The sequence below is a fragment of the Leucopleurus acutus genome (assembly GCF_964270905.1).
Source record: "Leucopleurus acutus genome assembly, chromosome: 3".
Lineage (NCBI taxonomy): Eukaryota > Metazoa > Chordata > Mammalia > Artiodactyla > Delphinidae > Leucopleurus > Leucopleurus acutus.
Window position 1 is genome coordinate 28774501 of NC_139145.1, and position 121896 is coordinate 28896396.

Here is a 121896-nt window from a genome sequence, read left to right on the forward strand (position 1 = left end):
AGTATTGGCAGGACAGTTACCACCCTTAGAGGGAGCCCTGAGAGAGCCGGTATGGGGAAGGTACCTTTGGCAGGGACAACCCAGCAGGAAGGAAGCTTGGGAAGTGAATACCCAGACCTCTCTCTTCTCCTGCCCTCAGTCTCCTGCCAAGGACCCCCACTAACCAAGCCCAGCAGGAAACAAGAGGACAGGAAACCCATCAGTGAAATCCATACCGGCCAGCCTCCAGAACCAGAGCAAGGTAAAACCTGGCACGAAAGTCAGAGGGGCAAGTGGTGGGGCAGATCCAAAGTGAATCAGCACCAAACTCTCCAGTGGCCTGGCCAGGGCTGCTGAAAAGCGTCCTTTCTGGATGACTCCCACCCTCTTTCAAAGACTGACCTTGGACCCAGGGTGGTAAGGGGCACTGGGCTCTTTCAGGCCTGGAGGGGAGCTGTGTGGTTTGTTGGAAAGAGCCGTGCTTACTGCTTACTAGTGTGAGAACACTGGCCAGGGGCCTAAACCTCCTAACCATGCATTATGTGTACACTCATTCAGATGTTTGCTCAGCCAGTACCACCTGAAAATGACTCAGTGCCCAGCCAGGGCTATAGGAGGCACTGGATAAAGAAATGTGGAGCAGCTCCGGCCACCCTTAACTTTAACTTGTGAAATATACCTCAAGCCAGCCAGTGATGGGGTCCCTCCACCAGCTCTGTGACTCCAGAGGCTGCTCTCAGTCACCTCCTCTGTAATACGGATCAACCACCTTCCCCCGACCCCCCGCCGCCGCAGTTGTCCTGAGAATTCAAAGAGAAATTTTCAAAGAAAAGCAGGAGGCACTGCAGCTGGCACAGAGTGAGGGCTCCACATCTGGGAATCAGTGGCCTTGTTAACAGGCATCCACTGCCCCTCACGCATTCACCACCCTCTTACCCTGTTTTGCTGCTACTCTTGTCATTATATCATACTTGCATTTGTTGGGGGGGTGGAGAGGGGGCGGCTTTTCTTGCTCCTCCCTGAATCCCCATGGCTTGGGGCTGTTACGACTGCCAACGTTTATAGTGCCACCGACGTCACATGCACTTAATCTTGAGGACAGCCCCGGTTGGTAGGCTGTAGCACTAGGGCCATTTTACAGATGAAGAAACCCAGAGAGCCCAGAGAGGTTAAGCCACTTGCCCAAGGTCACAGAGTCGATTAGCAGCAGAGCCAGAGTTTGAAACCTGGAGTCTGGCCCTCACATCCGGCTCCAGACCGCGGGTATCAGAAGGAGTGAGTGCGCGAATGAATCCACCGGTCAATCAGTGATCGCACGGCGGATGCGCGCCCGTCCCCTCCCCCAGCCGCGGGGGCTCGCCGCCGGGACAAAGGCCCTGCCGAGGCCGGACGTGGGCCAGCCGGGTCCGCGCTCTGGGGGCGGGCGTGGGGGCCGGGCCCTTTAAGGGGGGGCGGGCCGACGACGCGGAGGGCGGGCCGAGGGGCGGGTCGGGGGCGGGCCGGGGGCGGGCGGCGGCGGGGCCGGAGGGCGCGCGGAGCGAAGGGCGGCGGCGGCGGCTCGTGCTCGGACCGGGCTCTGGATCCCGCTCGGCCCCCGGATCCCGCTCGGCCGGCTGTTCCCGGCCCGCTGTGGCGCGCCCCAACACCCCGCGTTCCCCGCACCCGCACTCGGCCCCGCGGAGGAGAGGCCATGCCGCCGCGGCGCAGCATCGTGGAGGTGAAGGTGCTGGACGTGCAGAAGCGGCGGGTGCCCAACAAGCATTATGTGAGTGCCGCGCGACCCCCACGCCCCCTTGAGCCCGTGCCCCATCGGGGGCGACCTAGAGCCCCCACGGCTCTGAAAACTTCTGCCTCCTGCTCTTTCTCCCCCACCTCCCCTCCTCTCCCCTCTCGGCACTGCTGCTGCGCGGCCCGGGTCTCTCCCGGCTCCTCCCTCTCTCCCCCTCCCCCTCCGCTCTTTTGCCCTGTCCCGCTCCTCCACCGTGTCCTCCCGCCTCGTCCCCCCCTCGTCTCTTTGCCGCCCGTCTCCCCCTCTCCGTCTGCTCCTTGTCCCCCCAACTCCCGTCCTGCCCATCCGTGGAAAAGTCTGGCCGGTGTAGGGAACAGAGAGACAGAGAGAGGCGCCTGTTCTCAGGCCGCCCGTCCTGTCCCTCCTTGTCTGGAGGCGCTCAGACCCGCAGTGCCCAGCCACAGGTAGCCCCAGCAGGGATCGCCAAGTTGGCTCCGTCCTTTTGGAGGAGCCAGCCGGAGCGATAGAGATCTCTGAGAATGGATCCTTTGAGTGCCTGCACCATTAAAAAGTTTTTTTAAAAAAGAAAAAGATCCCTGCCCCTTCTCTCCAATAACTTCTGTTTAAAAATGTATGAAAGTTTTCTCTTCGTTATCTCCCTGGCAAAATGGGAATCTTGTTTAGAGCTGGCGGGGACTTGAAAAAATGGGCCAGTAGCCTCATTTTGCAGACGGGACCCTCAGATGGGCTGAGGCGCAGGGAGGCTTCAGGTTCTGGAAGAAGGAGGAGCTGCATGCGGTTTTCCCTGCCTCTGGAAGGTGTACCTGGGGTAGATGGTGACCCGCCAGATGGGAAGTGGGTTCCACACCAGCCTAGGAGCTGAATCTGTGGGTTCAAGGGGCCCTTGGACTACCTCAGAGGTTCTGGGTAGAGGGGTAATGGGGCTGTGGGGTGTTGGGCCCAGGTGAGGCCTTGGGGAGGCCTCTCTGCAGGAGGGAAGGGGGCTATGGTGTCTCTGGTGGTGAGAAGGGAGCAGTGGCAGCGCCTAGCTGCAGAGAAGTTAACCAGGAAGGAAAAAAGAGCAAGAGGGAGGGAAAAAAAATCCTAACAAAGAAGTATAGAACAATAAAGAGCAAGGGGCGTTGGCTGGCTAAATTCAGCTCCTTGACCTCCCTGCAAGTCGTCTTGGGATCTCTTTTCTTAAGAGGCTCGTTCTTATAAAGCAGATCTACATGCCTTACACGAATAGTCTATACAATTCTGAAAGGAGATAGCGGGGAAGCCACTCTGCACTCCCTACGAGAAAGGGTGTGCTGTGTGAGCCTGTATTGTTATTGGCTGGGCAGCCAGTTATTCAAGCCTTAGCCAGGCGGTGGGAAGCTATTTCCTGGACCTGTGGCATCTTTAAATAGAGTGAAGTTTCCCTTGATTCCAGAGCTGGGCTAAATTGTCTCCCCCGCACCCCCTTTCTTTTTAACTGTTTCAAATGCTACCAAATCGTGGTTCCTTGTTTGAGCCTGTTGAGTGTATAACTGAGTTGCCTCTTTGCTATGAAGACAGTTTTTACCAACATGGCAGACAGGAGGAAGTCTGAAATTCCCCATGCTGCCTCCCACCAGATCTGTGAGCTGGGAGCACCAGAATACATACAGCCTCCAAGAAATGGGCATCATCATCCACTCTCTCCTGTCCTCTCTCATCACACGACTATCAGGCACAGGCTCTTAAGCCCATTTGACAGATGAGGAAACTAAGGCTCAGAAAGATGAGGTCCTATGCCTGAGGTCACAGTCAGGGCCAGAACAGGAACGCAAATCCAAGTATGTTCGACCCCAAAAAGTGTTATTCCACCAGGTCACACCACTTTGCAGATTTCATACCCCGTAGTTTCCCTACGCAAAGTCCTCTTAAAAACTGGGAATTTTGCCATCATTTGTGATCACTCTGAGGCTTTTCATTCTGTTTAGATCCCTCCCTGCCAGTTTTCTGGAGGTGCGGCAGCTTTGAGGGGCATCTCTGTAAGCCTTCAACCACTTTTTAGGGGCTCCTTCAGACAGGTCTCTAAATATTAACATGGATTTGGGTTTAAATCTTGGCATCCAGCTTGCTGTGTAGCCTCTCTGACCCTCAGTTTCCTCATCTGTTAAAATGGGGGTAATGGTGCCCACTTCCTAGGAGAAGGGATCTTGTGACTGACAGGGTTGACATTCCATAACCGTTAGATGCCTGCCTCCCTGCCCTGTGGTATCCATGTTACTCTGACTGGGAACATGCCAAAGTCACATGAGGAGGGATTTCACCAAGAATTTATTTTTCTGCATGTGGGTTTAGGCACTCCTGTGATGCAAGGGAGCCCCCTCCCTTCTAGCCAGCCTTCTGGGTTCATCGGATGAATAGGGGCAATGGGTTGAACTGAAGCCTGAGTCATCCACAGGAACAGAGAAAGTTAAGTGCTGTGATGGCAGGAAACCCATCAGCAACTGCCAGTGACCCCTGCTCCTGTTGCCAAACCATACCTGCCCCTGCCACTCTAGAAAGAATGGGCATGGAGGTAGCTATTGGCATGGGTCTGGACTTTTTTCCCATTTGGTATATCTTCCTCTCTGAAGTTGGCCCAGCCACTCTGGAGAGATGGCATGAGCAGAGGAGTTGGACAGCCCTGGGCTCAGCCACTTCCTGCTGTGTGACCTTGAGCTGGTCAATTTACCTCTCTAAACTGCTTCTATAATCTGCAAATTGTAAATAGTGCTGCGTCCCTCTAGGGCAGAATTTCTCAGCCTCAACAGTGTTGATCTTCTGGGCCAGATCGTTCTTCGTTGTGAGGGGCTGTCCTGTGCATGGTAGAATGTTCAGCAGCATCTCTGGTTTCTACCCCCTAGGTGCCAGTAAGCATCCCCCTCCCTAATTGTGACAACCAAAAATGTCTCCACACATGTCCCCCAGGAGGGCGAAATCACACACACCCTGACTTCTAACCACCCTGCCCCAACCACTGCATGAGAACATACAAGTTAGTTACTGAGGCTTCCCACCACCTGCTCCCTATTTACAGCTACTTCAGCCTCCACCTGTCTCATCACTCAGTTGCCTGGGAGCGAACAGGTCACAGGTGCTGTAGATCTCGTTGGAGAGCTTCACCAGGAGCTCAGGGCTGCCCATCAAGGCTGGGCCACTTGTTCCACCTTAAATGGCATCTTCTCCATGATCAGGGCGGCATCTTCATCACGCCTGGCCCCAGCCTCCTTCACCTGTGGGCAGAGACATCATCAGTGGGCCCAAGGGCAGAGCCATAGGCCACATCTGGAGAATGCAGGGGCAGAAGCTCCCAGGGCCTCCGAGATCCCCATGGGTGGGTAGGGATCATTGTTGACAGTAATATCAACAGTATTATCATCTGGAGAAAGCTTCCCTGGAGCCACTGCACTCTGTCTGTTGGCGTTTCTCTGCCTGCTTCTTCCTGCCGTGGAGCCTAGGGCTTTCTAAATGAATGGAAAGGGGGCTTTCAAGTGTGACACCCTGGGACACCCTCCCCAGCTAGGTTATCTTCCAGCTTGAGAGGAGGAGGAAGTGCTCCCTGTAGGTTTTGCAGGGTTTTTTTGGATCGCCCCATTTCCAGCACTGGAGAAGGAGGTACAGAAGCCTTGGGGTTCGAAAAAAGTCTCCCTTAGCAGGGGCCAGGAAATACTGGCTTGCTCTGTCTTAAGATCTTTAGATGTTAAGAAGAGCAAGATGCTAGAAGTAGTTATAGAAGCAGTAATCTTAGCAGCTGAAATTTAATCCATTGTTGTGGGCTAGGCACTGGATTAAGCTCTCTATGTGTATTTAGTCATCACAACAGCCCTTTAAAATAGGTACTTTTCCGATACACTAATACACGATTTCAAGTATACAGATACATAGGATAAGTTAAATATCTGTCAGTCTACCATCCAGCTGTCAGATCTTTACGTTTTGCCCTATTCATTTCAAATCATTTTTATTTTGTAAGAAATGAAATATTGCACATGCAAAGCCCCCTGTGCACCCACTCCAACAGTCACCCCCCCCCCCGAAATAAAAACAATATCCTACATTTGGTGCTTGTCATTCCCATGCACATTTTAAAAATAGACCAACAGATATGACTTTTTTATTCAGTAGCTTTACTGAGGTATGATTTACATACCATAAATTCACCCATTGTAAGTGTACAGTTGGCTGATTTCTTTAGATAAATGTGTGGAGCTGTGCAGCCATCATCACAATCCAGTTTTATAACATTTCCATCACCCCCAAAAAGATCCCTTGTGCCCTGTGGCAATCAGGCCCCTTCCCAGCTAGGCCTCATGTACCTTTTAATGTTTGTACCTTTTCAGCCGTCCCCAAGATCTTGTATGGAAAGTTTTAAAGCTACAAAACATTCCATTTTTGAGATCTATGTTGGTACATGTAGCTTCAGTTCATTTTAACTGCTGATTCATATTCCATTTATGAATATACCCCTGTCTATTCGAGCTCCTGTAGGAGATTTTTAGGATACTTTCTTGTAGCTGCTTCCTTGCACGTACAGCTGAGGCGGGATTGCTGGCTCTTGGGGTTTGTGCATTTTCACCTGTGCATTTAACGTCCCTGGGAGCAGTGTCTGTGGGTCTCTTTGCTCTGGCTCCTCGCTAACACTCCGAATTGTCAGACTTTTTAGTGGGTACGGAATAGTATCTCATGGCAGTGCTTGTTTGCATTTCCCTGCTTGCTAGTAAAGTTACGTATCTTTTCACACCTTTGTCAGCCTTTTGAGTTTCCTCTTCTGTGAATTAATTGCCCGTTTTATCTTTTGCCCCTTTTTTTGGTATACTGAGTTATTGGTTTTCTATTCATTTATAGGATTTATTTATACACTCAGGATCCGGGTACTTCAGATAGTTACGCTAGTGTTCTCGTTTTCCCCTTGAGACTGGAGGCTCAGAGAAGTACAGGCACATGCCTGAGGTCACACAGCAAAGAGTGGCAGCGTGGGGATTGGCGTACGTGTATGCGGCAGCCCTGGGATCCCACCCCTGAGCCAGGTGACCTTGGGTGGATCATTTAAGCCTCCAGGCCCCAGTTTCTCCATCCTGGCCCTTCCCTCATCTCACTGTTCATTCACTCAGCCTGGACTGATGAAGCACAAGCTGCCACCAACCCTTAGTCATTTTCACCCCAGGGAAGCTCTGGGTTGATGATGCCCCTGGAGTGATGGGTTGGCAGGCCCTGTGCTGCTGGCCTTGAAACCTCCCTCTCCACCTGCCAGACTCTAAGAGCAACGGGTCTCTCCTCTGAGCAGCTGACTTTCGCAGGATGGGTCACGCCCTTATTAGGCATTATTATCAACATTCTTGTTTTAGTCTGTGGCAGACCTCTGGCTGGCAGGCTCAGTGGTCTGGAACAAACTGAATGTGCTGCCCAAATTAGCTGCATTCTGTTTTCCAGCCTGCCCCATCCCCTGCTGCCCCCAGCATCCCAGCCATCCTGGCACCCTGTTTTGCAGAAACATGACATGGCAGGCCAACAAACTTAAGTGGAAAGAACTTGGGTATCAGAGACAAACATTCAAGTTCTGCATGGTCTTGGGTGACTGACTCAACCCCCAGCCTTAGTTTCTGTATCTGGAAAATGAGGACAGTGTCACCCTTCTAAGATGATTGTGTGCTTGTTTAGATAATGTATGCATTCAACCTATTCTCCATCCCTCCTGCTGAGGGATAAATGCCAGCTCCTGGCACATTCCTTACGGACGCACCATTACTGCATGAAGAAAGGACCTGGATTTGAGTTCTCTTCATGAGCTCCTGGGCTGGGTGACCTTGCAGACAAGCTCCCCAAGGGTCTGTAAAGTGGGGCCAGTAATAGCGCTTACCTACAGGTATAGGGCACCTCTCACACACTGCTGATGCCTTCTGTATAAAGGGCACTCAATCAGTGGTGGTCATGAAAACTAGCATTAACGATAGTAATAGCCATGCTCCACATCTCTGCCTCTCTCCTGCCTCCTGCCCTAGGGGCCTGCTCTTTGTTTTCCATGCTTTTTCATTCATGAGGCATTTCTGGGGTGCCGGGCCCCCAGGCAGGACACCCTGCTGCCCTGGGACAGGCCCGTGAGCAACGCAGAGCCCGCCTACCTCCTCTACAGGTGGTTCTTGTCCTGCACCCTGTCTGCGTCACACGGAGGTAGTACCCTCAGTAGGTGTTAAGTCCCCTCGGGTCGGTTTTTTTTTAATGGCTCTTGCTTTCTTCGGACTGAAAAATGATGGACCTTGTCACCTGCGCTGTGCCATCCTGTTCCCTCTGGTCCATGGTTGCAAGAAGCCAGGCCTTTCACCTCACCTGCTGGGTCCTCCTCAGCCTGGGCTCTTACACTCTAGGCTCTTGCAGTTGTCTCAAGATCAAAGCGGGTGGGGCTGTCCTATCTTAAGAGTTACTTAAATGTCCCTTTAGTTCAGACTTGGAATCTGGGCCATTCCTTGCTTCTGGTAAGCAGGGAAAGTACACCAAACAGCATGCGTTCAGATCCCTGCCCTGCCACCTACCAACAGTGTGACCCCAGACAAATTACTTACCCTTTCTGTACCTCACCTGTAAAATGGGAATAATGATAGTTCCAATCTCATAGGGCTGACGTGAGGATTAAATGGGCCTGGCATAGAGTAAGGGCTCAATAACTATGAGCTATATTAGGAGTGTACAAACATAGTATCATTTATGATAGTAGAAGTTGGGGGCCACTTAAACACCCATCTGTAGAGAACAAGATAAATGAAGCGTACTCTATCCACGAGCTAGAATACCATCGAGCTGGCAAAAATTCCATCTTCTGTCATGGGAATATGAAATAGGAAAAGCTGTTGGCAAAACAACGTGCTCAGGCTGACTCGCACCTGGTTACAAGCGAAGGCGCCTGTGAAAGCACAGAAACATAGCTGATAAAATATATGTCACTTTTTTTTTTTTGCTCATCTGTGCATTGCATTTCTCTATTTTCCAAATGTCCTGTGGGGAACACGTATTCCTGTTTTTAGTAAAACTAAAAACACAGTGAATGCTCATTTTAAAAGAGAAGCAGTGCCACACCGTGACGGCTCCAGCCAGGTTCCCACATCCCCACCACTTCATCCTGTCCTGAAGCAGCCGAATCCTCCAGCTCCTCCAAGAGCCTGTCCTCCCCAGACAGATGCTGGCCTCCGAGACTCTCCCCCAACTCCTGCCATGGAACCAGGGCTCTGGATGTGGCTTTCCAGTCCTCCAGCCCAAGAAGTAGCAAGAGATGAGTTTAAAATACCACAAGGGGAGGAAGGCCTGAGCAGACGCTTTTCTGGCTGAAATGCTCCTTCCTCAGTGGCCTGGCCCTCCCTCCTGTAGTGCTTATATCTGAATAGGTTGGAAAGACTTGCAGGCCGGAGTTCAGCAGTCTGCACCCTGAGGTCAATCAGGTTAGAGTTGTTGCCCCACTCCCCTGGGCAGATCATCCAACCGCTTGTCACCCACCCGGAGGTGCACGGGCGTCAGCAAGCGGCAGAGTTACCACATTGCCAAAAAAGGCCTAGGGGACCACTCCATGCATGGTACTACTTCTCATCTAGGACACTCATATCCTGTTGCAAATCATGCGTGCTTTTTTCCTTGGAGAAAGAGCTCTGATAGGGTGAACGGTCTTGGTTGGTGTGACTCAGTTTTCTCCTTCCCCTGGGAGGCCAAGGCCAGCTGCAGGTCACTGCAGCTGCAGGAAAGGGAGCCGCTAGATGAGCATCCTGTCGGCCTGGTGGGCGCAAGTGATGACGCATGAACACCCTTGGCCCAAGGAGAGAAGATGAGGCTTCTTCAGTAGGCCGCGTGGCCGGAGGGTTGTGAGCATGGCTTCTGCGCCCAGCAGCTGGGCTCTGGTCTGAAGTTTGAATTTCAGAGAAACATGTAATATTTGGGACCTACTGTCATCCACTCGCTGTTGGCCCTGAGCCTTCTCCTCTGGGAAGTGGGCAGCTTTGGTGGGGAAATTAAATGACCTTTTGTGCGGAATGCCTGAGAGGATGCCGCTGGGGCAGCCGTCCTTGCAGCTTCCTGGCCCGGGGTACTGCCCAGAAACTGGGGCCCTGTGGTCCCTTTCACAGAGCCCTTGCCAGTGGGGTCATCCAGATCCTGGGTGGCAGAGCTGGCATCCCTGCCCCCTGCCAGGACATGGGGACAAGCTGACGTGATAGACTTGGGAGGCCTGGTGTCTCCTGCCTGGGGGCCAGTGGGCAGGGGCTGGTGTGGCTCACTCCTCAGGGACTCTGCCAGGAGCCCGCAAGCCCGAGCCTTGCCGCAAGCCATCCTTCTTCTGCCCCATTATCCAAAACTACAGGGCATTCTCTCCTCATACGTGCTGGCCCAGGTGCAGGCCTGCAGGCGGGCGATGAGCCCAAGCCCTGGGCCTTCTTTAAACGGTGAAGGGAGAAGGGACCAGAGGTGCATCTGTCGTGCATGTGTGTGTGTTGCGCGCGTGCGCATGCCCATGCGCAGAGCTCTCCCGCCTGCTTTTGCAGGCGTCTCCCCAGCCATCCCAAAACTTAGGGCTGTTAGATTTACCAAATGAAAATACAGGATGCCCAGTGAAGTCTGAATTTCAGATAAACATGTAATATTTGGGACCTACTTATACTAAAAAATGATTCATTGTTTATTTGAAATTCACATTTCCTGGGGCATCCTGTGCTTTATCTGGTAATGCTGCCGAGACTACCACTTTCAATAAAACAACAACCAAGAAACCTTCGTACTTTGTAGTACTGATAATGTTTCTTGAGAATCCACTGAACAAAGGTAAGTCCCTTTAGGGGCCAGGCACCTTTGAGCACAGGGATGATACACAGATATGCAAAGCGGGGATTCAGACCTCAAGGAGGTCAGTGTCCTGAGAGACAGGTAGATGGCCTTTCAGGGCTAGCCTGGAACTTGGGAATGAGCAGGGGCCTGTGTCTTAGGGTTTGGGGGAAGTTGGACTTGGAGAAGGCAACGCAGTGCAGGTGACCCAGGGCTGGTCACAAAGCATGGGAGGGATGCTGTCAAGTAGAGAAGGGTAAAGGAATTTTAGGCAGACAGAACAGGAGGGAAAGGAAGCTGAAACCCTGGCATGTGGCGTGTTTGAAAAAAGCAGGAGAGATTTGAGTAATAGAGATGGAGCTTGACAGGTGGCTGGGGGCCCCAAGGATCTGGGGGCTTCTGACTGGGCCAAGCCTGGTGGAGGACCTAAAATCCCACAAGCCACGTGGTGTGGCATAAATAAATAAATACATACATACATACATAAGAAAGCATAGACTCTACCCTCAAGAAGGCCACGCCTTCCCCCCACACACACGCACACACACGTGGCTGGGTGGCCAGGACTCAGGATCAGAGGTATCCAAGATGGAAGTGGTTGGGAGGAGCTGGGACTCAGGGGCACTCCCCCGGCCTGATGGGCTGGGGGAGCACCTTTCACAGGAGAATGGAGGGGGCAGACACAGACAGACCTGGGAGAGAGAGAGCACCTGTCCACAGGAGGACTGTGCAGACAGTGAAGATAAAGTTAGAGAGGGAGGGAGGGATGGGAAATATTAAAGAGGTCTATGATAGCCAGTAGGAATTCTGAAATTTGGGAGGGATTAAATAACTCCAAATTCATTTTGTTCTCAAGACTTAACAATCATTTATTGTTGTTATTATTATTGAATAGCTATCGTTTATTTGAGTGCTTACTGTACGCTCCAGGCTTTTCATGCTTTGTGTCGCTGGATCTGAGCAGCAGTTCTGTGAGGTAAGGAGTATTAGGATTCTTGGGCTGCAAGTGACAGAAATGAACCTAATGAACTTAAGCCATAGGAAATGTATTGGAAAGATGGCTCTGGCAGAACTTGGCTCAGCCCCCAGTCACAGAAAGGACAAGGAGTTGAAACTGCTTGTGGGCATCAGAGCATCACCAGAAGCAGGCACCTGCTCCATCCCTCAGTCCCTTTGGCCACTCAAGAGTCCAGTTCTAGGAGGAGAGAATCTGATTGGCCCAGCCAAATCACCTGACCATCCTTTGGTCAGGCAAGGGCAGGATACTGTGATCCACAGTCCCACTGAAATTGCCAATAGTTGTAGGAGATTCAGAGCACTGTTGCTGGAAGAAGGGGGCATGGAGCCTGGACAGGTGGAAACAACAGATGTCTGCTACATAGGTACTGTTATTAGCCCATTTCACAAATGTGGAAACTGAGACTTTGAAAGATAAAGTACTTTGCCCAGGATGACACTCGGCTCTGCTGCCTGTCATTGAATATAAGGAAGGGTATAGTCAACTCACCCCCTAGATTTGAAGGGAAACGTTGCCTTAAAGCACATAACAAGAGTATTTTCTACTCTGCTTAATTAAGCAGAATTGCATGGACCCCCTGCCTACTGCACTGGCAAAGAAAGCCAGAAACCCACTCAGTGGCGTCAGCATTTCCTCCTCCCCAGCCAAGGTGTGAATCAGCAGCCTGTGGCTTCGGGCCACCATTGGCTGCCAGTCAGTTGCACAGATGTGTGTTTGTTGTCTGCCCTGGGCTAGGCCTGGCCCCAAGCCGAAGAGAGGCTGAGATGACCAGGCAGCCTTTGTCCTTATAGAGGTCACCATCTGTTTGGAACACGTCACCACGGCATAAGGGCTGTGGTGGGGCCTGCAGTAGGGCTCTGGGGACAGGGCAGGGGTCTGAGGCCTGGACTGCCCATTCCCCATTCCTTGCTGGTCCAGAGAGGTGGCGCTCTGAGCTGGGGTCAAGAGGAGGTGAGTGCTCTGGAACAGGGAAAGCCAACCGGCAGAGTTTTTAATATGGGTGGAATTCGGAGGGTCCTTGAACTTGGAAGGGGGAAGAGTACATCTTTATTCTCACTAACCTCCAATAGCAGTTTAGCATTGCCTTCCATTATGAATGAAGGCAGCGACCCTCAGTGATATTAGTAATACCTGTGACTTTGTCACCAGTAGAAATTCACAGATATTTTCACGTCACTTTACAGTTGTTGCATTTATCCTCATCACTGCTTCAGAACTGTGATGTTATTCGACCCACTGCTGGATTTTGTTATTTATTGCATTAATAAAAGTGTACATATGTTCATAATTTTATTTTTTGAAACATTTTTATTACAACTCAGTATTTCATTTGGAATGCTATGTGCTTTAATTTAGTCATTTTTAAATCATTTTGAGAAGCGGACCATAGATTTCATCAGATTGCCAGAGGGCTCCGTGGCACACAAAAAAAGGTGAAAAACTTCTGGGTAGAAGTTTAAGAGTTTGGACTTGGAAGTTAAGCATGGATTTGACCTGCTTCTGCCGGTGACCAGCAGAGTGTGTGACCTTAGTAAGTGACTTAACTTCTCTGTGCCTCAGTTTCTTCATCTGTAAATTGAGGGTAAGAATAGTACCTACTGTGGGTTATTTTATATAAAGGGTTTAAAGCAGTGCCTGACACATAAAAGTACTGAATGAATAGTTACCTGTTAGTGTTATATTATCTTTACCATCATCATCTTTACCATTCCCTGACTAGTGATGCGCTTTTTTTTTTTTTTTTTTTTGCGGTACGCGGGCCTCTCCCTGCTGTGGCCTCTCCCGTTGCGGAGCACAGGCTCCGGACGCGCAGGCTCAGCGGCCATGGCTCACGGGCCCAGCCGCTCCACGGCACGCGGGATCCTCCCGGACCGGAGCACGAACCCGCGTCCCCTGCATCGGCAGGCGGACTCTCAACCACTGCGCCACCAGGGAAGCCCTTGATGCGCTTTTTTAATAAGCAACCTCGAATGATGTGACACAGGTCATCTGGAATGACCACACCTTGAGAAACATACTCTAAATGGACTAGTCCAGGATGCACCCCCCTAAGACTTAAAAGCAGTCTTCCCCAAAGATTTGTATATTTGGATATTTAGCAGTGTGGTCATTAAAATAATACTGAAAATGTTTATCATTGGAGGCATGATTAAATAAATGGACCACTAAGGATCCTTTAAAATTTTTGCTGAGAGAATTTTTAATGAAATGGGGAAATGCTCACCATATAACACAGGTGAAAAAGATCATGTATATACCATGTGATCTTAATTTCATAAACTACTTCAACATATAGAAAAAGGGTCTGGGAAGAAGTATAACCAAAGCTTCGTCTCTGGTGGTAGAAATGTGGATGCTTGTTAAGACCTCAGCCTCTGCCATCAGACTTTATTACCAACTCTGTGGAACAGGTTACTTCACATGCTGGGTCTTACTTTCCACCACTGCTGGGTGGAAACAGTAATACAGTGTAGCTTTATAGGAAACACATCAAGACCATTGGTGGTTGTGAGCCGTTCCATTGTTTTACATTGCATTATATGTTTATGTATTATCCCAGGTTTCTCTAGAGAGGAGAGGGCAGTGTAGGACAGCAGAGTCAGGAAAGCTTCCTGGAGAGAGGGAGAAAGAGGGGACCCTGCTTCCCTTTTCCCCTTTTTCCTGTCTCATAGACTTGTGTATGAAGCGCAGGAAGCTGGCAGAGAAGTCCACATAGGGGTTCACATCAAGGCTGGGAGGAATAGTCTCTGCCAGATGAGGAGCCCAGCAGGGCATGGGTACAGGGGTGGCCAGGGAACCCACAGAACCTGACCATCAGGACCACATACGATTTCATGTGGGAGAAGGGGCTAGCTACTTGGCTGTACAAAGTTTGGAACCCACTTCTGCAGCCCCCCTACTTTATCTGGTGGAGGAATCCCTACTCCCCTTCTGATACCAATAGATGGCTGTCCCCAGGGTTTGAGAGCTCAGTCCCTCTACGTTCTCATCTAGTTCTTTTCTCCTCTTTCTTCATGTCCCCAGGCCCAGTGGGACAGGAGGATGAAGCTGCATTTATATGGAGGGGGCAGTTGTTGAGGGAGTATCCTAGAAATCCTAATTGACCCCTTTCTGCCTGTCACCCAACCAGGGCACTCAGCTTTGATGCTGAGGTTCCTAGTGGACCAAGCCCATCGTGGTGCTCATCCATTGGCTATGACTCTGTTGACTCGTCTCCTCCTCTCCCACCAGACCCCGAATCCCTCATAGTCTAAGGACAGGTGCCAAGTGTGTTCCTTGAATGAAACCATAACTTCTTGGGCTCTCTCAATCCCTGGGTCCCATGATTCTAGGATGATGACCCTTGATGATATCCTTCAGCTGACTCAGAATTGGATTCCTTGTGATGACCCCCCGCTGACACCAGACTGAGCACTGTATCATAGTAGTTAAGGCACAGGCTTTGGAGGCAGCCAAACCTGGGTGTAAATCCTGGCTTCGTCACTTTCTACCAGTGCTATTTAGGGTACGTCACTTAAGCTCTCAGAACCTCAGTATCTTCATCTGTAAATGGAGGAGTCATCCCAGTTCCCGACACATAGTAAACACTCAAGAGAAAAGTAACTAATTCTCAGTCTAGTCCAGTGGACACAGATATAATATTATAACCCCTTGGGATGCTACTAGGTTGAGCCATATGAAATTGTCCATTTTTGACTTAACAAGTGGCAACTTCACTTAGTTCAACCTAATGATCTGGGTTTGATTTGGGCCTGAGGAACTTACTTTTGCATGGAAGGGGGTAAAGGGCCACCACTGTACCAGGTGTCTTACAGACATTATCCCATTTACACTTTACAACAGCCCTGAGAGACAGGTAATACTATTCCAGTCATCCCCTGGTATCCACGGGGGATTCGTTCCAAGGCCTCTTATGGATACCAAAATCCACAGATGCTCAAGTCCCTAGTGTATAATGGTGTCGTATTTGCATATAACCTTTGCGCATCCTCTCCAATACTTTAAATCATCTCTAGGTTACTCATAATACCTAATACAATGTAAATGCTATGTAGATAGCTGTAAGTACAATGTAAATGCTATGTAAGTAGTTGCTGGGTCACAGCAAATTCAAGTTTTGCTTTTTAGAACTTCCTGGAATTTTTTTTTTTTTAATCTGAGCTTGGTTGAATCCTTGGGTGCCAAGGGCTGACTGTATTAGCATCCCCATTTACCAAATGGGGAAACTGAGGCTCCTAAGTAGCTTGCTCAAGGAAGTGGTGTAGCCAGGATTGGAACCCAGGTCAATCCAACTGAAAGTCTGTGCTATTTGCATTGCTGCTGTCTTGAGACTGGGCTGCCTGTTCCACATGGTGTGGCTAGAGAGTTCGCAGCATTCTCTTGGGCCTCCTCACCCAGGAGCTGGCAGCTGTAGCCTGAAACTCCCCGAGACGCTGCCTGTGGGACCCCACATTTCTTGTTCTGGTTTAGACAGTCAGCTTCTGCAGTTTTCTTCTGCTGTGTCCTTGGCTTCGGTTGGGGGACTGGAAGGGGCATTCTGGAGTCAAACAAACCTGGGTTCAAATTCTGGCATCCTCCATAAACAGCTGTGTGGCTTTGGACCAGCCCTCTGACCCCTTTGAACATCAGTTTACTATGGTGTGAAATGGGATGGATAGTAAGCTTCACGCCATAGGGTTCCTGAGAGCAGAGTGCTGGGGATTTCACAAGTGCTCATTAGTGTTGGTCCTCAGCTGGAGAACTCCTATGCATCCCTCAAGATCCAGAGCAGTTGTTTTTTCATCTGGAAAGCCTCTCTAGGTGCCACCAACAGAATTAGCCCTCATCCCCTCTGTGCTCCAACAGCAGCTGTAAAGCGTTCCTTAGGGGGCCTGTGGCCTATGAGAAGACTCTACTACTGTCTTTTCTGTTGAGTACCTACTGTATGCCAGGCACTGTGCTGGGCCCTTTAGGTGTGAACCAAGACCCATCTGACCACATATGTTAGGCTTTTTTCACCATGTCCCACAGCCCTGGTTTATTTTATTTTATTTTTTTGGCCACGCCACGTGGCATGTGGTATCTTAGTTCCCCGACCAGGGATCAAACCGTTCCCCCTGCAGTGGGAGCACAGAGTCTTAACCACTGGACCACCAGGGAAGTCCCCCATGGCCCTGGTTTAGATCTTAGCTCTGCCACATGCCGGCTGTGTGACCTCGTCTGAGCCAGTGTCACCATATCCCGTGACGTAACATAAATGAAGGACTTAGCATCGTGCCCAATCGGCCCAGTGAACGTGGCTCATTTTGATTCTTTTTCATTACTCAGACAGCTTTACTCCTACTGCCTGTGTGCCTTGCACATAGTGGGTGCTCTCGTTGGCCGCCCAGTTCTCCCCCTAGGCAACCCTTCTAACACAGGAGAGGCCCTCTCTCGGCTCCATTTCCTGCATTGCCCCGGGCTCCTCTGAGGCCTGGCAGCCTCGGAGATCTCCACGAGGCCTCAGTGCCTGCCTTGGAGGCTTTCCTAGAAAGCTAGCCTTCAGGTTGGTTTCGGCCGAGCCTGGCTCCAGCTGCCAGCACCTCTGCTTGCCATTGGAAAGCTCCCCGTGCCGCTTCGGGCCAGATGTGTGCAAGGCTGTGAGTTGGCAGCCAGAGGCCCGGGCTGGTGCTGCACACCCAGTCCAGCAAGTGTTTCCACCAGCTCCGTGTCTCCATCTAGAAGAACGGAGGTGCTGCACCCGGCCGGCCCTGCAAGTGGGTCATGCTGCTTGCCATCTGGATGAGGCTCCGGCAGTCATGGAAGGATGGGCTCCAGGGAGAGGCTGTTGATTGGATTTCACAGAGTGACATTCGTGACTTTTCCCTTTCGCTTAGTTCACCTCAAAAGATTTGAGTTGGCCGGCCTGAGCCACCAGTGCCTCACCTCTGTAACGGGGTTATCAGTGATTGCACTCAAAGCTTCCTGTAAGTCAGGCCATGTGCCAAGCTCCTGTCCTGCCTTAGCCTGTTGAATCCTTAGCCAACCCTATAAAGTAGGTACGACTATTCTCTCCATTCTACAGATGAGAAAATAGAGGCTCGGAGCCATGAAATGACTTGTAAAGTCCCACAGCAGCTTTAAGCTGTAGAGCCGAGAATCATACCTGGGTACCCTAAAGCCAGTGTCTGTCTTTTTTTTTTTTTTTTAATGACACTAAGGAGTGATTTTTATTTTTAATTTTTGACTTACATGTGTGCAGGAAAATTCCCTTTTTTGGTATAGCATTCCATGAGCTTTTATACATGCGTAGGTTCTCGTAACCACCGCCCGAAACAGGATGCAGCATAATTCCATCACCTCCTAAGAATTCCCTCGGGCTGCCCTGACTCTCAAATGGTATGGGATGCTGCCTCCACCTGCAGTTGGAATTGCTCCTGCGCTGTTCTCTTTTTCTCCATCTCCTGTCCAGAGAGGTCTTGGGGTGAGACGTGGACTTCTCTCCCAGGGCTGGGCCCTGTGCCTGCATTCTTCTCTGTAACAAAGCTGGTTCTGTTTCCAGCACCCTTGGCAGTTGAGCTGTTCACTCAGCCATTCCAAGAGCATTGTTACCCCAGACTCAGAGAGCCTTGAGTGAGGTCACCTTGATTTATGACCGTGTGGCCCTGTCTTGGCTTTTTGTCTGTCTGTCCGCCTGTTGGTCTCCCACCAGGCAGTTCCTGAGAGCCCAGTGTCACCAGGCACTGGAAAGATTGTGGTGAATGAGACAGACCTGGCCCCTGTCCCTTGAGGGCTCCCAGGGGAGTGGGGTGACAGTCACGTGAACAGAACAGCACACCCAGAGGAATGTGTGCTGAGTGACGGCAGCCCTAGTGGCTGTGGGAACCCAGAGAAAGGAGGCCAGACCCAGACTGGGGGTCTCCAGTAAGGCTTCCAAGAGGAGGCAGCCTCTAAGCTGACACCTAGGAAGTGAAGAGTTGCTACAAAGGTGAAGGGAGAGAAGATCCTCCCTCCAGAGGCAGTGGCAGGTGCAAGGACCAGAGGCAAGGGAGCACCTGGCCAGGTGCCCCGACATGCCTTTGTTGTCTTCCTCCACTAGGCTGAAAGCTCCAGGTGGACAGGGACTTCTGTCTTCCTCATTCACGGCCATATCCCCAGCCCTCGGAAGGGAGCCTGGTACACAGTAGGTGCCCTTGTCTGTATTTGCTGAATGAATGAATGAACGAACTGAGATGTTTGAAGCAGAGGAGAGACACGATTCAATTTGTGCTTTAGAGAGACCGACCCTGTCTCCCACCTCCTGGCCTGGCACCCCTCTGCCCCCAGGTACAGTCTGAGACCTCAGCTCCACCACCCACCTGAGTGGGCTGGGGACAAAAAGCATCTTCTCTGCCACTCACACCACAAGCACTTGTCTTTGGGCCCTATTCCAAGCAATCGCTTAATTGAAAAGAGAAAAATTGGCAGCCGGCCACCCCCAGAGTGTCACTTGCTCTGGCGCCTGAGCTTGGTGATTCCTGATGCTGACTTGGGACAGGAAAGCTCTGGCCTGGGACCAGGAGAGCCAAGGCCTGGCCTTGGGGGTCTGGAAGGAGGAGAAGGGACTTCAGAGGCTGAAGGAGCTGGGCTTGGAACTGAAGTCGCTTACTTCCCAACTGCGTGACCTCAGGCATGGTGGCATCCTGGGTTTCCACCTCCCCAACCTGAGGGCGGACCCCCCCCCGTCCCGCCAGGTGTTTCATGATGATTGACAGGATGTTGGTAAAGCACCTTGCACAGGGCCAGCGCATAGCAGCAGGTTCCCCAGCGTGGTTGCTGATCTTATCTCGGCCCTCCCGCCACTCATCCTGGTCCTGCCTCACTCTGACATGACACTCAGGCGGCATTTCTCAGGATTAAACTTAATGTACCTTCTTTAAAAAGATAAATATGCGTTCCTCAGCACTTCCGGTGGCGATGCTGCTCTGGGTGTTAGGAAATCAAATACACTGTGGGTGTTGCAATTCCAAAAAGAGGTTGGGAGTGCTGACCTACATAGGCCAGATGCTGGGCAGACAGCTGGAGAGAGCTGACAGATCGGAACCAAAGGGAACGTGTGGTCTCCACGGGGACAGCAGAATCATGTTTCCCATTAGTTAAGCCGGTGGAGCCCATCCAACTGCCTCTGCCCTCTCCTCACTCTCCCCCCTCTCCTTGCTCTCTCCCACTCTCCTCCACCCTTCTCTCTTTCTCTCCCTCCCTCCCTCCCTCCTACCCCCACCCACCCCCGCCCCAGACTGTGTCCTCCACCTTAAGCCTGGGCAGCAGATAGCCAACGAGGTGGATCTGGAGCCCAGCCATTCATTACCAAGCTGCTCCCAGAAACCCAGCCAGTGTGGGAGCTTTATTGGGGTGGCCGGGGAGGTCACACTTACCTTTTAAAGCTGGTTTCTTAAACCAGGGTTTATAGACTCTTGGACTCCCTCGGACATATTCCCAGGAGCCCTCTCTGCAAGGAGTGGGTTCATCTAGATCTGGAAACTAACGCTGCTGCTTGATTTCAGGGCTGCACGTGTTTTTGTATTTAATGAAGGTTGCTCTGGCTGCAGTGCAGGACAGCTTTAGTTATCCTGGGCTGAGGACTTGCTGCAGAAACTGTGTGATCCGTGGGCAGAAGCCATAGCCCCTCAGTATGCTGCGTGAGAGACAAGAGTTTTTCCTCCCTCTGGCTAAAAAGGGCTCTGCTGTTTCTCAGGTCTGAGAAACAGCATTCTGGAGTGGAACTCCGACATCCTCAGCACCTCCCAAGAGGAGCCCTAGGTCTGGTTCCAGCTCTCCTCCTTGCACGCTGTGTGGCCTTGGCAAGTCCCTTCCCCTCTCTGACCTCGTAACCCCAGCTATAAAATGAGGGACGGTCTAGAGCAGGATTTTTGTATATTTTAAAGTCTTGGAACCCCCTGCTGTCGGCCTGAAGCAGGCAAAGGAGGACTGTGGGCAATGGAGGATCCCAGGCCCTGTCTAAAGTCTCCACTGATGGTTGCCTTGTGGCAGCGCGGACCCACAAGGTCTGGCGATTGGGCCTGCAGGCTGCCAGGTTACACCCTCTTCCATATATAGAAGAGCTAAAAGTGGGAGTGCCTCGTGGAAACCAGGATGGAGAACCCAGAGCCCGACCCACCTCACCAGGAGCCTGGGGCTTCTTGCAGGACAATTTGACCGCTGGCCTAATCACCTAAGAACTCTCCAGATTTAAATTCCTCTGGGGGAGTCGTTGTGCAGGAGGCCCAGAGGGGCATGAGGAGCTTGCAAGGAAATTTGGATACTGCCGTGGAAGTGGAAAGAGTCCATAGCTAAGAGTGGAACCCTTAGTAAGTCGCTACACCCCTCGGTTCCTTTGTTTGTTTGTTTGTTTTTAAACAGGACGAGACAAGGTGTAGTAAGTGTCAGGAGTCAGGAAGGGCTTCACGGGGAGATGCTTTTTTTTTTTTTTTTTTTAAGATGTTGGGGGTAGGAGTTTATTTATTTATTTTTGCTGTGTTGGGTCTTCGTTTCTGTGCGAGGGCTTTCTCTAGTTGCAGCAAGCAGGGGCCACTCTTCATCGCGGTGCGCGGGCCTCTCACTATCGTGGCCTCTCTTGTTGCGGAGCACAGGCTCCGGACGCGCAGGCTCAGTAGTTGTGGCTCACGGGCCTAGTTGCTCCGCGGCATGTGGGATCCTCCCAGACCAGGGCTCGAACCCGTGTGCCCTGCATTAGCAGGCAGATTCTCAACCACTGCGCCACCAGGGAAGCCTCCCTCGGTCCCTTTGTTAAATGGAGGGGTTGCTCTAGAATCAGGGATGTGTGCCGTACACATCCTCCCAGTCCCAGGTGCCCAGGGCAGACATTGCTAATAGAGCACGGATCTCTGTCTTGCTGATGTTCCTTTCTCACAGCCCTTGCAGGTAAACAGCCCCAACTCTCTGTCCCACTGGTGCCCTCTCTTTAGATGTTTTCTTTGGTCTCCCAGGTCATTCCAGGTTCCCCACCAGCACTGTAGAGCCAGGAGAGGGCTTCCAACTTGAGAAATGTGGGCTTGTTGGCCTGTAAACAACAGAGCCCCAGACAGAGTGAGAATGGCAAGGAGTTCACTAAAACAGCACTGCCCTCATTGTTGATCATCCTCCCGGCACCATCACAACGTTTGGCATAGCCGCAAACCCCCTGTACTACATATTCTTAATTCAGTATTCTTCAAAGTGACTCAATTTTTTACTTCAATTATTTTTAAAGGGAAACTTTAGCTGTCCACCATAAATGGAAAACCAGCAGCCCTCGCTAGAAATAGAAGGAAACTAAATAGAAAGGAAGAAGAAAATCAGTGTGTTAAAGTTCTTCCTGGCAAGCGTTGCCTGCCGTGAGGTCTTCTGTCCCTTCTTCAGGAAATGAGACCAGCAAGTGTTGGAAGGGGTGTTGAAAAGCCGCTATTGCCAACTTTCTGAGCCAGTCAGGGCCGGAAGGGAATGGCAGAGACTAACTTTCTCACTATGGGATTCCCTGCAGTTTAGTGCCGAGCCCTGAATCACCTAAAACCGGCCGGTGTGCTCGAGCTCCTGCATACGTTGAGACAGTGATCTAAGGACCGTCACTTTGAAAAACGCTTGGACCAGACCCTCCCCCAGATTTAAACCTCTGGCCACTGCAACCCAGATCAAAATGTAATCACTTTGTCATGTGACTAGTGCAGAAGCCACACCCCTTCTAATTAATATCAGCGGGGAATTACAACCAGATTCTTTGCCAGCCCTAGAAACCCCACCATAGAGATTTGCAAAGCAAAGTGAGATTGGAGGACATTCCCCCGTGCCTCGGGGATCTTATTCACTGGGCAAAAACACCTTCTCATGTTCTCTAGTTCACGTGATGAAAGCATATGAGATCACAGTGCTCCGGAGGTGGGGCAACAGCTGTTTCATATCATCCTGCCCTGGGGATGGCATATCGATGGAGTTCTGGGGCCTTTCCAAGAGTTGCAGCCATGGGCAGAGGTGCGGGCCAGTGGGTCTGCAGGGATAAGGCATGTCAGTTAAGCAGAGCTGCCTGGAGCTCGCCTGTTTCTGTTACGTAGCCGTGCCCAGGCCTGGCTCCAGCTGTTGTTCAAGGGCCTCTAAGCTTTGTTCTGTTTTAAATCTTTATTCATGGGTGACCTGACCTTAGAAATGGAACATAAATTTCTGTGTGTCTAGTGGGATCCCTCCAGGCACTGGGAGCCCACACTCCATTGGGCTGGGTTGGACCTGCCAAAGGAGGTGACTGTGGAGGAGTTAGGAAGCATTTGTGGAACATTCTCCCTCAAGTCCCAGCCACAAGCGGAGATTCTAACCAACACAGATTCCATTTCTGGAGCTGCAAAAAAATATCTCATTCGATCTTTGCCTGTGAGGTAGGAAGGATGAGTGTCCTTATCCCCATTTTTCAGAGAACACAAAGGCTCAAAGGGGCAAAAGACTTTCCCGAACTTAGAGTGAGGTCAGGACTAAGACACCCTCTGCCAACTCCCAGCTTCCTCCCATCCCACACTCCCACCTCTGTCATCGGCTGTACCTGCACCCAGGAGGTGCTCCGTGATCTGGAAGGATGTTCCAGAGGAACGGCCCTAGGACTGAGCCGAGATAGTGAGGGAAGATGGGGTTCAACCTTGGTGTTCCAGACGAGAGAGTGTGTCACAGACACCCTTCTTCCTGTTCTCCTAGGAAAGTGACATTTTCGTTCTGATTATAAAAGAAAATACACAGTAGAACATCTGGAGAATACAAGAAAGCTTCAAGAAGAGAATTTTTAAAGTCTTAACATATTCCTACCAACCCAGAGCAAACCAAATATATACATGTTTATATATATATGTATATATATATGTATGTATAGATCAGTGGTTTATAGACATACACACACACTTTATATACAATATAGTCCATCCACATTACTTGCCGGTTCCGTATTTGGGAATTTGCCTACTTGCTAAAATTTATTTCTAATCCAGCATCAGTACTTGTAGTGTTTTCCCGGTCGCTTGCAGATGTGGGCATGTGCGTGGCAGCAAAAACTGTGTGGCCTGAGGTGCATTTTCCCAGCTGGGGTTGAAGGAGGCAACCTCTGCCTTCTTGTTCCAGCTCTTATACTCTGAACAAGTGTCTTTTTCATGGTCTCTTTATTGCCACATTGTATACATCTCGTGCTTTTTTTGGTCATTTCGCTGTTTAACATGGCCTCAAACCTAGTGCTAAAGGGCTGTCCAGTGTTCCTAAGTGTGACGTGTCTTTTGGAGGTGTTAGGTAAGCTTCGTTCAGGCATGAGTTACAGTGCCACTGGCCATGAGTTCAAGCTTAATGAATCAACAATATACATTAAATAAGGTGTCATTAAACAGAAACGTACAGCAAGGCTGTGTATTGATCTTTGGATGAAAATGTTGTGATCAGAGGCTCACAGGACCCCAGCCCTCATTTCCCCTGGTTCTGTGTTCACTAAGTCGGCCTTCACCGTAATACACAAATGAAATATACACAAGCACACGCATACACTTACATACTGTATACATAAGTTTTCTGAGATTAGATTGTTGTTTTAGACTGTTCTTTCACCTAAGATAATGCCTGAACTTTCCCCTGTATCACAGAATTCGTTTAGCGGCACACAAACCTTCTTCATGCTAAGAGGGAAATGAACTAGAAGGCCAGTCCCCTGCGTCATAGCGGCCCTGGGTGGGCAGGTGGGCCCTAGAGGCAGGAGCTAGAGTGCGGACGGGAGCCAAGCAGGGCTCTCCCTGCCTCTCCTTTCTCTGCCTCTCCTTCGTTCGTCCCTCTCTGCAGACCAAATGTCAGTCACAAACTGGAGGTGGCTCAGGCTGCAGGCGCATCCTCTCGAATGGAGCTGATATATTCAGGTCTGATTTCAGGTGCCTGAGAAACTGACCATGCCTGGATCAGTCAGCTGTGGCTGTGAGATGAAACAAGTGGTGCTTCTCATGGAGGTGGGGGTCCACAGATGAACTTTTGGCATCTGCCAGGGGGCTTTTTTCTTTTCTGTCTTCCAAAAGCAGTCTAAGTTGAAGAAAAGTGGCCTCTGGAGGCCCTGGGACAGGGTGGTCCTCAGAGGACAGGGGTCACTGTGGCCCAGGCTACATGACACCTAATTCCATCTATGAACAGGTGGGATTTTTCACCCTCTTTATGGCAGCTTCTGGCAAGTCAGAATGACCTGGGACTCCCTGGGATGATCCTCACCCCCAGGTAGAGGAGGGAAGGCCAGGGCTGCTAGAGCCCCGGCACCAAGCAGGCTCACATGTGTGGTGGCCCAACATTTGCTCCCCTGCACTCAGGCTGAGGCCCAAGGGTTGGGGTGGGAGGTGGCAGGGTCTTCCCCCCAGACACCAACGGGGAGGGATCAGGGCCCTGACTCACCCAGCAGCTGGGAGACCTGTGCCCCAGACTCAGGTGAGCTGGACCTGTGTTCCCAGGCCCTGGAGGGACAGTCCCTCTGCACCCCCCTGGAGAAGACAGTGGAAGAAGCAGCGCCGGGGGGAGATGGGGACAGATGGGGACTGGAGGGTGGGCTGCAGGAGGGGCTCACCTGTAGAGACAACGAGCAGGGGCGAGGTCCCCTCAGCTTTATGTCCCTGTGTTTAGCTCAAAGTGAGGAGGAGGATGATAGCTTCTCTTCATGGAACATTTACCGTGTGCCAGGCCCCAAGCCCAGCACTCTCCATGCATTTTCTCATTTAATCATCACACTGTAACGATCCCCGTTTTTTACGGAGCAGGAAGCTGTGTCGCAGAGAGGTAAAGCTGCTTTCCCAATACCATGCCGCTAGTTGAGATGGAGGCAGAGGGTGAATCCAGGCCCTCTTAAGCCCTGAACTCAAAAGCCTCCCAGCAGGCTCTGAGGAAGAGGTAGAAAAATGAGCAGCCATCTCGTTGGTCCAACTGTGGCCCAGCTACTGGGTGGGGGCGTGATTCCCTGGTGCAGCAAGGCCGTCAGGGTTAGAGGTAACCTGGGTCAGAGTCCTTGCTCTGCACTGTGCAGCCTGTGACCTCAGGCAAGTCACTGCACTTCTGCGCCTCTATCCCTCTCTAGGACAATGTGGGAGGTATTAGCCTGGCCTGCAAGCTCGCGAGGATTTGGGGGAGACCAAGACCCAGTCATCTACCCACCTCGACCCCAAGCACCCTGGCGTGGCTGACTTAGAGGAAGTTTAGAAACCCAGGACTTCTGGCCCTGGTGACGCAGAGGCCCTGTGAGAAACCCGGACCTGGGGAGTCTAGAGTTTGCAAATCACGCAGGCCCTGATGCTGAGGTTGTGTAAGAAGGGATTTTGCTGGTGGCTAATTCCGGTTTAAGGCCTCCTCCGTGGCCCTCGGACACCAGTGTGGTCTCTGTGTTTGCTCATTCCCAGAGGGAGGGGTTGTGGTGAAGCAGGACAGGAGCCAGAGAGGGCTTGACTTCTTGGCATCTTCGTGTCTTCTTCATTTTTTTTCCACAAAGTACAGACTTTCCATTGTGCTCAGAGCTGGGCATACAGCATTCGGTGTATGTACAAGACAAGCATGGTTCCTGCTGTCAGCAGTTGCTGTAAAGTGTAGTCGACTTTGTGATGGGACAGTAGGTGCCAAGGGGCATGCACCAGCGAGACCCAACCTGATATTGGTGGGGTGGGAGAAGTCAGGGAGGGCTTCCTGGAGGAGGTGGCACTTGAGCTGTGCCCTAGGAGTAGACTTGTAGACCATCCCACATTCTGGATTTATCTGATTGTTTCCCTACGTGTCATTTAGCTTGCTCCTCTCCCTCCTGTACTTCCTATGAAGTGAAACTTAGGTCAAGAGACTTGAGATTCAGGTTAAGTATTTTGGTGACGATACTTGACAGAAGGTTTTGTATACTTCCTATTGCATCACCTCAGAGTCTAATTATCCCTCTTATTGGTCACGCTAGGTTTGATCACCTATTACAGTTGTGGTCGCCAGATCTCTCCATTGAAAAGGGACATTTTTCCCTTTGCTACGAGACTAATCCCTGGGGTGATATCTTCACCCCGTATGACTCTCCTTTTCTCCAACAACCTTTCACCCCATGGTTCAGCCTCCATCGAGGATCTTTCCAGAGTGGCTGTGCCGTCTTTTTTCCCCCCAGCAATGTCTGAGAGTTCAGGTGGTCCCACATTTTTGTCAGCACTTGTTTTTGTCAGTATTTTTTTCTATCTTAGCCATTCTAATGGATGCATGGTGATCCTTCATCATGGTTTTAATTTGCCTTTCTCTAATGGCTAATGATGTTGAATATCTTCTCATGGACTTACTTGCCATCCATATATCCTCTTTTTTTTTTTTTTTTTTTTTTGCGGTACGCGGGCCTCTCACTGCCGTGGCCTCTCCCATTGCGGAGCACAGGCTCCGGACGTGCAGGCCTAGCGGCCATGGCTCACGGGCCCAACCGCTCCGCGGCATGTGGGATCCTCCTGGACCAGGGCACGAACCCGCGTCCCCCGCCTCGGCAGGCGGACTCCCAAGCACTGCGCCACCAGGGAAACCCTCTCTCTCTTTTTTTTTTTAATAAATTTATTTATTTTATTTTTGACTGCGTTGGGTCTTCATTGCTGCACGCGGCGTTTCTCTAGTTGTGGCGAGTGGGGGCTACTCTTCGTTGCAGTGTGCGGGCTCTAGGTTCGCAGGCTTCAGTAGTTGTGGCTCGCAGGCTCTAGAGCGCAGGCTCAGTAGTTGTGGCACACAGGCTTAGTTGCTGCGTGGCATGTGGGATCCTCCCGGACCAGGGCTTGAACCCGTGTCCCCTGCATTGGCAGGCGGATTCTTAACCACTGCGCCACCGGGGAGGTCCCCATATATCCTCTTTGATGAAGTGTCTATTCCAATCTTTTGTCTATCGTGTAATTGGGTTGGTTGTTTCCTTACTGTTGAGTTGTGTTTTTTTTTTTTAATATATTCTGGATATAAGTTCTTCTTCAGGTATGCAGCACGTGTTTTGAGGGCTACACCAGGGAGAAAGTTATAAGTGTCACTTCCAGGCAGCATGACATGCACTTTGTAAATCTCTGAAGGAAATCTGCTTATTTATTTATTTACTTATTTATTTAAATTGTGATAAAATATACATAACATAAATGTTACCATTTCAACCATTTTTAAGTGCACAGTTCAGTAGCGTTAAGTACATTCACACTGTTGTGCAGCCGTCACCACCATCCATCTCCACGACTCTTCATCTTCCCAAATCCATTAAACACTAACTCCCCATTCCGCTTTCCCCAGCCTCTGGCAACCACCATTCTACTTTCTGTCTCTATGAATTTGAAAACTCTAACTACCTAGTGTAAGTGGAATCACACAGTATGTGTCTTTTTGTGACTGGTCTTTTTCATTTAGCATAATGTCCTCAAGGTTCATCCATGTTATAGCATATGTCAGAATTTCCTTTTTTAAGGCTGAATATAATATTACACATTTTGCTTATCCATTCATCTCTCAGTGGACGCTTGGGTTGTTTCTACCTTTTGGCTATTGTGACTAATGCTGCTACGAAAAAGTCTGCTTTTAATTGCTTAACACCAGGCCACTGAGTATTAACTGGGTTTGGGATATAATCCAAAAGCCAAGGTCGGATGTGTTAGGAATGCTTTGGTTGCAAGTAACAAAAACTAACTCATACTGACTTTAAATAAGAAAAAAGGTTTGGGCTTGTGTGTGTGGAATGTCTGGGATGCCAGGTCCAGGGGTTCAAGCAGTGTCACAGGACATGCCACTTTTCTCTCCCTCTGAGCTCTGCTTGCTTCTGTGCTTTCTACATCTTAAATCACGGTGTAGAGTTCTCCCAGCTCGCCACTGCAGTGGGGAAAAGGGTCACTTTCCTGATCATGCCATCAGAAGTCCCAGAATTGAGTCTCATCAGCCTGGCTTGGGTGACGTGCCCATCCCTGAACCATTGTTGGGATCAGGGACTGGTAGATTCTGGTTGGCCGGGCTTGGGACACATGATACTCCCTATCACAAAGACTAGGGGCGGGAGAAAGGTGACCCTGCAAGGGAAATCAGGGGCTATTACCAAAAGGAGAGAGGAGGTACTAGATAAGGAGGAATACCGGATACCTGCCATGAGGGAAAAGCGAACTGCACAGCTCACGTGTGCCGGGCATTGGCAAAGCCCTATATGTACCTTAGTTATTGCAGTGAGTCCTCAGGGGAGATTGCTGTCCTCATTTTAGAGAGAAGGACACTGTGGCCAGAGAGATTGGTACCTTGTGAGTTTCACCAAACAGCAGGGCTGGCATTAGAACCCAGTGCATGGGCTCTTTCACCAGCCCCCAAACCGTGGGCAAGGCCAAAGCCCTACATTGGGACAATTCTCATCAAAAAGTTAGATCTGTGCCTAAAAATGCAGACATTGTGCTCAGAGGTTGATTCCAATAAACCAGTTAGATCTGCTACAGAGTTCTTGTACCATAGGGACAGAACTTTAAAAATTGTAAACAGGGCTTCCCTGGTGGCGCAGTGGTTGAGAGTCCGCCTGCCGATGCAGGGGACGCGGGTTCGTGCCCCGGTCCGGGAAGACCCCACATGCCGCGGAGCGGCTGGGCCCGTGAGCCATGGCCGCTGAGCCTGTGCGTCCGGAGCCTGTGCTCCGCAACGGGAGAGGCCACAACAGTAAGAGGCCCGCGTACCGCAAAAAAAACAATTGTAAACAAGAGCTTCCTTGGTGGCACAGTGGTTAAGAATCCGCCTGCCAATGCAGGGGACATGGGATCGAGCCCTGGTCCAGGAAGATCCCACATGCCACAGAGCAACTAAGCCCATGCACCACAACTACTGAGCCTGTGCTCTAGAGCCCGCGAGCCACAGCTACTGAGCACGTGTGCCACAACTACTGAAACATGCCTAGAGCCCGTGCTCCACAGCAAGAGAAGCCACTGCAACAAGAAGCCCACACACCGCAACAAAGAGTAATCCCCGCTTGCTGCAACTAGAGAAAGCCCACGTACAGCAACAAAGACCCAACTCAGCCATAAATAAATAAATAAATGAATAAATAAATATTGGGAGATTGGGATTGACATGTATATACTAATATGTATAAAATGGATAACTAATAAGAAGCTGCTGTATAAAAAAATAAATAAAATTCTAAAATGCTGGATAAATAAAATTTTATAAAAATTAAAAGAAAACTAGAAAATATTACTGACAGAAATGAAAAAACACCTAAATAGAGTGACACACCTAAAAAAAATAAATATAACTAAATAAATAAATAAATTTAAAAAAAATTTTAAACAAGAGATCAAGAATGAATTATGTAAGCAGAATTTTTTTTTTCTGTTTATGGGTGTATGTTTTGGGTTGGTTTTAAAATCTTTGATGATATTTTATTTTATTTTTTTCTTGTTTTTAATCCACATTGGCATTGTCCTTCACGGATAGTCATACAGACTTTGTTTATACATCCCCCAGGGTGGGGACCTTTGGTAGGGTATTTTCTGGGACTCCATTTACTCATCTGGAAGGTGGGGCCATTGGGTTGGCTGAGTTCCATGGTCCCTTTCAGATATGGAAAAGCCCCCTTGCTAGTTTCCCTGCCCTTTTTCAAAACCATTTTCTGCACAGCAGCCAGAGGCATATAGATGGATATTTTTTTAAAACATACATTAAATTATGTCAAACGCCTCCTCCCCAGCCCCCTGCACCCCTCAAAACTTCAATAGAATAAAAATCCCTCACCGTGGCCTATAAGCCCTATAAGACCGTTGTGATACAGCTGCTGCCCCTCCTGGCCACATCCCCTCCTTCCCTGACAGCTCTGTCCTGCCGTAATGGTCTTCTGGTTCCTCAAACTTTCCAAGCATTTTCCAGCCTGCGTGTCTTCATTTGTACTTTGCATTCTGTCTGGAATACACTTTCCTCAGCTCTTCCCCAAGCCAGTTCCTCAGCCTTCAGGTCTCAGTTCAAAGGCTGCTCCCTCAGAGGGACCTTCCCTTCCAAGAACACCCACCGCCACCATCCCCATCCTGCGCTACCACAGCAGGCTTTGGGGTCCTTCCTAGCACTTACTGTAACTTAAATTATATACATATTTCCTCATCTGATGGTTTATTGCCCATCTTCCCACGGTCCAAGGGCAGTGTCCGAGGCTGTCCTGCTGCTCATTGTAACCCAGCACCTGGCAGAGGGCCTGGTACACAAGAGGTGTTTAATAAATGTTGTAGAGTGAATGAATGAATGGGAGCCACTCTAAATCGACACGCTGGAGGCTTGCTTAAGCAGCATTGATGTTTTCTTTCTCTCTCTCTCTCTCTCTCTTTCTTTCTCTTCGTTGCTGCTCATGGGCTTTTCTCTAGTTGCGGCTAGTGGAGGCTGCTCTTCGTTGCGGTGTGCGGGCTTCTCGTTGCGGTGGCTTCTCTTGTTGTGGAGCACGGGCTCTAGGCGCGTGGGCTTCAGTAGTTGTCGCACGCGGGCTCAGTAGTTGCGGTGCACGGGCTTAGTTGCTCCACGGCATGTGGGATCTTCTTGGACGAGGGCTCAAACCCATGTCCCCTGCATTGGCAGGCGGATTTTTAACCACTGCGCCACCAGGGATTCCCCTGTTTTCTTTTTAATAAGACTAATGACTATTCAGGTGGCTTTGGAGACAGCTCTTTTTGTCGTAAAATCACTTTTCCAGGGTGACTCTGCCTCCCCAAGGATGCCCTGCCCTGTCTTTTGGCTCTGTGAGGTACCCAGGACTCGTGGACACAAACAAGGCAGGGGGAGGTGGGATACCTGAATCCCTGGTGTTGAAATAGTCTGTCTTTCTGAACTGGGGCCGGGTAGACACTGGGGACTCAGAGTGAAGGGTACTAAGATTTCTTGAACTTTTCCTCTCTGCAAGGAGCTCAGAGCTTTACCTCTGATAATCATCACAATTCTATGTAAGATGGGCTCGATGACCCCGTTTTACAGATGGAAACTGAGGCCCTGGGGGTTAGGAAATTGCGTGAGTCTAGAGTTCAAATGCCTTCCTTCCTGCCTTGCTTCACTGAAATGAAATAGATGTTGGATTTAGGGTGGTTGTTCCTGGTGAACCCCTTAGCTGGGCATTCAAGGGCACCTCCCATCTTGTCTTGATTTGTCTTTACATTTTTCATCTCTTCTCACCTGGAAAATCTTCTCCCATAAGTCCCTGGTGTTCACAATGGGCTCTGGCTCTGGCCCCCCATAGCTCCTCCTTTTCCTGTCTTGAATGAAGGTATCCTAGCAAGAACTCATTTGGGAAGAGACTTTGTCTAAAACCGCTTTGGAAACCACTGCTAGGCGTGGTCCCCCATACTCCCTGAGCTCGTCTTTGCTCCACCATCATCCCTTACCACCGACGGGCTCTTCTTTCCTCTCCTGCTATCTAGATCTACATGTCCTTCAAGGTACACCATGATGACTTCAAGCTTCAGAGATCTCTCCCGCCCCCCTTCCTGCATCCGTCAGGACTAAATTACATGTGTCAGAAACCCAGCTTAAACTGGCTTCAGAAATAATCCCAGAGTGTGGGTGTTGCCCAGGATTTACTGGCTCAGGAAACTGAACAGACAAGGAGTAGATAGAGCTACAGGCAAAGCTGGACCTAAGGGTCAGACTGTGTCATCAGGATTCCACTGATACTGGCCTCATTCTCAGGCAGGCTCCTCCCAAGCGATAATGAGATGGCCCCCTGGCGTCTCCATGTTGCATCCTAACAGCCTAGCAACCTCAAAGAAAGCTTATCTTTCTCAGGGGTCAGAGCAGAAGTCCCAGGGCTGATTCTTACTGGCTGTGATTGGCCCGGCGTGGGTCATGTGCTCACTCCTCAACCAATCACTGTGGACAGTGGTACCCACCTTGGTGTCTAAGGGACTGTGTTGAGGTAGGGAAGGAGGCTCCCAGGAGGAAAGTCAAGGCACTCTGGTTGAAGGAAAGGTTAATCAGTACTGGGCAAAAAATAACAGATGTCCCCTGCCTACATGTTACTTATCTTCACTTATGCACGTGCTGTCTCCGCAGCTTACCCTCCACTCACAGAGGCAGGGGCCCTGCCTGTGTACCCCCGTGGCCTCTTTAACAACATCTAGCCCCTCGTGTTTATACAGCATTTCTCTGTTTCCAGATAGCTTTCACATATGTATGTTTTAAGTGTCAGAATTACCCTGTAACCACAGATAATTTGTGCAAGCCAGGAATGGATGTGCTGATCCCTTATCCCTTGAGTATCCAGGTGGTGTCCAGGGCCAGATGCTGTGACCTCCTGCTGCCACCTTGGTTTGCCCGAATTTGTTTTCAATGCATTATTTTCTGTGTGTGCTGTGACAGAGATTGAAAACGTGGCCCTGTGGTTTATAAAGTGGCTGTCTCCATCCTCCGTCTTAATCGAGTCCTCACACTCTCCCGGGAGGCAGCGGAAACAGATGCTGTTAACCCAGTTTACAGATGGAGAAACTGACATGCAGAGGGAAAAGATGAGTCAGCCCAGGCCCTAACTGGAGGAAATGGCGTGATGGCGTAGCTTATGAGAAATACAAGAGAGCTAAGAGCCGCAGGTTGCTGTGCCTTCTGACAAGTCCAAGTTTTAAGAATGATACTGACAAAGGAGCCAGCCCTGGGGCTCTCTGAATTGAGTGGGGGGTAAGAAATCGTGAGAGTAACGGCGTCTCCTGAGATGGGCAGGGTGCTTATGCTTTCCTATACCTGATTTCATGTAATCCTTTGCACAACTCTCAGAGGTGGGGGCATTTAGACCTATTTTATTGAAGAGGAAGCTGGGGCTCAGAGAGCGCAAGTAACCCGTCCAAGTCATACCGCTGGTCAGGGGCAGAGCTGAGATTCAAACCCAGGTCTTTCTGACTCTGAACCGCTTTGGTCTTGAGTCCTGGAGATGGAAAGACCCCCGTGGTGTTCACGCCTGTCTCCATCCCTCTCTGCAGGTCTACATCATCCGTGTCACGTGGTCCAGCGGCTCCACGGAGGCCATTTACCGGCGCTACAGCAAATTCTTTGATCTCCAGGTAAGGATTTGGGGTCTCCGGTGAGCTGCAAGGTGGGGAAGAGTTTATTTGGACTTACTTTCCACTTGGACTTCACAGCCACAGTGTTCTTGTTTAAAATGATGTCTATGCACTCACCTCAGCAGCACATATACTAAAATTGGAATGAGGTAGAGAAGATTAGCCTGGCCCCTGTGCAGGGGTGACACGCAAATTTGAGGAGCGGTCTATATTTTTCAAAAAAGGGTCCATCACTCTGGGGACATAAGTAATGGGCTGTATTGCCTTATGCTTTGATACTCAGTATTTTCCAAATAAAGGCTCCTGTTGAGTGCTCCAGACGGAGGCTGACCTGGAGACCGTTTCTGTTGGCCTTGAAGTGCAGATCTTGAACTGGTGTAGTCGTGTTGAGTGCGTTCAGACCTCGTGGACCTGTTCTGCTCTCAAGACGGACCCACGCCTGTTACCTCACCTTGGCCTCCTCTTCCCATCAGCCTCCTGGCTCGGCTCCTAAAATGCCTGCCGTGCTCTCAGGGCACCGTGCTCGCCTTCTCCTCTCCTCCGAGGCCTTTGCATTAGCTCTTCCTCACCTGGAACACCTCCTGCACCCTCCAGCCCCCTCGTGGTCTCATCCTCTGGGAAGCCTGGTCTGACTTCATTCCCTGGCCAGCGAAGGCCACCTCCTCTGCACCCCACAGCTCTGCATCCCTCTCTCCTGACTCTGTATTGAAGTCGTCTGCCTGTCCCCCTCTAAACTAGGACTCTCATGGGCAGGAACCACATCTTCATTATCCTCTCTTTCCTTCATGTTTTATTCAAGGACACTGTATGTATCCAGTGAGTGTTTGGTGAATGAATGAATGAACAAACGAAGGAATGAACTATAACCCCCATGAGCACCACCAGTCTCACAGGAAGCCTATGTGGACAGCTCTGTGTCAGCCCCTCCCCAGGAGGGTAAAAGATCTCTAACCCATGGGTCAGCAGCCTTATCCTGACGTCACCAAAGGCCAGCAGCTCAAAGCAAGTGTGTCATGAAAAGTCACAGTGCCTGATATGATGTAACGAAGTTCTTTAGAAAACACAGACCTCAGGAGGAGATGGGAACTTGCCCGGCTTCCTGAATCCATGAGTGTTCCCTGCCACTTGGTGAGGGGCTCACATAGCTCACAGGCCAACGTAAGGCCTCATCGAGATGACTGTCTTCTTTCCCTCTGTGTACCAGTTAGGATGCTTTGGTTGCAAGGGACAGAAACCCAACTCAAACTGGCCTAAGTAGATGGGGGGATTTGGGGGCTGGTGTGACAGAATGTCCTGGGAGAAGGAAACTGCCAGGCTTCAGGTGAAGCTTGATACAGGGCTCTCCTCTGTGTCCTCTCACCCAGCTTCTTCCTCTTGTTCTGAATTCCCAGTTTCCTGATGTTGCTTTATCCTCAGATCCCACATGGTTGCACAATGCTCTGGGCTCACACTTAGCAGGAAAGAGTGAAAGGTCACTTTGCAGAAGTCCCAGCAAACACAGTGTTGTGTTTCATAGGCTCATCTCGAAGCCAGTCGGTATGGTTGAGGAATGTGATGGCCAGTGGGCTTATCCGGTCCCTGCTCTGCCTCTCAGTCAGGGAGGTGGGGACTGAGACCTGGAGAGAACAGCTGTGATCCGATGTAGAGAAGGCATTGTGGGGACATCAGGAGACAGCCCGGGTCCTCCACACACCAGCCTGTCTTTCTGCCTTCCATGTTCTCTCTGGAGGTGATATTAACCACCGTCATCCTTGGTTGAACAGACCTAATCTGTTCCTAAAAATGTCAAATAGAGAATTTTCAGAGCCTGTGCGCCAATATTTTAAAAGGGGGAGGGGAGATAATAATGTGCCCCTAACCTGTTTCCCCAGTATCACCAAACAATCTACATTATAAATTGCCAAGAGTCATTGCATACTGGACAGAAGTTGACACCAGTTACCTAATTACTTAATATGTAATGAACTCATAAGTGATGTTTTGTGTTCACTATGCAACAAACCAAACAGTATCATATACAAATGATACTTTTCTTCTGGTCCGCAGCAAACATGTACCAAATGTCAGTACCCAAAGAGGCTCTATGTTAAAGATGTTATGATACCATCTAAAAGGGACTTGGCAGGAGCAGACACGGGCATGGGCGGGGGAAGGGCTGACCCTGGAGGAAAGGCAGGAAAGACGATAGCAGTAATGCCCCGCACCTCCGAAAGTGGTCCTGCGTGAGAAAGACAGAGATCCGTACCCCCTTGCTCAGACGCAAGAGTGATTGATGTGATCCATTTCGGCAGGTCTTTAGAGCGTGGGTGTCGGGTAGATATTTTGCAAGTCGCTAGACTGATTTTTCATGCACCGAGGGTCCGTGTTACAGGGGCAGCAGTGCTACCTATATTTTTGCTTTCAGAGGCCTCTTGCCTGCCTGGTGCTTCCAAGAAGGAACAGAGGGGGCAGAGATGAGTGACATGGGTGATTGCTAGCCTAGGGGCCATTGGCACCCACAGAGCAGACACCCACTCAGCTAGCTTAGGCAGAGAGAAGTGGGGGTGGACTGATGAGAGGAGGCCAGTGTGCCCCCACGGAAACCAGAGCCGGGAGTACAGCCGGCCTCACAGGGGCCCGGAACCAGCTACAGAATGACCCACTGGAAGCCTGGCAGCTCCCGGGCCGTGTGTCCCGTGGCCACAAGCTCTCCCATCGAAACTGCTCCCTTTCCCACCAGCCCCTCTGGACCAGCTTCTTCCGCCAAACAGCACCTTCAGTCCCCAAGTTGAAGTGCCCTTCCCTGGGTCAAGGCACTGGAGTTGGTGGGTTCGGCTCCAGTCTCTGGGAGAGAGCATCTGAGTGTCAGCCTCCTGGGTCAGAGTCCACCCCCCCGAGCCTGCTAGCTGTGGCCAGAGGGGTGGGGCGGGTGGGACAGCATCATCTAGAGGAGGAGATTCAATGAGAAGAGGGTGGGGAAGAGGCCCTGGTGGCGCGGACAGAAATGCTCACTGCTGCCCTTTGGCAGCCTATGGGCCAGGCAGTGTGTGGGGAACTTGCCTGTGTTACCGAGTTCCCTATTCCAGCCTCGCCCAGGGCTTCAGACCTTGACTTCTGGGGTTAGGCAAACCTGGGTTCATTCACATCTCAGCTTTGCCTTTTCAGATCTCAGCTCAGTGTCACCGCTGTATGTTTCTGAGCCTCAGTTTCCCCATCCACACACTGTATTAAGAATGAAAGCACTTTGCTCACATCTGCCGTGACAGTTCAGTCAGTTGTGCTTTGCTCGGTAAGCGTTATCTGTCATCTGCTGTCGCTCTGCTCACATGGGATTTGCCCAAGGTGACATTGTTTGGGAACGTTTTCGAGCCAGGGTTGGATCCCAAGGCAACCTGGTCTGAAGCCTGCATTCCCTCCACTCTCCTGTTCTAACTCAACTTTCTTATTTCTACCAGAACTTAAAAGTGAGGTTTCCTTCCCTCCAACCCCAGCATAATTAGTAAGAATTGGAGGTTTGCTGCAACATAAATAGCTGCCTTAGAGTCTCCTCCCGTAACAAAGTCTTCTAAAGACGGGGCTTAAGCCAGCTTTAAAGAGTCCCAGATGGGCAACTGGAGTGGGAGAGTCCTGGAATTCCAGAGGGTCCTGCTGTCCTGGAAATGGCCTGCCCGGCCCCCCAGCCCCGCACCTGAGAGAGGGAAGCTGGAAGAAGGGGCTGATCCCAAGGACCCGGCAAGGATGCCGGCCCGCATGGGGCTGCGACACCCTGAAGTTGGATGGTTTCATGATTCCGCCCTCCCCTCCCTCCCTGTCTGGCGAGTAGCCTTGGCTTTTGCAGCAGTAACTTGGCCGAGAGCATGGGGAGGGTCAAGCTTTCGTGGAGGAACAGCTCGGCCAGTGTGGCGTAATGGAAACAGCAGGCGACTCAGTCAGGAGACTTGGGACCCAGCCACCTGTTCTGTGTGGCCACGGGCACACCCCTTAACCCCTCTGTGCCTGATGGTGATTTCTTCATCGGTAGCGTGGGGCTGATGCTAGGGAAACAGCTGGCATTCCTGAGGTACCGCCTGCTCAGCATCAGGATGTAGTGACTCATTTAATCCTCATGTCAAGCTTATCAAATGATACAGATGAAGAAACCCAGGCTCAGAAAGGTTAAGTCATTTGCCCGAGGTCACACAGCCGATGAGCATTAGAACTCGGCTTTGAAGCTGGGCAGGCAATACCAGGGTCCACAGTCTTAGTCACTCTGCTCTTACCGGTGGCTACTTCACGAGGCTCCTTTGGAGTTAAAAGTGATGATGTGTGTCCGGAAGAGGCAAATCCATAGAGACAGAAAGCAGATTAGTGGTTGCCGGGAGCTGGGGGGAGGGAGAAAGGAGGAGAGACTGTTAATGGGAACTGGGTGTCTTTTTAGGGTGATGAAAATGTTCTGGAATTAGATAGTGGTCATGGTTGCACAACCTTGGGAATATTCTAAAACCCACTGCATTGAACACTTTAAAAGGGTGCATTTTATGGTATGTGACGTATATCTCAATTTCTTTTTGTAAGAAAGTGATGATGTGTGTGAGAGCAGTTTCTGGGCTGTCGAGCCCTGAGCTAGTGTCAGCTGTTGGGATTATTGATAGGCGTGGGTTGCTGCTAGGAATTGGCATGAAGATTAGAGCAGGCGGTGATGCCAGTTTAATAGAGTGGTTAAGACCCTGGGCTTTTATCCAAATGCTGCCACTTCCTGGCCATGAGACCTTGTTTTAGTCAGAAGTGTTTTAGTTGCAGATGACAGAAACCCAGTCCATATGGATTATTCAAAAATTACATTGATTAGCTAAATGGAACTGAGAAGACTAAGGGTACTTGGCTTCAGGTATGGCTGGATCTAGGTGCCACAGGGTGAACCAGGACCTGCCTTTCTCCACTTCTTGGTCTCCTCTGTGTCCAGGCAGGGTGTTGTCTGGTATGGTGGCAGCCACAGCTCCCAGCTGTATCCAGCGGTCAGCTCAGTGACTTCAGGGAAAAAGAGAACACCCCAACGGTTTCAGCACAAGTCTCATTGTTTCATCTTGGGTAATGGCCAGGCCAGTCAGGGCCAGCCCAGGAACTGGAGTAGAATCAGCATCACATCCATGCTGACTAATAGAGGAGTAGAAGATTCCCCAGAGGAGATCAGAGACCTGCTGCCAAAGAAGGGAAAATAACCTGTAGATGACAAAAAAGTAAATGTTCCCTCTGGTGGGGACAGGACACTCAGGCAGAGGAAACAGTCTGCAGAGAGGCCGCTGGGGTAGAAGGAAGGAGCATGACTCAGGCTCCTTCATGGGAAAAGAAACTCACAGTCAACCAGCAAGAAAGTCCCCTTTCTGACAGATCACCTTCTGATATGATTTCCCAACTCCCTTGTCTTAGGAAAGCTGGACTCTGATAGTCATGCCTACCACTACTGGTTAACTTCTGGCAACGTGTCTCACTCACGTGAGGGCGCTCTGGCAACATGTCTCACTCACGTGAGGGTGCAGGCGGTAGAGCCCTGGGCTTGGAGTGGGAAGACCTGGTGTCAGGTCCCAGCCCTCTGTCTGACTGGCTGTGTGGCCTTGGGCAGGGCCCTCAGCCTCTCTGAACCTCTCTTTCTGCCCTCATCTGGGCACACTCTGGAGAGTCTATCAGAGTGTAACAGAGGGAGCTGGCCTCCGAACAGGGCACTGGGTGGGGACAGGAATGCCTGGAGAGCTGAGGGCAGCACCTAGCAGAAATGTGGTTGGTTGAGTGACGTCATAACAATATCGACGACTGTTTACTACAAGGCACTAGATGTCCATATATACGCCATCTCATGTAGTCCTCACTTAGAGGCCTGAAGTCAGTGTTGTGTCCACGTCACAGATGGGGGAAGGGAAGCTCAGAGAGGCAGAGTCACGTGCCTAAAGAGGAGCATGGCTGGACTCAGGCCCAGGTGTGGTTGAGTCTGAAGCCTGTGCTCCTGCCTCCCGAAGGTCCAGGATTGCCTTCGAATCTGTCTGCTCTTAGAGTTCTGTCCTCTGAAGGCCCGTTCGGTACCTCCCTGTGAGATGCAGGCATAGTCTATCCTGCAGAGGACTGCTCTGAGCAGAGCACGAGCCCTGCACAGACACGCCTCGGATGTGTGATGGGTACACTTTACCCTGTGCCATGTGACCTTTGCCCTCTGAGTTTTCCCACTAGTTCATTGCATCCCCCAGGCCGAGGGTCATAGTCATCCCTGGAGCCAGGTCTTCCCTCACAGAGGGCACAGTGAAATGTTTGCAAGTGTTCAAAGAGTGTCCTCTGTGCCAGCCAGGGAACTCAGGCAGGGCTTGCTTCCTGGAGGAGGTGACATCTGAGCAGGGTCTTGATAATGAGTAAGGAGTTGCCCCACTGACAGGATGGGGGAGGGCATCCCACACAGAGGAAACCATGTGTGCAAAGGTGCAGAAGTGTGAGAGAGCAGGACTGTGAGCTGGGCATCTTGCAGAATTCCGACAGCGGGGGTGGCGCCAGGGGGATGCACAGAGCCAGCTGGCTCACCCTGCCCGGCAGGGAGTTCTCGAGAGAAGCACCAATGACATGTGTCCTGGAAGCAGGAACACTCCATGCTTAGGGGACTGCTTCCAGGCACGGGGGCTTTCCGGGGGATCCGTTTCCCAAATGCAGCACATCACAGAGCTGAAGGCAAGCCGGAGGCGGCATCTTGACCTGTGCCTTTGTTTTTCCCCAGAGAAGGGAACCGGAGACAGGAGAGGCTGTCCCAGGTCACACAGCAAACATTGTTTGTTTCCAGTTTCTGTTGAGATAGAACTGGCCTGTCCCCCTTCTGAGAGTTTTGTAGCCCCAGATGCACTTAATGAGCTTTGGGGACTGTCTGCCCAGAAGCCCCCAGGCGCCACCGCAGAAGCCAAGGGGAAGGGAGTGTTTTTCTCCCGTCTTTTCTGGGAGCAGGTGTAGGAGGGGCAGGGCTGAGGTTCTCGCTCCCTAGGCGGGCCTTGCCCAGCTGGGAAGACATCCCAGCGAGCTCCTAGTCAACACCTGGCCTAGGATTCCACCAACCATCTATACCCAGATACTGCCTTTGCTGAACCCTGAGACACACTCTTTCCCCAGACATTGTCTTCTGAAATTGGAGTGTGCCTCCCACATGTTTTATATGCTTAATGGAATATTTGTTCCCTTCCATCTGAAAAGCCGTTGCCATATTGATGGTATAGAGCTGAGAAAATACGGTAGCTGCCTTTTCTTCACACAGCACAGTCATCCCTTGGTATCCCTGGGGGAATTGGTTCCAGCATCACTCCCTTCATGCCCCTCGCCCAACAGATACCAAAATCGGACGATGCTCACGTCCCTCATGTTAAATGGCCTGGCATTTGCTTATATCATCCTCCTGTATACTTTAAATCATCTCTAGATTACTTATAATACCTAATACGATGTAAATGCTATGTAAATACAAGGTAAATGCTATGTAAATTGTTGCCAGCCATGGCAGAATCAAGTTTTGCTTTTTTGGAACTTTCTGGAAGTTCCCCCCCCCGAATATTTCGATCTGCCATTGGTTGAATCTGCAGATATGGAACCCAAGGATATGGAGGGACCAACTGCAATCCTTAATTAGGAAAACAGAAAGAGGCAAGGTGTGTTGGTCAATTGCGTCTAAGGCCCAATGCAGGTTCTGTTGCCGCCACCTGGAACATAATTTCTCCTCTCCTAGACAATGGCTGACCAAACCAGTTAACCACTTTTTCATTCATTTGTTCATCCATTGATTCATTCATTCTTTGCATAAATATATCCCAAGAGCCTACCATGTACCAGTGAGGGGGGCGGGGCAGGACACAGGGCAGCCTAGTAAGGGGGTCGGGCTGAGAACATGCTGCCCTGACTGGGAGGGACAGCAAGGAGGAAAGAAGTGGACGGACAAGGAGGGGCGGCAGGCTCCAAGGGGCATGTCCTGGGGCATGCCGACATTTAGACAAAGCAGCTCATCGAGGGGACAGAGTCCCCAAAGACAGCCAACCACGTGCTGTAGAGCAGGCCCAGCTATGTTGTCGCGTCCTGCTCTGAGAACCATGCGACTCCCCGCCAGCCTGCAGCTGCCCACGATGGTCACCCCGGCCCTTCTGCACTGCCTGCTCTCGCTCTTCTGGGACGCGAGGCCTTTGTCATAGTGAGGGAGTAAATCCCTCCCAAGTCCAGTCTGCTGCTAACACAAACCACGTGTGGACCTCCACGCCAGCCTCCACGGTATTTTCCTTGGACAGCCTGTCTCCTCTCCCTCCACCACAAGCTGTGTCTTAAAAACTGCTGATGGAGTGTTCTCTCGTTCCCCTTGTGATGTGGCAGCTTGACGTGGCTCCCCCTCCCTTCCTACCCCCCAAGACTCACTCACTTTCCTCCTCAATTTTCAGTCCCCTGCACCCTCAGCCCAACTTCCTTTTATTATCTGGGGGGAGGGGTGTGGACTTTCCAGTTTCCAAGGATACCGTCTGCAGTTGGACTTTGCCCGGCATGCCTCTGGTCCTGCCGCTGCAGACATCCCGGGTCTGGGGGGTCCCTACAGAGGGTCTGGAATGCCACCCATGTCTGTTTTAAAGCCTGTGAGTGCCAAGTGTGACAGTTCCCTGGATAGAAGCAGCCTGTGGCCTGTGAACCCAGACACACTAAGACCAAAAACAAAACAGCTCGCAGGCCTCTGATCACCTGTCCTCGCGAAGAGCGGTCATACAGATTGCAGTTACCGTTGACGGGAGGATAAGATGAAATAAAGCTAGATACGGCTAAAAGAGGAGAATGAGTCCAGCCCTGTGCCACGAGTCACGTGAGGCTATTTCAATGTAAATTTCAGTTAATTAAGATTAAATAAAATTAAAACGTCAGCTTCTCAGTCGCGGGAGCCACATTTCAAGTGCTCAGTAGCTAGCCATCCAAGGGCTGGTGGCTGCCGTAAGGGACAGCAGAGATATAGAACATCTCCATCATCGTAGAAAGGTCTATTGGAAAGCCCAGCTCTGGCCACTGAGGAGACCTGGGTAGTCGGAGGAATTTTACCAACCTTAAAACACAGCCTCATTGTGGAATATTATTCAGCCTTAAAAAGGAAGGAAATTCCAGCACATATTATGAAACGGATGAACCTTGAAGACGTTATTCTAAGTGAAAGAAGCCATACACGAAGGACAAATACTTATATGCAGTGCCAAGCATAGTCAGATTTATAGAGATAGAAGGTAGGATGGTGGTTGCCAAGGGCTGGAGGAGAGGAATGGGGAGTTAGTGTTTAATGGCTATAGAGTTTCAGTGTGGGATGATGTAGAGGTTCTGGAGATGGAGGGTGGTGATGGTTGCACAACAGTGTACTTAATGCCGCTAAATTATACACTTAAAATGGTTGAAATGATCGATTTTATGTTATGTATACTCAACACAAAAACACACACACATTCTCAGTAAATAATGAACATTTTCCCCAAATAATTCTCAGAATAACATTCACTGTGGGCAGAGTGCAAGGAGGGGGCATTTCTTGTTGAGCCCCCAGTGCATCCCCACTTCACAGTTCACATACAACATTCATTTACACAACCCCCCTGCCCGGCAGACTGTGTCTGTCATTCTGCAGGTGGTGAATCAGACTCATCAGGCGAGGTCTCTCGCCAAGGACACACAGCCGGCATGAGGAATCATTAGGATTAAACCCCAGGGCTGTCTGGTCCCCAGGGATAATGTCTGTGGTTAGAGTTTGCAACATTAAACCCAGGTCCGCTGCCTCAAATTAATAACACTTGGGGAGACACTTCAGCTCTTTGAGCTCCACTTATTTGGGTAGAAGCAACTGAGGACACAGGGTGAGAGAGTAACTCTCTAAGACAGAGCTGTGAAGACCACAGGGAAATGCAGTGCTGGGCAGGGCTTCTTTAGCTAGTGTGTGCACATTCAGATAGGGAGGGGCTCAGCAGGAACCTGGGAGAGCGCATATAAGTGGGGTACAGTGGACAGATTACCTTTAAAAAAAAATAGTTCCCCTGAACGGTGTTCCAACACTGTCTTCACAAATAAAATTGAGAAGGAAAAAAAAAGATAGTGTTAGGTCAAACCTATAAATCTCTAAAAAGATGCTGCAGCTAAGATTGATTAATCACCCTGCCTTTAAAAAAGAAGCACGCTGTTTGCCTGTGCATGGAATATGAAACTTACCTGGTCTCAGGCTGATTTTTCATGTTCATGTGACAGCTGCCTAAGAGAGTGATCTTAGGGGAAAAGAATGGGATTTAGATTGAGATACTTGAACTGGCTGGACCACCACTTAGCTGTGTGACCTCAAACAGTTCATTGTGTCCTGCTCCCCAGTTTCTCCATCTGTGACATGGGGGTTGTCCATTGCTTTCACAGGATTATTATGAAGGACAGATAAAATCATATGTCTGAAAAGGATTAACTGTAAACAGTCAAACCAGTTAGCAGTGGTTACTAATTATTATTTAATATTAGTAATGTGAATATTATTAATCGGAGGTACTCAGCAAACATCTGAAGCTGCCCCCACTCCCAAATTTCACTCAGATGCATTCATTGGTCTAGCCAGTTTTTATTGAGTGCCTACTATGTGCCAGCATTGAAAAGCTCCTGGATTCAAAAAGGGAAGCCTCCCTTTGCAGCAAGGCCCACTGTGGCCTCACCAGCTGCTGAATGATGTTGAACCAAGCATTTCCCCATCACCACACAGCACAGAATAGGGGCCAGTTGGAAATCACAAATAAAACCGCAGCCTCATGGGCAGCCCTTTAGGGTTGCCAGCCAAGCTGAGTCTGACCCTCCTACGCAGGGGTGTCACATAAAACAGTGCTAAGGAGGCAGGGAGCTCCAGCCTGGATAAATGGCCCTGTTTCCTGAGCGCTGGGGAGCAATCCTTTTTAATTGCCTTAGTAGCATCTCAGAGGCGGGTGAGGCAATGGCAGAGAAGCTGTGGGCTTCTGTCTCTGGCCCTGCCCCTTGCTGGCTGCAGGCCCATGGCAGATTTCTTCACTCCTCTGGACTTCAGTTCCCTGGATAATAATGTCCACCTTGAATGGGGTATTCTGCAGATTTCGTGAGAGGATATGTCTAAAGAATCTAACCTGTGCTTGGCATGTAAACTTGTTTCTCTTCTCTCCCACTCAGGTCTCTCCTCCCTCCCCCTACACTATAGCTGTGCTTACTTCTCCAGGCTATTCGAAGCTGCTTTTATGCTATCAGAGGGATACATCTTTTTTTTTTTAATTGAAGTATAGCTGATTTACAATGTTATGTTAGTTTTAGGTGTATAACATAGTGATTCAGTATTTTTGTAGATTGTACTCCACTATAGGTTATTACAAGGTAATGGCTATAATTCCCTGTGCTGTACAATATATCCTCATTACTTATCTATTTTATACATAGTAGTTACTATCTGTTAATCCTATACCCCTAACTTGTCCCTCCTGCCTTCCCTTTCGCCTTTGGTAGCTACAAGTTTGTTTTCTATGTCTGTGAGTCTGTTTCTGTTTTGCATAGACATTCATTTGTATTATTTTTTAGATTCCACATATAAGTGATACCGTATAGTATTTGTCTTTCTATGACTTATTTCACTAAGCATAATATTCTCTAGGTGCATCCGTGTTGCTGCAGATGGCAGAATTTCATTCTTTATGGCTAATATTCCATTGTATGTATGTATGTGTGTGTGTGTGTATACACACACACACACACACACACACACACACACCCCACATCTTTGTTTTTTTTTCCTCTCGTGAATTTGTTTTTGTTTTTATTGCTTCTCAATCCAGTTGTCTATTGATGGGCATTTGGATTGCTTCCATGTCTTCGCTATTGTAAATAGTGCTGCTATGAATGTTGGGGTGCATGTATCTTCTTCAGTATATACCCAGGAGTGGGATTGCTGGATCATATGGTAGTTCTATTTTTAGATTCTTGAGGAACCTCCATACTGTTCTCCACAGTGGCTGCATCAATTTACATTCCCACCAACAGTGCACAAGGGTTCCCTTTTCTCTACATCCAGAGGGACACATCTTGAGTGCCAGAGTGACTTTCTCCTTGAGGTAAAATGATGGGCGGGCCTCTCACATCCAGCCATCACTTCAGGAGGCTCAGGACTCCCTTTTCTTCTGCTTGAATCCTGGGCCCATATACTAATCAGGGTGGGTTACGATATGCTGCTATGACAACTAGCCTCACTGTACACAGGGTTTATTTCTCACTAGGGCTACATGTCCATCAGAGGTTGTTGGGGGCTCTGGACCCTTGCTGGCAGAGAAGCCACACTCTGGAGCATGGCCATCACGTGGCAGATGGAAATGAAGAGTGGTGAATCAGGCACCAGTCCTAAGTCTTCCACCCCAAAGTGAGCCACGTCTCTCCTGCTCACAGTTAATTGGCCACGTCCCACTTCAAGGGGGTGGGGACGTACAAATCTACCAAGCGCTCAGGAGAAGAACCAGAAATCTGGTGACAGCATTTATGACCACACAGCCCAGCTTTAATCTGTAAAGCCATGTTGGCAGTTGGTATCATTATGGCCAACTAAGGATGAGGCCCGAGGTATGTCACTTACCCCGACCGCAAGTAGCAGATCCTGGTGACTTTGTATATCCAGTCAGATACTTCACATTTATTCCTTAAAATGTCAGAGAGGCATTTAACGTTATCAGAAAACATGAAAGGTTTTCGTTTTGGGTGCCCCATCCCTGTGCTTCCTCTAGCCTCACAGCAAGCCTGCACCTACCTCTCTAGATGCTTCCTACACCACCCTGCAATGACCATTCTACTTTTCAGTCTCTCTCTAGACACTGAATCTTTTCATCGCTGCACCCCATGTGCCTGACACAGAGCCAGGCATGGAGCTGAGCCAGCCTGGGGAAGTCTTAGTGGGGCAGGGGCGTGTCATGATCTCGCAGGTAATGATTAATTGAGTCTCCATAGTTTGTTCCTGAACACAGCCTGGCAGTTCTTAGGAAACAGGATGACCTGCCGTCTGTGGAATTCTGGGGGCTCTGGGGGTGTTGTTCACGCTTCAGGTCCTGTGGCTGGAGCGCCCGGGGGAACTGAGAATGGTCTCTCCCAACTCTGAGCCTTCACTAGTCTGGCAGCTGTGGACCTAGAGGATTGTTTGCATGGATATCCTAGGTCCAGTTGACACTGCCTTCCCCATTAGTTTGGAAAGCTGAACGAAGTGAACTTTTATATATCGCATCACACAGTTCACATAATTCCTTTAAAACGTCAGAGATGCATTTATCAGGTTTTTTTGTTATTCTCCCCATTTAGATGCAGATGTTGGACAAATTTCCCATGGAAGGAGGACAGAAGGACCCCAAACAGCGGATCATTCCCTTTCTTCCAGGTAAGTGAGACACATGCTCTCAGATGGGGCCTCTGGGCTCCCAACACAGCTCTCAGATCTCTCCCCTCCTCCTCCTTGAGGCATTGTCCCAGTGACCAGACCTTAGTCATTTGTTGAGATCAGTGCCTAAGGATATGGGCTTTGGAGTTAGATGCGATGCTATTTACCAGCTGCTTGACCTTAGGCAAGACACTTCACTTCTGGGATCCTCGGTTTCTCCCATCTCTAAAATGAGAATAATTCAAGGTCATACACTTTGTGTAGTGAGTGGCATCTATTATAATGGCTACTGTGTTTGTTTTCTTTCTTTCTTTTGTTTTAATTGGGGTATAGTTGTTTTACAATGTTGTGTTAGTTTCTACCATACAACAAAGTGGAGTTCCCTGTGCTATACAGCAGGTTATTAGTTATCTAGTTTATACATATTAGTGTATATTTGTCAATCCCAATCTCCCAATTCATCCCAGCCACCCCCCACCCCCTGTATTTGTTTTCTGTCGTGCATAACAAATTACCACCCAGTTAGCAGCTTAAAAGGATACCCATTTACTATCTCACAGCTCTGTTGGTCGGAAGTCCAGGCAGGCTCAGCTGGGTTCTCTGTTTAGGGTCTTAAAAGACCAAAGTCAAGATCTTGGCTGGACTGGGCACTTACCTGGAGGTTCTGGGGAAGAGTCTACTTCCAACCTCATTCAGGCTGTGGACAGAATTCAGCTCATTGCAGCTCTAGAACCCAGATACCTGTTTCCTTCCTGGCTGTCTGTTGGGAGCCCCCTCAGCTTCCAGAGGCTACCTGTATTCCTCATCCATCTTCAATCTGGCAACAGGGCACTGAATCTCTCTCCCGTGCTTGGAATCTCTGACGTCCCCTCCTGCCACCAGCTGGAGAAAGCTGTCTGCTTTTAAAGGCTCATGTGATTACCTCGTACCCACTTGGCTAATCCAGGATAATCTCCCTCTCTTGAAATGAACTGAGGCATATCATATAACATGGAGTGAGATTCCATTGTATTCACAGGCTCTGAGATTAAGGTGGGACATCCTTGGGGGGCCATTTAAGAAATTCTGCCTGCCTGCATACCTGCCTGAGTGGGCCAAGCACCTTCTGAGTGTCAGGCACTGTGGAGGAGTTAATGCAACCATGGCTGGTCCCTGCTCTCAAGACATTCAGTGTCCCCTTCCCCCCAAAAAAAATTCTTACCAAAGGAATAACGTCAAGGCTTCAACTCAAAAAACTGGGTTACCCAAACCAATGTTATAGCTTCAACTAATAATAGCTACCATTTATTAGCTCTCTATTGTGGGCCAGTCACTGGGCTGAGTGCTTTACATTCATTAGCTTGTTTAATCCTTAGAACAATCCTGAAGGGCAGCCATTACTATGCCCATTTCACAGATGAGGAAATTGAGGCTCCAAGAAACTATAATCACTTGCATAAATGGCAGAGCTGGGATTCAGTCACAGGTATGGCAGGCTCAGAATTCATGCCCAGAGTCAGACAGCCCAGGTTCAAATCCCAGTGCCCCTAATCATCTACTCTGTTCCCTTGGGTAAATTACTTAAGCACATGGAGTTTCATTGCTACATTTGCACATTGGAGATCATAGTTGTTCTTAAATGATAGAGTTGTTAGGAGGATTAGGTAAGTGCCTGCTATGTAACTAGCAGCAACTAAGCACTTACTAGTATCTTTATGTACAGGTAATCAGCAAATTGGCAATCACCCTAAATTACAAATATTTAGAGCTGGCCAGCCCTTTAAATCTTTTTCGTAATGCAGACAAGGGGGCAGGCACTGAGATGGATCACCCAGGGGCCCATTCTCCCCTCCCCCACTGCAGGATTCTGCAATCAGCACATCGTGTCATCGAGTGAGTTTAGAGACAGGGTAGATGTATTTGCCAGGCCCCCATTTACTGGGAGATCATTGGCCTAAAAAAACCTCATGTTTTTAGTTCTTCCACGGGGAGAGAACACTGGAATTTGTTTCCTTATTGGAGGAAAGCCGGTATGCCAGCTGCAGTAGCCACATCTCAGCACCCGAAGCATGTGCTTTGGAGTTCAACAGGCCCAGTCCTGTGACCTCCAGCATACGACATCTCCCCGCCACCTTTGAGCCTCAGTTTCTCATGTGTAACATGGGACAGTGACCCCCTGCTTCACAAGCTTCTCTCCCTGGCACATGGAAGGTTCTCAGTAAAGGCAGAAACAGGGTCCTGGGACATTCCTTTGGAATTTGGGGGCCTTTCATGTCTTGGAGTCCTACTTAAATGACCAATCTGGAGATTTAAGTTGAAATGGGCTCTAAATGTATATTTTTCTTCAAGGAAAAAAAGGAAAGCAGTGAGTTATAACTCTTTGCTGGTGAAAGGCAAAACCAGCTGTGGAAAAACTTCCCAGGACAGGGAAGAACTTGAGCCGACCCTCCCCCCAGCCCCTGAAAGCTTTCGTGGTTACGTAATCCTTTTCCACCCACGAATTCATGAAAATGCTGTTCTCAGGGACTTGGCTCCGTTGTCCCTGCTCAGGACACCCACTTGTAGCTTGGAGAGGCCCCGTTGGGCCCTAGGACCCCTGGAGCATCCCTTCCCAGCCCACCTCTTAGCTTTTCCTTGAGGCCGAGACCAAGGGCAGGGACGGGTGGGAGAAACGTCCCCTCTCCTAGGGGTCAGTTTTCTGCCAAGACTGCCACGTCAGCAGAACAAAAGCGAGTTTCATGTTAGCACAAAGGCCGGGAGGGGGGCGGGTGCGGGGAGAGCAGCCCTGTGCAATTTTCCATCCCAGCAAGAGCTGGGGAAGCCAACTTGGCAGAGGATGCGGCTTGAAAAATAAGAATTACAGTTTGGCCTTCCTCCACTGTGGAAAACAAAAGCCTGCTCGTTCCCACCAAAGGCTGTTCTCTCCTCTGATCACCCTTCCCATTCCAGGAAGGCTGGCCTGAGGGGAGGGCTGGGTGCGGGCTCACTAGCCCTCCTTCTCTCCGTGACTCACACGGAAGCTTCACAGCAAGCAGCAGATCCGCATTTCACCTGGAGGCACCAGCCAGGGGGACGCTGGCCGCTCTGTTCTGCCCCACAGCCCAGGGCCTGAGCGGTAACTCCACTCCGCTGTGCTGTGGATAAATGATGAATTAGCCTGTCAGAGGCAGGTCTTAAGAAACCAAGTTAGGGGTTGAGGACAGGAGAGGTGCTCTTCCTTGTAGAATATAAGGCAGTATCATGTAACCTATTTTTTAAACAAAGTAATTACCCTTTTTTAAGCACCTAGGGAGGGCCAAGCCCTGTACTGGCGTATCACGGAGATGACTACTAAGAGATAGGGGCTGCTCTCCCATTTTACAGATGAGGAGACTGAGGCTCTGCCAGGTAAATGCATTTCCCAAGGCAGCACAGGAAGGAATAGACCCCCTGGGATTGGCTTGGGGCCTCACTGACCCTGTGGAGCCTGTGGCCTCCCCGGCACGTGCTACTCCTGCCGAGGGGACTTCCTGTCCCCACTGCTGGCAGGGCACCTGACATGTGCCCAGAGACTCACTGAGGCCACACAGGAAGAGGAGTGACATTATTGTGCCACACCCCCAGGAGATGTTGAAGGCGCCTGAGTTCTTTTTTTTGTTTGTTTTTTTAACATCTTTATTGGAGTATAATTGCTTTACAATGGTGTGTTAGTTTCTGCTTTATAACAAAGTGAATCAGTTATACATATACATATGCTACCATATCTCTTCCCTCTTGCGTCTCCCTCCCTCCCACCCTCCCTATCCCACCCCTCTAGGTGGTCACAAACCACCGAGCTGATCTCCCTGTGCTATGCGGCTGCTTCCCACTAGCTATCTATTTTACGTTTGGTAGTGTACATATGTCCATGCCACTCTCTCACTTTGTCCCAGCTTACCCTTCCCCCTCCCCATCTCCTCAAGTCCATTCTCTAGTAGGTCTGTGTCTTTATTCCCATGCCTGAGTTCTTGGTCCTCTCCCAGCCCCTGCAGGCCGGGCCTCGGGCAAATTCTCTTGCGCCGTGGTGGCTCTGAGGTTGCCCTGTGCCAGGGCGGTGCTAGCACCATGCCCTTTGTAAATTTTTCGCGTCAGGTCACAGCCTTCTCAGTAAGAGACCTGTAGACCCCTCTCTCCACCCTTCCTCTGATTTTATAGAAGGGGAAATTATACCAAAGTGGGACCAAAATGTTTTTGGTAGGCACCAAAATGTTGTTGGTAGGCACCCCTTCTCCCATTCTGAGAAATAGATTAGAGGGCAGGAAGCGTTTGCTATGTAGGATTTCTCTTCACAGGCACACACTTCTTATTTTTCCTGAAGGTTCAGGATTCTCCTAGGAATTCTCATCTTCAAGTGGTCCCACCCATGAGGGTGGTGATTATTACTCCCACCCAGGGAAGGACTGCCCCACCCAGAATGTCAGCAGGGGCCCTCCCTGTTGGAAAGCACTAGTGCCAGGAAGGCAGGCCCCCAGTGCCTGTGCACAAAGGGCTCACACAGAGCCTGCACCTAGGGAGTGAATGAGGGAATATCATCGGCTCTAGGGAGACCAGGTTGTAAACTCCTTCCCGCTTTGCTGCATAATTTGCTTTTTTCGTTTTAAATGACATGAACATTTTCTGATTCCCAAAGCAATCAATATTTATAGTAGGCACTTTGCAGAAAGTATAAAGAAGAACACAGAAAGGCTTTGTCTTCTACCCTCAGAGACAAGCACTATGAACCCTGTGAAGCATTTTCTTCTAGATTTTTTCTCTTCTAACAAGTGTGGTGTATCAGAAATTTGACTCACTCATCAGAATTAAACCCGTCACCATTATAAAGAAAGGAGATCCTTGTTATTAAGGAATATAAGGAATATGTATTTCATCTCGTTGTGGGTTCTTTTTTAATTAAATGGAAATGAACAAAAAAAGGATTTCTATTAGGTTGACCATATCTACTTCATTTCCTGATTGTGCCTTTTTGCCCAAGAGCACGTTGTCAGATTATTTTAAATGTGATCTTAACCATATGGTCTTTTTGGGTACAAATCTCCCTGACCACCTTGCATTGCAAATCTTTAAAAGTCAATAGGCTGTTTCCCATCATCCCTTTCGATTCTGTCCTATGATGAAAACTCTTTATGGGCCTTTCCTACCGTCTTGTCCCTGTTCACCCAAGGCTGACCCATGGAGACAGCAGTCTCACCAGCACCATCTCAGATGAGTGGTTAACCTCTCCTCACCCTGCCAGCCTCGTAACCCAAATTCTTCTCCAGGACCTACCTCCTTGGACCAGAATTAGGTGAAGTTCTTAGTAGGTCTCCATGCTCTGCAGTCTGGAGAGCTGTGGTCTCCCTGTGCGTTCCTTTTTGACCCCTAGAGACCTCCTGGTCGCCCCGCATGAGCATGGCAGGGGGGCTTGTCTCCATCCCCCACCTCTTTGTCGCTCCTTGATGTCTTATTTCTGATTTTCCAGCCCCTGCCTCTGTGACAGATCCAGAATGGTGTGGCCATGCTGTCTGGATCCTCAGTGCACGAGCTTGGCCACCATCTCCCCATGAGAGGACCTCCTTTAAGACTCTCGGGAACCCGCTGATTTGCTTGAAACAAACCTCACCCATAATGTTTCAGCATCTTGGATATTTCCTGAGACCCTCAGTGGCATCATTTATATACTTGTCTTTGCCTATGACCCATGTCCTCTGCCCATACGTCACACTGGAGGTTCTGGTACCACACCCCAGGGCTCAGATGTCACCCAGCAAGCAGTGAATGGGCTGTTAGTATTCGGTGTGGTAGGAGGGCTTGGAGCCCTCTGTTACAAACACTTATTGGCGAAGGAATTGAAGGGATTTGTCGTCCTGGCAGGTGGAATCCACCTTCATGCATTGATCCGACGTGAGTGCCATGTGGCAGGGGCAAAAAGTTGACTAAAGCCGAGTCAGTCCCTATTTGGGCGGAGCCCCACGACTAGTAGGAAGGAAGAAGACATGTAAATCGACAATGTGATGTGTACAATCAGAGACAGGAACTCTTTTTGTTTTTTTTTAAATTTTATTGAAGTATAGTTGATTTACAATGTTGTGTTAATTTCTGCTGTACAGCAAAGTGATTCAGTTATACATATATATATATTCTTTTTCATATTCTTTTCCGTTATGGTTTATCACAGGATATCGAATGTAGTTCCCTGTGCTATATAATAGGACCCTATTGTTTATCCATCCTATATATACTAGTTTGCCTCTGCTAATCCTAAACTCCCAATATTTACCGCCCCCCCAACCCTTGGCAACCGCAAGTCTGTTCTGAAAGAGATAGGAACTCTTAACCCATTTGAAGTGTGTAAGAGTTTCCCAGCAGTGGTAGTGGATGGGGAAGGTATTCCAGGCAGAGGGAAAGGCACAGAAGTAGGAGAGAGCGTGGAGTATTGGGAAAACATCAGACTAGAGCAGAAGGTATACAAAGAAATAGGAGGGAGGGGGACTGAGCTGTTGGGTGAGGGCATATCTGAGTGTTCGCTGAACTGCTCACCGCATCTGATAATCTTATAGTTGGACAGGGGACCTCCGATCATCAGGTCTTCCTTCCTTGGTTTGATTTCAGCCTCCCTTATCTCACCAAAACTTATCCACTGAGCCCCACTCCCTCAAGCCCTTGCACTAGAGCTGTGAACAGGGAGGGCTTTGGAGGACCAAGCATGGGGTCATCCAGGCCCTGTGGATGTCCGGCAGCCAGGAATTTAGGTACCACTCAGGCCTACCAGAGGCAGCCACATCCTCATTCTCCCAGGTTGCTGAGAGCTTGTCAATGCTCCCTTACAACGCTGTATGCGCTTTCCTCTCCTGCAGGCAAAATTCTCTTCCGACGGAGCCACATTCGGGACGTGGCCGTCAAACGCTTGATACCAATCGATGAATACTGTAAGGTAAGTCTGAGAAATGCCAACACTTCCCTGTGTCTCGTGTCTTCCCCGTGGGTAGTTTTGGGGTTTTTTTGTTTGTTTGTTTTTTCTTTTCCTTTTCTGACTACAGGATGCCCATTGTGAAAGGTCTGTACGGGTGAAAAAAATATAAAGAAATTAGAAAAACCAATCACCCATGATCCTTCAACTCAGAGGCAACAATTACGAAGGTTTTTACATATTTCCTTTCTCTCCTTTCTCTCTGCATGCATTTCTTTATGGTATTGAGATCATCCCATATGTGTTAGTTTTGTTGCTCTTTCTCTTTTCTCTCATATTAAAAGAATATCCCCATGCTATTAAAAAAAATCTTCTTGAACCTGCTTTTAATGGTTGCATAGTATTCCATTGTGCATGAATGTTCTAGAAGTTATTCAGCCAACCCCTGTTGGACAGTGCAGCTGGCTTCCAATCCCTTAAATGTTCTCAACCACAAGGGGCCTCCCTGCCTTTTGGTTATGTTTTGTTTGATTTGAGGCTGAGGTCAAGAAAGAAGCATATTTTTCTTTTGTTTAGCTTCCCTACTCTTTAGTATTTATTCCTCTAACTTAAAATCACTAGCAGTTTGATTGGAGAAGGGTAGGAATAGAAAAAATGCCTTAAAAATGGAGCAGTGAATGCTTTCTCCCCCTAAGATCAGGAGCAAAAGCAAAGTATATTTGCTCTCTCCACCTCTGATCTACATTTTACTGGAGATTCTAGCTGGTGTAAGCAGGCAAGAAAAAGGAATAAAAGGCATATGGATTAGAAGGGACTGTCTTGATTCACAGATGACATGACTCTACTGTAGAAAACCATGAGGAGTGGTTTTCTAGACCTGCTAGAACCTGCTAGAACTTATAAATGAGCTTAGTGAGATTACAGGATTCAAGACAAATATTAAAAAATCAATTGTATTTCTACCTACTAGTAGGGAACAACCCAAAAATGAAATTAAGAAAATAATTCCACTCACAGTAGCATCAAAAAGAATAAAATAATTAGGAATAAATTTAATAAAAGAAGTACAAAGTTTATACACTGAAACTACAAAACATGGTTGAGGGACGTTAAAGAAACTCTAAATGAATGGAGAGACATTCCATACTCATGGATTAGGAGACTCAATAGTGTTAAATTGGCAATTCTCCCCCAGTTGACACAGAGTCAATGCAATCTCTGCCAAAATCTTAGTAGGCTTTTTTGTAGAAATGAACAAGCTGATCCTAAAGTGTATGGGCTCAGAATAGCCAAAACAATTTTGAAAAAGAACAAAATTAGAGAACAAAATTGTACTACCCATTTTCCAAACTTCTTATGAAGCTACAGTAATCAAGACTGTAGTACTGGTGTAGCACTTCCCTGGTGGTGCAGTAGTTAAGAATCCACCTGCCAGGGGCTTCCCTGGTGGCGCAGTGGTTGAGAATCTGCCTGCTAATGCAGGGGACATGGGTTCGAGCCCTGGTCTGGGAGGATCACACATGCCGCGGAGCAACTAGGCCCGTGAGCCACAACTACTGAGCCTGCGCGTCTGGAGCCTGTGCTTCGCAACAAGAGAGGCCGCGATAGTGAGAGGCCCGCGCACCGCGATGAAGAGTGGCCCCCGCTTGCCACAACTAGAGAAAGCCCTCGCACAGAAACGAGGACCCAACACAGCAAAAATAAATAAATTCATTAATAAACACCTACCCCCAACATCTTCTTTAAAAAAAAAAAAGAATCCACCTGCCAATGCAGGGGACGTGGGTTAGATTCCTGGTCGGGAAGATCCCACATGCCGCAGAGCAACTAAACGCATGTGCCTCAACTACTGAGCCTGCGAGCCACAACTGCTGAGCCCATGTGCCACAACTACTGAAGCCTGCGCACCTAGAGCCCATGCTCCACGCAAGAGAAGCCACCGCAATGAGAAGCCTGTGCACCGCAACAAAGAGCATCCCCCCTCACTGCAACTAGAGAAAGCCCGTGCACAGCAATGAAGACCCGACACAGACAAAAATAAATAAGTAAATTATTTATTTATTTATTGGGGGGAGAAAGAAAAGACTGTGGTACTGGTGTAAGGATAGGCGGATGGACCACTGGAAGAGAACTGAGAGTCTAGAAGTAAACTCTTCAGATTTATACTCAACTGATTTTCAACAAAGGTGCCAATTAATTCAATGGGAAAGGGCAGTCTTTTTAACAAATGATGGGATCATGGGATATCCATATGCAAAAAAATAAAGAATAAATTTTTAAAATTGGACTGTGACCTCACACCATGCATAAAAAATCAGCTCAACTCAAAATGGATCATAGACCTAAATATAAAAGCTAAAACTATAAAACTTCTAGAAAAAAACATAAAAGAATCTTCATGACCTTGGTTTAGGCAAAGAGTCTTAGATATAATACCAAAAGGGAAAAATTGATATGTTCGACTTCAATAAGCTTACACATTTCTGTGCTTCAAAAGATGTCATGAAGAAAATGAAGACATGCCACAGATTAGGAGAAAATATTTGTAAGTCATATATCTGAGAAAGGACTTGTGTTGAGACTATATAAACAACTCTTACAACTCAAAAATAGAAAGACAACCCCAGTTTAAAAATAGACAAAAGAGGGCTTCCCTGGTGGCGCAGCGGTTGAGCGTCCGCCTGCCGATGCAGGGGACACGGGTTCATGCCCCAGTCCGGGAAGATCCCACATGCCTCGGAGCGGCTGGGCCCGTGAGCCGTGGCCGCTGAGCCTGTGCGTCCGGAGCCTGTGCTCCGCAACGGGAGAGGCCACAGCAGTGAGAGACCGCAGTGAGAGACCTGCAAAAAATAATAATAATTAAAAAAATAAAAATAAACAAAAGATTGAATAGAAACTTCACCCATGAAGACATACAATGCTTAATAAGCACACACAAAGTTGTTCAACATCATTAATCATCAGGGCAATGAAAGATATTGTTGAGATGCCTACACAGCCTCCAGAATGACTGTAATCAACAAGACACACAAGGGGTGGGGATGTGAGAGAAGGCGGAGCTCTTCATTCTGCTGGAGACATACGATGGAAACCACTTTGGGAAAACAGTATGGCAGTTTCTTCAAAAGCGAAATGTATCATACGATTACTCTCAGGTACATACTCACAAGAAGTGAAAACCGTCCACGCAAAGAATTGGATGCAATTGTTCATGGCAGCATTAATTCGTAATAGCCCCAAATTGGAAGCAATCCCTATGTCTATCATCTGGAGAATAGATAAAGAAAATGTGGAACAGGCATACGATAGAATATTGTTCGACAGTGAAATACTGATTAAGGCTGCAAGATGAATGAATCTCAGAAACATGATGCCAGATGCAAAAGACTATATTTTGTATGATTCCATTTACGTGAAATGTGCAGAAAAGGCAAATCTAGAGAAAGCAGGTCAGTGGTTTCCTGGGCCTTGGGGCAGTGGAAATGGAGATGGACTGCAAATGAGGTTGGGGACATTTTTGAGGTGATGGAAAAGTTCTAAAACTAGAATGTGGTGATGGTTGCCCAACTCTATAATTTGAATTTGAATCATTGAATTGTGTACTTCTAATGGGTGGATTTTATGGTGCATAAATTATACTTCAGTAAGTCTGTAGAAAAAGTTTGAAGGGGGAAAGTGTGGGGATAGACGCCCCTCTCTTGGCAGGAAATGTCATGGAAGGGCAGAAAATCACTCCTGATTGAGCATCTTCTCTTTACCAGACATGACCACATTTCATCCCTCTGATACCATGGAGGACGTGTTCTTTTTCCCTTTGTGTTGATGAGGAAATGGAGGCCCAACAAAGTTACTCACAATAACAGTATTCGAGACTTTGAGAGACGAACCCAGCCCTTTTAGGACTTGGCACTCACATACCACTTATGGCCTCTCTAAGAAAGTACAAATTCAAGAGGCCAAAATAGTTAAGCATGTGTTTCCTAGAAGCAGTTAGACTCAGACTCTTCTCTCTCCTAAGGATACCCTTAAAAAAGGGATGGTGGGCTTCCCTGGTGGCGCAGTGGTTGAGAGTCCACCTGCCGATGCAGGGGACACGGGTTCGTGCCCCGGTCCGGGAAGATCCCACATGCCATGGAGCGGCTGGGCCCGTGAGCCATGGCCGCTGAGCCTGAGCGTCCGGAGCCTGTGCTCCGCAACGGGAGAGGCCACAACAGTGAGAGGCCCGCGTACCACAAAAAAAGGGATGGCGATGAGGGGCGGGGCTCGTCACTCAGGCACAAAGACACCACTGCTGCCTCCCAGATCTCAGAGGAAAGTTCAGATCTTTGCTCTTTGTCCTTTTCCAAACCTCTAGAGCCTAAAATTCCTTTGTCCGGGCCCTGCTGGCAAGAACTTTGAACCCTTGCGGTCACCTTAGCCAGCTGGCAAGTTCCACCTGGTACCTTCCCAGAAACCTCAGCCCAAGTGTGCTCTCCTGCTTCTTCCCCAGCCCACCCAACTTCTCTCCAGTCACACCTTCCTCTCACCCAGGGCTTCCCGAACCCCTGGACATTTGATTTGGAAAAGGAAATATAAAATCTTGGAGGGATAAGGGACAGCAGCAGCTGCCTGTATCTGGCTATGCTTGGAATGGTCCAGAGATCATGAATTGACCTGGATTAACCACAGGGAAGAAACTGCTTATGTTACCTTATGTTACATGAGCCGCATGGAAGTTACCACCCCTGCTATTAATGCATCATAAGAAGCAGAGCAGTTATTTGGGGGTTTTAGTTGGCCAGATTCCCTGGGCTTAGCTTCAAGGGTACTGCCCTCCTGGAAGGAGATGAAACCATCCCTTTTGTTACAAGGCCTGTGAAGTCTTTTAGAGACTGCATAGACCTTTATGTAACATTCGGTCTCTGTTATTGACGTTGTTGTGAGCTGACTTAAGCCGATTTGATCTATCACTGTCAGCCTTATCTTGGTAGAAATTGGTAGTTTCCAATAGGTAAAGATAGAGGAAGGCTGTAGATGTCCCCAAACCTAGCTACCAGCTAGGAAGAAACTTTCTGCTCTACCAGACCTATCATAAAGTTACAGTATTTAACATAGTATGGTGTTGGCACAACGATAGACAACTATTGGAACAAAATAGAGAACACAGAAACAGACCTATGTGTATTTAGACACTTTGATACTAACAAAAGCAGTTTTGTAGATCATTGAGGAAAGGTAGGATTCCTCAGTAAATGGGTATCCGTATTGGAAAAAACAAGAAAGGTAACTAACCCCTGCCTTGCACACACATGGAATCATTTCCAAGTACATTGAAGACCTAAATGTAAGAGGTAATTATAAAAGGTTTTAGAAGATAAAAATAGGAAAATATCTTCATAATCTCTAGGTATAGAGGGACTTCTAAAGACACAAAAAGTACCAAGCATAAAAAGATTCATTTATTTGACTACAGTAAATTTAAGGACTTCTGTTCATCAAAAGACACAATGAAAACGAGACTCGGGCTTCCCTGGTGGCGCAGTGGTTGAGAGTCCGCCTGCCGATGCAGGGGACGCGGGTTCGTGCCCCGGTCCGGGAGGATCCCACATGCGGCTGGGCCCGTGAGCCACGGCCACTGAGCCTGCGCGTCCAGAGCCTGTGCTCCGCAACGGGAGAGGCCACAACAGTGAGAGGCCCGTGTACCGCAAAAAAAAAAAAAAAAGAAAAAAAGAAAACGAGACTCAGCCAAATCCTGCCACACATACAAGCATTTGTTATCAAGCAGCTCCCTAAACAGACTCTCAAGTTGTTCTGTAAACTCAGTGAAATACCAGCTGTCTTGTCTGACACCGCTTTGCATGAAAGTTTCCTTAAGACAGATGCAATGGTATCCTAGTGGCAGGATCAGCTAATCCTAACCATGGTCTGACAGTAAAATCTTCAAGAAGAGGTCGAACACAGAGGGTTCAGAATCCTAGAACCAGGGTACCATGAAGAAGGATGTATAATGCTGGGCTCGCCGTGTTCTGTTCATGCAAGGGCCACCCCTCATTTCACCAGTGAAGAAAATTATTTCTGACACCTGTTATGCTAGTAAATAGAGGCTATAGTGTTGGTCAGAGGTGAAGATAGCTGAAGCCCCAAAGTAGCCTTTTCTCAAATGAGAACTTGTGATTAGAGTCTCCTACTTGCTGAAGTGTTCATTCCCGATGAGGGTACTTCAGATATTAACTCACCATTATTAGAGTGTAGGTTAAATCTAACACACACACATACACACACACACACACACCTATGAACGTGTGAGTGTGTATGCCCGTGCTGTAGTATTTTATTTTTTTATTTTAATTTTTTATTTTATTGAAGTATAGTTGATTTACAATGTTGTGTTAATTTCTGCTGTACAGCAAAGTGACTCAGTTATATATATATATTTTTTCATATTCTTTTCCATTATGGTTTATCATAGGATATTGCATATAGTTCCCTGTGCTATACAGTAGGACCTTGTTGTTTATCCATCCTATATATAATAGCTTGCATCTGCTAATCCCAAATTCCCAATACTTCCCTCCCCCACCCCCTCTACTGTGCTGTAGTAATGGGTTGACCAAAAAGTTCATTTGAGTTTTTCCATAACATCTTACGAAAACCCCAAACAAACATTTTGGCCAACGCTAATGTTTTAAAGTAAACTCTGCAGGCAGTAAACAGTAGTGTTTACCAGACTCCAGTCCCTTGAGACCTCCCCTGAAGATTTTTACCATATTCTACTACCTATATTATTATTAATATTTTTCTTTATATTAATTCACTTTTTTAACCTCTTTAAAAATATATATTTTAGAGAAAATTTTATATCACAACCATAATGTGAAACTGGTATCACATACCCTAAAAGTAAAAATAAAAACAGTGGTGCAACAGCAACAAAAACTGTCTTTAAATCTAGCCCGCTTCTGTTGCTTACTACCAGAGGAAGCTCTGCAGAGCCTGGTCACGCTCACGGGAAGCAAGTTGGGGAAGTTCTTTCTTCTAGGAATTTTATCGTTTCAGGTCTTATGTTTAAGGCTTTAATCCATTTTGAGTTGATTTTTGTGTATGGTATAAGATAAGGGCCCAATTTCATTCTTTTGCATATGGATATCCAGTTTTCCCAGCACCATTTGTTGAAGAAGCTGTCCTCCCCCCGCCGTGTATTCTTGGCACCTTTGTTGAGGATCAGTTAACCATATGCATGGATTTATTTCAGGGCTCTTGGCAATGATCTCATGGATATGACACGAAAATCATAGGCAACAAAAACAAAAATAAAGAAGTGGGAATACATCAAACTAAAAAGCTTCTGCACAGCAAAATAAATAATCTATAGAGTGAAAAGGCAAACTACAGAATGGGAGCAAATATTTGCAAATCACATATCTGATAAGGGGTTAATCCCCAAAATATCAATATGTAAGGAACTTATGCATCTCAATAGCAAAAAGAGCTAATGCCCCAATTTTTAAATGGGCCAAAGGCTTGAATAGACCTTTCTCCAGAGAAGATACACAAATGACCAACAGGTATATGAAAAGTTGCTCAGTGTCGCGAATCAATAGGGAAATGCAAACCAAAACCACAATATGATATCACCTCACTTCTGTCAGGATGGCTAGTATCAAAAACAATAACATGAAGTAAGTCAGAAAGAGAAAAATAAATACTGTATGCTAACACATATATATGGAATCTAAAAAAAAGTGGTTCTGATGGACGTAGGGGCAGGATAGGAATAAAGACTCAGACGTAGAGAATGGACTCGAGGACACGGGGAAGGGGAAGGGGAAGCTGGGATGAAGTGAGAGAGTGGCATGGGCATATATACACTACCAAACGTAAAATAGATAGCTAGTGGGAAGCAGCCACATAGCACAGGGAGATCAGCTCGGTGCTTTGTGACCACCTAGAGGGGTGGCATAGGGAAGGTGGGAGGGAGGGGGTATGGGGATATATGTATACATATAACTGATTCACTTTGTTATACAGCAGAAACTAATACAATGTTGTAAAGCAATTATACTCCAATAAAGATGTAAAAAAAAAAACCAAAACAAGACAACAAGTGTTGGTGAGGATATAGAGAAACTGGAAGTCTTGCACACTGTGGGAATACAAAATGCAGCCACTATGAAAAACAGTATGCAGGTTCCTCAAAAAATTAAAAATAGACCTACCATATAGTCAAGCAATCCTATTTCTGGATATTTGTCCAAAGGAATTGCAATCAGGATTTGGAAGAGATAATAGCAGTCCCACGTTCACTGCAGCACTATTTACAATAGCCAAGATGTAGAATCAACCTAAATGTGGCCTGTACATACAATAGCATACTATTCAGCCTTTAAAAAGAAGAAATTCGGCAATACGCAACAACATGGATAAACCTTAAGGACATTATGCTAAGTGAAATAGGCCAGTCACAGAAAGATCAAATACTGTATGATTCCACTGACATGAGTTATCTAAAATCGTCAAATTCATAGAATCAGAGAGTGAAATGGTGGTTGCCAGGGGCTGGGGGGAAGGGAAAATGAGGAGTTACTAATCAACAGGCATGAAGTTTCAGTCAAGCAAGAAGGAATCAGCTCTAGAGGTCTGCTGTACAATGGCCAACAGTACTGTGCTATGCACTTAAAATCCTGTTGAAGACACAAACTCTCTCTCTCTAGCCGAGGCGTTGTGATTGAACTGAATCACCTTACTGACTCTAAAGTCGTCCCTGGAAGCAGCACACTATTTTTTAAATATATATATATATATATATATTTGTATTTATATATTTATTTATTTATTTATTTTTGGCTGTGCTGAGTCTTCGTTGTTGCGTGTGGGCTTTCTCTAGTTGCGGTGAGCGGGGGCTACTTTGTTGCAGTGCGCGGGCTCCTCACTGCGGTGGCTTCTCTTGTTGCAGAGCACAGGCTCTAGGCGCGCGGGCTCAGCAGTTGTGGCTCACGGGCTCTAGAGCGCAGGCTCAGTAGTTGTGGCACACGGACTTAGTTGCTCCGTGGCATTTGGGATCTTGCCAGACCAGGGCTCGAACCTGTGTCCCCTGCATTGGCAGGCGGATTCTTAACCACTGTGCCACCAGGGAAGTCCCACAGCACACTATTGTACTTGGTACAGTTCAGAGAGCCAGGGGGTTAACTGAATGTTTATCAAGCAGCTAGTATATGATGGAAACCTTACAGCCACTTGCTCACTTGTTCTGTAGCACAACCCTCCAGGATGGGTGTTAGTTATTTCCATTTTACAGATGAGCAGACTGAGGCTCAGAGGTGATAGGACATGGCTAGAGCCAGAACCAGGAGCTGGATCTGTCTGACCTTTCACTATTACACAGGCAAGCAGGACTTGCCCTCCTCACCTCTCCTCTTGCCTCTGCATCGAGCAGCCACATCTGTCCAAAGAGCCAGGATTCCATGCGGAACAGAACCAGAGTTTTCTTGGAACTGCGGTTCTTTGTCATACTGACCAAACACGAGACAATTCTGGGGTATTTCAGAAGCAGAACTACTGCTGTGCCCCAGGTCATGTTTTTGCTGTTCGCCTGTCGTTCCAAAATGAAAGGGGCAAATATCAAAACATTCGGTGCTGCCTTTTATGAGTAGCTTGGCTTTGTATTATGCTTTGGGGGTTTGGTTTGCTTTTACCTCCTAGGATTTGCTCAAAACCTAAAGAGAACTTGGCACTGTCGGGAGGTTTCCATGGGCCTCGTTGTCCCTTCCACACTGGTCCATTCGGGGTCTCTGCGCATTTCAGCAGAGAGGCCCCCTGTAGGCAGAAACCATGGCCACCTCAGGGCTTACCCAGGGCCACGTGGCCACGGCCAAGCCTCTTCCTCACATCATTTATCCAGCAGATACTTTCAACCAGGCATCAGGGTCCTCCCAGCACTGTCAAGGCATGTGGGAAGGTGCAGGAGGAAATCCTCTGGATTTGGGGTAGAGGAGCTGGAGTCGCTGGGGGGCTCAAGTCCTAGTCACTTCCCCAGAACCTCTGTTTCACCATCTCTAAAGTGGGCCAGCCCTTTCAGGGTGACATGACATGATGCAGACGAACACATTTGGGGAGCCGTAAAGTGCTGAGCCAACATAAGGGAATGTCGTGTTTGCAGTCTGGGGGGAGCCGCAAGATTTCTGCCCACGAAGCAGCCAGGACACACCACGGTCCAGCATATAATCAGCCGCTTCATTATGTGGTTCCAACTGCAAGAGCTGCAGGATTTCAAAGGAAAGAGCGACCCACAGGGAGCCCCAAGACAGCAGGAAAATGAATACTCGCTGCTCCAAACCAGAAAGAGAAGGGGGTCAGAAATGGGAAGTGGGATGTATCCACTCTCTCCCTCTTGGGCTCCCTGCCTCTGGCCTGGAAAAGGCTGGTCCCTGGGGATTTGCTACAGAGAAGGAGATACTTCAAGGCTAATAAAAAAAAAATCAATGAGCCACAAATACCAGGCCCTTAGGTCAGCATCCTTCATCCTATCTTTATACAGCATAGAAAGTAGACAGTGACCAGGGAAGGCACCCTACTAAAACATGTCCACTTACCTTACAGATTTCCCCACCTTAGTTTTGGGCCAGGTCATACATCAGGAGAGGGGAAGTGGCTTAAAGTCAGAGCCTGACTCAAAGGTCATGTCAGGTCAGCAACCCAAGTGACTACCAAGGGGTGAATGAATAAACAAAATGTGTTGTATACATGGGATGGAATGCTATTCAGCCTTGAAAAGGAAAGACATTCTGACACATGATACAATGTGGATGAACTTGAGGACATAATGCTAAGTGAATCAACCAGTCACTTAGAGGGTAAATACTGTATGATTGCACTTATATGAGGTACCTGGAGTAGGCAAATTCATACACACAGAAAGTGGAATGGTGGTTGCCAGGGGCTGGGGAGGGGGAGTGCAAAGTTGTTGTTTGATGGGTATAGGGTTTCAGTCTTACAAGGTGAAAAGAGTTCTTGGATGGATGGGTAGTGGTGATGGTTCCACAACAGTGTGAACATACTTAATGCCACTGAATTGTACACTTAAAAATGGTGAAGACCTGTGGCTTCCCTGGTGGCGCAGTGGTTAAGAATCCGCCTGCCAATGCAGGGAACATGGGTTCGAGCCCTGGTCCGGGAAGATCCCACATGCCGCAGAGCAACAAAGCCCGTGCGCCACAACTACTGAGCCTACACTCTAGAGCCCGTGAACCACAACTACTGAAGCCCATGTACCTAGAGCCCATGCTTCACAACAAGAGAAGCCACCACAGCGAGAAGCCTGTGCACCGCAACAAAGAGTAGCCCCCACTCACCGCAACTAGAGAAAGCCCGTGCGCAGCAATGAAGACCCAACGCAGCCAGAAATAAATAAATAAATACTTTCTTGAAAAGGTGAAGACAGTGATGATCTATGTGTATTTTACCACAATAAAATTTGTGGTAAGATTTAATTTAAAAATTAAAACTTTTTAGAACTTGGAAAAATAGGTCATCCAGGTCAAAATACCTCTGAAAGCGTTGTAGAAGGTACCACATTGGAGACCCCCATCTATCTTTCCATTAGTCCCTCATAACCCAATGCTAGGGTTGGAAAATCACTTTGTGAGGGGATAGCTTTTAGAGACTTCTTCTACAGAAGATACAAGACATGTCTCTTCCACTCCAGACTCAACACTCAGCATGGCAAGAAGGCATATGAGAGGCACCAGGGAACTGAGCCCTATCCGCAGAGAGCAGGGTCCCGCCTCACTCCACAGCACGCCTGTGTTGTTTAAATTCATGCCTCTGCACTAGCCCTCTCCCTGCACAGAAGTTTATAATAGAGTGTGTGCACGAAACAACCCTACTACGCTCAGATTTGCATCCTCAGAACCTGTGCCAGAGGGGGGCTTACGTAAACATTTGTTAAACTAAGCTCTTTATTCACTTTGAGCCATGTCTTGGTTTCAAATCCTTTCATAATGGGATGTACCCTATAATTCTGTCCTGTGTCCACAGAAATCGGTGTAGTGCTGGGCATAAAGAAAATGTCTATTGAATCACTGAATGAATACCTGTTCGTAGAGAAACCAGCATAATAAATGCCTGGGCCCCCTTCGTGCCCCTCACCACCTCCTCCAGCCCATTGGCCAAGGACAGATGAGGTTCCTGTAACTGATGAGCCGAGGGGGCAGATTAACATGGACTTGGCGTTGGGATGTCCCGGGTGTTTCAACCTTTTGTTAATCTGGGAACTTCCAACTTCTACCCAAATCATAAAATAGTCCCTTCACTTTCACACTTCAGATCCATGAGTTGGGACATGCAGACATGTTGGAAATAACCGGTTCACCGGTAAGCAGCTAGTTGAATAGAACATGAGATATCTATCTAATAGACACCAGTATCCAGTAGAGATGGTGGTGTAGAAGAATAATGACATGGCATGAAGTTCACAATTGTTATTTTTATTGAAGTGTAGTTGATTTACAATGTTATATTAGTTTCTGGTGTACAGCAAAGTGATTCAGTTATACATCTATATATTCTTTTTCATATTCTTTTCCATTATGGTTTATTACAAGATATTGAATATAGTTCCCTGTGCTGTACAGTAGGACCTTGTTCACAATTTATTGCTTTGTCTAAATATGTACATATTATTTGTCCAAATATGCCTGTAATATATATGTGTGTATAGATACTGTGTGTGTGTGTGTGTGTGTGTGTGTGTGTGTGTGTGTGTGTGTGTGGTCCCCAAACCAGCAGTGGCAACATCACCAGGGAACTTGCTAGAAATGCACATTCTCAGGCCCCACGCCAGACCTACTGAATCTGAAACTCTGGGAGTAGGGCCCAGCCCCCCAGGTGATCCTGATGCCTGCCCAAGTCTGAGGACTCCTGACTTAATGGCATTCCTGATACCCCTTCCCTTCCTTTGGGCTCACCTGTGTGTCTCTTCTCCAGGCCCTGATCCAGCTGCCCCCCTACATTTCTCAGTGTGATGAGGTGCTGCAGTTCTTTGAAACAAGACCTGAGGACCTGAATCCCCCCAAAGAGTAAGTTGGTTTGTGGATCTCCTTAGAGCATACCCTCACAGCCCTCCTTCCTGCTGGGCCGGCCAGCCCCAGGAGGAATGGGAGGAAAGCTAAGTAAAAATTAACCTAGATTACATCAGTGAAGCCCCTGCCGGGCCTCACTTCATGTAGCCTTCGTAGTGACTGCAGGTAGCCATAGCTGAGTTTTACAGGTGAAGGAAGCTGGCTGAGCGCACTACTGAATTCCCTAATGCCCTGCTTTTACCCACCATACCTGAACAGGGGAGACGGTGAGCCCTCGAGGCAGAGACTGTGTGCCCTGTCCTCAGAGGTAGATGTGCCCAGGACCATCAGGGATGTGAGTGAGTGACTGACTGAGACCTGCTCAAGGTCCCATCGCTAGTGCATGACGGGGCCAGGGTTTGATCTCACTTCTCCCCGCAGCGGACAGGCTGCGCTCCCAGATGCCAGGCAGTGCATCTCCCCAGCCCCGCAGTGCACATCGCACAGAATCTCAATACCAGCCGCCTGCTGGCCTTTACACGCCAAGAGCTGATGGCACCAACAGCTGTGCCAGCGTGAAACACTGACTGATGCATGATGCTTTTTTAAAAGCCCTTTTCGGGGAAAGGCATCATATACGTCTGCAGAAAGAAAGGATCTGTCTAATGGAGAAATCGCAGTGGAGGAGGAGGACACAGACCACAGGTGCTGGGCTGTCCTGAGTCACAGGAGCAAGAGCTGGCAGGGTTAGGGGTCCACTGGGGCCCCGTCAGGAAGGGCCGAGAAGTACCAGCCAGGCGCTGTGGCGGGAGAAGTGGGAACTGGTCCTCTTAGTTCTGAGCGTAACTCACTGCCCAGGACAGCAGTAATGACCCAGGCTTACATCGGTTCAGCGTTCACGTGCTACACACTTTATGTAGATTGAGCTAGAAAAACTCATGTTGCTTTCTAGAAGGGAATCTGGTGAACTCACAAAGCTTACTTTTTAAATAGACCTGTAAGGAAAGCAGCAAAGAGCTTTAACACATGAAATCAGGCCATTTATATATATACACGCGGCTACATGCAGAATCAAGTTCGGAGATCACAGAGGGTGAGCTGATTGCTCAGGACTAATGGTTTAACTACCACACAGATGAAACTTTCTACAGTCAACATATTGCAATAAATACCATTTCCTGTGACAAGCACGGAGTAAGTGAATGCAGCTTCTCAGAGCCAGCACACAGAAGCATGGGAATGACATTCCGTAAGGGACCACAGTAAATCTTTTGAATCAAAACATTGCAAGGGAACGTCTTGCCAACACATGAATTTTTTTTGAAAAGATACAGAATAAGTGTAAATCTGCTAATGGGCCTGCAGCCCATCCTGGCTAATATTTCTGTTCTTGGTGTCTTTAGCATTTGTGCCTGGTAAACAGTCCCCAGCTTTTATGGACATAACAAGACATGGTGATATATTCTCAAGGGACCTTTGTCTACAGTGCTCCCAGGCAGTCAGGGTTAAACTGCTAACTCAGGCTGGTAGCCCCTGGCTTTGATTTTAATTTCTAGGTGAAGTGAATCAAAGAATATGGAGCTTAACACATTCAGTTTCTACTTCATTCTATCACAAGACTGCCAGGTAGGAGCTGTCGTTCCCATTTTACAGATGAGGAAGTCGAGGTTCAGAATAAGGAAAGAGACTTGCCCAGGGTCACACGGGTTGGAAGAGGCGAGGTGGATCTTCCCCAGGTCTGCCTGAGTCTTCACGTAAGCTCTGTGTGTGTGTGCCTCCCACAGAAGGGGCAGCTGGGCTTAAGAGACAGAGTCTGGGTGAGTCTGGGTTTGCATTTGGATACATCCAGGTTCACATCTCGCCTCTGCCACTCATGGGCTGTGTAGCCTTGGGCCTCGATTTCACCCCTTGTGAAATGGGAATGCAGTGAGACTGACGATTACAGTGATGATGGAATGGCTGCCACACGTAAAAATTCCAGGAACCTGCCAAGGGCTCAGAAAGCGGTGGCCCATGGTCTTTTTCCCTCTCTGGATACCCAACTGTAGGTGTTTTTACTCCCAGAGTTGTTCAAGACGTCCAGTTGATGGACTTTCACAAGGAAGGTTGCTTGGCCACTTTTAAGCCGAGTGGTTCTGGGCAGCCTGTTCCCCACCCCTGCGCCTGTCTCCTGTCTCGTGGTGACATCTAGATTTTCTCCCACCTCGTCTCAGCCTCCCAGAGATCTTAACTTTGGGGAGGATCGTGGACCATTTGGAGAATCCCATAAAAGCTTTCTTCCTTCTCCCGAGAAAAATGCTCCCTGTTTCAGGACGTCCTCAATTGCGCCAAACCCCATTCAGGGACTTGAGGTTAAGAATCGCCGCCCAGGCGCCCCTTCTGAATGTTAATGCTCAGATGTCTTTGGCCTCCTGCCTGGCGAGGGTGGTGAGTGGGTCCCCAGCTCCGAGCAGGCATCAGCCCAACTTTTCGACAGAGATGGGAGAGAGCCAGGCCAGGGGCAGCCCGCTGTGCTTGAGAAGAGTCCAGGCACCTTCGTGCAGGAAGGAAGGACACTGGGGAACATAGGGTGGGAGCCAGCCCTCTAGAGGAGCCGGCATGTCAGGGAGGCTGTTTGGGGGCTTTGTCATGCTCTCTGGTGGCCACAGCCCCACGTTCCCCACTTGTTGGCTGGCTTGGGCTTGTAGAAGGAACATAGGACTGGGAATTCTAGACCCGGCGCTGTTCCCGGTCCGGAGCACCAGCGTTGTTTATCCATTCAGGAAATAGGTATCGAGGACCTGCTGAATGCCAAGCCCACGGGCTGGGCACGGGGGGACAAAGAGATGACATGGCAGATGCAGTCTGTGCCCACAGGGAGCTTCCGGTCTGCTGGCCAGACAGCCAGCTGTTCCATCCGGGCAGAGCAATCCCTTCCCCTCCCCTTCTGCCTCGCTTACTTCATCTGTGAAATGAGACCACGTCACCTGCCCCACCCACATTATGGGGTTATTGGGAGACTGAAATGAAATAATGGTGGGAAAATTAGGACATGCTCAGCAGCTAGTTTTCTGGAGTTTGGGGGCTGAAATCGTGGTGAGCCCCCCTGGGTAGTATGCTTGATAATTCAAAAGATAGACCTGTTCCCCAGTTTCCTGGAGTTAGAGTTTTGTTCTTATACTTTTAAGGTAAGTCCATTTCCTCACTTCTTCAATGGGAATAGTAATACAGTCATCCCTCATTACCAGCAGGGGGGTTGGTTCCAGGACCCCCCATGGATACCAAAATCCACGGGTGCTCAAGTCCCTTATATAAAATGGCATAGTGTTTGCATATAACCTACGCACATCCTCCCATATACTTAAAATCATCTCTACGTTACTTATAATACCTGATACAATATAAATGCTCTATAGTTGCCAGGCACACAGCAAATTTAAGTTGTGTTTTTTGGAACTTTCTGGAATTCTTTTCCTGAACATTTTCAATCCGAGGTTGGTTGAATCCATGGATGTGGGACCCACAATCACTGTGAGGCTTGAATCTATGTGTGTGAAGTGCTGAGCACAGTGCCTGGCACAGAGTAGGTACACAGTTTTCACATCTCCTTGGCTGCCAGGGCCAAGATGCTTGGGTTCTGCGATCTTTTATGAGATGGTAAGAGAGAAGCTAATTGGTCCATTTGATTGTTGTACATCACTGGAAGAAGTGGGTACCATGTGGAGATGCTTGTTCTCATATGGGAGGACCAGAATCTTTCATCTCAGGCCTTCCAGATGGCTCTCCCTTCCCCCACATCTCTGGGCGAAAACCAGCAAAGACAGGGTCAACCATTCAAGTGTGTTAACTCCCCAAACATTTCCCACAACTGCCACCCACACTGAAAGTCCAGAAAAACAAGCCTAGTTCCTACCTTTGGGGCCTTAGGGGCCAGTGGACATATTTTGAGCTTTTTTTTTTTTCTAATATGTGGGCCTCTCACTGTTGTGGCCTCTCCCGTTGCGGAGCACAGGCTCCAGACGCACAGGCTCAGCGGCCATGGCTCACGGGCCCAGCCGCTCTGCGGCATGTGGGATCTTCCCGGACCAGGGCACGAACCCGTGTCCCCTGCATCGGCAGGCGGACTCTCAACCACTGCGCCACCAGGGAAGCCCTGAGCTATTTTTATTATTGATTTGTACAGGCTGTTTATATAGTAAGGAATTAGCCTTCTCCATATTTGTGGTAAATATTCGTCCCTTTTATTGTGCATTTATATCTTGTTCCTGGATTTTATGATGTACATAAGTTTTATATTTTTGTGAAGTCAAATCCAGTAACCAATTTTTTAGTTGTGATTTCTTTCATTTGCTTTCAGTCTAAGAAGGACAGTCACCATTCAGACACAAGATAGTTCCCTTAATTTTTTTCTAGTTGATTTATGCTTTGTGTTTTCTTTTAATATTTACTCATTAAATCGATTAGAATTCATTTCAACATTTGGCATGTGGTGAGAATCTAAAGTTTTTTCCTCTGGTTAGAACCTTTTGACCAGCTAGAAGAAATCTTATTGCTCCATTTATTTAAAAACAAAAAAGACCACAATCTGTAGTGTTTAATGATCACTTCCCTTTCTTCCTTCAGGAATAATACAAGAGAAAAACAGCACCTGCCCTCAGAGGGGCTTCTATACTGGTGGGAAAGGCCATGTGAGCATGTGGATACGTGTGGCCTGTGCGCACACAAACACATGCACAAATAGAACATCCACTAAAAATACAAAACACAGCCTAGACTGTACACCCCAAGAAAGCACAAAGTAACAGCTGAGATAAGCTAACCAGCATCCTGCTGAAATAGATGTATTTAGTTCCAAGAGGCTTCCTGGAAGGAAAGGGAAGTTTTCAATCTCTTTGTGTGTTCCCCTCTGTGTGACCTTGGACAAGTGACTTGACTTCTCTGAGCTTCTATTTCCTCATCAGTAAAGTGGGCATGGCTAACCTTGCTCTCATCTTGGTTAGGCAATATCCTGCTCATAAAGGGTAGTGATAGTGTCAGGCACATGGCAGGTGCTTACCTAGTGATGCCTTCCTGACCTTAAGCCGGACTTTGAAGGAAAAGGGAGGGAGGGAAGGAGGGAAGGAAGGAAGCAGGGAGGGAGGGAGGAGGGAAGGAAGGAGAGAGGGAGGAAGAGAGGGAGGGAGGGAGGGAGGGAGGGAAGGAGGGAGGGAGGGAGGGAGGGAAGGAGGGTGCTGAGAATCCCAAGGGTGGCTTTGGGGCCACAGCAGGCAGCTTCAGCTGGGTCTCGGTTGTTTAGGCAGTAATGAATGGTGAGGGCAGGTGCTCAGTGAGGTTGGTCCCTTGGTCAGGATTCTGATGCTCAGACCTGAGTTAGGGCTTGTGATGGAGACTGGGAGTCTTTCCTAGCAGTTTCTAAGGAAAGAAAGGAATGGTGCTCTTAGAGGAGCACCATTTTCGCTACCATTCCTGGGTAAACTTGAGATCGCCCTAAGCATGTCGCACAGAAAATAACGTGCCTGCTTGAGCTCACACAAGCTGCTGCTTGAAACTGAGAGCCCCCTGCTGCCCCTCTGCCCCGTGCTCCAGCTAGGACAGCGAGACAGCTAGCAGGGGTACGCGGTAGTGTGGGAGCTGGGATTTCAGGTACCCCAGACCATGGCTCAGGCCGCAGCCTGGATGGCAACGAGGGAAGAGGGCTTTACGTGGAAGTAGACTTAAGAGACCTTTGCTGGTGTGTCCTGGAGCCAGCAGCTAAGAGGCAACTTGCCCCACAGGACAGTCCAGGGTGTGGTCAGGAGAGCGGGCTCCAGCCAGGCTTCCCGGGTTCCAGTCCTGGGAGAGATGCCTCACCTCTCTGGCCCTCAGTGTCTCCACGTATGAAAGGGAGTGACCCTTAAGGGTTGATGTGAGGGTTCTGCAGGCCAGTCCAGGTAGCATTCTGACCGGGACGCTGTCCACAATGAGTGGCAGAAAATGTGAGCTGGGATATTCCACTGTCCCCCTCCCCCTCCCCTGCACAGGAGAGTGACACTGAGTGTCACTGGGTCATGGCTGGCCAGAGGACATCACTACTGGCTGGCCCAGCCCAGCCCCTCCTTCCAGACACACAGGAGGGCAGCCCCAAGCTCCAGGGCTTGGCTTAACTCCCTGCTCCCCCGCTTTCGAGGTTACACTGAAAGCATTATTACACGGTGGTTAAAAACCCAGACTCTAAAATCAGACACTGAACAGACATTGCTTCAAAGAAAATACAAAAATGGCCAAGAAGCATATGAAAAGATGCTCAGTGTAGCATCCTTCGCCATCAGGAAATGCAAGTTCCAACCACAGTGAGATACCACTTCATACCCACTAGCACGGGTAGAATCAAAAAGACAGAGAGCAACAAGTGTTGAGGATGTGCAGGAACCGGAACCTTCCTATGTTGCTGGTGGGAGTCTACAATGGTGCAGCCACTGTGGAAGACAGCCTGGCAATTCCTCAAGAAGTTAAGCCTGGCAGTCCAGTGGTTAGGACTTGACCTTCCAAGGCAGGGGATGCAGGTTCGATCCCCGGTCGGGGAGCTAAGATCCCACGTGCCTCGGGGCCAAGAAGCCAAAACATTAAAGCAGAAGCAATATTGTAACAAATTCAATAAAGACTTTTAAAATGGTCCACATCAAAAAAAAAAATCTTAAAAAAAAAAGTTAAGCCTAGAGTTACCATATTACCTAACGATTCCATTCCTACATCTGTAATCAAGAGAAATAAAAATATATGTCCATACAAAAACTTGTGTACAAAGTTCATAAAAGCATTATTCATAATAGCCAAAAAGTGGAAACAACCCAAATGCCCATTGGTTGATGAACAGATAAAGCGTGGTTTATCCACACAGTGGGATATTATTCAGCTATAAAATGGAATGAACACTGATATGTGCTACAACGTGGACGACCCTTGAAAACATGTCACATGAAAGAAACCAGTCACAAGAAGCCACCTATTATATGGCTCCATTCATATTAAATGTCCAGAATAGACAAATCCTTAGAGATAGCAAGCATATTAATAGTTGTCCAGGGCTGGAAGGAATGGAAATGGAGAGGCACTGCTAAAGGGTAGAGGGTTTCTTTTGAGAGTGATAAAAATTTTCTGGAATTTGCTGATGGCAGTGGTTGCACAACTTTGTGAATATACTAAAAAACAGTTAACTCTACATTTTAAAAGGATGAAATTTATGGTATGTGAATTATATTTCAATTTTTTAAAATGGAGATAGGCCTGGGTTCAGACCCTGGCTGTGCTTCTTGCAAGCTGTGTGACCTCCGGCAAGTTACTTAACTTCTCTGTGCCTCATTTTCCTCATCTGTAAAATGGGCACCAAGAGAGTACTTATTTCCTGTGGTTATTATGAGTATTAAATGAGTGAACTAAAAGTGCCTAGCAGGGTCCTAGCACAGGGTAATAACATTTATTAGGAATTTTGTAGTATTAGCTAATGTTACTGCTGCCACAATATCTATCTCAACCCAACCATCTATCACCTCCCTTTACTTTTTATAACATCGGAAAGCTTTTTACTAACGGGATAATTTACTTAAAAGTATGTTGTAAAACCTGATTTGTAACATTTTGTTCATAATGCAGTTGTGTGTATAAACTCTGACGTGGTTGACAAGTGTATGGGAGCGATTACTCATTCTGTATGGATTCTAGCCCATAATAGTGTCCTCTGTGTCACCGTGAGGGAGATGTGTAGGGTTCACTGCTAGCCAGATGTCTCCCCAGTTTTAGTGTGTTCCACTCACCACCGAGCGCTTCCTGCTCCAATTGTACAGCTCAGGGCACTGCTCGTAAGTGCAGCAAGGCCTCCACCGGTGCCTGATGAGGTGGGCGTCAGGCTCAGTGCAGTGTGAGGTCCTAACTCCTGTTTTCAGACTGCATACCCACCTCTACCCACTGCCTGTCAGCTCCTCCCCAGAGCCCCCTACTCTACAAATAGAGTGGAGATGCTGGTCCCCAGGGCACCAGAGCACTTATCAGGCAAAGGGAGAAAATTAAAAGGAATTCTTTTTTTTTTTATTTTAAAGAGTCTAGGTCCCTGGGACCGGCTTGGATTTTACCCTCATTCACTGGAGATGTTGTGGGATGGAAAATCTCAGTTTTCTAACGGAATAACTCATAGCAATACAGAAAAGATATTGACTCATTACTCTTTCCCACCCCTTTTCTTTCCTGTACAGGGAACATGTTGGGAAAAAGAAATCTGGTAAGAATATTTTCCATTTTCTCCTATTCATTTGATGTTTAGCATACCCCTACTGAGCGATGTCCAGGCCCTGGGCACTACATGGGGGATACAGTGATGTGGATGGATGGATGGATGGATGGATGGATGGATGGATGGATGGATGGATTCTGAAAGACATTCGGGGCTGAGGGGACGGCGTGCAGGCTGGGAGGTGCAAGCATACAGTCGATTTGGGCCTGATCCATTTGCCAGCCTCGGCACCAGACCTGGCTCTGTGCTTCCTTCCATCAGCCACTGATCTGGGCGGTGACAACTGCTCTTGCAGGCAGCTCCCATACTCACTTCACTCTCCCCACAGTCAATTCTCTTCCTTCCTAACACCCTTTCCATTCCCTGGACGGCAGGACCCTTATGTCAAAAAAGAGAAGGTGAGAATTTGAATATGCACAGAGGAAAGATTTGAGTTCTCACAGGCCTGGGGTTGATAAGCTTAGATTCACAATCGCCCAGCTTTGTCCTCCTGCAACCCAAGAACATCCTGCACATCTGCAAAGGCCCTAGCCCATACCACATCTGGAGCCAATGTGGTCTTCAGAGCTTTCTGGAATTCTAAATTCTTTATCTAGAACTCCAGGAAGTTTGAGGAGGTTGATAAGGATGGGTGGAGAGGTGGCCAAGCAGAGATTCCAAAAGTGGAAAAGGATGCCTTCTCTCGTGGGCCTCAGTTTCATCATCTGTAAAATGGGCATAAGGATAGTAATCTACCTTGTAGGAGTATTATAGGATTCATAATAATATGTATAAAGCACTTAGAACAGTGCCTGGCATGTTGTAAGAGACACGTGTTTGTGCTGTTTTTATGCTACTGCTATTAATTCAGAACACCCAGGTGTTCTTGTCCAGCATCAGCAACAATTCCAAATTCAACAACTCTGGTCCCTTTACTGCTCCCTGGGTACAAGGCCTGTGGTCAGCTTTATGGGCCCCAAGGCCATTCCTGCAAGGAAGAGTGGAGAGGAATTGGATTTCTTCGCCTCAAGGTATGGCATCTGGAGTGAACTCCGGTCTTTTCCCAACCAGTCTGTTTACAGCTCTGCTTTCTAGCTTAATAGGTACTGGCCGGAGCCGTGGCATCCTACTAAAACTACAAATAGCCCTTGAGCCCTGGGGATAATGATATGTTTCTTAGAAAAGAGCAGAGAGGAGAAGAGAAGCAGACAGTCTTCGTCTGGTCACAGAGTTTCTGGCTTTGAGTGTGCGGAGACTTTCCCGGAGGGGACGGGTGGGAGGGAGAGAGGAAACAGACAGCTCTGGTTTGTGAAAACAAAAGCATTCAGTCAGGACAGGCTTGATGAGGGGACTGGTCTGGAAAAGAGAGAAGAAGCTCTAATTTGTGGTGACCACTGTTACATCATTCACCTGCAATGATGGGGGATGGATTTATTTATAGTTCGACTGGGTGGAAAGTAGCATCTTTCTTCATTCAGACTAAGAACCCATGCTGGGACTTGCCTTATTTTTTTATCTGACCTTTGAACACTTCCTTTATGTTAGAACAAGGCTCCTTGATTAAACTGAAAAAGGATTTAAGGTTGACAGCCCAAGCCCTGAAATTTCTGTGTGAGAATTCTGAGTTGACGAAGGCTTATCTCGCTCCAGAATTTCCCTGTTGTGGCTGACTGCCTGGCTGGTTCCTGCAGACTTTGGCTAATGTGGTCTCAAATCCTGCTCATTCTGCAGGAAAAAAATCTTCCCACCAAAATTTCACAGATAGTGTGATTATTTAAGGAGCACCTTTTCTTCCTGATTTTTCTACCGTTTACTTATTGGAATATTCTCTTGTTTACTGGCTCTTTCAGCAAGACTGGCAGCATAGTGAATTTCTAGGAAGAAAGGCCTATCTTACCATTACTCATCATTTTAAAAATTCTGTGGTAGATGAGGCACTTTACCTTTGGCGAATATTTTATGTTTGTTTGGGGTTTTTTTGTTTTTTGTTTTTTTTGGCCACGCTGCATGGAATGCGGGATCTTATTTCCCCGACCAGTGATCGAACCTGAGACCCCAGCAGTGGAAGTGCAGAGTTTTAACCACTGGACCACCAGGGAAGTCCCATGAATATTTCATAGCACTTCCTTAATGATAAAATCACACTTACACTGTCAAAGCTCCTCCTTTCTCCTGGACTTTTCCTTCCCTCTTATTCCCTGCTGGACCACAAGAATGACATTTCTCATCTAGGAATACTTTGATTTCACACTTGTAGCTCCTAGAACTTAGTTCTATCTGCGTCAACTTTTAGCTACTGCAATTACTATGCATTATAGAGCCTGGTTGCAGTATCACACTCCACCAGTAGATGTCTCCACCTAACACCTAAATGGTCTATGTAGCCTAGTTTGAGACTCCTAGTAGATCAAATGAATGGTGTTTTGATAAGTTGAGTGCTCTGGATAAAATGAAGGCAACCTGCCCTGGAAGAACTGGCCCTGAAAAAGCAACTCCATGCACTCTTTTCTGAGCCACTTAATGGCAGGAAACTAGTCTAAAAGCTACTGTTGGACTTCCCTGGTGGCTCAGTGGTTAAGACTCCGCCCTCCCAATGCAGGTGGCCTGGGTTCCATCCCTGGTCAGGGAACTAGATCCCACATGCATGCCGCAACTAAGAGTTTGCATGCCACAACTACGGAGCCAGCAAGCTGCAACTAAGGAGCCCGCGAGCCACAACTAAGGAGGCCACCTGCCACAACTAAGACCTGGGTCAACAAAATAAATAAATATTTTTTTAAAAAAACCCAGTGCTAACGCATTCTTATAAAAAGTAAACAAATAGAAATAAAAGCTACTGTCATAGAAGAACAGGAAGGATATGTAAGGCTCAGACCTGGCCCCTGAGCAAGTCTTGGAAGAAGTACCAGCCCTGAGCCCTGTGCCAGCACACTATGTGCTCGTGCCAGCCTAGAGTCCTCAACCCTGTTCCCTGCCCTCCTCATTTCCTGGCTTCATGTCTTGTTCGCAGTGAGTCCCCCAGTTCCTTTCCCTGCTCATAGTTAACCCAAGTCAGTTGGCAGCTTGGTTAGGAGAGCTGGTGCAGAAATGAATAGATCAGCCCATTGATCAGAATCCTGGGAATTGTATGTGGTACAACTGGGCCACCATCAGTTGTTAAAACCGGGTAGCAACAATTGAACTTTTTGGACAGAGTAACCTGGCTTAAGTGGACCTTGACTTATCCAAAGTCTCTGTCCCTTCTTACAGGCAACAAGTAGTCTTTGGTTGCTTGTAAGATAGACAGGTGCCTGCCAGTAACTCAGCACTGTGTGTTCTCAGGAGGAGGCCTGAGCAGTGTAGGGCAGGAAGGGTTTCTAGGTGTCTCCATTCATCCTTTGTTCATTCACGCCACAAATGTTCATTGAGTCTCTGTCCTGAGTGAACAAGACACAGTTATTCATTCAATGCTTATTAGGTACCTACTGTGTGCATGACAGTGTTCTAGGTCCCCAGGAAATGCAAAAGGCGTTTCCACCACGGGAACACCATGTGGGAAGTAACCTCACAGTCTGGTAGAAAAGACAGATACGTAAACAAAATTAAATGTTGTAAGTGCTGTGAGAGAAGGCATTTGAATGTCTCCGTGAGGTTGGAAGTCATTTAAAGCTGTTTTAAAATATTCATTCTTTCATTCAAATATTTATTGAGCCTTTGTAGATGCCATTCAAGTTCTAGTCCAGGGGTTGGCAAATGTTTTTTCTCTAAAGATCCAGATAGTAGATATTTTAGGCTTTGCAAGCCCCATGCAGACTCTGTCACTAATAATAATTTTTTGTTTCCTCTTCCTTTCATTCTCCTTCTTATTCTTTACAAATCTTTAAAAGTATAAAAACACATTCTTAGCTCCCCTTGCACAAAAATGGACCATTTTTGTGACTTCTGAGCAAGCTCTCTGGCTGCAGTATGAAGGACGGACTGGAGGGGCAGGATGGAGACCCATCACGAGGTGTCCCACCTGCACACCCCTGGCCACAAGAAGCCTTTCTCAGACCCTGGTGAAAAGGGTGTGGCGTAGTGAGGATGTGGGTGAAGCGAGGTGATGGAGTGCTAGCAAGAAGGTCCTCCCGCATCAGACCCATGGCTCTGCGGGAGGGAATCCTGACGGCTGCCACAAGGGGCAGCAGAGATTCCCCACACGTGAACACAGACACGTCCTGGCCCCTCCAGCCCACTAGTGGCCCGCCTGCCTGGGAGACCTGGGCTGTCTCTGGCCACTAACCCAGGCATCAGGCTCAGCTTCCAGCCTGACTGTGAAGTGGGTGCTTCTCTCCACTCTCCAGTTCTTTGTCTCCAGGTGAGGCACAGGGAAGCATGGCTACCTGGATGCAGCCCGCGTGAGGTTAAAACAGAAGGGCAGATGCATTCCTGGGGTTCTGAGCCCTGAGGCAGATTATATTCTGGGATAAAAACTGTGGACCCCAGTCTCTACATATTGCATTCACTGGGGAATGTGTCCCAAGCTCACAATGACCAGGACAAGTAACCAGGAGCGCGTCTGCCTTCGCTCATTCACACAAGAGCACCTCTTAGAAGCACAGTGCCGGGGGGTTGAGGAGACAGTCAGGAGGTCACTGTCTAGAGGGACAGCAGAAAGGGGGCAGTGACCAGCCTGCTCTGGGGCCACTAAAAGATGGAACCGCTGAAGTAGCCGGGCTGTCTTGGGCGGTCTGTCATGCTTGAGGCTGGAAGGAGATCAGCTCTGCGGCCTGACCTGGGTGGGAGGTGACAGAGGAGGAGAAGGCTGGCAGTAGTGAAGATAACGCTGAGAGCTGCAAAGACATAAGACTTGGGGGGCGGTCATGGGGACCTGTGGGGTAGGAGAGCAAGATCTCAGACTAGCCTTCCTTCCTATCATCTTTTCTTTCCTCACCTACTGCCACCAGGTGGACCTGGTTCAGATCTGGCCTTGTCACCAGGTAGCGGTGAGATCTAAGGCAAGTCACCTGATATGTCTGAGCCTCTGTTTTCTTGTCTATAACATGGGGGTGGTAACACCCACCTTCCAGGGCAGTTGTGTCGAGGTAGTTGATGTACAGTGTATAGCCTGTGATAGGCATTCATGTGGGGCTACTTCCCTCCCAATCTACTTCTGAACCTTCATCCCACATCTGCCGTCTCTTTTTTCTCCTCTCTTTCTCTCTTCTCATGCTTTCTCCACTCAGGGTGCAAGGGGCAGAGTTGCCCTGGGGCCCTCCCATTTCCCTCCGTTACCCTCAGCCTGGGAGGGTGAATGGCTAGAACATGGTCACAGAGCCAAGAAGCGGTGACCCTTCTTCACCCGGCTGCAACGCCCTGCTCTGATTTTCCGCATCAGAAATGGAGAACGCGTGGTTCTAACAGAGGGCTTTTGTGCCGCTTCTAGATGCCAGAGGCCGGCGTGCTGGTAAATACTTCACGACCAGCTCTCTGATGGGAAGCCCTGCTTTGTGGCATTTGCCATTTTCCATGGTGTAAATACTCCCACCATGGCCAATTTCAATAAGATACTACCCAACAGAGTTGGGAACAGATGCACAAAATTGGCTCATTATGGGTGTATTTGGACACAGAAATGTATAAATGGATATTTCAGTGGTTTATGGAAACAATAGAAGGGAATCCTTTGAATCAGGACTTTCAGAAAACCAGGGCCCAGTGGCCACAAAAGCCAGTCTGCCTTCCCATCACATTCAGCTGCTGCTCTAAAAGTGCTGCCCCCTGTCTCTGGAGTGTCTGAACTCAGATGTCCCTTTACATCATCCACATTCTGTGATATCTTTTCATTTACTTATCAGATATGTCTTAGTATTTAACCAGGGCCACACAGCGCTACATCCTGTGGAAATGGCCTCCCCAGGGGCTCCTCTCCCCAGCTGCCCCTGCCCTGGTCCAAAGCTACCATCATCTCTTGTCTGCAAACACCATGTCCTCCATCTGGTCTCCTGCTTTTTTTCTTGCCAGGCTGTAATCCAGTCTCCATGTGGCAGCCAGAACTGTCTTTTTAAAGATGTAAATCTTGTCATTCCCTTCTTAAAGCCCTTCAGTGGCTTTCTACTTCAGGGTTTCAAAAAAATCCGAACTTCTTGCCTTGGCCCAGCATGTCCTGCCTGCTCTGACCCATGCCTGCCAGGGTGAGCTCATACAGGACCGCCCTCTGCTCACTCCTGGACTTCAGCCAGTTCCTAGAAGGCTCCAGGCCCTTTCCCATCCCACAGTCTGCCTACACCACTCTGTCCCCATTCTCCTCATGCCTCCTTGCCTCCGAGGGCTTTGCTTTATGTCACCTCCCTGGAGGGGTCTTGCTGACCACTCCATTTAATGTAGCATCCTTTTCCCACTCATTCTTGGTCTGGCATCCTGGTTGTTTCCAGCAATGCATCAGTCAAAAACTAGTATTATCCTGTATACCTAGCGATCATATATACTTGTGTACGTGTCTCTCTCCCCATCTAGACTGAGCTACTTGAGGCTAGGAGTCATGCCTGTTTCATTCACTTTAGTATGCCCAGCATCTAAGAGAGTGTTTGGAACATCACTGGTGACTTCGTGAATTAATAGATGAGTGATTTGGGATGGATGGATGGCAATGGATAGCTAGACAGATGGATGTTTGGTTGGATGAATGATGAATGGATGTTTAGTTGGGTGGACAATGATGGGTAAATAATGGCAGATGGATGAATGGATGGATAGATAGGAATGAATGAACTTTCCCACTACGCTGTCAGCTTCTTCAGGCCAAGTACCGCATCAACTCTGAATCCTTAGTGCCTAGCACAGTGCCTGCACAAGGACAGGCACTTGGTAAATTTTGGTGGTTGAGTGAGCAAATGAATGAAAGAATAAATGGATGAGGTGACCCTGAGACAAGTCCTGTCACAGCTTCGTTCTCTATTTGGAATGTCCTCCTGACCCACCCCACCCCCTGGCTCCTGTTCCTTCACACATGGGTTGTGTGTTGGCATTTTGTATCCCCAGGGGGCGACCTGACCTCGGTGGACCCCATGGTCCTGGAGCAGTACGTAGTGGTGGCAGACTACCAGAAGCAGGAGAGCTCGGAGATCAGCCTCAGCGTGGGGCAAGTGGTAGACATCATCGAGAAGAACGAGTCAGGTAGGAGACCTAGACCACCTCCCTTCCACCCTACACTCTCACCAAGCCTCTGGGACAGGAAACGCTTGGGAGTGCAAAAGCTGCAATGGCCAATCCAGGCTGCTCTGTTTCCACGGATCTGGTTGATGGCCTCCTAGAAAGCTGGCCTTGTTGGATCACAGTGCTTGAGTACTCCACCCTGGTGATGCTGGTCACAGCTTACCAGCATCCTGTTGGGTCAGGTGTTATCGACTTGTCCTGAGGTTCACATTTTAGGAACATTCCTTCTGGTTTCAGAGTACTTGGAGACACGGAGTCCAGCATTCCACTGGAGATATGCTCTGTTGATTTGCCTTTGGCTACCATGGGAGTCCTCATGAAGGTTCTGTCAGCTGTTGGCTCTGGTGGGATGGACACACTGCCTCAGCCCACCTGCCCTCAGAGGGACCACTGGTCACATACAGGCAGACCTCAGAGATATTGTGGGTTTGGTTCCAGACCGCTGCGATAAAGCGAGTCACGTGAATTTTTTGGTTTCCCAGTGCAAAAAAAAGTTACATTTATACTATACTGTAGCCTATTCAGTGTGCAGTAGTCTTATGTCAAAAAAACAATATACATACCTTAACTTAAAAATACTTTATTGCTAAAAAATGCTAACCATCATCTGAACCTCCAGCAGGTCGTAATCTTTTTGGAATAGTAACATCAAAGATCACTGACCACAGATCATGTAACAAATATAATAAGAATAAAGAAGTTTGAAATCGGGGGAATTACTGAAATGTGACACAGAGACATGAAGTGAGCAAATGCTATAGGAAAAATGACACCAATAGACCTGCTTGATGCAGGGTTGCCGCAAACCTCCAATCTGTAAAAAACACATTATCCGTGAAGTGCAATAAAGCAAAGCACAGTAAAACGAGGTCTGCCTGGACACTGGCCGGGACAGAATGTGATGTGACTGAGACACTTAGCCTGGGTTTCCACCTGAACTCCGCATTTCACAGCCATCCATGTCACTTCGTTGACGAGGCTGCTTCCAGGATTAAATGAGGCAGTACATAGAGAGGGCCTAAGCCTGTGTTTGGCACACAGGTACTCAAAAATGCGTTTCCTTCCCTTTTGCCTTCTTTAGCCGCAATAGGGCATTGGTACCATTGAAGACAGAGAGCAAGGAGCAGGGGATGAGTGGATCCTCTCCAGGAAAAAGTGGCATTAAACCCCCACTGGCTTTGTTGTAGCTAAAATGTGACATTGACTAGCAATATTAGTGGGCCAATCTCTGTGATACCCCAGTGGCTAGTTAAGGTCCAACAAACAGGGAAAGACTGTTTCCGGCAGCCTCTGCAGCATGTTCCCATTAGTCAGGAGATGAGCAGTAGCCAACCAAAACTTCTTGATTACACAGTACAGCAGTTGTTATCCCTGCTTCACAGCTGAAGACACCAAGACTCCAAGTGACTCAGTCACTCACCCCAGATCTTGTGACAGTTTGCCGAGCTGGAGTTCCTAACCAATTCCAGCTGGCCCCGAGGCCATGTGACGTTCTAATTCCTAGAAATGAGTACAGGCAGTCTGTGGGTATGACTGGGATGCTCTGTGGGGATGGAAGAAGGGAGCACCCACCCACCCCCACCCCGCTTTGCTTTGCCAGCTTGAGCGACGTCAGGAAGAACACGTTGCTGGGAGAAGGGGAGGAGGCAGGATGGGGTGGGGGCCAAGCCTGGTGTGTCCAGAGGACAGCAGGGAAAAGGCATATGTCCAGATCTTCAAGTGGCCAACAAACTCAACATTTGTTTTCAATTACCTTTTACTTACCCAAGTAATATATGGATATGTTCTTCTTGAAACATTAATGATAAAGTTAAAATCTATTTTTTTCCGCTAGCTTCAGGCCTAGTCCCCTTTCCAAACCCAGACTGCCCTTCTATCAGTTTGGGGTGAATGCTTCTTGATAACTGTATACACGCATGTGTATAAATATGTGTACAGGGATAGGACTTCCCTGGTGGTGCAGTGGTTATGAATCCGCCTGCCAATGCAGGGTACACGGGTTCGAGCCCTGGTCCAGGAAGATCCCACATGCCACGGAGCAACTAAGCCCTTGCGCCACAACTACTGAGCCCGCGTGCTGCAACTACTGAAGCCTGCACACCTAGAGCCCGTGCTCTGCAACAAGAGAAGCCACCGCAATGAGAAGCCTGCGCACTGCAACAAAGAGTAGACCCCGCTCGTCGCAACTAGAGAAAGCCCGTGGGCAGCAACGAAGACCTAGCGCGTCCATAAATAAATAAAGAAAGAAATAAATTTATTTTTTTTTTCAAAACTCTATACAGGTATATATGTATGTACACAGTGTACACATTTGTACACATGTGTGTATACATATATGTGCACATGCGTACACATATATAACTATGTACACACATACATACACATCATATTTCATGCGTCTATGTATAATTTTGTAGGTTTTTTAAGCCCAGTGGTGTATCATTCTATATATTTTGACCTGCAACATGCTTTTTCTTAAGTCAACATTTAGCTCTTATTCTTTTAACATCTGCATACTATGTGAAAATATGGCATACTATAAGCCATATCTTCCTTTAGTATGAACAGTATATCTGTGTGCACATTGGTGAGTGTTTCTTTAGGTTAGATACGCAGAAGACTGCTGGACCATAAGATACGCATACTTTAAATGTTAAGATACAGCCAAATGACCTGCTTCCAAACTGTGGCCATACCAGTTTACTCTCCTTCCAGCAATGTATGAGGCATTTGTGCCAGTAGTTAAGAGCTGAGGCTGTGAAGCCAGATGGCCTGGGTCGAATCCTGGCTCTGCCACTTTCTTTGTGACCTTGGTCAAGTCACTGCCCCTCTCTGAGCTTGGCTTCTCCATCTGTAAAATGGGGCAGTAACAGAATGCAGCTCACAGGCTGCTGTGAGGACTCAGCCCGTCAGTAGTAGATGCGAAGCACTGAGACAGTCTGGCGCATCTTTGCTGTCATTGCTGTTGTGACACGTTCCTTAACCCCGCGCGGATACCTACAAATAGGAGTCCTTAGGAAGGCATATATGGCATATTTCTGATTTCTGGTTTTTCACAGGTTTATCAACCCCATTCATTCACACAGACACACGCGCGCACACACACACACTGTTCCCAGCCACCAAAACGTGTATTTTAAAAGGTGCACCCAGTCAAGTAAAGCAGAAGGTGGCTTCTACCTCAGGGAGCTCAAAAGCAAAGGCCTCCCTGTAAGACCGGGAAGCTAGTCCAGAGTCTGCCCCTTCCTTCTCTTCTCCTTTGGGGTCTCCGGGGCCTGGAGGTTTGTGGTCTTGGGGAGCAGATCCTATTTTTCCATTTATGCAGTACAGAGCCAGCTGGGCCCTGTATTAACTTCCTGTGGCTGCTATAACGAATTACCACAAATTCAGTGACTTACACCAACACAAATTTATCATCATATGGTTCTAGAGGTTAGAAGCCCAAAATGGGCCCCAGTGGATGAAAAAAAAGGCAGTGCTGGGGCTGTGTTCCCTTCTGCAGGCCTGGGGAGCGTCTGTTTCTTTGCCTTTTCCATTCCCCAGAGGCCAGCCACACCCCGTGGCTCGTGACCCCTTCCTCCACCTTCAGAACCAGCAGTGTTGCCCCTCTCTGTACCTTCCTTCCTCAGCCGCATCTCCCCCGACCCTCCTTCTGCCTGCCTTGTGGTTAAACTGCGCCCACCCAGATAAGCCAGGATAACCTCCTGTTTGGGAGTTCAGCTGATTAGCAACCTTAACCCCATCTGCGACCTTAATTCAAACCCTTTGCCATGTGCAGTGTTATTCCGCCTACCACAGGCTCCATGAGAGCCCTTTCTCTAAAATGGGAGGGCCTGAGTCTCAGTGAACGGCCTCTCAAACTGTTATATCTGCGGCCAGATTTACCTTGACATGAACAGACGCAAAATCAGAGTCTCAGATAAGTTATGAGGGCAGTGGTTTCAGTGTCAGAGAGCCCTGGGTGCAAGTCACAGCTCGGCCGTAAGCCGTGTGAACTTGCACGAGCCCTGCCTCTTGGAGCCTCAGTTTCCTCGTCTGTGCAGAAGGGATGATAATGTGAAGATGATATAAGATAATGCAAGTAAAACGATGAGTGCCTTGCACACCTTAGCGAAGGGAGCTACATTCTTTACTCTCATCCTTTTGGACAACCTTTCTCCCCTCCCCCATCCCCGACTCCCCTCCACAGCCCCATCCCAGGCTCAAGAGCAGGTTTCCTGTTAGCCTGTCTCTAGCAGTTAGCAGTCCGCTCACATGGGTAGCTGTGTTCTACTAATAAAATGGAGACTTTTGAGCCTGACGCTAAGCGTTGGTTCCTGCAGCGGCTGAATCTGATATTGTATTCTGACGCCCGGCCCTCACACCTGACCCAACTGATATCAGTCTGCACTCTCATTTTCCCAGGTTGGTGGTTCGTCAGCACCGCTGAAGAGCAAGGCTGGGTCCCCGCAACCTGCCTCGAAGGACAGGATGGTGTGCAGGATGAGTTTTCCCTACAGCCTGAAGAAGGTAGGAAGAAGCCGGGGTCTCGGGCTCGCTGGGGAGACCGTGAGGGCCGGCGGCACCCAATCCCTTCCCTTCAGCCTCTGCCTCCCAGCCTCCTAGACTAGAGCCTGTGGACATGAAGCCAGGCCCTGGGGGTTGGGGCAGAGCAAGCCCGCCCTTTCTTAGGGGCCTGGGGGAGCCAACCCAGGTGAGCCTGGCTGGAGCTGGGGCCCTGATACCTCCATGGGACCTCAATGGCCCCCAGCCAGATCGCTGTCAACACCTCACTCTTCCTCCCTTGAAGTATCCTCATGGCCAAGGTGCTGGGGCTGCTCCAAGCTCATTTACAAGACATCTGAAGCCATCCGTAAAGATCTCTGCTTTGTCTGCTTTCTGTGTTGGTTTAACGGCCCTGACTGGGTGTCAGGATCAGAGCTGACCCTCCTAAAGAGTGGTTCCTGCTGTGTCAGAAATCTTAAGGCTCAGCCAACCCCCCTTTCCCCCCAGGAGCATTCCTCAATCTAGAGTATGAGTTCACTTTAGCTAATAAACGGGAGGGTTTTGGAATCAGACCCGAATTTGACTCTTACCACCGAATTTGAATTTGTCCCACTTACTGGCTGAGTGGTCTTGGGCCAGCAACTTAACCTTTCTATGCTTCAGCCACTTCCTCTGAAAATGGAAACGATGGTATCTGCGTCATGGGATTTTTTTTTTTTTTAATTCAATGAGATCCCGCATGCAAAGCACTTGGCAAAGAACCTAAAACAATGAATAACTAGGAACAGTTATTATCATAGAGCTATGCCTTACCTAGGGTTGAATATTTGGGGCTTTTAGTTGACTGTTTAGAAAACACAAAGCCACTTGAGTATGTATTTAACAGAAAAGAGAGTAAGGAGAAGGGATATTTCTATGCTCAAAGGTTAGCCAAAAAAAAAAAAAATGCATATGTGGTTTGCATTTAGTTTTATTGCAGCCAGCACCCGCAGAGTAAAATGCCTTTTGTTTTGCTCTGCGTTTGTGGGGCCCACCAGGCTCTAGGGGCGGCGCTCATGAGGAGAAAGTGCAAAAATCAACTCAGATTAAGGGGTAGTCGTGTGCTGCGTGGAAACTCTAGCTCCCTTAGACAGTTAATGATTCCTACCACGGGGCGTGTCTCTGTAAGGGACTGATTATTGTCCCCATTTTACAGATGAGAAAAGAAGCTCAGAAAGTAGAGACACTTGCCCAGGGTCACACAGCTAGAAGATGGGAGAGAGACCACATTTACCTAAGGGTTTGTACATTTCTTCCCCCTGCCATGAGGGCTTCTCTTAGTGCCTCTATAATCATGCTAGGAATAGCATCGTGTCTGTTGGGTGGCTCTTCACTCAACTTCAAGGTTAGTACTCAGGAATTTGGTCCTTCTGAGACACCTGGGGTGTGGCATAGACGCAGAAATAATTGCTCCTGAGAGGGAGCACGTGCTTGGTGCCGCCTTTGCCTCAAGACACGGGAACTGCTTTCTTCTTACCTCTGCCTTCTGCCCTTCGCCTCCACATGCTGCCCGTCCAGTCTCATGGAGATACTGGTCTCTGCCCCAGCCCGTGGGCCGCCGCCGGACTCTGGGGGACCTGTATGCCATCAGCTGGCGTCAAGGTGCCTACCTCAGAGTTTTCCTCCCCGCTCGGTATTCGGAACTGGGTCCCTGCATCTGCATGCTCTGGGACTGCCCGTGCCTGTTGCATGTGAGAGACGGTGATCTGGTCTGTACCCTGTGTGTTGGCATGTAGGTTTGGGAGGAGGGAGCTTAGGGTGTTTGTCAGCCTGGGACCCTAAAGTTTCCCAGGGTAAAAAATGATGCCTGGGGGCCCCTGTAATGCTGAGCCAGTGACCTGTTCCCTTCATCAGGTGCATTTGAGTGGCCAGGGAAAAGAAACCCACGTCAAACCAGCTTAAGCAAAAGGGAAGTGTATTGACTCATGTCATTGAAAACCCCAGGGTAGGGTCAGCTTCTAGCATGGCTGCATCCGGGAGCTTGAAAATGTCTGCCAACTGAAGAAAAATGCCCAACCTAGAAGTTGTGAGTTAAGTTTTATACAGGCCCCTTACTGAGGACTCTAGCCTGGGAGACAGCCTCTCAGATAGCTCTGAGGAACTGCTCCAAAGAGGTGAGGGAGGAACCAGGATGCATAGGAGTTTTTGGCTGGAAAAACAAAACAAAACATGTAGTCTAACATCAAAAGATTACTGCTAATCACAAAGAACAGATATCTTTTTTTTAATACAAATTTATTTATTTTATTTGTTTTTATTTTTGGCTGCATTGGGCCTTCGTTGCTGCGCACGGGCTTTCTCTAGTTGCAGTGAGTGGGGGCTACTGTTCGTTGCGGTGCGTGGGCTTCTCAGTGCAGTGGCTTCTCTTTGTTGCAGAGCACAGGCTCTAGGCATGCGGGCTTCAGTAGTTGTGGCTCGTGGGCTCTAGAGCACAGGCTCAGTAGTTGTGGTGCACGGGCTTAGTTGCTCCACGGCATGTGGGATCTTCCCAGACCGGGGCTTGAACCCGTGTCCCCTGCATTGGCAGGCGGATTCTTAACCACTGCGCCACCAGGGAAGCCCCAGATATCTTAAGTTAATGATTTTAGTGCTTTTCTATGAATGGAAAGATGCAAGAATCTGGTCTCATTGAAATGATTCCTTAGGTATGCATCTGAACTATCTAAGGCCAGTATCCAGAGCACAGAATGCTTCCTGTTTTTATCCATCCCAAACGCCCCTCAGGGTGCACTGTTGGGGGTGATTGCAGTGGCTCGTGGCTTGATGGCAGGCAGCATTCTTTGTTTACTGGCATGGCAGGCAACGTTCCCTTTCTACCTGTCCTTGGCACCTGAGGCTTATTCTCGCCACCTTCAGCTCCCATTCTCTACCTTGCTGGAACCATTGTCTCATGGTGACAGTAGTTCCAGACACCCTTCAGGGGCACCCACCAAAGAAAATGCTTCTCCTTCAACACGATCAGTTGGTTCCAACTGACCCAGTTGGGTCATATGCCATCCCCGAACTAATCACGGTGGCCAGTCACTTTGGCCAGGCCAGCGTTATGCACCCTCCCCATCCCTCTGGGTGGTGGCGAGGTCACCCTCACCCAAACATGTGGCTGGAGGCTGGCAGTGCCACCAGAGGAAGGGCAGATGGATGGCAAGCAGGCAGTGTTACCCACCACGCAGTCTACAAGTTCTCCCACTTCCCTTTGTTAGGGAACCCTGAGCATCCTACGGAGCCCAGAGAGGGTCTCTGGTTGCTAGCGAATCCCCAGGAGTCCAGGGCCTGTAGTACCAACAGTACTTAGTCCGGGACCCAGGCAGTGCCTCTTCTCACCTGGCCAGACAAAACTTCTGTGCATCCACGGGGTTAAGTTGCCCCCAGCACCCTTCACAGCACCCACACCCCAGCCTGCATCCGTGAGTGAGGAGAACAGCTGACTGCGCTGTATACAGAATGTGTGCAGCTTGAGTCAGCTCAGCCCCCAAAGCGCAGGTCAGGGGGCTAGATCAATAAATAAATAAACGCCCTGTGTGTTTTCCGCCTCCCTCTGCACCAGCTGGGAAGGCCACAGACAGCCTGTGGTGTTTTCCCAGCGAGAGAGAGAGAGAGAGAGAGAGAGAGGCAGCCCGGACACACTAACTATCAACGTCAGCCCACAGCTGGCTCAGTCCCTCCCTGCAGGCTGCAATGTAACCAAAACAGGAAAGCCGCCTCCTAGCCTCACTGGCTCCCCTGGGACACTCATCTGTTATCTGTCTCAGCAGTCACTGCTGACAGTGTTGGGGATGGGAGCTATTCTCTTGCTCTCTGGAGGGCCCTGCCTGAGTGTGACAATGAACGACCCTGCCAGCAGGGCCCTGCAGGGGGTCGGGGGTGAGGTCCTGCTGTGGGAGGGACACAGCCCGAGGCAGCTCTCTTGGCTTTGGGGGTAGCAGGAAACCACTGAGAGTGGGATGGAAGTCACCCCAGTGGTGTTAATGAAAACAGAAGCAGGCAATCATTTCATGATATATATCTCAAATCATTATGTTGTACACCCAGAAGTCGATTATATCTCAATTAAAAAAATAAATTTAAAAAAATAAAATTGAAGCTTCAGGCGTGGTTGGATCCAGGGGCTTGAAAACAATGAAAAATGGAGATCAGCTACCCGCTAGGTAATGAGCACTGCTAGCTGTCTCCTCCCTGGTAGTGATTCCACCCCAAACCATATGCTGCCAGATCTAGCTTGTCCCTGACCCTCCACCACTAAGAACTGCAGAGGAGCCACAGAGGGTTTAACATCCACCCCGGTCCTGCTGCAGCATGAGCAGGGTGCCTCCCACCAGGCCTTCGGGACTTGTTCATTTACTAAACATTGACTATTTTACTAAATAGTTCCTAAATATTCCCAGTACCGTGCCCAGTGCTAGAGATAGAGGAATGAACAAGACAGACTCAAACCCCTGCTTCCTGGAGCTCTTACTCTAGCGGGGGAAACAGACATGGAACATAATATAAGTAAATTATCTGGTATGTTAGAAGGTAATTCCTGGTAAGGGGGGAAAATAAACCCGGGTAAGGGGGATGAGGGTGCCATGGGTCTGGGTATTACCTAAGGCAAGGTCAAGGAAGGTGACCTTGAGGCACAGATTTGAGGAAGGTGAGTGCAAATGTATGATGCTGAGGGATTTCAGAGGAACTGACCTGCCGTTTGTCCTGTGTCCTGTTGCTGCTTGCACAGGGTCATCCAGGGCTAAGTGAGGGTCGCTTATTGGGGGCCAGGGGCGGGGGTGGGGGGGGTGGGAACAGAGATGGTGCACAGAAGTCTTTGGAGGAAATCCCTCCTTACGAGGGCATGTCTCAGATCACAGCCTTGGCCATCAACGTCCCAGGGCTTATATAGTGTCTTTGACTTACCCCAACATCTGTTTGTCCCCACAGAGGAGAAGTACACAGTCATCTACCCATACACAGCTCGTGACCAAGATGAAATGAACCTGGAGAGAGGAGCTGTGGTGGAGGTCATCCAGAAAAACCTGGAAGGCTGGTGGAAGATCAGGTACCCTCTGCAGCTGGGTGGGTTTCAGGTCATATAGGCTCCAGCTGCACAGATCTTTGTAAGCAGTTGCAGAGGAGGTGAGGTTTCAGCCTGAGCTATAAAAGGACGCTTCTCCTCTGTGCTGTTTGGCTTCCTTCCCTACCCATATCCTTCTCTAAAAATGCATAATAAGCAAAACCGTCTCTAAACACACTGAACCACCGATAGCAGTAACCCAATTAAGCAAGACTGGTCTCCACCTCCAGATGTGTCTCATAATGAGTAAGTGGAGGCTGAAGCTGCCCTGCGTGAGTGATTTCCCACTCCAGCCCCGCTCTGAGAGCAACAGGATGCTAAACACCACATGGACAGTAGCCCATCCTAAAGCTGATCATTTGCCGTCATCTCTCAGAGTCCAGTGGAGACCGACTTTCCAAACAGTTTGTCACAGCTCTTCCACCCATGTGATGGAATTGAAAGCTCACAGGTACAGGTGGCCACCTCATCGTGCTCTACTTGGGACTTTCCCAGTTTTAGTAATGAAAGTCCGGGGAACTCCCTCTTTGGTTACCCCGGGCGGGCAGGGTGCAGCCTCAGGAAATTAGGGCAAGAGAAGAAGCCTGAGGTCCCTGCCACCTGGTGTCTGTGCCGTGATGTAAGCCGGACATGAGGCAGGACACTGGGACCACTCACATGGGGCTGAGTGTGTAACCCTTCATTCATTCAGCAAACCTACACCAAAATCTATTTTGGGCCAAGCTGTCTACTGAAAGCTGGTGAGTCAACAGTGAGAAAGAGACAGTGGTTCAGACCCACAGACATAGAAGGCAGACTCAGACACAAGTACAGGGCAGGGAGGCGCGTGGGGCGTAGGAGGGCTGCACAGGGGACTTCGGAGCACAGAAGAGGGCTCCTCAGTCCGGGAGTCAGGAAGACTTCCTCAGAACTGAGGTTTGAAGCCGGAGAAATGACAACAATAACTCACATATCTGGATTATAGGTGTTACCTTGCTGTGTAACAAACTATCCCAAAACTTAGTGACTCTGGAATTCAGGTGGCTCGACTGGGCTCAGGGTCCCTCATGAGGTTGCAGTGGATGTTGCCACGGTCATCAGAAGCTTTGACTGAAGCTAGAAAGTGACTGAACCAGGTTTTGAACCCATACCTTTCTGACCCCAAAGCCCACTCAGCATTGCAGGTGTTGCCTCTCTGCTTATGGCTTTGTGCCCCAAGTGATGAACTATCTCATAGTGATGCCCGGATTGTGTGTAGTCTGACGTTTTCCAATTAGCACAAGATTTAGTCCTTCTCGGGATATTTTAAGATTGACAGACACCAAACTGAAGATTTCTGCCTCCTTTTAAGTTTGCTTCTTGTTATAAAGGACTTTTTTTTTTTTTATTGAAACGCAGTGCTAGTTAGTTCTTAAGGTGATTCTTGACGAGATGTGACCCTGCCATATATCATCTCCAGTCTGTTAGATGTCGTCCCCAAAGGTGTGGGCACCTGTTTTGTGGTTCAGACCAGTGGGATGCTGGCAATTTTAGCAGCCAGCTCTCCAGGGGAAAATGCTCTTGAGTTGCCGTGTTTGCCAATTTCTGTGGTGTAAATACTGCCACCGTGGCAGATTTTAAGCTCCCAGTGTGATGGCACTAAATGCTGAGTTGGGAAGAGATATGAACAGCTGGCTCTCACAAGTGCTGTGAGCTGACTCCAGCACCTCTGGTCCCAATCAACCCCTCTGGTCATGCTATTCAACCGACTTCCACAGTGCAGAGAATTAAATGATTGTTACATTCGTTCAGTCCCCTTTGGAATTCAGTGAGCTGGTCTGTCAGGGTCTCAGTCACTCCGAAGCTCAGTGACCTGTGGTAACCCTGGAACCAACCCCTGACCTGCTTTGTTCTCATCTGAACGCGTGTTTAATCTACTTGTTAAGCAATATGACTGGAGGCCCACCCTGCCTATGCCAGGCTTTGTGCAGGGAGCTGGGGCTTCTGGGAAGAGGCAGCAAAGCAGCACAGACTCTGGTGCCAGCTTTCTAGGTCTGGATCCATTTCTGCCAACCCCCAGGTTGGATGGATGAACTATAGCAATAGCTATCAAGTGCTTGGAACAGGAAGGACATGGAGTAGGTGCTCACTAAGTGTCACTTACCGTTATCATCACGGTCCCAGTAGTGACGACTATACGGGGACAGTGGCTGTAGCAGAGCTTTGTGGCTGCTCACCCTTGCCAGGTCCACTGGCAGTTTGTCCACTTGTCCCCTTTTTTCTTCACTCAACTCACTGGGAGCGAGGGCCGTCACACACACAGATGAATCATCCATGATCCTCGCCCCCAGGAGCTCGAGTTCTAAGTGGGGAGACAGGACCGTCACAGCCAAGTGTCACTGGGTGTTATAAGTGCTGGGATTGTGGGGTGTGCAGGAGACAGTGGGGGGCACCGTGGAGGGAGGCTCGGGAAAGGCTTGAGAGGGGGCATGGTATTAAGCAGAGCTGGGAAAGAGGAGCACAAAAGAGAATGGGCTTGGGCTTCCCTGGTGGCGCAGTGGTTGAGAGTCCGCCTGCCGATGTAGGGGACGTGGGTTCGTGCCCCGGTCTGGGAGGATCCCACGTGCCGCGGAGCGGCTGGGCCCGTGAGCCATGGCCACTGGGCCTGCGCGTCCGGAGGCTGTGCTCCGCAGCGGGAGAGGCCACAGCAGTGAGAGGCCCGCGTACCGCAAAAAAAAAAAAAAAAAGAGAGAGAGAATGGGCTTTCCAGGCAGAGGGTCTCTAAGAGCAGGGGCAGGGGGGTGAGAGATGGTGGAACTTTTGGGAGAGCGCAAGCTGTGTGGGGTGGGCGGGACCTGGGGGTGCCGTGAGAGCCAAGGCTGGGGAGGTAAGGAGAGGCCAGATTGGGGAGGCCCAGCTGAGGGCTTAGGCTTCATCAGGAGGCAGCAAGCGGTGTACCAGCCCCTGGCCCTGGGCAGGTCATGGTCCACCGTTCCTGCCATCTGGGACCCAAAGTGGGATTCACAGTAGGAGTGCAACTTCTTCCCATGGGCCTGGCAGAGCAGCCTGACGGGCATCCTTCCCCCTCCTCCCAGGTACCAGGGCAAAGAGGGCTGGGCCCCAGCCTCCTACCTAAAGAAGAGCAGCGGGGAGCCTGTACCCCCAAAGTTGGGCCCCGCCTCACCCACCCACGCGGGCGTCCTCGAGCTGGACGGCGTCTCCCGGCAGCAGAACTCGGTGGGCCGGGAGAAGGAGCTGCTCAACAACCAGAGGGATGGCCGGTTTGAAGGCCGCCCGGCGCCCGACACTGACGTCAAGCAGAGTAAGTGCCGCCCACCCGAGCTCCCGGCAGCTGGGCACCTACTACGTGCCAGGCTCTGTGCCCAGAGGTCCTCACACGTTGTCCCTCATCCTCACGGCAGACCTGCTGCCCACCATCCTGTAGATAAGAAAACAGGCTCACAAACCCCAGGTCACTCGTTCCAGTTCATTCAGCCAGCAAGTTGCAGAACCTGAGTGGAGAGACGTGGCTTTCCTACTCAAGCCATGTTTTTTCCACCGTCTCATTTCACCAGAGCTCCTGTTTCTCAAGCCCCTACTAGGTGCCAGGAATCTTATAATCAGTCTCACTGACTCCTTGTAACAACCTTTGAAGGACCTACTCCTTTTATTTTACAGGTTAGGAAACAGAGATGAAAGGGTTTGTCCAAGGCTACCCAGCTAGTGAACAGTGGAGTCAGGATTTGAACCCAGGTCCCTCTGACTCAAGTGCCAGTGGTCTGTCTGCAGGGCCTCATTTCTGAGCCAGGGGAAGAAAAAGTGGACCCTGTGTTGGGTTTATTCCGAAGATAGTTCTTTACTCATCTTGCTTTTCAAAGCTATTTTACCATTTAATGTTCCCAGCACACCTGAGAGTAGGTTCATTATTGTTGTCTGCTGCATACCCAGGATGCCAGCCTCAAGCATGTGACCCTGTACAGGGCAGAAGGAGTCTGTCTGTTGGGAAAGGACTAAAAACTAGCCACAAGAATGCAGTCACTTGCCCCTCGCTGGGCTTCTCCAGCTGTTTAAAGTGACTCTTATGGTCAGTGAACTTCTTGAGTCTCTCAGTTGTTCTCAGCCACTCTGAGAAAACACTGACATGCCATGGCAGGATCCTATCATGCGTGGCCAAGAGCATAGGAGGATTCCCATTAACATTAGAGGAGCGAGTGAAAATCTGAAAGCCCGTGTCTCTGTTAGGATATATAGGTTCAGATGCTCAAGCAAAGACTCCCCACTACTATCACACACATACACCCAATAACAATGGCTCAAGTAATTTAGATGTTTATTTCTTTCTCACCGAGCAGTCAGGTATATGTCCAGAGCTGCTGTGGCAACTCTATCCAGTCACGAGTCTTGTTATGCTGTATCTATCTTGTGTTGCCCTCATCCTCCTGGTCCAGGAGGGCTCACCGCCAGTCCGGCCAAGGAAAATGTGGCAGGGAGAAGTGGAAGGCTGGACTCAGAAGCTACAGACTTGTTACTCTTTCACATCCCATCGGCCAGAACTTAGTCACATGGCAGTACCTGGCTGCAAGGGAGTCTGGGAAATGTAGTCTTTAGGTAGGCAGTCAAGTGTCTGGCTAAAACTCTGTTGTGATTTTTTTCTAATAGAAGACAGGAAAAATGGGTATTTAAGAGTTTTGCAGTCTCCTCTACACGCCAACTACCAAACTACACCTCTGTGTAGACCCATGCTAAACCAGCTCTGACAGCATATGGGGTGCCTTCCTCAGTGTTCTGCCCTTAGCCAGGAGCCTTGGACCACTGCAGAGTCGTCCTCTTCTTGATCCTGAGACCCAGAGCAGGGGCAGCCCAACTCCAGAGTAAAAACCCCTGAAGTGGGCTTCCCTGGTGGCGCAGTGGTTGGGAGCCCGCCTGCCGATGCAGGGGACACGGGTTCGTGCCCCAGTCCGGGAAGATCCCACATGCCGCGGAGCGGCTTGGCCCATGCGCCATGGCCGCTGAGCCTGAGCGTCCAGAGCCTGTGCTCCGCAACGGGAGAGGCCACAACAGTGAGAGGCCTGCGTACTGCAAAAAAAAAAAAAAAAAAAAACCCTGAAGTCCTCAGTCCAAGTTTGTTTGGCTCTGTTTATGCATTGTTTAATTTGGTGTGTTCCAGAGCACAAAGCCAGGGGCAGTACCATTAATGCGTGCTTGCCACATGCCAAGAGCCTCACCTGTATTGTTGACTTCCATCTCCACCACTGCTTCCAGGAGGCAGGCATTATCACCCCCTCTCCAGAAGAGGACCATGCAGCTCAAAGCCACATAACTTGTAGCCTCCCACCTCTGCGTTACTCTGAAGCCTGCACTTGTTGCCTTTGCTGGAAAGCTTTCCATTGCTCCAGGACTGGGCACCATCCCCTTGTTCATGAAGAGTCCTGAACCCAGTCTGAGTGTCCCCTTTCTAGTTGGGCTCTCCCACAGGAAGCGTCGCAGTCGCTCGCTGATGCCTGTGCTGAATGTGATGCCTCATCTCCTGCAGGAGAGAATAGATCTCTCGTGGTGTCCACCTCAGGAATTTTATCTGTCGTCTCTTTATAGGATCACCCAAGATGAGACAGAGACCCCCTCCTCGCCGGGATATGACCATAGTAAGTGGACCCTTGCAACTGGGGAGCCAGACCCTGACCTGAGATTAGCCCCCTGACACTCACCTCGCCTTCTCCAAGGATGCACTCTTTCCTGCCCACACAGCAGCCTTGTGAAGCTAATCCCACTGACAGGTGGAAAGACTGAGGTCCGGGGAGATCAAACAGTTTGCCCATGGCTTTGTGACAGTTAGGTCTCAGGATGTACTTTCTGCTTCCGGAGCCGACTCCGCTTTATCTTAGATAAGTCTCCTTGAATAACGTAACTTGAAACCAAAATGGGATAAGGCACACGTTTCGCTTGTGGTGCCGTTCTGATCTCTTACTTTCATACTCCATTTTTAACTCTGTAAGCAGTACTTTGAAAATGGGCTTTCTTCTTTTAATGTCTGCCATTTATCGAGCACCTTTTGGGTGCCAGGCAGTATGCCGGTGTTTCACTACATGAACTCGTTGAATGCGCTCCGTGACCCCACCAGGTAGATCCTGTTATTACCCACATTTTACAGGAGATAAAACTCAGGCCTCCAGGAGGGGAAGGGATTTGCCCAAAGTCACACCAATGGGTCTAACTTGCAAACCTGTGTTCATTTCACAACACTTGTTGCCTCTTAAGTTCAGAGAATATTGTCTTGCCCCAAATTTTCATGATTATAGGCAAATGTCCCATGTTTTTCTCATTGCCCTAAAGCTGAAAGGCCAGTGACCTATCTAGATGACGATGATCTGAGTGGTCCCCTTTGTTTTGTCCTAGAATCCAAATGGGTCCGCCAGCGCCCCCTTGAGGGTGATTGTGTGCCCCAATCCCTTAGCACCTCCCATTCAGCGCCATGGGAATGGACTTACAGTGGTTTTAACACTGTGTTTAATTGTACCAGCCTCGAGGTCTGCCCAAGCCTCCCATCCCACCCCAAGTGGAGGAAGAATATTACACCATTGCTGAATTCCAGACCACCATCCCTGATGGCATCAGCTTCCAGGCGGGCCTGAAGGTCGAGGTGAGTGGACGTGGTCTCACTTTGTCTACCTGTGATTCCTTTTTTTTTTTTTTAATTTATTTTTTTTGAAGTATAGGTGATTTACAGTGTTGTGTTAATTTCCGCTGTACAGCAAAGTGATTCAGTTATACGTATATACGCATTCTTTTTCATATTCTTTTCCATCATGGTTTATCCCAGGATATTGAATATCATTGCCTGTACTATACAGTAGGACGTTGTTGTTTATCCATCCTATATATAATAGTTTGCATCTGCTAATCCCAAACTCCCAGTCTGTCCCTCCCCACCTACCTCCCCCTTGACAACCACAAGTCTATTCTGTCTATCTATGAGTCTGTTTCTGTTTCATAGGTAAGTTCATTTGTGTCATATTTTAGATTCCACATATAAGTGTTATCATATGATGTTTATCTTTCTCTTTCCGACTTACTTCACTTAGGATGATAATCTCTGGGTCCATTCATGTTGCTGCAAATGGCATTATTTCATTCTTTTTTCTGGCTGACTAGTATTCCAGTGTGTGTGTGTGTGTGTGTGTGTGTGTGTGTGTGTGTGTGTGTGTGTGTGCGTGCGTGTGTGTGTGTGTGTGTATACACACCACACTTTTATCCATTCCTCTGTCAGTGGACACTTAGGTTGTTTCCATGTCTTGGCTATTGTAAATAGTGCTGCAGTGGACATTGGGGTGCATGTATCTTTTTGAATTAGAGTTCTGTCCGGATATATGCCATTGTCATATGTCAACTCTATTTTTAGTTTTTTGAGGAACCTCCACACTGTGCTCCACAGTGGCTGCACCAACTCACATTCCTACCAACAGTGTAGGAGGGCTCCCTTTTCTCCACACCCTCTCCAGCATTTATTTGTAGACTTTTTAATGATGACCATTCTGACCCATGTGAGGTGATACCTCATTGTAATTTTGATTTGCATTTCTCTAATAATTAGCGATGTTGAGCATCTTTTCTTGTGCCTGTTGGCCATCTGTATGTCTTCTTTGGAGAAATGTCTGTTTACATCTTCTGCCCATTTTTCAATTGGGTTGTTTGGTTTTTTGTTGTTGAGTTATATGAGCTGTTTGTATATTTTGGAGATTAAGCCCGTGTCGGTCGTATCATTTGCAAATAATTTTTTTCAGTCCATGGGTTGTCTTTTCGTTTTGTTTGTGGTTTCCTTTGCTGTACAAAGGCTTGTACTACTTGTGATTTTTGATTCTAGGCACCATCTCCTATTCCTGTGTTCTTTTTTTTTTTAGTAGCAGCTTTATTGAGATATAATTCACATACCATATGACTCAGTGATTTCAGGTATAAAATTCAGTGGTTTTTAGTTTAATTACAGAGTTGTGCAACCATCACCACCATCAACGTTAGAACATTTCATCACCCAAATAAGAAACCCTGTACACATTAGCAGTCCCTCCCCACGTCCCCTCAATCCCTCTCAGTGCCCCTGCCCCAGCCCTAGGCAACCACTGATCTATTTCCTGTGTCTATAGATTTGCCTCTTTTCATCACCTCCTCCCTCCTTGATTGCCTCTCCTCTCCCCTTTACTTCCCACTTCTTTGCTTGTCTACTCCGTTCCCTGCGTAAAGGCCATCATAAATCCTTTCTCCCCTCCCATTTCTCTTTTCTTTCTCATGGGGTTAGAGCTTGAAGGTGTTTCCCATGTTTCCAGGAAAGCCCGTAAGTAATGGGATAGCAGTTAGGTGCCGGCCACTGCACTAAGCACCTCACATGCCGTATCTTGCCTAATCATATCGTCATTTACTCTTGTGAGGCAGGACTATTACAATTCCCATTTTTCAGTGGAGGAAGCTGTGGCTCAGGAAAAAGGTGCTGTCCAAGGTCACACAGCCAAAAGGTGGCAGAGTCAGGATTTGAACCCATGTCTGTCTCCAGATTAGAACCAGGGCTATTGACAGCCTGCTGTTTATCTGCCCAGTATTTGGGGATCTCAGGAGGATGGAGACCATATCTGTTTTTTACTTCTCTATCCCCACAGCTAGCACAGTGCCTGGCACGTGATAGATTTGCAATAAATGTTGAATCAATGAAAATCCATCTCCCCACTAGCCTCCTGCTAACACCCAGAAAACCAGGGAGTGTTTTCTTCTTCATTCTCGTCCCTAACCCTGGCCTTGGGGCTGGTCCACAGTAGGTGCTCAGAGAGCCATTTATGAATGAATGTTTGAATGAACGAAGGAAATAAAGAGTGAACAAATGATTACTGAGCCAGTGCCTAAGTGTGGCACGTGTCCTAAGGGTCTTTAGTCACTTCTCTAGGCCTCCAAAGAACCCACCATTTTCCCTCCCGCTCTGACACCTCCTGCCCCCCCCCTCCCCCTCGAGTCCCAGGGCAGCTGCCCAGTGAGCCCGGGAGGGGGCGACTTCCCAAAGGTGCATCCTGGGTCTCACCACCACTGACTCTGCCCAAGCCTCTCTAGAAAGTTCTCCTCAAGCCAAGTGTCCTTTAATCCATGCAGACAGCAGGAGGGCTGTCTGCAGGGGTGTTTAAAGAACCTGGGTTGAAGCCTGTCAAACTAATTTTTTAAAATGCAAATCCCAATCCTCACAGAGAAACTGAGGGGACGGTGGAAATACCTCCAAGGCTCTAAAAGGCTTTTTATCTGCTCCTTTTTTTTCCTCCCAATCTGTTCTTTCTAATTTCAAATCCACAGAGAGAACTCACAAGGCATCTTGCTTGTGCTTCAAGATAATTCTGTGCCCAGTTCCCCCATTTTGCTGTTTAAAACATGTATGTTATTCTGACATGAAACATATGCCTGTCTCTTAACATCTTTCCACATCAAGGGCTGTTCTTCCTCCCATTGCTATTCAGCCTTATTTTCACTGCTTTCCTCTGAACCCCACTGGTTCAGCTGGCCCTTCCCCACCTCTCTTGCTCTCTCTGCCTTTAACCTTCCTTTAACCCAGCTCCTAGCCCACTGCATGTTTTCTTATAGAAGGCTCTCAAGGCCATTCTTAGAACTGAACTTGGCATATCAAAATCCACCTCATTCTTCAAATCCCTGCCTCCTCTGGGAAGCCTCCCCAGGTTCACACTGGTGTCCCTTCCTACCCTTCCGTTAGCTTCTATGGGACCATACATCTCAATCCTTAACTAAGGACAGGCCCTCATTTGTGTACATAATGCTTTCTTGACATTATGAAAAATATTCTCCCCTCATTCTTCAGTGACTGAGTTTTGAATTCCAGTCATCTTCCCTTGGCACTTAGAATAGATTGTCCCATTCTTTTCCTGCATCTAGTGTTGCTAGGAAGCAGATACTCTCCACCTGGTCCTTGTTCTCTTTTTCATTTGCTGTCATTTCTCTGATTTTCTCAGGAGCTCCTCACTGTCTTTAAAATGCTGACGTTTCACTAAAGCATGTCTAGGTATGTTTCTTTATTTTTATATCCTGCTCAGCATGTGGTGGGTCTTTTCAGTCTAAGGACTCAGGAGATCTTCCTAGAAATTTTCCCACTTTTACCTCTTTTTTTTTTTTTTGGGTAGGGGAGCCCCACCGCATCCCTTATCTTAGTTCCCTGATAAGGGATCAAACCCTTGCCCCCTGCAGTGGAAGCGCAGAGTCTTAACAACTGGACCTCCAGGGAAGTCCATCACTTTTACTTCTTTAAATAATGACTCTCTTCACTCTTTTTATTCTTTCCTTTTGGAATGGTTATGAAACAGTATGGGAGCTTCTGCCCCTATTTTCCATGTCTCTTAACGTTTCTTTCATATTTTCCACCTTCATCCCTTTGTACTGCATTCCTAGAGCATTCTGCTTCATCTTTTAGTCCATTAATTTGCTCTTTAACAATTCAGTCTGTTTCTTATTTTATTTCAACAACTATCATTTTTATTTCCAAGAGCCCTTATTGATTCTTTTTCATAGTTACGTGTTCTCATTTCATAATAGCCTGTTCTTTCACGATGTCAATGCCCTTCTATATCTGTATAAGGATATTAAATATGTTATTGTTCATGATCTCTCTCCTCGGTTGTAAATCCTTTGCAGTGGTGTTGGTATTATTGATTTCAGTTCCTTTCATGGTGTTAGGACTTGTCTTGGGCAGTACAAGAAGAGGCAGCAGTCAAACAGCCCAGTTGGCGAGTGTACACAAGGGGCTGGTTGACTTCCACTGGCTTCAGTGCCAGGTCGGGGACTTCTGAGCCAGCCACTGAGCAGTGTCTTGTCTCTGACCCAAGCTCATTCTTTCGCTGTTCCACTCATGAGCAATCACCTCCTTCATACCACCTACCCTACAGGAATGGAACAAAAGGCATGGAGGGGTCAACCAGCCTTGTTGCTTCTGCCGTGGTATCCCAGTTAATCCCCTGTCACTTGCCCCTGGGCCTTCCTAGTCTCAGATCCTACCCCCTCAAAGTCTGGCAGGCCTCACACTGCTACTACCTTTTGCAACAAAGCCCCCTGCAGCAGTCCTGGGCCACAGCCCCCCTTTGCAGCTTCTGCCCATCCGTGATTCCTCACAATTCCTAGTCCACTAACTTCTCCCCTTCCTCTTTCTGCGCTTGGCTTTCTACTGATGTTCATTTGTTTCCTGGCTTTATTGCATTAAGGAGAAACTGCTGTTCATTCCATCTCCCATCTTGAAACCAGAAGTCTGGCTTGCATATTATAAAAGTTTTTTTGTTTGTTTGTTTTTTCCCAAGAGCACTGAAGAACATGATAAAACCTTCTTCTCCTTTAAGACAATGAGTTTCCAGCATTTTGTACAAACACACACCGTTGTTTGAGCGTGCGGGCAAACAGGGCATTTGCCAATACGCACCAGCACTCCCTGGCTCAGAGCATTCCGAAATCCACCTAGGGCAGCTCAAGGTGTTCTGGACGATGCAGTGAAGCTGAGGGCTGACGCTGTGTGCAGTAGGGAGTAAATGGATCCCTGGGGTCTTCTGGAGATGCTGGGGAGTCTCCCTCCAAGGCTGCACCCGCACTTCAACCAGAACCATTCCCCTGTCTCATTTCTGGCTTTTATTCTGTCTGTCTTTGCTAAAGCTGAGCCAATAAATAGCTCACATACCCAGCATTCTTTCCCAGGAAGCACAAATGTAACCCATCCTTGAAACTTCTCTGCTTTGCTATTGTTCTGTGATGTCAGCATAGGTTCTGCTAGTGATGACTTGAAGGACTTGAGTGAGAAATAGTTGACCCTACAGTTTTTGGTTTAACCGAGAGTTCTTATGATAAACACTGTATCCTTTGTTTTCTTCTCCTCCAGTTTTGCTTCCTGGTTCAATTCAACATCATCTTAGTGTTCAGGATTCATGAATGGAACCACAGTATTCTAGCAGTGGAGCTACAAGGAATACCTTAGTTCCTTGCTTGGTCCATGTATCTTCAAAACATGTTTTACTAATGATGATACGATGATAATGATGATACAGACACTCATCTGTGCCGAGTACCTTACGTCCTTCATAACTGATCTTCACAGAAGTCCCAAGAGGTCGATACATTCAGCCCATTTTATCTTTATTTATTTATTTTTTAATATTTATTTATTTATTTATTTTTGGCTGTGTTGGGTCTTCGTTGCTGCGCGTGGGCTTCCTTTAGTTGCGGCGAGCGGGGGCTCCTCTTCGTTGTGGTAGGCAGGCTTCTCATTGCGGTGGCTTCTCTTGTTGTGGAGCACGGGCTCTAGGCACGCGGGCTCAGTAGTTGTGGCGCACGGGCTTAGTGGATCTGTGGCTCTGCGGCATGTGGGATCTTCCCAGACTAGGGCTCAAACCCATATCCCCTGCCTTGGCAGGCAGATCCTTAACCACTGCACCACCAGGGAAGTCCCCAGCCCACTTTACAGATGTATCTGAGACGAAGAGAGGTTAGGTAAATGTCCAAGGTTACATAGCTGGTAGGTGGTGGAGCTGGAATTTGATCCCAAATCTCTCTGGTTTTAAAGCCCAGGCTATATTCTTTCATCTCCATTCTTGTGACTTTGCATTTGCTTTTACAGGCCAACCTTGGAGATATTGTAGGTTTGGTTCCAAACCACCCCTATAAAGCCAGTATCACAATAAAGCAAGTCACATGAATGTTTTGGTTTCCCAGTGCATATAAAAGTGTGTTTACATTATATTATAATCTATTAAGTGTGCAATAGCATTATGTCTAAAAAAATGTGCAGACCCGCCTTCCCTGTGGCACAGCCCGTGTGCCACAACTACTGAAGTTTGCGCACCTGGAGCCTGTGCTCCGCAACGGGAGAAGCCACCACAATGAGAAGCCTGAGCACCTCACTGAAGAGTAGAGAAACTAGAGAAAGCCGCAACTAGAGAAAGCCCGCGCACAACAACGAAGACCCAACATAGCCAAAGATAAACAAATAAAATAAATAAATTAATTTTTTTAAAAAGTGCAGACCTTAATTAAAAAATACTTAACTGCGGGGCTTCCCTGGTGGCCCAGTGGTTGAGAGTCTGCCTGCCAATGCAGGGGACATGGGTTCATGCCCCGGTCTGAGAAGATCCCACCTGCCGTGGAGCGGCTAGGCCCGTGAGCCATGGCCACTGAGCCTGCGCATCCGGAGCCTGTGCTCCTCAACGGGAGAGGCCACAACAGTGAGAGGCCCGCGTACCGCAAAAAAAAAAAAAACTTAATTGCTAAAAAATGCAAACCATCATCTGAGCCTTCAGCAAGTCATAATCTTTTTGCAGTACTAACATCAAAGATCACTGACCACAGATCACCATTACACATATAATAACAATGAAAAAGTTTGAAATATTGTGAAAATGAGCAATTTGTAACAACAGCAAAAAAAAAAAAAAAGCAATGCAGTATCTGCAAAGCGCAATAAAGTGAAGTGCAATAAAATGAGGTTTGACTGGGGACTGCCCTCATGGTGCAGTGGTTAAGAATCCACCTGCCAATGCAGGGGACACAGGTTTGAGCCCTGGTCCGGGAAGATCCCACGAGCCGTGGAGCAACTGAGCCCATGTGCCACAACTACTGAGCCTGCGTACCACAACTGCTGAAGCCCACATGCCTAGAGCCCGTGCTCCACAAGAGAAGCCACCGCAATGAGAAGCCTGTGCACCATGACGAAGGGTAACCCCCGCTCACTGCAACTAGAGAAAGCCCTCGTGCAGCAACGAAGACCCAACGCAGCCAGAAATTAATTAATTAATTAAAAAAATTTTTTAAATTAGGTATGACTGACTGTATTCGTAATAGCTCTTAGCTTCTATCTAGTAAATGAAAACTCCCATACATCGAAATTAAGGACACAAATGTTGAGAACTTCTGCCATAGTACATGGTAGAGTGTAAGCTTAGCAAATCCTCATTGATAGATTTCATTTTGATTAATTGTTCTATTTTCATTTGCTCACGTACATACTTAGTCTTACAGTTGTTGAATTCACGGATGTGCTGACAATGACTTGTATGCCCAGAATCACCTTTAGTCATTACCAGAGCTACCAAGTGTTGATAAGATGCTGGTCACCAGCACGTAAAGGGCTTCCATTTATCAGTACCCTTTCCTGGAGAGACTCCAGTGGGACGTGTTAAGTATATGCCTGCCACATGCCTGCTGCGTTCTCAGTGCTCTCCCCTGTAATTTAATACTAATAGGTAACATTTTCCTTTCAGCCTTTACCAAGTGCTGTTGCACGCATTAGCTTATGTGGTCATCATGGAAACCCTACAAGTAGGCATTACTGTTCTTACCATCCTCTCTGTTTTGTGATATAGCATCTCAGGCCTGTAGCTTACCCAGAGCTGTTGAGGCAGCCGGAACCAGAACCCAGGACTGCAGCTCCAGGGGCCAGCCTCTGCTCCTGCACTGGGTCTGTGGCTGCCTTTCTCTCTGATCTGGGTGGCAGCGTGCAACAGCAGAACCATACCCACAGCCCTCAGCCCCTAGCGCTTTCTCACCTCAGGCACGGCTCCCCCGCCAAGCAAGGTCCACTTTCCAGGGCAGGGCTGGGTAGTAAAGCCTCAGGCTCTGGAGCCCACCAGGCTGCCTTTGACTCCCGCCTCCACCACTGACTTTCTGCGTGACCCTCTGTGAGCTCCTCAGCTCTCCTGAGGCTTGGTTCTGCATCTGTACAATGGGATGACAATCCCCATCTCATCAGGTGGTTGTAATCATTAACCAGCTCTCCTGTGCACAGAGCCTGCTGTGGTATTGCTGTTTATTAGTTTGCTCAGGCTGCCATCACAGAAGGCTGGGTGGTTTAAACAACAGATGGATTTTCTCACGTTCTGTAGGCTGGATGTCCAAGATCAAGGTGTCAGCAGGTTTGGCTTTTCCTGAGGCCTCTCTCCTTGCCTCACACCTGGCCACCTTCTCTCTGTGTTCACCCGTGGTCGGCCCTCATTCTGGATGTTCTGGGTGTCCTCATCTCCTCTTATAAGGACAACAGTCATAGTGGACTAGGGCCCACCCTAATGACCCCATTTTAACCTAATTACCTCTTAAAAGGCTCTGTCTTCGAACGCAGTCACAATCTAAGGTACAGAGGTTAGGGCTTCAACATATAATCTGGGGGGGACTCAGTTCAGCCCGTAACATGCAACGTGTGCACCTTTCACCCGTGTGAATTTAGCCACATGGTACTAAACAAAAAGGAGACAGGAAACATAAGATATTAAATAACATGAGTGATTCCACCCACCGTTCCAGTCCGTGGGTGTGTATCCCAGAGGGAGAGGGAGATGAGATGAGTTTGTTGTACCGCCATCAGCATCAGTTCCCCTGTACCTAAACATGAGCTAGGTGTGATCTCCACATTTAAGGAGGCACATTTTTCATACGGCATGGCATATAAACAACAGCCAACTGCTCTGTCTGGTGCTCAACCAAAGGAGCAGCGATCAAGGCTAGTTTGGGCTGTATCGGGGGTTCGCCTTGAACTTCTTCAGAATCTTAGCAGACACCGCTGGTGGCCTGCCCTCTATCCCAACCCCGCAACTGCTTCCTACCTCCTATGCCCGCCTAAGGGCATCACCCAGAAAGGGGGAGGGTTAATGTCTTGGGGAGGGGGAGGGACTAGGGGTCAGGAGATAAGTGTCCCCACCCCCAATGTCTGATTCGGCACAGTCTCTCAGAGGATCCCTGTTAAATTAAGCCCCACTGGCCCAAGAGCATTAACTGCTCCTAACTGGCTCTCCCTTTCCTCAGTTCCTCACTTGGGCTTCCTGGAATCATCTCTCAAATTAACTACCTACACCCCAGTTCATATCTCAAGGACTGATTTTGAGGAAATCCAAAATTACACGAGCACCTACCCCCATGTAAGATGTTTCTGATACACAGCCGTCTCATAGATGGTCCCCATAGATATTGTCTGGGAATCTGACGAATGTAAAATCCCTGATTCCAGAACCCCAGCTGCATGTGGGTTCTCCCAGACCATCCTGGCCCACTGACCCTGACGCCATACCTACTCAGTGCTTTCCTCTGGCCTCCCTTCCAGGTGATCGAGAAGAACTTGAGCGGCTGGTGGTACATTCAGATTGAAGATAAGGAAGGGTGGGCCCCAGCGACTTTCATCGATAAGTATAAGAAAACCAGCAATGCCTCAAGACCCAACTTTCTGGCTCCCTTGCCCAATGAGGTGACGCAGCTCCGGTTGGGAGATGCAGCAGCAATGGAGAACTGCACGGGCAGTGAAGCCGTCGGCCCGTCCCGGCCCCTACCCGATGCACCACATGGGGCTGTGGACTCCGCCATGCCATGGTCCAAAGACTGGAAGGGTGGTAAGGAGGTCCCAAGGAAGGCATCTTCAGACACGTCCTCGTGTGCAGGCTACGAGGAGATCTCAGACCCCGACCTGGAGGAGAAGCCCAGCCTCCCTCCCCGGAAAGAATCCATCATCAAGTCGGAAGGGGAGCTGCAGGAGCGACAGAGGATGGAGCAGCTCAGAGGTTCTTCACCCAAGCCTCCTGGCATGATCTTGCCAATGATCCCAACCAAACACACGCCTCCAGCCCGGGACAGCAGGAGACCAGAGTCCAAACCTGACAAAAGCAAGTTGTTCCAGCTGAAAAATGAGATGGGGCTGGAGTGTGGCCATAAAGTATTGGCCAAGGAAGTGAAGAAGCCCAACCTCCGACCTGTCTCCAAATCCAAAGCTGACCCACTGGAGGAGAGGCCGGAAGCTGTTCCCCAGAATCCCTTCTTAAAGTCCAAACCTCAGGTTAGGCCAAAACCAGCTCCTTCCCCCAGGACAGAGCCACCTCAGGGCGAAGACCAAGTGGACATCTGTAACCTCAGGAGCAAGCTCAGGCCTGCCAAGTCCCAAGAGAAACCCTCGTTGGACGGAGAGAGCAGCCCCCAGGCTGGGGGAGGCCAGGACGTGGCCATCAGCCGTGGCTTCCTCCCAGGGGAGGGGCCTGGCCGTGCCCAGGACAGGACGAGCAAACAGGATGGGCTCAGCCCAAAGGAGACGTCCTGCAGAGCCCCTCCAAGGCCGGCCAAGACCGCAGATCCTGTGCCTAAGAATGTGCCAGTCCCCCTCCAAGAGGCTTCCCAGCAGAGACCTGTGGTCCCTCCTCGAAGACCACCACCCCCCAAGAAAACCTCCTCGTCGTCCAGGCCCCTTCCAGAGGTCAGAGGGCCCCTTCCAGAGGTCAGAGGGCCGCAGCGGGAGCCCACCGAAGGCAAGGCAGCTCCTGTCCCAGGCCGGGCCCTGCTTGTCCCCCCAAAAGCCAAACCTTTTCTCTCCAACTCCTCAGGGGGGCAGGATGACATGCGAGGCAAAGGTGGGCTGGGGCCACGGATGATGGGCAAGATGGGAGAAAACAAGGAGAAAGTGGCTGCAGCCCCCTTCCCCAATGCAGACGGCCCCAAGGACTTGTACGTGGCCGTGGCCAACTTTGAAGGAGACGAAGGTACCAGCGGCTTCCAGGAGGGGACGGTGTTCGAGGTCCGGGAAAAGAACAGCAGCGGCTGGTGGTTCTGCCAGGTGCAAAGCGGGGCCCCCTCCTGGGAGGGGTGGATTCCTTCCAACTATCTCAGAAAGAAGCCCTAGCCTGCTCGCTTCCTGCCTGGAAGTCCTGCACGACCCTGCCGGCTTTACCTACATATTTAATATGCCTCTTAATTTATCAACCTCCACGCAGCTTCAAAGGAAGGAAGACTGGAATACTGTGGTTTCTTCCCTTCTCTGGGTGGAGAGGGATCCCTCCCATCACAGCGTCCCCTGGAGGCTCAGAGGCCACACCCCTTTCTCTCTACTCAGCGTCCCTGCCTTAAGGCCAGTGGCATTGCCACCCAGCTTCCCTGCCCACCCAACAGCTGGACCATGACTCTCTGAGGTCTCTAGGACCGGAATCCATCATCTGGAGAAACTACAGCAAGGGTCTCTTGTTGATCGGATCAGGCAGAGTGTGGGTAGCCCTCTGCCGACCCAGCACCCCACCCAGTTCATTCATGTCAAGCAACTTGATTCACTCAGTTTCCAAAATGCCTGGTCCCAGAAAGAACTTCATCCCGTAGAAGTCAGCTCCGTTGCCAGTTCCAGGGAGGTGGTGTCTTCCCCGAGGCCTCAGGTCCACGGGCCTCTCAGGTTCAAGCAGATGCAGCTGCCCCAGGAGTGGGCCTGGAGGTCCTCCCAGCCACGCTGCCTCCCTTCTGTGCTGGGACCCTGATCAGTTCTAAAGGAGTGCTTCCAGCTCCAAGCATGCTCCCCTTTTCCTGCTGCAGGCTGGGGTCCAACCCAGGGCTTTTAAACAAGAATCCCCAGCCCGCTTTTGGGGGGGCCTTTCACTTCTGCCTACCTAGAGCAAGAATCTCAAGGTCTGTTTGAATAAGGGGGCCGTTCACAAGCCACGCCCCTTGGGAGCTCCTCTTTGCTGAGTAGCTAGTAGGTGCCAAACGCTGTACTTGGCACTTTACCTTCATGCTGAACCCTCACAGCAGCCCTCTCTGATACTATTACACCTGTTTTATAGATGAGGAAACGGGTTCAATGGGCCCAAGGGCACACTAGCTGGGAAGAGGAGCAAAGGGGATTTGCATCCAGGCTGGCCTGACTTCCATGCCTGTGCCCTGCCCCTGTAAGAGGCAAACCAGGCGGGGAGAGGGAGACGCCAGCTGGCTGCCCTGGGCTGTGCATGTGGGGGCCGGGTGGCTGCTCCCACACCCAACACCCCTCCAACCCATTGTAGCAGCTACTGAAGGCTGCCCTGGACCCCATATGGTTGCTCCACACAGAGGCTGCCCACGGCCCCGGTGCTGCCACAGAGCCCTGTTTCCTGCTCCTATGCTGGTGCCCACCCCCGGGGATAGAACTTATGGAGCAAAGGGAGCCAAGGTGGTCTCACATGCCAGCCTTGAGGGACCCTGGTGGCTCAAGGGCCAGCAGCGGAGTCTCCAGCAAACTGGGCAGAGTAGGCAGTAGTCCCATAAGGAGACGGGGACCCGAGGGCCAGGCAGAACCTCCTCTCTGCTGCTGCTTCCTGCTCCTCTCTGGCACTCGAAGAGTAGTTTTCTCTTTTTTTCTTTCCATGCACTCTCCCTCTCTGTGGTCTCACTGGAAGGAACCCGGGGCAGCCCTTGCACCCGTTTTGCCTGATGTGGTTCACTGAGTCACGTAGAGACACAGCTACACTGCAGAACGAGAATCAGGACCCAGGGTTTCTGGCTTCCAGCCCAGAGCTCTTGCCTGGGGTCCAGGCTGCCTTGGGGGGTGAGAATGCAGCACCCCTCCTCATCCCACCCTACTCTGCAGGACAAGAGGAAGTGGCCCTCTGGCCCTGCCCCCAGAGATCTCTGATGCAGAGTAGTCATCTGCTGCCATGCTTTTGGGACCACAAGAGCAGCTTTCCCAGGGATGCTCGCCGTCTACCTGCAGTGCCAAAATTTATGTGCAGACAGCTCTCTTCCACTCTCCCCTCCCCTCCCCACGCCTCCTCACTGCCACATGGGCTCTGGATCCTTCCCTGATCCACAATCGCATCTTTATTCCTTCCTTCAGTAGGTCTGTAAATCCCACACCCCGAGAGTCTTGGGACAGGGCCCTGAGGTGCCCTGCCGCGCCCACTTGCCCCCAGCCCTGTTCCCAGAACCTTGGGGGGAAGATGGCAGCCAGGGGCAGAAGGGAGAATGGGAGAGGGCCATCCACCCTCCAAGGTCCCCTCACTCGGGAGGAGGCCCCACAGCACGTTTTCCTGAGTTTTTGACCCATTTTGGTTTAAACACCATTCGTGAAGCTGTTATGCAGGATTTGACTACATTTCAAAAGACAAAACTCTAAATTTTTTTTTCTGATTATCTCTCAGCTTTCATTGACCTTTTCTAGTATTTTGCGAGTGCCTACTATGTACTAGGCGCTGGGTGTAGACCAGGCTGCGAGTGGCTCCGTGCCTGGCTGTGAAGAGCTTTGATTTTTGTGTGCAGATTCCACTGAAGGCGTTTGTCTTTGGCTTCATTTCCTCTTCCCAGGGGTCAGCTGGGTGGGAATGGACTAATTCCGCCTTTTTCTGGATAGAAAATTTTCCCTGCACATGAAAAAGTAATCAGCCTTTTTATTGTTATTATTCTGGCGTGAACTGAAGGTACTGAAGCCACATTTCTCTCTGTTCACTGTTCTTTCCTCAGGACACATCTGTGGCCTGAGGACTCCTCTCTCCAGCTCCTCCTACCACGGTGAGGGTACTTCCCCAGGCAGCTGCAAGGGGCGGTCTTGACGGCCAACGGCTCTCCCTAGCTGTCCTCACCTGGGGGCTTAGGTTGATACCATCCAGGACTGTAGCCACCATTCTATGCGCATTTGCTAGAGCAGATGCAAAATCCCCTGGAGTCACCACCGTGGCAAATGTCCAGGGCCATAGGAGTAACTTTTGTGCCAGCCTCCGGGCAGGTTACCGGTGCCTACGCACGCTCCCTCCTTTAATCTCATCCTCACTTCAACCCTGTGAGGTGCCTAGGGTCAGTCCCAATCTGTCATGAGAGCACTGAGGTTCAGAGGTTGAAGTCAGCGTCATCCAAATATTGACCAAGCTGAGACTTGAATCCAGTTTTTTCTCCCCAGTGCCCGTGACGTTTCCTCTGCCATCAACAATGACATGTTCATGGTGCTTCCAGGGAAGCAGGTGACCCTCCCTCTCAATTTAGGTTTTTCCTCTCCTGACCCCACCATCACACATGTCAGTAGGTCACAGGCCAAATGCCAGCCCAGAAAGGCAGGCAAGGATGGGTTTTATTCCTTTCCTCACCCCTGCATACTTTCTCGGGATGGCTGTTTTATCTTACACCCTAGGGCAAAACTACAGCTTGTAGTCATAACGCCAAATCTTTGGAAAATCTGCGTTTTAGGACCACCCCTTGATAAAATAGGCCTTTACTCAAGTTTTTTACTCAGAATTTCTTTGCCATTTGGTGGGTTTATGTCCTTGTCCCAGGATGAGACTTGGGGAGCTGGGCTGCAGCTCAAACCATTTTTAATGCCCTGCCCTGCCGGGAAATTGCTAGAGCCTCACCAGGCTTCCATTAGTCATGTTACATGTCCTCCACAAAGCCTCACCACGTGATTGATTTCTTAGACAAAGTTCTTGGCCTTAAAACATTTCTGGGCCCACAGGGGATTTCCTTACCAGGTAGAATGTAGGAAAACAAACTTGCCACATTAAAGGACAGATGCCAAATCTCCCCAAGGTTGGAAGACCCTACTCTTAGGCTGAGGGATGGGCAGTCTAGTATTTATTTTGTTTGTACCGAGTACACGGCACTGGGTGGGATGAAGTAGAAATCGCTCCTGGCCTCAGGTAGCTGGCAACTCAACATCATCAAGAACGAGAACATTCGTGCCTCGGCTTGGCTCCCCTCCTTTCATTGTTTCTGAGTTTTTAAGTGTCGGGTCAGGTCTTGCCCTTCACTTTGGGCTGTGATAATGTACATGTAACAGCCTGAGTCACGTGGCAGTCTTGTCCCCTCCTTGGTTGTCAGGCCCGTCCTTCAGGGCTTCTGCTGCAAACAACCAGACCAGACCATAGACGAAGATTCCCTATCGCCAAACAGTGTGGCCTGAATGAGTAGGAAACTGGCTTGCATTGAGGCCTGAGGGTGCGCAAGCCCTCCGTTAGCCTGGAGGAATTGCTCCTAACTTGGCCAAGTAACGTCTAGATGGACCTTAGCCCGTGAAGGTCACAGACAGAGTTGTGGAGTTGCAGAGTTAAAACCAGGAGACTCCAGAGTCTATCTGCTCATGGACCACCTGCTGAGGACCCTTCTCACAGACTTGACCGTCCAGCCCCATGGGGTAACGTCTGCTTTCTGGTGCTACCTTGTGGAGTTTTCAAGCCACCCATTGTGTTTCCACATTCCACCTTTACCGTTTTTATCGTCTGCTCCCAAATAGGCCTTCTTGGCTCCAATCAGGAACAAGGGACTCAACTTCTGTTGTCCTTGAAGAGGCCAAGCCCAGTGCCACAGCCAGTAGCCTTCACTTTCAGGTCTTCTATAAACGTACAAGAGGAGGTGCACCCACCAGGCTTATGATGGCAGTAAGCAATCCTAACACAACTAAGGTGTCCATATTTTACCCCAGTGTACGCCTGTCTGTGACATTGTGCCCATGTAATTGTTAGTAGCAGCACCCCTTCCACTCACGGGCTGATAACAAACTGGTCACCTTGGCTACAACCCGCATTTCCTGCTTCAGGGAGCCACCAAGTAACTAGGCCATTTCTTGCATCCCTCCAGGAGCAGTGGGCCCTGACAGCATTGCCCCACCACCTCACGTCTGCTCACAGGATGATGCTGGAGATCTCTGGACATCTCAGCACTCCTCGTACCCTTGGCAAGCTGACACATTCTGGTGGTGTCTTTGTTTCCTTTTAACACACACGAAAAATACATGAGGATATATAATGTGAGGGGGGAGGGGTGATGAACAATGGATTAGCTGTAGCATGTATAGACTATATACTTTACCATTAGACTTTTCTTTTTTTTTTTTTAATAAAAAAAAGTGCTTGACTGGTTTCAAGCTTCATTGTGAAGATGTGTCTATGGATTTTATTTGGCTGAAGAAAGGGTGAGTAGCTTTGTGCCCTGGCATCTTGGCCTGGATTTGGGGATCAAAAAACAGAAGCCTGTGTGAGCTAGGTTTGGGCATTGCTTAGAAATAGGGATGACTCCTCTGGACCTTAGTGTACTTTGATTCTTTTAACTACAATATCCAGAAACCAAGAGAAAGCTTCCTTGTATTCACTGGGTATCTCCCACATCTCGGCTCTGTGCCGAAAGGTGGAAAACTTTACATGTCCAGGGAGTTTGAACCTCTCGCTGGCATTGCCTGATGGGCAGGGAAGTAGGAGGGTGCAGCCATGTTTGGGCCACAGGGACTGCCCAAGCCGCCTGCTCCCAGGAGGTGGAGAGCATTGCCTGATGTTTTATTACTTTCCCAAAGGCAGCGCCTCCTTGGTCCCAGCTGAATCCAAAAGGACACCACCACCCCACCTTCCTAGGAAGAGAAGAGTAGAACCAGCAGAATCCCAGCGCAGAAGTTCAAAGGGGAGGATTTCGATACAATATTCATCCCACCTTAGAGGAAACAGTTTAAAGCAATGATCTTCTGGTGTACCTTACTTAGGAATAGTCTTCCTTCATATATTAAGCTCTGTTCCCATAAGAAAGGAAAGTCATTCTGTGGTTTAACACCACCACCCGTACCCCACACACCCCGGGAGCGTTTTGTCCCAAATCTCCTAAATCAGGAGTGCTTAGTCTCAAGAATACATCTGGTAATGACCACGGCATGGGCTTCCCGGGGCAGGCGTGCAGGGGCCCCTGAGCCTCGTGGGATGGGATGGGAACTGGACCGCGGTCAGCAATCAACCTGACTTTGTGTCTCTGGGGTCTCTTACCCACTACCTTCCTTCAGTTCTGACTTGGAACTGGCACACTCACCACTGCTATCCTGTTCCAGGAATGACACACCAAGCACGTACCCGCTCACACACCTGCAAACGCTCTTCTCTAGGGGGTCATGGTGAATTTGGGGGTCCAAAACTCATATCGAGGGACCACTCTTCTCCCAGTCCAGAGCGTTTAATGTCCACTCCTTCTCTAGTTCATGTCTATCTGGTCCAGGTGTGCCGCTTCACCATCTGGCAACCCATGCCTCCCAATCATTGGTTCTCAAATTTCAGTGACCAGAAGTTTCAGTCAGGGAGCTCGCCAAAGTGCACATTCCTGGGCTGCATCCCCCAAAAGTCAGAATCAGCAGGAATCTGCATCCTTAAAAAGTACATTGTGAGGAAATGGCCTGCATGCTCCACTCTGAAGAGATGGCCAAACTCAGCCCCTTCCTTACCTGGCACAGTATGTGTTCAAAAATGGTGCCTCATGCTATCATGATCAATGGCACCATTATTTTTCTGGGCATTTGCTGTGTTCCAGGCCTATGGGGCACTTTACCTACAATTTTATTTCATCCTCAGAATGCTCCCTGAAGTAGATATCTGCATTTTACCTATGAAGTTGCTAAGTTTCAGACAGGTGAAGACACTGGCCCAAGGTCTCTCATGGCCAGTGTGTGACGTGTCTGGTCCTAAAACTGGCTTTTTTAACCCGTACTATGCCCCCTCCCAAATGCTAATCAAGGCACATATCTCATCCTGATGTAATTCTTTCCTGGATTCATCATATTCAAGAGCTACTTTCTCTTTCCAAAACCTAATGCTGTAATTAAGGGGGAAAATTCTAATTTTTTTGAGTACATGCTATGGGCTGGTTACCTTATTATCTCTTTAATCTTCACTACAATTCTTCTAGGTAAGAATTGTTATACCCATTTTATGGATGAGGAAATTAATAGTCTGAGAGATTGTTTACACGTTGTCACAGCTAGTATGAAGATGACCTTGGACCTGTAACTCCTTAATAGACCATCACAGTTCCCAAATCTATAATCTTTCCATTCAGCATTTTTTAGTGTTTTCCAGAACAAATGTCAACACATAACGTCTGAAATAAGTGTTCTGTGGGGGACTTCCCCCGGTGGCACAATGGTTAAGTGGTTAAGACACGGGTTCGAGCCCTGGTCCGGGAAGATCCCACATGCCGTGGAGCAAATAAGCCCGTGCGCCACAACTACTGAGCCTGCGCTCTAGAACCTGTGAGCCACAACTACCAAAGTTTGCATGCCTAGAGCCCGTGCTCTGCAACAAGAGAAGCCACCGCAATGAGAGGCCTGCACACCGCAATGAAGAGCAGCACCCACTCGCCGCAACTAGAGAAAGCCTGCACGTAGCAACGAAGACCCAGTGCAGCAAAATAATTAATTAATTATTTTTTTTAAAAGAAAGTGTTCTGTGGACACATTCGTTTGAGCAATGCTTCGTGAAATTAAGTTAAACAGTTTTTTTGGGGGGGGGGGTTTTTTGCAGAACTTCTTGAAGCTCCTTGCATAAAAGCATTCAGTGTGATTATCTGAGAGGGGCGTTATCAATATCGGGTTCTTCAGCTGTACTTGACTGTGAAGCCATTCACAGAGCATCTAGCAAGGGCAGTATTTCATGCCATAAATTCTGGAAAATGTCGAATTTTACATTTCAACTTTACCTTGAGTTCTCTTTTTAAAATTTATTTATTTATTTATTATTTTTGGCTGTGTTGGGTCTTTGTTGCTGCGCGCAGGCTTTCTCTAGTTGCGGCGAGTGGGTGCTACCCTTTGTTGTGGTGCATGGGCTTCTCATTGTCATGGCTTCTCTTGTTGCGGAGCACGGGCTCTGGAGCGCGGGGGCTTCACTAGATGTGGCGCACGGACTCAGTAGCTGTGGCTTGCGGGCTCTAGAGCCCAGGCTCAGTAGTTGTGGCATTCGGGCTTAGTTGCTCCGCGGCATGTGGGATCTTGCCGGACCAGGGCTCGAACCCGTGTGCCCTGCATTGGCAGGCGGATTCTTAACCACTGCACCACCAGGGAAGCCCTACCTTGAGTTCTGAACCACAATCCTTAGCCGATTCCTCCTAATTCCAGCTGTAACTCCACCCCTCACTGCAGCCCAGGCTTCAATGCTAACATTCACAGCATGGTGAGTACAAAATACTTCTTTGAATGGACACGTGAACTTCAAGGTTTCCTATTTGCCATTGGTCTAACTTGGAGCTCTCTCAGTGGATTTCCCCATAGTAAGATCGCCACTCAAGTAGGAAACTGTTCAGAAAATAGCTGCCGGGAATGGAATTTGTTTTCTGGCTCAAAAACAAGTTTTCCTTTAGAGGCCTGTAAGTTAGTGGTGGTGTTCAGAACATTTAGGTGCAAGTTAGTAAAGCCAAGGTTCATCTCCTCTTAAGACCCAGGAGGCCCAGATCCTACAATAAACTGTGTTCTCCTATTCTTTTTCAACTACAGGGAACTTGGCCACATACTTGTACAGCATAGTATAGAATAGTGGTCTTCAGATGGTTTTCATTGTGTACCTGATGGTGTATTGATAGAAACATGCTTAGCATATATGCAGTAATAACTATATAAAATACATATACTACTAAATAGATACATCATGTACAATATTGTTAGGTGGAAAATTCTCACACCCAGTGCACCTAAAGGAAGAGCTCCATTAGCATAACGCTCCAGCCCTTCCTCCCTCTCCCTAGGGGAGAAGGGGGAATTATCTAGATGATTGATATTTAGGGAGGCAGGAGCCAGGCATGCATAGCTCAGCCCCTCCCTCTCTCTTCTATGGCGACAGATGTCCTCAGGAAGCACACCTTCCCCTCTGTCCCTGACAGTGGGAGGCTTAGTGGTAAAGAGGACCCCACAAAAGGCATCCTGTGCTTTTCAGGGGCATCTGTGACTGGATCAAAGAACATGACTATTTCTGGAATTCAGCCTTAGGAAGCCCATAACTGCCGCACACCTCACCTAAGACAGATTCTCCCACGGCTCTCTCAAGAATAAAGGTGGCATTTCGTTCTCCAGTCCCCATATCCCTCTGTCTCTCTCAGTTACTTGGGAATTGAGGTGAGGTGAAAGGGGAGCAATTTATGAGGCTCCTAAAAGACTGTCTATTGGCTACTGATTTAGGCTAATTTTAGCTGATTTATTATTATTATAATTATTATATATTATAATAAAATACATATACAAAATTTAAAGTGAAGGATAAGCTAAAAATACATGTAATGAAAAGATCTAATTTTTCACTGAGCTCCAATGGCTTGTCTTATCTGCCTGCCCCCGGGATTCATGGACCCTACTTTGTAAACCACTGACAAAGGAACCATGACCGACTTTGGGGTTAGACCTGGGTTTGAGTTCTGACTCTGATACACACCTTACTTCTCTGATACTCAGTGTTCTCATCCATAAAATAAAATGGGGACCATAACACCTTTCTCACAGAGCTGTTGTGACGATTAATGGAAATAATACATGCCTAGCGCATAGTAGGCACTTCTAACAGGACATCATAATTATTATTGCTTCTGTGAAGAGTCAAGAAGAATGAACAGTCTTCAAATATTTTCACGGCCTAGTACAGGAGTTGGCAAACTTTTTCTTAAAGAGTCAGATAGTAAATATTTGGGGCTCTGGGAGCCAAGAGGCAAAACCAGAATGTTATGCAAGAACTTACATAACTATTTAAAATGTAACCATTTGAACATGTAAAAACCATTCTCAGTTCTCTGAAAAAACAAGCAGTTTGATGGATTAGGCCCAAGAGCTATAGTTTGCTGACACCCTGGTCAGGTGTCTATCCATCTCCTATTTTATTACTTTTCTCTAAATGAAAGTTTCCCCAAAGTGTGTTTATGGAACATCAGTCCCTCACATGATCCTGAAAAAGCGTTGTGTGGTCAGATCCATTTGGCAACCACTTGCCTGAGTATTCTCCAAGCCTCCCCACTTGGAGTCCGTGTCACACACTAGCACGGCTCTGAGAATCCTGCAGTAAAGAAGCTGTTTAACCTGTTTAATCCGATGTGCCAAAATGTATTTCACAACAGAATTTTCTTTTCACGTAACATTTATGAACATCCCACAGAACATACTTTGGAAGATGCTGCTGTAGATCCTAAAAATTGATGGCTATGCAGAATTTTATTATTACTATATTAAATTGAGTTTGTGCTCCATCATGATGCATCCACCTGAGAAATGTGGCTTGGATGCTGTGTGTTAGTTACTATCTTCTCAGAGTAAACAGGCCAACTTGGTCTTCAGTTTGCAAGAGCTGCAGGTTTGCTGATTTTTCTCCCTATGTTTATCTCGGGACCAATACCATACTACCTTTATTACTATAGCTTTGTAACATAGTTTGAAATCAAGGCATGTGACGCCTCTAGCTTTGTTCTTCTTTCTCAAGATTGTTTTAGCTATTCAACATCTTCTGTGGTTCCATACAAATTTTAGGATTGTTTGCTCTCTGTTTGTGAAAAATACCATTGGAACTTTTATAGGGATTGCATTGAATCTGTAGACTGCTTTGGGTAGTATGGACATTTTAACAGTATTAATTCTTCCAATCCATGAGCATGGAGTATCTTTCCATTTATCTGTGTCTTCTTCAATTTCTTTCCTCAACATCTTATAGTCTTCAGTGTACAGGTCTTTCACCTCCTTGATTAAACTTATTCCTAAGGTATTTTATTCTCTTTGCTATAATTATAAATGGGATTATTTTTCTTAATTTCTCTTTCTGATAGTTTGTTATTAGTGTATAGAAATGCAACATATTTTTGTGTATTGATTTTGTATCCTGCAACTTTACTGCATTTGTTATTAGTTCTAACAGTTTTTGTTGGTGGTGGTGGTGGGTTTTTGGGGGGCTTTTTTGTTTTGTTTTTGTTTTGGTGAAGTCTTTAGGGTTTCCTATATATAGTATTATGTCCTCTGCAAGTAGTGACAGTTTTATTTCTTCCTTTCTGATTTGGATGCATTTTATTTCTCTTTCTTGCTTAAATTGCTCTGGCTAGGACTTCCAATACTATGTTGAATAAAAGTGGTGAGGGTGAACATGGAACATTTTTATTTTTATTATTTGGCTGTGTCAGGTCTTAGTTGAGGCATGTGGGATCTTTTGTTGCGGCATGCGGGCTTCTCTCTAGTTGTGGCATGCGAGCTCCAGAGCGCACGGGCTCAGTAGTTGTGGCGTGTGGGATTAGTTGCCTCACAGCATGTGGGATCTTATCCCCGACCAGGGATCGAACCTGTGTCCCCTGCATTATAAGGCAGATTCTTTACCACTGGACAACCAGGGAAGTCCCTGGAACACATTTTTGAGATAGAGTTTCTTATGTTTAAAAATGACTTTTCAAAGTTGAGTTTGTACCCACTCATTTTTTTTTTTTTTTTTTTTTTTTTTGCTGTACGCGGGCCTCTCTCACTGTTGTGGCCTCTCCCGTTGCGGAGCACAGGCTCCGGATGCGCAGGCTCAGCGGCCATGGCCCACGGGCCCAGCCGCTCCGCGGCATGTGGGATCCCCCCGGACCGGGTCACGAACCCATGTCCCCTGCATCGGCAGGCGGACTCTCAACCACTGCGCCACCAGGGAAGCCCTGTACCCACTCATTTTAAAGATAATAAAATTCTTATAGGCTCCCAGTGTTTAGACTTAAATGAGTTTAAGTATAATGTTACCTAACATAAACCAGGCATAAACTTGTTCCTTTTGTAGCGAGGATACAAATAAAATTGAACACTTTTCGAGGTTAGACACACAACTACAAAACCAACAGAATTTATCTTAACACCATTAACAGGAGAGCTGATGTTGCTTTTTTTGTTCATTTGTTTTAGTGGTAAATATATATGTATATATTATATATATGAGCTAATCTGGCTTTGCTGAAACTATATCTCCACTAACAATGACGGGATAGAAACAACCACATTGGAGCAAGTTTTTTTGGAGTCAATGTGTCTATATATTCTGTGTATTATGACAATTCATTTTTCTCTAATGGAAATACTGGGAAAACCTTTGTTAAAGCAGCACATCATGGTGCATTTAGCCCTCATTTGGTGTAAATACATCACTTATGTCTGCATAAGTTTTTTTTCTTTTTTCGATTTTTTTAAATTGAAGTATAGTTGATTTACAAAGTTGTGCCAGTCTCTGCTGTACAGCAAAGTGACTTAGTTATACACATATATACATTCTTTTTTTATATTGTTTTCCATTATGGTTTATCACAGGATACTGAATATAGTTCCCTGTGTCATACAGTAGGACCTTGTTGTTTATCCATTCTAAATGTAATAGTTAATACATCACCTACATATTATCTTAGTCTATTCAGGTTGCTATAACAAAGTACTATAGACTGACTGGCTTATAAACGACAGAAATTTATTTCTCACAGTTCTGGAGGCTGGAAGTCTGAGACCAGAGTGTCAGGTTCTCATGAGGGCCAGACTTCTGGGTTGCGGACTGCTGACTTCTCATTGTATGGTCACATGGCAAAAAGAGAGCAAGCTAGCTCTCTGGCCTCTATTATAAGGACACTAATCTCATTCTGAGGGTCCCACCCTCATGACCTAATTACCTCCCAAAGGCCCCACCTCCAAACACCATCGCTTCAAGGATTAGATTTCA

General features: G+C 48.5%; 1 protein-coding gene across 1 annotated transcript; it reads left to right on the top strand.

The window, feature by feature from the left end:
* The first annotated feature begins 1571 nt into the window (after positions 1–1571).
* SH3PXD2B (SH3 and PX domains 2B) lies at positions 1572–114270 on the top strand. The gene is made up of 14 exons (XM_082835889.1): positions 1572–1744; positions 33434–33514; positions 46814–46889; positions 53720–53796; positions 66733–66824; positions 75011–75036; positions 82027–82161; positions 86605–86709; positions 91636–91753; positions 94822–95048; positions 97319–97368; positions 98244–98363; positions 107820–109310; positions 114050–114270. The coding sequence occupies exons 1-14, from the start codon at positions 1670–1672 to the stop codon at positions 114185–114187; spliced, it is 2811 nt and encodes a 936-aa protein (XP_082692015.1). The 5' UTR covers positions 1572–1669; the 3' UTR covers positions 114188–114270.
* The last annotated feature ends 7626 nt before the right edge of the window (positions 114271–121896 follow it).

Bases quoted from the DNA above. Each gene is read 5' to 3' on its own strand.
- SH3PXD2B (XM_082835889.1), top strand. From the start codon at position 1,670: ATGCCGCCGCGGCGCAGCATCGTGGAGGTGAAGGTGCTGGACGTGCAG. The intron at 75,037-82,026 runs GTAAGAATATTT...TTGTATCCCCAG, and splicing joins TGTTGGGAAAAAGAAATCTG to GGGGCGACCTGACCTCGGTG. The intron at 95,049-97,318 runs GTAAGTGCCGCC...GTCTCTTTATAG, and splicing joins CGACACTGACGTCAAGCAGA to GATCACCCAAGATGAGACAG.